Source organism: Homalodisca vitripennis, chromosome X, assembly GCF_021130785.1.
Source record: "Homalodisca vitripennis isolate AUS2020 chromosome X, UT_GWSS_2.1, whole genome shotgun sequence".
In the NCBI taxonomy this organism is placed as follows: Eukaryota; Metazoa; Arthropoda; class Insecta; order Hemiptera; family Cicadellidae; genus Homalodisca; species Homalodisca vitripennis.
Window position 1 is genome coordinate 112053692 of NC_060215.1, and position 144179 is coordinate 112197870.

A 144179-nucleotide genomic window follows, 5' to 3' on the forward strand; every position below is an offset into this window, starting at 1 on the left:
AAACTGTTTCACGCGTTCATCGCAATCTTTGGCAGTCCAGCAACATTAACATACCTAAGAGTCGCTCAAGTTTCATTGATCGGTATCTCCTTATCAGTGGCACAATGCCTGACTACCTTAAGCGGAAAGGGCCATAAAAGCTTACAGAAAAGGCGTGCAAACTCTTTTTTTGAACAGTTATACTTACAGTTTTCAGAAATATTTAAACCGTACTATTACGGCCACCTGAATATAGAATATTTTACTACATGTATATTTTTAAATAGTAATATTTATTACTTTGTAATATATATCCATAAAACTAATCCTATTGATACTATTGTACAGTTTTACACTGTTTATAATAAAGGATTTATAGTTATGAGTTTTGATCCGACTAATCTAACAGATGAAAATAAGCAGGGATCAGTTTATGTTACTTGCTCGTAATGGATATCCGCTTCCAAACACTGATGAAAAGAAACCAGCAAATACATAGCAGCTGAAGTGTCATCAGTATAAGATACTCCATCGTATGAGACAAAAGTTGGTGAGGAGTCTTAATCACGACTCATGGTCGTACACGAGTCCATAATTTGTTATTATTTGTAGGAGGAACCTCCACTATGTGGTAGATGTACTTTCTGTAGCACTCCCTGGTGAGTACCTTGCAACACATTCTAATTATTGAGAACCTACAATAGTCAGCCCATCTAGAGAAGTCAAATGTGCTTTGTGCAAGATCTTCTTTTGAATTAAAAGGTCGTTAAGTCAAGTCGAGAACCAAATGGGTCAGTTTCCAGTGCCGTTCTTCTTCAAAAGTGAGCTCTTCAAGGTTAGATTGCTAAATGTAGTGATGAGTGCCCAGATGATATCATTATTATGAACCAGAGTATTAAGATCTATAGAAGAAAGGTCGCAACATAATTTCTGAAAATGCTCTTCTTAGGGCTGATGGAAAACTTATGCTATGATAGAATCATTGCTGGCATGTTACCAGAAAGACAAAGAGCTGGATGGTTTCTTTACAACTAGTGTAATTACAACTGAAAATCATGCAGCTTGTATCCCAGTCAATTGACGTTTAAATAATTTATGATATATGGATATATTCGGCTTGGCCATTGGAGGAAACTGGATTTTTGGCTTTTGACAATAATTAGAGTGCCAGTGACGTATTTTATATTGATATAGGATTTTCTTTCTTTCTTGCGTTTGTCTAAGCGCTCACGGATTTCATCAAGGTATTTGTGCTCGTTGAAGATCCTATCTTGGGAAATCGTAGCGCTGGAGATACTATCGTCCTTGAAGAGGTTTAGAGAACATTTTTTGAAAAGTTCCCTGGTAGCATTAGAGTTGGCGAGGATTACTTTTATCGGACTAGACTTGGTCCAGATATCTTGTCTAATCTAAAAAAGAAGTAAGAGGGTAAGGAAGTTATTTATACAAAGGTGTGATTAACCACGCGATCGTAAGATTTTTTAGCTTAATTGTGTCTATAAATTCATTGTAGCTATAAATAATTTAGTTGCTCTGCTCTCGTGTTGTTTTCGTCGTTGTGAAAGTACGTTTAAACACAAAAATAAGTTCTAGTGAAAGTGAGAGTAAATTCAATACGATTAATCGTAAAAAAGGGCAGAAGCAAGTCGAGCATAAGTGAAGACTACAAGGCAAAAATGATGGTAGTCGATGTTTTTTAATTTTCTGATTTTAATGCACACACTGAGTCACAACCGAGCAGAAGTTGCTAGGGGGTAGTCATGGTAATAACGCTAATAGTCATTGAGTTACAAACAGGTTTAGTTTTCCTGTGCACGGCAAGAACGATGTTTGTCACATGCAGACAGGGCACATATGATTATAGTCAGGCTGTCAGGTTGGCAACGGTCGTCAGCTGATATGTTGCTTCTTTTGTTTTCAATATAGTATTTGAGGTTAGCACGTTTTGAAGAAGTGTTATTTGTTTTTGTGCAGTTTTGCTTGTGATAAAAATGAGTGATTGTAGAGTACCTTCCGGTGAAAATGTTATTAAACATGGAACTAAAGAGAGAAAATCACATGGCAGGGTAAGAGATGTTATGAAAAAACTAAAAGTTTCAATTCACGAATCTGGACCAGATTGTAGATGCAAAAGATTGAAATGTTTTGATAGAATTAATGAGGATGAGAGGAAAAGGCTAATTTCTGATTTTAATAATTTAGAATCAACTAATGTCCAGTCGATTTATTTACCTGGACTAATTAGTGTTCATGATATAAAAACACGTAGGTCGAGGAAACCCGAGAATGAGGCAAGCTACAATGAAACAAATATACCTACAAAGTTAGAATTAAGAATGAAGGTTCCAGTATGTTATAAAGCATTTTTATCTATTCATGGAGTAACTGGTAGGAGGGTTCAAACCAGGTAGGAAGGTTCAGCTCCATTTGACCAAAGAGGGAAGTATGATCATAAACACTGTCGAACACCAGAAGATGTTAAACAAAGTGTCATTGATCACATAGCTTCATTTAAACGCAGAACAAGCCATTATGGTCTGAATAAAACAAATAAAATATATCTTCCAGAGACTTTAAACTTAAAAAATTGTACAACCTTTATAAAGCAAGCAGGCTTAGCGAGAGGATTGTGTCTTATGAAAATAACCAACAGATATTTGTTTCAAAATTCAACATAGCTTTCGGCTACCCAAGATGTGACACTTGCAGTGCGTGTTACAGGTATCAGGCTGAGATAAAAGCATTAACTCTCAAGCTAAATGAAGCTAATAAAGAAAGAGATAATATTTTAATAACTATTGACCCCAAAACCATTGAAAATCAGCACCATCGTAAGAAAGCAGACATGTTTTACACAATAAAAAGAAAAGTACGAACATTATCCAAGAAAAGGGAAGACACAGAAGCAATCACAGTCAACTTCCAAAAAAATTTAAGTTTACCGAACTTGACTACCAACGATGTATATTACCGTCGTCAATTGTCATTTGTTTGTTTAATGTTCACAGTCTTTCTACAGGAAATGCTACATTTTATTGTTACCCAGAGACTGAAGGAGGAAAGGTGCAGATGAAGTTGTCTCAATGCTGCACAACTACATATTTACTAGATTAAAGCCAGCTGTTAAGAACTTGCATGTCTTCTGCGATTCTTGCAGCGGACAAAACAAAAACTATACAATGATCCGCTTTTGTCACTATGTTGTATGTATATTAAAAAAAACTAGATTCCATAAGATTAGTTTTCCCCATACGAGGGCATTCTTATTTAGATTGCGACAGACATGGCTTTGATCAATGGTAAATCCCAGCTGAGACTCCAGAAGATTGGATAAATGAAATTAAAAACTCCAAAGTAAAGCCGTCACCATTCAGTGTGATAGAAGCTGACCAATCTTTGTTCAGAAAATGGACAGATTTTTTAACAAAGTATTACCAAAAGAAATGTCCTTTTGCTACCAGACCTATTCGAGAATAATAAGGTTTTTCAAACACCACACTAGACTTGTTGAACATAGATCATCATACACTGGCTATTTCATTCTGTCCCCTCTGATAACTACAAACCAGCTAATATCACTGTCAAGAGAATCAGAGGTTCATCATGACTATACCTTCATTTTACCACCACGTTTGCGAGAAGGTAAGAAAGAGATTATTTTAAAAATAATATATAACCTATTAAATTTTTTATGATTAGATTATATTCTGTTAAACAAAATAAAAACAAACTTGCTAACATTTTCCTCCTTAAAAACCCTCTTTTAGATTAAAGTTTATATAATCTTTAAAACTGTAAATATAACAAGAGCATAGACTTATATTTTTAGTAGAACTCAAAATATGTTTTTACAGATCTGATCCCGCTGAAGCCAGCTAAGTATCAAGATCTGCAGCACCTCAAGCAGTTTTGCGGTCCATTAGCTCAACAATATTTTGATTATCTTCATCATTAGGGAAAATAGGTAAGGAAAACTACTGCACAGGTACATTTAGTATTGCACTATGTTAAAATAATAGTTCAAATTTATATCTTTTCAAATGATTAAGCAATCTTACGCAAACAATATGCGTGCGCGCGCAAACACACAAACACACACTTTGATATGTATGAGTTGATGCATATGATTGATACACACGAATACACACATCCATCATTTGAACATTTCATCACACTAAAAAATTGTTTACGTTTCAGAAATCAACCAAAAAAGCAGCAATAGGTGCCTGTCGGAAGAAGTTTTGAGATGGACTATCATCATTTTTTCCGTTCTCTCTTTTTTTTTTTTTTTACTTCAGAACCTTTTTATCAATAAAACCATAAATTGTGAAATGTCCATTATTTGTATGCTGAATACCACAACAAATACCCATAACATAATAAAAAGATATACGCGGCTTTTAAAATGGTAAGGTGTAAGATGTGTGACAGACTTAAAAAGAAAAATGCTCTCCTGAAAAACTAGGTAAAAGTGACTATCATCAATTTTGCCTTGTGCTCTTCAAGTATGAAAGAATAAAGTCCCAGGTAAAGAATGAAGGATATGAAAACTGGGAAGGCAATTTTGTAAACATAGATTTAAATGCAGGTAACTCAAAATATAATTTTTAGCATTAAACATCTTTAATATAGAACCTTTAACCTAAGAAAATTTACCTGTATAGCCTCAGATAGTAAACGTCTGTTGTGAATGTATAGAAAATAGTTGACAGAAGTTTTACATCTACCTTCTGAGTCCTGAGAACTTTGTTACTACTTGTGATATCGAATCCTTCTTGTGGTAAAGTAAGTGTGAAGCTTCATGGTAGTGCCTATATAAACTTTGACTCATGTATGACCCAATAAATGAATGAAAGAGGGCTAACCCAACGTTTTTAAATGTTCAAATAGTTGTGTTATTTTTAATTCAAAAGTAAGAAACCGCCTTTACATAAATGAGAAAACAAATTCATGTTTAAAGATATTAAAAATAGTGGCAGCCAATTGAGTATAATCCAAAATAAATTAAAAAACTAAATTAAGAATGTTTTAAAACGTTCAGCATATGTAAACTTGTGTTCTGGAAGTAGATTTGTGCATAAGGCATAAGTACAGATCAATATTTTTCTATTAAAAACGTGTATTGTAGATGAAAGATAAACATACTTTTAGGGTTATAGTTTCTGGTTATGATACAATAAGTAATATGTTTTTAATAAATTCACTATTAATGAACATAGAAGACACTGTTAATTGGGAAAAGTTGTAGGTTAATTAAAACACCACAAAATTAAAGTAAGGAATTTATTTAAAAGCCAAGAGATTTGTCTGAATTATTCATCAAAATTTTAAAAATGTGTTTTATAAAGTAATTTGAAATTGCAAAATAAGTAACGTGAGTGAAATCTAGCTTTCTTACAAAAGGAATTTATTTGTGAATTATCATCAACTGAATATAACACACTTTAAATTTAAACATTTGGGAGAAAAAACAATTAAAATTGAATTTAACATACCATTAACTCTAGCATACATTATTCATTAATAGCCTTAAAACATACACTACTTGAATTCAGAGTGCTGTATGCATGAGTTGGTTTTTGTCATTCTTATCACAAATGTGTATGCTACAGTAATTGATTTGCACGTGCCAATTGTGGAAGTTCCGTTACCATTGCCAATTATATTCACTTCAAGCTTATGGTTATGACTTCCATTCAAAATTGAGTTTTTTAGTGAATTTTCATGTTTGAAGGATTAAACATATTATAAACCTGTACTTAAGGTATGATAACAAGATTACCTTACATTAAATTTAAGTTAAGTTAAATGCTGTAAAATATTACCATTTGTTACGCAAAATTTTTACAAGGGTAAATGTACACTTATAAAATGTTTTAAAAACAAACAAATTATTTAAAAGTGCTTTTAATTTGAATTGAAATAAACTTGCGTTTTGTACTTGTAATCATCTACCACATAGTTTTGTAAGTTTATACTCGAAGAAATCGATCTCATTAAAATGAAACACTTTTTAAGATTGATAATCGGATAGATATTCCATACGGAGTTTTAAAGACATGTAGATATAAAGGCAGTTTATTTTAAATAGACTATACAAAATTAAGTTTATTTCATTTGTTCCAAAATTCCTGAAACAAGTTACTTGTACAATTATGTGAGAAACTGTTTTTTATTTTCTCTACACTTTAACAACACTATAGAATCAGTATATACAGGAGTGCTGAAATGTATTGAAATGGTCTAATATATTCTGTACTCGTAAACGTAAAAACATAAGACTTTGTACTGTGACATAGGGCATAAAATTGAACTTTTTGATGCAGACATTAACTCTTTACAACCTCAGGGGAATGGCCCTTGGGGAGTTCATGGAAATTTTAAATGTTAACATAAGTCGATGTGCATACAATTTTAAAGGTCTTATTTATTTAAACATTATGCCGCAAATTACACCTCAAAAGATAATCCTAAACAAAGTGGCGAAGCTAGGAATGTTCAATACTGATCTTAATGTCTCAATTTTCAAAGTTCTAAGTTCAATAGTGGCTTAGTTTGATTGTAACTATATCACATAAAGCAACAAACCTTCAAAACGGTCTACTAAGAGTCAGTAGAAAACTTTTGTGAGTGTAATTTCTCCACCTTTCCTTTTAATAAAGATAATGAAGGTAGTTAAAACGTTATAGCTAGATAAAAATCTCATTCCCTTTAACCATCTTTCATGAACATTTTGTAAACATTTATTCCATTAAAATTGAGGTTTTGTTTTAATATTTGTAAATGAAATATGGGTTCATTGTTTCAATGCGTTATAAATCATAAAACTCCAGAGTTAATTTTTAATTTTGTTTGAAAGCTATTGAAAATTGGGTTTTTAGTGAATTTTCACGTGTGATGTTTAAAAGACAGGTATGGAGTTAAGAATCTTATTTGCTGTATACAAAGTTGTTTTCCATATAATTGTTTTCTATAAATTAGATCTGGAAATGAATCTCTACATCTTGCATTGTATGCATTGTATTCAATAAAATGGAACTATCGAGAAAAACTGTTCTTAACGCAAAATCTAGATAGTACCTTAGAGTCGGTTTGCTCTATTTTGTAATTGGAATCACACTGTGAATTACGTGAAAATCCCCATAATTAATTACCATGCGTCATTATGGAGTGTTAATAGCCAAATATATTATGTTTAAGATTTAAAAACTTACTATACTTTGTAAAAACCTTGATAAATATGACTAGCAAAACCGAGTCTTTTTCTAAAATTTCTATTTAAAATTTACAGCTTAAATGCTCATTGTATTATACTCATAATTTAGAGATGTTTTTATTGAAGCATAAACTTTATTTACTGCTTACTAAATTCAATAATATATAATGAAAAATGCACTGAATGGTATATCTTTAAATTGAATTCACAATTCAGAGCTCACACAGTGACATATTTCAAACCTAAATTCCGTAAATGCCTCTGTCTCTGAAGAATTTCTTTAGATACAATCAATATACATTTCACTTAACAGAGACAGGCTGTGTCACTAAAACCTTGTGAATATTTGTACAGGTGCTGACAGAACCGCTTGTCATAATAACCATTGGGTTGAAAACACAGACGCAAGTTCCACACTACTAGAGTTAGACTTTTGACTGTAGAGACATTTGTTTTTGTTGTTGATGTAAAGTGAAAAAATCGGAAAATGTGAGTCATAGTTTATATTTGTATCCATACACCGATTAATAATTAAGATGTAACTTTAGTGTTTATATTAAATAATTTGGTGCAGTTTCTGTAAATAGAATAACTATATTTCATGACCATACCATAATAAGCAATTACAGGTATAAGTTACATAACCAAGCAATTACAAGTTTTCATAAGTCATGAAAACCTTATGAGTTTTTAATTTGTTACTATGATAAATGATTTTGCAGTTTAATAACCATCTCAACTTATTGAGTATAACGACTTAGATGGTAGATATTAATATTCCAGAATATTAATAATTATATTATCAATGAGACATCCAAGACGATATAAAATATTTTTTTATTAGTAAGCTCCGAGTGAATATTCAGTAAAATTTATTACTAAATTATTAACTTTTTAAATATTATCTGGTTTGTCTAAAATAAAAATCACAGTTCTAAATAAAAATAATGGATTTATTTTACACTGGCAAATTAATAAGTTCAAATTTTCAGAATTTTCATCACTCTATTTTCTACTAAGAATTAACAAACCGTTTAGTAATTTTAAAAGGTCTTTTGGCAAGAAATCAAAATATTAATCAAATATATCAAACTAAAAATCAGAGCTCTCTTCTATAGTAAAATATGAAAGTTTTCAAATAAAAATAAAATACCACTTGGGAATAACTAAAATTAAAATGTTCACTTCTTAGTTCACTCAAAATAAAAAATCAAAAATCAAACTTCTTTTTCTTCTAGTTGTACCGTAACTTTCAAGTCTTGCAATTCAGATACAACTCTCTCAAACAATAATTAATGTTCAATTAGTTACCAATTAATAATTCACAATAAAACAGTTCCAATTAAATATTAATACATTATTAAATTTCCAAATTTCAATTTTAATTCACTTTTCTTGCAAGTTTGAACCAAATGCAACTTGTATGATTCCATTATGCTCTATTGTTCATCGAGAATTAGTTATGAAGATTGCTCTGTAGTTTCTATGAATTTAATTTTTTTTCTACAAAAAAGACATCAAAATTAATTTAATATTAGATCTGGAAGACTATTTCAATAAAATGTACAATAAATTTTGTGCTTACCTCTAAATCCTTCGCGGAAAAAATTTTAGAAACACGGCGCACTGTAATCAATTTAATTCGCGAAAATTACCAAAAGAATGGCGAAAATTATGAGCTGGCGCTTATATACTTCCCCTTCCAACTAACCCCTTCCAATACAACCCCTTCTGATGGACATCCGCGGTGTTCTCTCATTGACCCAGCTGTATCCAACTAGGAGAACGATAGCCGTAACAAGACAAGTTCTGATCAATTCAAGGTAGTGAACCGCCTTCCTAACAATTTAAAACTACCAGTACTAACTTGCCAAAGGATTACATGTTCATTTTTACCCTGACTTTTCACAATCTAATCTAAAATTAAATCCCAATATTTCGATCCCAAAATGTTTCTTTAATTTAAGTTTTAATTACAAAAATAAATCAATGTAGCTTTTAAAAACGCTACATATATTTTATTTGTTATTTGTATTGTTTATTTATTATTGTACTTAGATGCATATTTCTATTGTTTAGGTATATCTGTCTATGCAAAGTATAAGAGAAATTTTTATTATTATAATAATATTTTCAGTACTTCTGTCATCTTCACTTTAAATTAAAGAACACCTTAAGTAAACAGACTAGTCTAAACTGAAGTGAAGACTGCACCAGATTCTGAATATAAAAGCGAACACTCCTTCATTCTGAAAGCTGATGGTCTGGCATATTACAAACGTTTTAGTTCACTTCAGTCTTTTATGACTTTGTTCTTAAATATTTTATAGCAGCACTTATAATTATGTCAAGTACGTGGTTACTGTAATAAAAAAATTATGTTTAGTAAAATAGAGCCACATTTAAAGATTAATACAAATGTCAATCAAACTTAACAAGACAAAACTAAACCAAGTAAGATGGGCAATATACTCTACATTGTTACATATCACTGAAAATTTAAAAATTCACAATGGTTAAACAAAATTGAAGTTAGTAAATAAAGTTGAATTAATTCAAATTGTCACATAGTATAAGAGAAACATGAGTATACACGTAGGTGATAATTAAAACCCTTTTGCTACCAACGTCAGAATTTTCAGATGTCAGAAATACCCCTTATTATATCCGACGTTCTAATTTTTGGACAGAAGGAGTATCTTACAACTTATCCTAAATCCGAATAGGATGCTTAGGAAAAGAAACAAATATACTGTATATAAATAAAATAATAAATAAATATAAATAGTAAAAGTATATATATATATATATATATATATATATATATATATATAAAAGGTACTCAAAATGTAGTTTTTATTATATTGAGATGTTTAGAAACTGTTTTATCACATGTTTTATGTTAAAAGAATTGTATGTAGTCAATATTAACGTATATCATTTAGTATTACAGTATGCAACCTTTGTAACAATATGTAAAGTACCAAATACTCTGTTTTTGAAAAAGTCTTGTATCTTAAGTATTGTTGTATCCAGTAACTTGAATTTCTGTATAAGGTGTTCAAAAAGTAACGGGAATTTTTAAGTTCCGCAAATTTGGAGAGTGCAATTGTCAAGATTACTTTATTATGTTGGTCCTAATGCTTTTTAGGTATAATAATATAACTTTTCAGTGGCAGCTGCTAATGTTAGACGTGTTTTCTGAACTCAGAGACTCTCTTTTGTGAATAACAATGGATCAAAGTATTTGTATTAGGTTTTATGTGAAAAATGAAATAAAGTTTAACAAAGAGTAGGAAAATGTTAACAAAAGGCCAATAGTGAGTCTCCTATGAGTAAACGAGGGTATAAGAGTGGTATAAATGTTTGAAAGATGGCCTGAAGATATCAACAATCATGAAAACGTGGAAGACACGGTTATAAACGAGCGCCGTATTACGATTAGAGACGCTGCTGATGATGTTGGAAACTCTATTGGCTCTTGCCATGACATTTTTTGAATGTTTTGGGTATAAACGTGTGGCAATACAATTTTTTTTCAACATTTGTGAGTTTTTAGCAAAAATAATAAAAGTTGCTCAGTAGTTACCAAATGAAGTCAATGACAATGCATAATGACTGAAGGGTGATATAACAGGTGATGAAACATGGATTTATGTATTTGACGTCAAAATTAAAGCTCAATCATTCCACTGGAGTCATCATTCTGGATCGCCAAGACCGAAGAAGGCTCGAAAAGTGTATCATAACGTCAAGGTTGTGCTCACTGTGTTCACTGTGCTCACTGTGCTCACTGTGCTCACTGTGCTCACTGTGCTCACTGTGTTCACTGTGTTCACTGTGCTCACTGTGCTCACTGTGTTCACTGTGTTCTTCGATTTTAACGGCATAGTAGTACATCATGAATTCTTGTACTGTAATAAGGAGTAATACCTGAAAGATCTATGCTACGTGTACGTGACACACACACATTTTTATATATATATATATATATATATATATATATATATATAGTCCCTAGGAAATAATATATAATGAGGAAGACAATTGCTTCACCACTTTCTACATCTCTCAACCGCAATTTATATTTAACTTACACTTCTTACAATTTGAATATAATTTACATACGACAAACCAAGAAAATGTGTTGGAACCAACGTTAGTAATCTTTCATTTCTTGTTGTGCAGAAACCATGGAGTGGCTAGTATTGGCCGCATTGTTGTCACTCACCTATGCAAATTATACGGAGGAGGAGGGTGCAACCTTTATGGTACTGGTCAGCAACCGATCACAGCATCTGCAGAGCATCCTGGTTCATAAGCTGTGGGACTATGACACTTCTCTAACTGATGAGGCCGCTCAGGAATTGGTAAGTTGAATGTTGAATAAAGTTTACTCAGTATCGTGTGAAGTACCTGACGATATATTATACTTTCACTTCTATTCATTCGAAATCCTATCAAATTATATATTTAAACTTTCAATGGCGTGGAATAAGATTTAGAACGTTTTTGCAAACTTCCTCTTCCCTTGTCAGAAGAAAATTTGTATATTTCAGAAATCTAATTTTGGGCTTTGGTAGTAGCTAAAGTAGTTCATAGTTTTTAAATTTTAACACTTCCTCCATCTCTGCCAAGACAATTAAAGTTGACCGCCCCTTTACATAGCAAAGTTTAAATCCTTTAGCCAACTCAAGGCTACAACGCTAACTTCATGCCGACTGGAAACCCTCACATGATTACGCAGTGGAAACCGATTTACTACTTGACTCATTGTTTAGTAGTCAGACAAAGATTTGTGGGATTGTTCGAAGACCTACTTTCACTCCATGAGATGCATTTATCTACCTTGGAGACAATTCTTGTAGATCTATAGCATTTACTGAAGATGTTTTATGGGGAACCGAGATGTAATTTCCTCAGCCATTTAACTCTCCTTAGGATCCAGCCCAGGCTGTCTTGGCTAGAATTTCCTATCAAGTTAGAAATATGGGTTAAAGAGTGGTATATTAAATTGAAAAAAATGTATCTTTAGTGGGATATCACGCAAGATAGTATTTGCTTTCAAAAAATCAAATCCTTCTCAAGAAATGAAATAAGTAATTTATTTTTGTAGGTCACTTTTTACAGGCCTGAAGCAAAACATACTCTACAGTCACATTGAATACATGATATTTTGTTATACATTATCCTCTCTACTATATTTAAAAAGATGCTCAAAAGTGTTGCAGTTTTCCGCTTATTCTAATGCCTTTTCAAGTTTTAGTACTGCTAGAATTGTAAGTCTTTGAAAGCCACAATATTTGAACTCTGCAAAATATAAAATTGAGGAGTTAATTTAACAGTTGATAACAGTTTATGCTGATCTGAAGATCTCTAGGAAATATTATCTAAGTACACATAACCTTGGCTTATTTTGTATTACGGTGTAAAGTTAGTTCATATACTAGAAGAGACAAAAACAATAATAAAATTGTTATGGAGTTTAATCAATATTTAGAGATTAAAATCTGTTTCATGTCTATCATATAATTTATAAGATATGTAATCAAGTACTTGATTTCTATTTCAATGCATTCTATTGTGCATTATCTTGTCAGCTTATTGCTTCCTCGTGTATGCCAGTTAAATCTGTACTGTAATGCTGAAAAACAGCTTATTTAATCATTGGTGTGGGCATTTTATGATAACTTTTTTGTAGCATTACAATCGAATTATTGTATTGAATAGGATTATTCATAAATAGTGTATTGAATTGGAAGTCCTATATTAAGAATGAAATCTTAAAATACACTAGACTTTTCTGTTCAATAAAGTTTTTGCGATGCTTATTTACTAAGAAAGTTATATTTTGCCTTCATTAATTTTTAAAATTGTTTAACCGTATAGCAAGTAAGATAAAGTTAATCCAAAAAAGAACACTTCGAAATCTGTTAAAACTCATCTTTTTCCAAGACAATATAAGTGTATTTAACAATTGTTTATTTAATTTACTCATACAATGTAATATTCATGTAGAATATAACTTTTTTAAGTGTACATAGTAATGCAATAAGTTTAGATGTCATGAGTTATTCTTCTAGTCGTATTTTTTGTTTTATTATATCCCTTTACAAATAACAGAAGTTTGTCTACCAACCTAAGCCCATCTAGAACTTCCAGTTAAGTTTTATGTGTACCATCGCACACAGATTCTCTGTGCCCAGAGTACAGACGTTGTAGCTCTTATAAGACATGTAATATGTACTCATATATATTACATATTATGTAAAATTTTTGACTATTAGAAATTTTTTTTTCATAGTGATTTCGTGCAAACTGTATATTACAAGTTCCACTTTTCTGGCCTGCACGGCTGCAAATTTATAATTTTGGCAAATGTGAAATGTTTGCTTCTAGTTTACATATTTATTACTCAAACTGATACAGAAAGAAATACCATAAAATAACCTATTATTATGGACAATCCCTGAAGTGATCAAAGTTAGGCAATGAACAATTTTAACTACGTGATTTAAAATATTCGAAAGAAAAGTGGTTTTGAATGAAATGATTGTTTTGCTTTAGCTCACAGTTGATCGAAGTTGACCATGAAATTACATTGTGGCAAAAAATATAACTCATTTAATTTGCAACTAGTTTCAATTCTAAACAATTTATTTTTAACAATGTAAGTTAAAACTGACAATGCTAAGTTAATATGGCGTTTATTATATTCTGGTGTTCTATAATCTCGAAATAATTCTACTGAATAAGCATATCCATTTTGATGAGACCAGGAGCCCAAAGCAGTATTTACATAAATTTATATTTCGAGCTTCTCAACTCTTCATATGACATGTGTGCTATCATTTTCAAAATCAAAGGCTTAAACCTCAAAAAAAGGCTTTCAGGTGGTTCGGAATTGAGACACACTTTATTTAGCAATTGATTTATTTTAAAATAATGAAAGGGTGTGATTCCACCTTTGTCACGTCAGTGAAATTTGTAAACATTATGTAACAAATTTATCCCTAAACTTCTAAAACTATTCTGGGTTCATATAATCCCATATTTAGTCTGTATAAATAAAAGGTTTTCTTCTTTATTTTAGTTATTCACTATAATTTAATTTTTTCTGCATTTCTTGGAGTTAATCAATCTCTTTTTGTTAATAACAATGTATGTAATAAAAATTACCAATTATTCAAGAATAATGCTTAGTGTAACAAATAATTACTTTAAACAATATTAGTTAGTAAACAAAAATGGAAATTTTCAAGTGTTTCAAGCTTTTATTCACATTTTTTTTGTTATTTCGTTTTTATTTCCTTTCAGTCAACTGCTCAAGAAAACTATACAAAATATCAAGAAGACATTTATCCTGAAGTGGTCAAATATCCCTGGAGAACATTCAAAGATCCTTTACTGAGACGTCAATTTAAATTTCTTTCACAACCAGATGAGGCAGCTCTCACAACTGAGAAGAGAACAAGAGTAAGTACATATATAGTATTTACATATGTCATCCGTATAGAAGTTTAGTACAAATAGTGCGTAATTTGCACTATCAAAAATGCCATTCTAGAGGTAATTTTTTTGCAAAATTTAAAACTTTAATTGAAATGCACTAGCATCTGTGAGCTGTGTTTCTAACCTCTATCAGGCTTCAGCATGAGCTCTGAATGATTGGATTGTTCGAACATGTGCTTATGGCTCATGTTTGGGTGAACACTGCATTACCATTTTTAAATCACTCATGTGTATAAGTGAAAATTATACGGACACTTATTATAGGTTACAATGAATTGTTACAAATGAAATTCACTAACTCAATTGCTTGAACAATACAAATTGTTTGTTTTTTTTTTTATATTTCTCTAAACATGTTCCTAAACAAACATCCTATTTAATATTCTTGAGACAACTACTGCATGATCTAAATGACAATATTTGGAATAAGAAATTGAACACCTTGAATTAAATTTAAAATATATTTTAGTATACCTCTCAATTTCTGCAGTTTTTTATACATCTTCTCAATTTTGACATTAAATAAAATTCAAGATTCTTGTTCGTCACTTAGTACAAAACAAAAGTGCAATATACATCATCACACATAATTCAATCATAAATTTAACAACAGAGAGCCTAAAAAATTATCTAAGAAAGCCATGTTTCAACTTGAACAATACTAATTGTTACTACTGTGATTGTAACTAAGTTAGATTAAAAAATAGTAGTAAAAAACTGGATACTAATGTGGAATGTCAGTGGTGTCTAAAATAACAAATCTTAATAAATAATTACGCTGTTTTTATATATATATATATATATAAATATATATATATAAATATATATGTATATATATAGAGATATAAATATAATAATAGAAACAAAGTAACTACAATAAAAGCTTAATTTACTAATATCGTAGTTAAGGAAAACAGAGTAAACTATTTTAATGTTACCCATTTTACTCAACGTATATTTAAATTTGTTTACACTAACTATGTGTGTATCTACAGGTACACTAACTTATTAAATAATTTAATTCTCATACTTAAATGACTAGAGTGCCTCTTTCCAAGCCTAACATATTTCAAATAAATAAAATGTTTTATCCTCCTAGGATGGTTAAGGAAATATTCTCTAAGATTTTCTTTTATATTTATTAAACAATTATAAATATGTAAGCATGGCACAGTCACAATTCCTAACTCTTTAAACTTTTGCTAAGAGGATTCCCTTTCAGATTACCTTTTTACTATCTTGAGCACTTGTTTTTTAAATACATCCGTTGAACTATTGCTATTGCCCCATAACATTATTCCGTAAGATGCATCAGTTTCACTCGATTATTCCAGTTCCACTCGATCAGTCGATTATTGCGGGGGGCTTATCTTATCAAGAGTCTATAGTGCGGTGCATGTCGTGGCTTGCCATCCGGTGCGTGAAAGCAATTAACGTATAATGAGGGTGGTTCGAAGTGCCCAGACTGTAATATTATGTTTCACTTGAAATGTCTAAATCCCGGCTTCGCGGAATCGGGAAAGAAGGTTACGCGTAAAAATGCTAAATGTGACGGTTGTTTATCCGACACATCATCGACCGCTAGTCAGGTGCGTGACGATCGCGAGCTTAACTTGACTTCAGTAATGGATGCCATCGCCGCCTTCAGGAAGGAAACCCAAGAACAATAGAGCCGAGTTTAGTCGCAGTTATCCACGGTCTAAACTGATGTGAAAGAGGTGTCCTTTCTTAAAACGCAACTAGATGAAGCGACTTTAAAGACAAAGCAAATTTGTTTAGTCATAAATAACTTTGAAACCGAAAACAAGGAACTAAAAGACCAATTAGCCGAGCCAAACCTACAAATGTGCGATATCCAACAGCATACTCGCAAGAATAATATATTGATTACGGGCGTACCGGTGACGCCTCGGGAGGTCTGTTTGGCGATCTTGGACTCTATGGGACGAGCTCTCGATATACCGTTCCTGTTCCCAGAGATCTCTATAGCGCATCGTCTATCCTCAAGGGAAGGCGACACAAGACCTCCTGTCATAGTGGTCAGCTTCGTGTCACGGGCTGTCAAGGCTGTTTGGTTGGAGACAAGAAGAAGATCGAAGACACCTGCCAGACACCTGCATTCATCGTTTCCTCACCACCAAGTATATATGAATAGCCATCTGACATCTCACACCAGAGCCATATTTAATGGGGCGCGTGACCTCATGAAAACAGGCAAGTTGTCATAAGTGTGGACGAGTGACGGGTGAATTCTCTGGAAGAAACATGAAGGGTGGAAACCCTTCCGCATCCTACATCAACAGCATCTGGATGAATTGAGAGCAGCATCCAAGTCAGCAGCTGCCAGATCCGTACCCAAACCCGCTAACTATCTCCCAGTCTAATGTAAAAGACCAGCTTAACATACTATACGTCATGTGGCTCTTGTTAAAACTTAATTTATCCAGAGGAAATACATTATTTTGTTATAATTTTATATAAGTACAATTTTATTTATTTGTTTTTTACTGAAGTTATACTATGAATTTCTTTTTAAGCTGAAGTAGGCTATACAATTTCTACTATTTTTTTTTAACTGTATGAGCTAATAATTGTTTTTTTATTATTAGAAGTAAGTATAAGTATAAATAAGATGTTTGTAAAATGTAAGATAAGGAAGCCAAAGTTCTTCTGTTGCATTTAACAATACGTTGATACAAGCGTACATTTACCTTTTGTTTACAGTATCGAAGGGAATAGTTTCCAAATAGTATGCTTAAGCAGCTTACAGTTTGCAAAGTCAAAACATTCGTTTATGTTTAAAAAATGCTTAATATGAGCCAAGTTTATATTTTATTACTATGTAGATAAATGTATTATATTGTATTCTTCTTTATTGTACGGAAGAGGCATGGTTGTGTACATTTGATCTGGCATGTATTTAGAAACAATGTTCTAGAAGTAAACATTTGTAAAAGTTCAGTTGGTTTTTAGTTTGATTTCCATAACTTATACGAGAGAGTTTTGGTTTGTACAAAATCATAGTAAAATAATTATAGTATGAAATAAATACAAGAAAAATTATTGGCCTTTTTTTACTTATTTATCAGGTACATATAGATAAACAAGTTTTTTTTTAATTCGGTTAGCAATTGCAGTAAATCTGAATGTTCTAGAATGAAATTCAAATGTAAATTTTGATTTTAAGAACTAATCAATTTGATATGTTTTAATCGCCAGTTCGCATGCGCATAACGTATGTATGTAGGTATATATACAATCCTAACTCTGTATAAAGTTTTGCTTAAAAAAAGTCATACTGTTCTATTCAAATAATTTACTTACTTTAATTTTTAAAAGTTATTACGTATAAGTAATAACAAACTGAGGTATGTATTATTATTTTCTAATCGTTATAAACATTAAAAGTAAATTGGTTCTGATATGTATTCGTTTCATAATATACGTTGCTCTAAATTATTACCCCACGATTGTACAGGTATGTATGTATGAACGAGGCATAGAATGATAATGATTTACATTAGCCTACTAATGATCAATTCTGTTGCTATCATACATTAATTTGTCTGATAAAGTGACTAAGATAGAATGGTATTCTTCATTATAATTCCCACATGTTTTGTTATTAATTTCTTATATGTACTATTTTCTTCCGTTACTGGACTTTTTCTAATTATATAATTAGTTCTTAAAGGTTGTTATGCACTCGTTGTAATAAAAAAATGTGAAGTGGCACCATTTAACCACGTACCGGAATGCTGGGATGTAATCTAAATCCTAGGAGAAAACTTTTCATTTACATACAAGCTATTTTTTTTTTTAGACGTGTTGATATGAATGTTATATACTTAAAAATATAAATACTCTTCTATGATTTCAATTTAAATATACCATTGTTAATTATATAAATTGACAATAATTTAGAGATAAATATTTTAATCGCCAAATGATTATCTCATATATAGCTTTAAAACCGAATGGCGGTATCCTAATTCCAGAATGATTTTAGAAGACGATCCACTCGACTAGCCGATATTAAAAATGAAGATTCTTCGGGTATCAACAATCAGTCTTCCTCAGTCAGTCGTACTGAGCGGTTCTCTGATAAGACCTTATCACTATCGGCGTGCACGTTGAAACCAACTCTGACTGATAGCTTTTCTGCATACTCTTGCATGTTTTTTCACTAGTTTTATATAAAATATAGTTATGTCGGCGATCTGTAGCGTATGTGATGTGCTCTGTGACGACTCTGGTGAAGTGATTAAGTGCGCGGGTAAGTGTGGAAAGGTCCTTCACTTAAAGTGTGTAGCAAGCAAATATCCTGAAGACTCTGTGAAAACCCGTGACTCCAGGAGAAAGTGGTACTGTGAGGCCTGCAAGAAGACCAAGGGACCAAGTCAGGTGAGACTGGAGCCACAACCCTCACTAAAGAGTTTATGGTTAGCCTCATGGACGCCTTTAAAAAGGAGGTTTTTGATGAACTAAAGTCGCACTCAAACCAGTTTCAAGAATTTAAATCGGCTCTAGAATTTTGTTCTGCAAACATTGATTACTCTAACAAGCAATGGCTGAAATAAAAAATCAATACAGAGAAATTAGCCGAGAAAATCAGGAGTATAAGGCTATAAACGCGCAGCTACCACTGAAGGTGTCTTCCCTGGAAACCAAGGTCTGAGATCTGGAGCAGTACTCTCGTCGAGATAATATTGAGATTAGCGGACTGCCATAGACAGCGGGCGAGGACGAGAGGAGCATCCTGCGGGGCGTGGGAGGAGCCATCGGTCTGGAGGTGACACTGTAGTCGCTGTCCATCGAGTTCCTACCTACAGCAGGACAAGAACACCCCCCATCGTAGCCAGGTTCACCACCAGAGACCTGAGGGACGCCTGGATACAAGCCTTCAAAAAGAAGAAGACAGTTATGGCCTGTGATATTAACTACAGATTCTCTGCCACCAGGATCTACATCGGCGAACACCTCACCCCAGATAACAAACAACTTCTGCGTAAGCTGAAAGATGCCTGTAAGGAACTCAAAATCAAGTGCGTGTGGTGTAGGGAAGGAAAGTTCTATGTAAGAAGAACCGAAGGTGTGACCAGTGAAAGGGTGAACAGTGTCGAAGGTCTGCAGAAAATCAAATAATTTTCATACCGAAACAGGTCAGATACAGCAAGAAACCTTACTTTTTATTTAATATTTTTCATACAAAAATGTTCTATCAAGCACTACATTATTTACCTTCGTACCTTATTTAGGCCTTAATATTTATTCTGTTTAGTTACTTTTACTATGTATAGCAAAGTATTTATTTTTAAGCATGGTGAAATATTATGCTTGCGAATTATAGTTTATGCACATGTTTTATCTTTTGGTAGTACTTGGCAAGAAGTCACTGTCGTTCCAAGAGTATTTCCACTGTATTCTTTTAGAGCTACTTTATAACTATACAGAAACTGTATTTTATTTGTCTGTATTCAATAAAAACTAGTAGTCACAAAATATTGACTACTTTTGAATCGTTATCACTAACATCAATGAGTTTTTTTTTTATAATTTTTTTATACACATTTACTTTTTCTGGCGATCAAGCTATTCTTGCCACATTTGTAGTTTTATACCTTAATCATGGAAGATGAAACATCTAACTTATTTTTTGACAATTTAGATCATTGTACTTTTTACAGTAAACAAAATGACGTAGGTTTAGTGCATGTAAATATTCGTAGTATAAGAAAAAACTTTTTTAGCTATATTTAGAAACTTGATTGAATCAGGAGGAATCAAATTTATTCCTATGAGTGAAATGTGGATAACGGAGGATATCAGATCCTACGGACCTCTTGTTTTGCATGTTGTAATGAGACATACAGGGCGGGCGGGTCACTCGTGTACGTTAACACCAATATACCAGCTGCCCGTGTCGTATGCCGTCTAGAGACGGCTGATTGTACAGTGATTGAGTTCAATGTAAACAAAACTCCGTTCTCTCTTGCGGTAGTTTATAGATTGCAGGCGTTAAATTCTAAGCGTTTCCTTGATGAATTCTCTAATTTGCTTCCGTCACTTAGATGTAACTCTGTTGTTGTAGGCGATTTCAATATTGATATTTCGTACGGTTCTAATGATTTAGAAAAAGAAAACTATTTATCAACATTAAATAATAATGGTTTTGTTCAACTTGTAAATAAGCATACGCGAGTGAAACAATTTTCAAAAAATTGTTTGGATCATATTTCTTTAAGATATCGTAATTTTGAGAACTTCGAAATTGCTATCTTTGATATTGGGTTAACGGACTAATGTGCAATCGGATTGTCTTTTTTGGATGATAAAAACAGAAACTTAAATACAAGAGATATTAAAAATATTTTAAGTTCAAAAAGGGTTACCAATTTCGAAAAACTAGTAGACGACCTTCTTAGTGTTAAGTGGGATATTTTGCTACAAAATAACAATATCGAGGTTAATTTTCAAAATTTTCTCAAAAAAATTACTGATTGTATCAATTTAAGTACGCAAGTCACAACTATTATTAATAAACTGGCTAAGGCTAAAGTGATTAATGAGCCGCTACTTCATCGTTTAGAAAGAAGAAAATTGCTTAACAATCAGTTTTTTTTGCGTTGGGGTATTGGGGTGGATTCACAGATCCTCACACGTCAACCTGAGCTTATTGTGTGCCCCTTTGATGTTAGAGGGGTAAGCCTATCTTTGTGCCCTTATCTAGTATAGGCTAAGAAGCTTTTCCCCAATACTAGCATCTGGTTCGTCGCCTGGTTGTTTATCACCGAAAAGAGCCCTTCTCCTTGCTCCCAGTCTCTCACAGTCCAGTATTATGTGTTTTGCAGTCTCTTCAGACTTATTGCAGAGTCTACACTCCGAGTCCTCATTTCGTAAACCTAGAGAGTTTAGGTGTTTCCTGAAGTGGCCGTGTCCAGTGATCAAGGCAATCACTTGCTTAACCTGATCCCTACCCAGCCCCATCAGCCATCTGGTTAAGCCGGAGCTAGAATCAGTAAGCAGTCTTTTGCCGAGTGCTTGTCCTTGGTGACTCTGCCACCGCAAGCGGTGTGTCTTCCTAGACCATTCAAGACCATCAGTTAAAAACCACATTTTACAAATATTTATTAAACAACAATTTATTAAATATCGGCGTTTCTCAAGGCTCAGTTTCTATCGGCGGATCTCTTTTCCTTCTTTATTAATGATCTCTTATTAGAACAGTTTCGTGGAGAAATCATAGCATTTGCCGATGATATTGCATTCGTGTATTCGTCTGAAAATTGGGCTACAATTAAAGAGTCGATAAGTCATGACTTAGCTTTACTAAACTATTGGTGTAACAGGAATGCAATGGTAATAAATGCATCAAAAACAAAAATTTTAAACTTTGATTTGACTGATTTTGAATTTGACTATAAGTTTAAGTACCACAATAATTGTTTAGGTGTACAAAATTGTAACTGCAAAGTTATTCAACAAACACCCGAAATTAAATATCTTGGAATTTTAATTGACAACAAAATAACGTGGAAAAGTCATATAAATAAATTACACGCCGAAATCAGGAAATCAATTCGAACATTATACTTTTGTAAGAAATATCTGTGACATAACTTGCTTAAGATCACTGTATTACGCGTTGATAAACTCCCGCCTTCAATATGGGCTGCAGTTTTGGGGTGGTGCTTATGATAACTTAATTAATACACTTTTTGTAACCCACTTTGTTAGAATTATGCTTTTTAAAAAACAGCGTGAACACACTGACTATCTTTTCAAAAATCTGCAAATTTCACCCATATAAACCTTTTTGTTTGTAAAGTTCTTCAAGCATTTTTCAAAAAGAGCGGTAATAGTGGAACTGAAAATTTGTTTTATTCTACTCGAAGCACAGTACGCAGTTTTTTTGTAAGACCACAGGTAAAAAGATCATTCTTTGTAAAAACATTAGTATACTTAGGCCCAAAATGCTTCAACCTTTTACCTGATAATATAAAACGAATTGCTAGTTTTAAATTGTTAGCCAAAAAGGTTAAAATTTGGCTCAATAATATTGACGATTTAGTCATTTTACTGTCTATTGTTTCCTAACTTTGTCCGTCTAGCTTACGATCTAATCTAGTATTACTCTATATTGTTATAAATTTTGTATTTCTTTAATTTAATGCTCTTCAATCATTTTCTCTTTAACGGTGCTATAACAGTAAAATAGGTGCAATTATTAAATATGAATTTGTTTCGTTCTCTTATATACTTATTTTTATTATTATTAGTTGGTATGCGCTACAGAAGCCGAAAAATTAAAACGCTAATTTATTACGGAAGACTACTACTTTAAGTTGTAATTATGTTATAATTAAATAACCACCGAATACTGGCAAATGGTGGTTATTAGTTTTTTCCAAGTTGTCATCTTACTACGCAATATAAATGAATATAAATGAAAAAGATGCAAATAAATATATTCTATTCTATTCTATTTAAAAAATTCGACATATTTCACAAAATTTGCTAGTAACCGCAGAACAACATTGAATCAAAATATTCGAGGTTACAATATAAATATAGATAATTTGTATTTTATTTTATTGGATAGTTTAAGAATTAAATTCAACTGCATAGTTCTATCAGAAGCATGGATCGAGAATGAAAGCGAACTAATGCATTTGAATGGGTTCAAATTATTTAGATCCTACAACATTAATCGATCATATGGGCTTGTTATCTATGTACTGCCTTATCTCTCGACTTCAAATGGGCCGGTCTCCCTTGTCAATTATTGGCTATTTAACGTAGTCCAAATTCAAAAATGTTCCTCTTTAATGACGCCTTGGATGAGTACTCTAATACCAATAGAAAGCTATGTTTTAATAGGAGATATTAATTGTGATATTGTTAATATTAATTCTAATTCACACTAAGAACGGTACATGGATATTCTGAGCGATGCAGGTTTCATAGCGTGTATAAACAGAGTGATGCGAGCTTCTAGTAACACTTGCATCGAACAAATGTTTGTAAAATTTAATATTTTCACTCAAATTAATTCTATATTCTAGAAACTACAGTGACTGGTCACTATCCGATATTGGCTTAGCTATATATAAAAATACACACAATACTCAATGTCTCAATCGTTTTATAATAAATATAGTTGGACAAATATTGGGTAACACCTTTTAGACACGAATTGGGAACCTGTTTTAGAAAGCGCTTTTGTTAATACTTCTTTTGATGCATTATTGCTCTCAGTGATAAATCGTAATTTGAGAAGTCTAAAGATAAACGCATTAAATAAAAAATTAAAACTCTGGATAATTATTGGTTTGCTAAATTCTGTTCGATATAGGGATAAACTCAGTAAATCGTTAAAAAGAGCCATTTAATATAAAACTGCGAAATAAATGTATTCTGTACCTCAACACATTACATTCGACTATAAAGCGAGCTAACTTTGTTTATTGCAATAATAAAATTGCTGAATATGCATGTAATATGGAAAAGTTCTGGTCCGTGGTTAATAAGGTGGCTGGTAGGACATCTGATAAGGAGCAATTTCCTGCTGAGGCATTCTGTGATCCGGAGAACTCTGACACATCGTCTTCTGTGGAGAATGTCTGCGATTCATTGAATAACTTCTTTGCCTCTGTGGGACCGAGGCTGGCGGGAGCTTTGAACCCCAGTGACCCCGCCGCGAGTGCTGTTTGATTTCCGCCCGGTTTCTCGTCTGGAAATTTGTAATATAGAGGCTCCAAGAGGAAGCTCTTCATCCGGATTGGATAACATTCCAATAAAATTATTTACAGATAACATTTAAGCACTGTCGGAATCCTTTTATCATATCATTAACCTTAGTATCAGAACAGGAGAATTCCCCAATGCGTTTAAAGTTGTCAATGTCGTTCCCATTTATAAATTAGGTGTTAGATCGATCTCTTTGCTTTCTGTTGTATCGACGCTACTAGAAAAATGTATCATAGTCCAATTCATGAATTATTTAGAGAGCGGAAATTTCCTTTCAAATACTCAACATGGCTTTAGGAATAGTAAAAGTACATCAGATGCTCGTTATAACATAGCTAAAATCAATCCTCTGAAATTGGGTTTAAAAAACGAGTCCTAGTCACCTTTCTTGATCTTTCCAATGCTTTTGACTCTTTAGATAGGAAAAAACTGCTATCACAATTAGAATATGTTGTGGTAAAAAACTTTACGCTCAATTGGTTTGTCAGTTATTAAAAAAATCGTCATCGGTTTGTTTCAATTAATATAGTTAAGAGTAACCAAACAAATGTGGACTACGGTGTGGTACAGGGAAGTACCCTTAGGCCATTATTGCTCTTATATATTAATAATTAATTTTATTTTATATAAATAAATAACGAACATTGACATAAATAGTAAGTTGTTTTTGTTTGCTGATAACACGGCTTTGGTGTTATCTGCTTGCATGTGGGAGGAGGCATTTGAACAAGCTTCCTTAGATCTGTCAAAAATAAAAAAAAATTGGTGTGATCACAATACCCTGACTATTAACGTAACAAAAACGAAATATCTGTCATTTGTTTCTAGAATAGATTGTAATCAGGGTCAGAGATGACTCAGACTGCACTCCTGCGTTGATCCTTACTCCGAGACCTACGGTTGTGGTATCATTGGGTCGTGTAGACCAATACAACTATCTAGGAATAATTTTTGTAATACATTTAATTGGGTATCTCATATTCAGTACGTCAAGAAAAATAGAACATTTTTATTAATATTTAATTAGCTTAGCAGCGTATTTAGTGGGATTCGCTTTGCCCACGTGCAGTCGGTTCTGCAGTATGGTATTCTCGCGTGGTCGTCTGCTGTACTGGAACAACTTGCGGTCACACAGAGAAGTATAATACCATTTTGAGGAGATACCGCAGATATCCTTCTAATTTTTTATAGAATGAGTTTGCTGTTTTAGGTGTAAGGCTATTATATATAAAATCTCTTTTACTGCTTATACAAAAACACAAATATTTTATTTTATAGCGCTTCACCACAACTATACAACCAGACATAGAATACAGTTTGGATATCAGATACCAAGACCAAATTGTTCCATTGAAAAACTTAACTCTTTTTACATAGCTCATGTGCTTGAGCACATATTGGAGGTAGAGGGCGGAAGTGTAGGCGAGTACAAGCGTAGGGTGGGTCAGTGGTGGCTCAACCTGGGTGGTGCTGCTGCAGAGGCACTGATTCGTTGGCGTTACCAATAAATTATGTAGAAGCCTGTTACCAGGAATTAATTTAGAAATATTGTTTAAATAAGAATTATTATTGGTGAATGTGGTTTGGTGGTATTGTTGGATTGTTTTCATCCATCGAAAAGTACATATGGTGGTTAAGCGGTGCCTAAACTGAATAGAGAGTATATATGTGGATATATCTCATAATCATCATAAGTCCAATCATAAGTATGGATATATATTTATGATTTTTATAATACTGTATTTCGTGCAATGTTAAACCAACCTTTTGTAAATTTTTATGTAAAACCATACTGTAATAATTTAAATCAAGAAAAAACTGATTTATGGACTCTCTTCTTGAACATTATACATATATGTCAAAGGTTCCGCTAATATATATAATATATATATATATATATATATATATATATATATATATGTTAGCGGAACCTTTGACATATATGTACAATGTTCAAGAATAGAGTCCATAAATCTGTTTTTTCTTGATTTAAATTATTACAGTATGGTTTTACATTAAAATTTACAAAAGGTTGGTAAATATATATATATATATATATAAATTATATATATATTTTATATATACATATATATATACATATATATATATATATATATATATATATATATATATATATATATATCATACGCCTTTTATGACCTTATTTGACATTGTACGGTTAGTTAGTTCCATTTTATATAATGCAACATTTCACAACCTAGTTAGCCAGTACAACTTAATATTATTTTTTATTCAATGTTCCGGAACTAAATTATCGACGGACTAACTACCTAATTGGCACGCGTATGAATATTTGATTGTAACCCTTCGTAGCAGCCAAACTACGTGACCGATTTCACCTCGCGCGCTATGTCCGTAAGTAAAAATTTATACTTTCGTATTATTAGATTAGCCCTTTGATGCCAAACATATAAAAATGAATGTAACGTAAAGTAAAGTTGTAAATAGTAAAGCAATTTACCCTTGAAGATCTTTTATTTGCTTGATTGAAATGGATACAAGTTGTGGCGTCGTCCTTCTGACGAGCACGTTGTCGTGATAAGTTTTTTGCCTCATTAAATGGCTAATACCGTCACGAATTTGTTTTAGGCGAGCTCACGTATTATTTGAGTAGATGGCTTCCACTTTCATAACTTCTACTCCTCTTCTAGTAATTACCGACTAGAAATAACCCTTCTTAGACTACAGCTTAATGTCTCGTGCCAAGACTCCGACGCCCGGGTTGTGAGTCTACATATTGCGAAGGGAAGTAAAATCTTAAAGTTTTATAAACTAAAATATCGTAGGCATAATTCCATAGAACATTGGATATTTTAGGCCCACCTATCAGATATACATTTTTAGTTCTTGTACTCTAATTGGCAGCAACGTGGCAAAGCATACGTTTAATTTACCAACTAAAAGTGGTGCTTGTAAGTTTCATTAATTAAATTGAACTTATAAGTAAACTTTGCAGTTCGAGTATTTATTACTAAGACCTCAGAAGTCGCCACCCCCATGTGTTATTGTCATTCGGTACAACATGTCACAGTATTCTTCACTTTTTGAAGTGCTGAACCTACTCAAAATCTATGCTAACTTATCAAAAATCTAAAAATATCACTGGTTGGTATTTACAGCTGTTAAGTGTACTTACGTAATGAACCTATGGCAGAATGACAACCATCAGTTACATATTTATTATTGATTTGAAAAGCTGCATCAATAACATATTTCTTAAGGTGCCTGAATCAATTATTTTGTTTTTGTTTTGTTTTTATTTTATCTTTTATTACAATACAACTAATTTTTAATTACGTTCCAGGCAACTCTGCATTTATTTTAAGAACTAAAAATAAAATATTCATTGGCTTTCAATTTATCCTATTTAGTTCTAGTTTTATATAGTTTTTAGTAGCGTTATAAACATTTTTTAATTTTGGTTTTTTATAGAACCCTTATTTACCTTGCGTAAATCATTGATGTAAGCAACATAGTGCGTGATTTCTCTTAAGTAAGGTGTAAACCACTAGTTTTTTTTATATTTCAAATTATTTATAAGTATAAGTATTTCTACATTCTTAATTCTACAGTATTTTTGAAAAGAAATTTGAAAGCATAGATAAAATAATTACATACTTCATCAACTGCTTGGGAACAATTTTTAATTTTTATCAATCTGTAGCAGCGAGTAGTTTCCTAAAATTTTGTATAGAATGTAATTTAATATTCGTACTTTCTGAAAATAAAACCTTTTGCAACTATTTTTATTACAAGTACCACTAAAATAGCATGCACACCAGTATGGTCAGATAAATGTGGTTGCAACTTTACATTTAATACCCATTGCTACAGAGGGTTAATAATGTTATGAACACACGTGTCAAATCTAATTGGTTCCTTAATTAACAATTGCATATTATAAGACCCTTAGAATGTCTCGAAAGTATTAGAGAAATTGCTTTTTTTAAGTGTTAATGTTAAAATACCAGAAATTACAAAATATAGAAAATATCAAATATTATATTTCTGCTGCATCTTCGTCAGAGGACACGTCGGAGCTTGCTGCCGACACATAAGAAATTTCTGCAACTGAGCTGATCGATGAGAGGTGCCAGAACATCGACATGGCAGATAAAAATCCTCCAGCAACTGAGGACTGCGTCCGTGCACTGGTGGAGGGGCAACCCGACAACTACGTCGACCTGGCATCAGGCAGTGCTTCCTACATCAAGGATCGAAGATGGCATTATGTTATCGGACTTGAATATTTCTACATTTTTCCTGCAACCGAAAATTATGATTCACATATTTTAGTGAAAACTGACTAGAGCGGAATTCGTCGAAACTAGGTGAATTAGTCAATTTTTTAAACGTAGCTGCAAAAGATGGTAACAGTAACGAGAATAGATTCAGTATACGAGTATACTACCAAAATGTAAGGAGCGTTAGACACAAGGTTGTGGAGCTCTGCTTGTCGTGGGCTCGGGCCCTTGATATAATCTGCCTCACAGAACACTGGTTGGGAGGAGTCGGTGGTAATTCCAGAGTATTTATGTGTAAATTCTTACTGTCGAAAGAAATCCGCGGGCTGTGGGATTGACATTTTTCGACACAACTCAATATTTGACTTTTCAGTAACAAGACAAACTGAATTGTAAGAAGTTTTTTCACAAGAAGATTATTTCGAATGCGCAATTGTAAAATTAAACTTTAAATTAGGTGATAAATCTTTCTTTGACAATATTGGCAGTTTGTTTGTTTTGTATCTATCGCCGTCCCTCTCCAGTTTTACCTTAAAATAGATCAGCTGTTGACTGACCTATCAAGGCGTAATCAACAAACTATAAAATGTGGGGATTTTAACTTGAGCTTTTTAACAGATTCACATTTTACATTATTAATGTATTTATTTTCCTCATATAACATTAGGGAAATTTTAAACCAAGCGACAGGAATAACATCGACATGTGCATCTCTCCTAGGTTTTTTTTATATTAAAAATAAAGTTGATTACGAGATGATATTTAATGGATTGTCCTATCATCATTCTCAAGTTATTCATCTTTCTAAATGTCAGAGGGTGGAAAAATCTGTCCTTAAGCGAGTGTTCCCTAAAATCCATTACAAATTTTTATAATAAAATACTTTTCGTCCAAACTAAATTTATTAGATTGGTCCATTTTTTCAACATTAGATTGTGTGAAGTTTGGTGAAGTTCGAAATTCATGAGATTAATTAATGAAGCTTTTTTAGTCTCCTTCCCGTTAAGAGTTGATGTCTGAAACAAAATGTAGAACCACCTCTGAGTTTGACTGCAAATTTAGGGAGTTGTCCAAAAATGGGAATCTTTCTATTTTGGTTAGGGACTTTGGCGATCCAGATATGAAACGCCTTTTCAATCGGCGTTGTCCAAATTTTGAAAAATCTCGTAAAATTCAGCAAACGTCTAATAAAAATCAAACGTGAAGCTAGGGACACGGGCCCGCATGAAAATATTGACTAGTCAGATAGAGGTATTCTGGTTGACTAGCGCCTTCGGAAGGTGCTAAGATATTTATGCAATGGGTTTTAAATTATGACTTTAAATTAATCTTTTCGAGTTAATTTTATATTTTTCTTACCTAAGAAACATATAAATATACCTAAAACCAAATTCTGTTAATAGCACTGTTAAGTTATGTTATATTTAATATACATTGACGATTACGATGTACTGTTTTGTACACTATACAATACAAAATAATTTAATTGCATTTATAGTAGCAACAACAAAACTTAATTTAGTTAAAAAGGGTTATACATTCAGAAACTTTAAAAAATGTCTTGACTTCAATAATTTGAAAGTTTAAATTGTTCTTAATGTAAATACAGCAACCACCTCTACTTAGTCGGGGGTCCCTACATTAACTACTAGCCGATGTGAAATCTGTTGAAACAGACACTTCTGCTTCTTCCTTAAAAACCTTTTTACAGTCTTTTCTACAGTCAATATCACTTAAACAGACATTTAGATCTAGCTTGTTTCAGATTGACTGACCATTTCAATAGTACATACTTAAACTAGAAGAGTAGGTAGTAGTTGAGCATTTCAAGGATGTAGACCGGTGGACTGTGCTGATGGTTTTCCAACTCAGTGCCTGGTGGGGGCGGTTGATGTTGCTTGGTGGTGTTGAAATCTTGACATTTCCAAATGTATTTTTTATTAAAGTTGCCGCCACTGCTTATCATTTGCATTGAAATGCATTCAATTTCTTGTATGGAGTTGTCTCTCTGCTTTACTGAAGTCAACGAACTTGATATGATTTTTACACACTTCTTGGAGAAACATATTGGCCATTCCAACCAACTAAGTTTTCAAAGGTAGTATGATTTCTTAGTCTTATTTCCTCGGTCTCCTCAACAATGTCCTCATTCAGCATTTTTATTATTTCAAATTGATGTCACACACACACACACACACACACACACACACACACACACACACACCTGTAACAGCAAACTAAATTGTTAAAAGTGCAGCAGTTAAATGTTTTACTTTGAATATGGCCTATTTAATTTATTTATATTTGTATTTATTCATATTTATCCAATACACCCGGTGTGGTGTACTTTGCAATCACATTCATCCCCCGCCCCCGCCCCACAAGCCGTCTTAGTTTTTTTTTTTTCCTTTGGGATATTGGGGTGGATTCATATATCCTCACACGTCAACCTGAGCTTATTGTGTGCCCCTTTGATGTTAGAGGGGTAAGCCTATCTTCGTGCCCTTAATTAGGCTAAGAAGCTTTTCCCCGATACTAGCATCTGGTTCGTCGCCTGGTTGTTTATCACCGAAAAGAGCCCTTCTCCTTGCTCCCAGTCTCTCACAGTCCAGTATTATGTGTTTTGCAGTCTCTTCAGACTTATTGCAGAGTCTACACTCCGAGTCCTCATTTCGTAAACCTAGAGTGTTTAGGTGTTTCCTGAAGTGGCCGTGTCCAGTGATCAAGGCAATCACTTGCTTAACCCGATCCCTGCCCAGCCCCATCAGCCATCTGGTGAATCCGGAGCTAGAATCGGCAAGCAGTCTTTTGCCGAGTGCTTGTCCTTGGTGACTCTGCCACCGCAAGCGGTGTGTCTTCCTGGACCATTTGTTTATACTTTGGTAAGCGGCTGACTTGCTTATACCACAACTCGGTTCTGGACCGGTGTATGGCATGCTTGCTCCGCTTTTGGCAAGCCTGTCGGCGCATTCGTTGCCACCTATGCCTGTGTGGCCCGGTACCCAACCAAGACGCACACAGTTGCGTGATCCAAGCTTGCAGAGAGTGTTAAAGCACTCCCACACAAGCCTGGATGAAATGCTGTTGGAGTCAAGAGCTTTAAGAGCTGCCTGACTGTCTGACATTATACAGATGTTCATTCCCTGGTACCTTCTGGTGAGGCCTAGGTTGGCACAGGCTAGGATACCATAGATTTCGGCTTGAAATATGGAGCAGTTCCGACTCAAACTGCCGCAAAGGGCAGTTCTAGGGGATTGACTAAACACTCCATATCCAGTTCTACCCTTAATAAGCGAGCCATCCGTGTACCAGACAAAGCTCTTTCTTATTGTTGGGATGTTATCTTGCGATTTCCACTCATCTCTGGAGTAGAAGTCAACAGAGAATGGCTTATTGAATACGAACTCCGTTCTCATTGTGTCGGAGACCATTTCGAGAATAGCGCTTGGGTTTACAGCTTCAGTGATGGCGCCATGGCTCGCGTTAGACGCGCCATTCCTCCACAAGCCAGCAACCATCAGCCGATAAGCTGACTTACGCGCTTCAGCTTTTATATGGACATCAAGAGGTAGAAGTCTTAAAGCCACCTCGAGGGTCGCTGAGGGACTGCTCCTGAATGCTCCGGTTACAAAGATTGTGCCAAGCCTTTGTAAGCTTTCAAGCTTGGCTTTGGCAGTTACCTGATTCACCTTTGTCCAACAGACTAATGAACCATAAGTGATTTGAGGCCTTACAACTGCTTTGTAAAGCCATAGTGCTATATGGGGTTTTACGCCCCATGAGATTCCTGCAAGTCTCCTGGACGTCATGAGCGCCCACTTTGCTTTGTGCAGGATATTATTAAGATGATCATTCCACGTAAGCTTATGGTCTAGAGTCAGTCCTAAATATTTGACTGTCTTTGACCACTCCAGCTGAGTGGATGCGAGTTTCAGCCTAGAAAGAGACTCTAGGTTCTTTTTTCTAGTGAATGGTACAACTACTGTCTTAGAGTGATTTACTTTCAGTCCCTCTCCCTGACACCAGTTGTGTACATGTTGAAGGTTGGTATTCATGATATCAACAACAACATTTGTATATTTTCCCTGTACCATAAGGACTATGTCGTCTGCATATCCTTGGACATAGATTCCGTTGTTAGTAAGGTCCTCAAGTAGACCATCTACTACTAGATTCCACAGTAGAGGTGACAGGATGCCTCCTTGAGGACATCCCCTTGTGGGTGCGATCACAAGCGATACTTCATTGAGATCGGCCCTGATCCGTCTGGAGCACAGCATGGCCCTAAGCCACCGGCACAGAGCTGGCTCGAGGCCACGTCGCTGTGCTCCACTTACCATTGCAGTGAATTTGGCATTGTCGAAAGCTCCTTCAATGTCTATGAAGGTGCACAATGCCAATTCCTTGGCGGACAGGCTATCCTCAATCCTACTGACTAGTTGGTGCAGTGCTGATTCACAGGATTTGCCTTGCTGGTATGCATGTTGGTTGCGATGAAGGGGAGTGTCTGAGAGAACTCCCTTTCTCAGGTGCCTCTCCACCAGTCTTTCTAATGTTTTCAGTAGAAACGAAGATAAACTGATGGGACGAAAAGATTTAGGGACAGAGTAGTCCGCTCTCCCTTTTTTAGGGATGAAGACCACCCTTTTGAGACGCCAGACTTGTGGTATGTACCCATAAGCTAGGCTCGCCCTGAATAGTTCACATAGAAGGGTAAGGAGATTCTCCGGCCCTTGTTGAAGCAGGGCCGGAAAGATTCCATCCCCTCCTGCAGATTTGAAAGGGGCAAATTTAGAAATTGCCCATTTGGCTTTAGAGAGAGTGAAAATCCTTCTGGCAATGGCCCAGCTACCACGACAAGCTCTTGGCCGTGAGCCTGCCTCGTGGTTACCAGACGTTCCAGTGTCGTCATTCTCAAAGATACAATCAGGGAAGTGAGTCTCAAGGAGAAGTTTGAGGCTATCACTAGACCCGGAAGAGTGTTGACCTCCCTGGGACCTTAAAGATCCCAAGTGACCGGTTGGACTTGAGGCTAGTAAGCGTTGCAGTCTACCTGCCGCGCTTAACTCATTTACCTTCTGTGTAAACTGCCTCCAGGAACTTTGTTTTGCTTTTTTAATTGCTAGGCTGTATTCTGTTAGAGCTCTATGATAGGACTCCCAGATACGGCTCCTTTTGCATTGATTGTACAGCTTCCTGACATTAGCCCTTTTGCGAGCGAGGTCCGCAGTCCACCACTTAGTATTGGTTCGACTCTTCCCCCGTCGCAATGGGCAATTGTCGTGGAAGCTATTGATTATAGCATTCTGCAGGTCAGAAGCTATCTGATCTATGTCTGTGAAGCATCGCACCCTTCCGCCTACCGATCCCAACTGTGACTGAAGGTCAGACTTATATCCCAACCAGTCAGTCCTCCTGGGATTGCGATAGAGGACCTCTGCAGCCTCATCTTGCAAGTTAAAGCGGATATACCTGTGATCCGATAATGAGGCCTCTTCGCTTACGTGGTGCCACTTATCAACCATTCCAAGTATACCTTGTGTGCAGATTGTTATGTCAATAACTTCTTGTCTAATTCGTGTTGCGAACGTAGGGCGGTTACCTTTATTACATATAAATAGGTCCCTACTTAGAAGAAATTGTAAAAGTGCCTCACCTCTGGGGTTAGTGTTGGTGCTGCCCCATCCAGCAGAGTGATGGGCGTTGGCGTCACAACCTAGAAGAAGTTGTTGACGTCTGGCTTGTGCTTCTTCCACCAGGAGCTCTAGGTCTCTTGATGGAGGGAGTTCCCTGGCATCATATGGCAAGTATACGGAGCCTGCAATTGTGCTCTGCACTGTGCCTCCATTCTTCCAGGTCAGTGTGCCCACAGTGAGATCTCTGGAGCAGAATTCGTTGAGAGTTAGAAAATCCAAGCCTCTCTTCAACAGGATGCAGGTTCTGACATTCCTTAGAGAGGTACAGTAAATTAACTTACCTTTGGTTTCATTTAGGCCCGCCACTCTCCCTTGGTGAAGCCATGGTTCTTGAATCAATGCCAGATCAAATCCCTCCTGGAGGAAGAACTGGCAGAAGGCTGCCGAGGCAGCCCTACTGTGCTGGAGGTTGATTTGTAGAACTCGTGGCATTGTCCTTGACTGTCGAGGAGACAATTGAGACCTGCCAGAGTCCTAGGTTGGCTCTACAGTTGGAAGCCTTCACAGCCTTGTAGCAGACCTCGTCCAGGAAGCAGACGAATCCGTAACCTTTCGGATCTGGCTTGGATGGAAGGATTTTCCACTCGTTTACATTCAGGTTGGGGTTCTGCTTATTGAACATCTCAAGTACCTTTTCAGGTGTCTTCTTCAGAAGCTTCGGGTGAGCTCTGAAAAACACCCTAGTGGACCTCAAGATGTCCTTACGCAGACCCACTCTCAGAGAGATGTCATCTCCCAGAGGTTTTATTCTTTGAATAACTTCTTCCAGCCAACGTTTGGTGTGCTCGTTGATGCAGGAAGCAATTAAAACACCTTTCTCTAGGTAGGTGCCCGCAAACGATGGAACGGAACCATCCTCCAGGGGTTGGATTTCTTCCATAATTGCGTCCTCGATGGCTTCTCCTTGCTCTGCACTAAGCTTCGCTTCCGGGTAGCCTTCGAGGGCTATGGCCATTTTTATCGCTGCGACCTCTCTGTAGGTAGCCTTGGGTGTGCTACCAGAGGCCTCGGGATCGTGGGTTTCGGGCTTTTGGGTTTCCCTCCTAGCCTTCTTTGCGGGTCCCTCAGCGGAGGGCGGGGTGACCAAGGTGCCTCTGGGGCGTTTGGCCGACCCCTCCCCCGCCTTGGTAACCGCAGTTGGGCCCGGAGTTGAGACCTCCTGCCGTTCTGGATTCTTTTTCTTCTTCTTTTTCCCCCTCCTCCACTTGGAAGGGTCAAAAGCTTCACCCTTTTCAAGAAGTTTAGCCTTTAGTGCTTCTCTTCTTTGAGCAGTGGTGAGATTGGGCCTCTTCATTCTGAGGTTGCCGAGTTGCTCTGTGGCATCATCCAGCGTACCTGTAGACATGGGAGTGCTTGGGCTGTTGAGGAGCTGATCTTCTATATCTTGAAGGGATTTTGCTTCCTCAGCGCTTGTACTGCCTTCCTCAGATAAAGCCTTGCCATGTATGGGAGCTTCAGTGTGCAATGGAACCTCCTGTGTTCCTAAGGCACTTTGTTGAGGAGAAGGTAGGGTTGTTTGCATAACAACCTCTTGAGTTGTGTTGCCAGGTGGTGGTATGTGCGAGGTAGCTTCAGGAGCTACCTCAGCAGGAAGAGGTAGGTTAGAAACAGCTTCAGGAACTGTTTCAAGGGTTGGTTGGTTTTGGTTTTTGTTTTTGTTTCTTTTCATGTTATTCCCACGAGAAGCTAGGGAATGGAAGGTCAACCCAGACAGAGCCCCGCATGCCTGGGTAAGCTGCTTTTAAACTGGAGGGTCGCCGGTGTCCAGAGTCCGCATAGTAAAGACTGGTTTGCCACCAGCCATTCAGCCCTGGCCTACGCTGTTCCACCGTGGCTTGGCCCCTAGTGGGAGAAATGAAAGGGAAACTAGATCGAAGAGTTGAGGAACTTTACCTCAGATAGAAGAGAGTGAAGAAGAGAGATAGGCTGACACATAGAAAAGTGTGCCAGCCATAGGCCTCCAGAACAAGAAGAGAAGGGATCTGGAGCATTAGCTAGGGTACCTCGGGGTCGCCACTACCCGTGCGGCCTCGAAAGTAAGACCGCCCCTGAAGGCCCGTCTTAGTTACGTCACTGGCAACAATTGTATACTATGAGCAAACTCAAACTTGTGTTTGTAATTGTATTTGTAACATTTGACTTTATCTACATTTTAGACGATGAATGCTTAGACTCTATGGTTAATGTTGTACCTGAATTTTTATATGAAAAGACTTAGTACATAAACAAATTACAGTTTGTAATGTGTAAGTATCTCCTGTATGAGCTGGCCACCATCTTTCGTATAGTATGAGGTCCCATCAACCCTCCAAGAATTATATTTCATTAATTATATTGAACTAATTATATCTATCGTTCTTTTGCTATATTTATTTTTATAGCTAATATTACATCTCAGAATCTTGTAACAAATAATCGACATGCCTTTTTAGCTAGCTAATGTGATAGCCGAGATGGTAGATATTTACAGCAGCATGAAAATCAAGGAATATCAGTCCTCAAACAGTACACCTACTCTCAATATTGATGGTGAGTCCTCTTTATCAATATATGCTACAAGTATACAAATCTTCTACTTTATCTTAAATTCATTTTTTATTCTATAAGTATGTGAAATGATCTAGGTGGTAAAACAATATAATGTTAAAACAGTTACATGTTTTTAAAATTATATCATTCCTAAACTATATCCCAAAGTTTGTATTTTGAAATCTAGTGATCCTCTAAAACCTAAAATTGAAATATTTAAAATAAGGTGCTAAGTATATGAAAATATATGTGTAATAATATGAGTCTATTAAGTCCGTATTTATTGTCATTACTTTAATCTCTTTTCTTTAAACAAATTTCAAATAAAACATTTAATTGAAATAAACACATTTTATGATAATCAAAATATATTTGGTGAGACTTGTGTCAATTTGCTGCACTGTTCAAACTATCTTCTTACATATATGTCGAAGTGGGTCTTATCTTATTTGGTGTTTTATGGTATTTATATTAATATCGCTTCATTTTCCTTATTTTGATCGCCAAAAACGACCATTATTCATCTATTATGTGACATAATTCTAATTCAATACTTTAACTCAGTTGGTACTATTTTTGTTCATTACGATATTAAATCATCATATTAGATAATATTACGTTCTTATGTATAAATAATTGACAAGACCGTACAGTGACCCGAAATTTTGGTATAGGCTTTTTAAACCTAGGTAATAAACTAGAAAAAGCAGTGCTGTGGTGTGTTTTTTCTGTCAAATAAAAATTGGAAGAGCAATATTAGTTGTATGGTTGGAATATTAAAAATTATACACATTTTTTTACAAAGGACATTGTAAGGACCCACATGTATTTTACAAGAACGAAAACTTTTTACAGATCTCTGTTATCAGTTTGCTATCTTCGGTGGAAGACATCAGAGCATAGCCCTGGTTCTTCCACACGTACCATTCACACGTATCTTATTTGTGACGTTTTCCCATCCCTTCGACATACCTGCCGTGTTATCACCTTGCTCTGAACTTGGAGCTTGAGTATTGTAGGTATCTGCAGTGTTCTTGGAAGTGCTGCAACTGTTTGGATTTCCTTAGGAACCTATTGTTGCCATTTCATGACATTAAAATAACAGTAATAAAGAAGACAAAATTCATCTGTTTCATTGACACTGTCAGGACAGTTTTCTCGGATTCATAGGTTTAACTGATGTAAAAGAGAGCATACATCATATATACACAATACATGTAGAACAAGTTTGAAACAAATCTCATCCAAGATTGTAGGCAGTCTCTGTAGCGTTGGTAGTGCAACTATCCGGACAGTCGTGCACAGTGGGACTGAACAAGTTTGAAACATTTCAGAGATCTCATCCAAGATTGTAGGCAGTCTCTGTAAGGTTGGTAGTGCAACTATCCGGACAGTCGTGCACAGTGGGACTGAACAAATTTGAAACATTTCAGAGATCTCATCCAAGATTGTAGGCAGTCTCTGTAAGGTTGGTAGTGCAACTATCCGGACAGTCGTGCACAGTGGGACTGAACAAGTTTGAAACATTTCAGAGATATCATCCAAGATTGTAGGCAGTCTCTGTAAGGTTGGTAGTGCAACTATCCGGACAGTCGTGCACACTGGGACTGAACAAATTTGAAACATTTCAGAGATCTCATCCAAGATTGTAGGCAGTCTCTGTAAGGTTGGTAGTGCAACTATCCGGACAGTCGTGCACAGTGGGACTGAACAAGTTTGAAACATTTCAGAGATCTCATCCAAGATTGTAGGCAGTCTCTGTAAGGTTGGCAGTGCAACTATCCGGACAGTCGTGCACAGTGGGACTGAACAAATTTGAAACATTTCAGAGATCTCATCCAAGATTGTAGGCAGTCTCTGTAAGGTTGGTAGTGCAACTATCCGGACAGTCGTGCACAGTGGGACTGAAAAAGTTTGAAACATTTCAGAGATCTCATCCAAGATTGTAGGCAGTATCTGTAAGGTTGGTAGTGCAACTATCCGGACAGTCCTGTACAGTGGGACATGGTACTGTCCGGACCGTGGTCTGCAGTGAACGTGCTTAATAATGGATGCTCTCCCTCATCCAATTTGGCAGTATGAGTATGTCTGTTGTAAAAACGAGAAAAGAAAACACTAACAATATTGTCTATGCTAATGTAGAGTTCAGCTTCCTTTCACCTTCCACTTGGTGCATTGTCTGATATCTGACACTGTCACACTCCTTGAATCTGGAGTTAACGTCTGTGTAAAGAGATATAAAAATTAATTCGGCAACGAAGAAGCTCTAAAAGAACTATTTAAATCGTTTTGACATCAGAGATACCTTAGACTAGAATATCAAGTATAATATAAATGAAAATTGTTCTCATTGTCTCATCAGATGCACAATTGAGTGGTCTATAATCTCCTGACACGATCCCAAAGGACGGCTGTACAACTGTTTTTTTTTTTTTACACATAGACAATAGTTAATATTCTTTATTTACAAACTCATGGAGAATTTTAACACCATAACTAAACTAATAATAAAATTGATATTTAAAAAGTTTATATTGGTCTTCAATTTTCATCACGTAATGCAAATTTTCTTCCAAGATATTTTTCTTTAGTGTAGTGTAGTTTTTATGTAGCAGCCACATCTTTACTTAAATTTTGAAACTTTTTATCTTAAACTTCTTGAGGTCTGCTGATTAGTGATTCCAAAGCGTTATTCCCATGTATAAGAACTTCCCCTCAAACAGAGCTAGTCGGTGCACAGCAAGATGGAAGTTTGCTGCACGTAAAGTGTTGTTATGATGTTGGAACCTCTAGGTAGTGTGCTCTCATAAAGCAATGCAACTGCCTCCAGTATATTGAGAGCTACAACCGTTAGTATTGATAGGTTGATAAAGGATGAACCAAAGCTCTCTCTCTCAGTTACAAGGCAACAAGTGCCCTCCCTGCCATCCCTGGATTACTACAATGTGATGTAAGTTACCTGATCAAGAGTTCCCTCACAGTAAGAGACCCAGAGATAAGGTTCAAACAATGAATAGTATACTTTTAGCACTGGTAGTAAGACTGTATCATCGGAATACATCGAAGTTGTGACAAATTCTTCCATATATTTAGGAAGGTCATTAGTGAAAAGAACAGGCTTCAAGACAGAACCCTCTGAAACACACCTTAGAACTGGCTAAGCCCGGGATTTAATTTGCTGGACTTTATTATGTTGCGTATGTTTAATTTCAACGGCCTGCTCAATATTATTCAATTAACTCCTAAAATATTATGCTGTGATATCTTGTACAACCAAGAAGGATAATTTTGTTAAGAGTTTACGTATTCACTGTCAGGGCTTTGCTCAAGTTCAATACCCTTGTAGTAGCAGTGTTTTTCCTTCTAATTGGTCAATAATGAGTTCAAAGAATGTAGCAATGGTGGGAATGGCTAATTCAATGCGAATGTTGAGTTCAGCTCTAATTCACCTTTCACTTAGTGCAGCATCTGAAATCTGACAGTCCCAGACTGTACTCCTACAATCTGTAATCCGTATTTGTCTGACGAGATCTAAAGAAGTCGATGACGAAGAAGCACCAATTGAACTCAGCATCGTTTTCACATCTGAGACTCCTACACTAAAATATCAAGAGTAATCTAGGGGAAGAGGTGTGCTCATTGTCTCTACAGGAGCAGTATAATAAAAATATGATTTTTGTTCGTTTTTGCATGTTTTCCTATTATTTTTATATTTTTTAAACATGATATGGAAATATCTATCCGTATACATATAACTATTCTCCGAGGTGTAATGTATGCTATATTATTATTATTAGACATTTCGATTATGGAATAATGATACAATTTGATATACAATATGCATGCAAGTACAACATTTACATTAGAAAATTAAATATAAAATATATTTTATTACATTGCAATGTTTCAAGCTTTGAGAACTGCTTACCATCACATAAAGTTTCACCTTGGATTGAATATATTTTCTAAAGAAAAGTTAGAACACTTTTCAGGGCTTACTGTGTAGGCTAGGTATGAGGATATTTTATTACTCTGAAGGTGTCAAATTCAAGTGGTACATTAAAAAGGTACCCGGATTATTAGTAAGAAGGATTTTAGATACGGTTTTTAAACTTTTCCTTTATTATCCTTTAAAGTAGTCTTGATACCATACACTTTTACCCATTTCCATTTCTGAAAGCAGGTTTTGGTGCTGATTTTTGGAGCCTGGAGAAGTTGCTGTGTTCCATTTTTATCTTCACTACGTATTGAAACTGTTGATCTTTCAGATGACATTTCATTTTGAGGAATAAAAAATTCAAGACTCATCACATTGCACTAGATGAAATTTTGATTGGCCGGAATGCAAGTTTTTATTTCCTGAGGTAAAAGTAATTTCGGGACAAACTTTGCACATACAAATCTTAATCGAAATCACCAATAAAAACGTGTGAACTTATTCTTACATTATCACTTATTTGTTTTACGGTGATCGGTTTTTTACTGTCATCATAATTCAAGCACTTTTTCAATATTTTCACAACTTTAGCTCGTTTTTAGCCTTTCTGCACTTCCATGACTATTTTCTTTAAAATATTTAAACCATAGATAAACTTGAGTGCAACTAATTAAGTCATCACTAAAATCACGTTGTAAAATTTGCTAATTTGGATCACAAGTATCACCATGAATTTTACAGAAATGGATACAATACTGTTATTGATATTTTCCGATGCATAATACCTCAACACGCGTGGAAAAAACTGATACTTCACGGAGCTAATCATTGAATGGACCTCGTAAGCCTCTTTACTCAATTGGACTTACAATAATTGTCATCAATTATGTTACTCTATTTCCAGATATATCTAATAAGCTAGCAAACTCCGACAATCCTTGTGAGATGGCATACTACTGGGACGGATGGCACACCAGCGTTGGAAAGGCGGTTAAGGATCGTTTCCAGGAGTATGTGGAATTGGAAAATGAGGCTGCAGTACTCAACAGTGAGTATAACACACATAATTATGTAGTAAATAATTGTATATACGAGTATACAAACTCATACAGTAGATTTATTTACAGTAAAAACAGTATCAAGGCTATCCCTATGAAATTCCCTACAGAAAATGGAATGAGATATTATTATTTTAGATAATAAATCTTCAGGAATATAGTTTTTTGGCAGTAGGAGTTTCAATTTAGGCTGTTTGTGGCGAGGAAGGAAATTAGGTCATATACAGAGTGTAAATTAAGTCCTGATACGGCTGAATATTTTCCAGACGGATTGAGATATCGATTTAACATTTTCACCGTATCAATTCAAATATTTTGTTGGACTTTATGAAGGATAAACATATTTCTCACCCGTTTTAAAACACAATGACATGAACAAACCATCTCTACGACGATCCTACCAAACTTTATGGGCAAACAACTCCTTACATCTAAGGGTATTGACGAAGAACGTTCTTTTATATATACATTATATATAAATAAACAGATAGTTGTTTTGTCTTATTGTTCCAACGTGTTGATTTAATTAAACATTAATATTTTTAATCCTTGTGTTTGTTTATTTTACATTATTCTCTTCGGAATTAAATTCTCTAAAAGTTTTGGTCAAAAAGGTTGTGTATTTATTGCCCATTTAATAAAGTTAAAGTGCTTAAATTCTAAACAAAGCATGTTTTTCGGGACAGAATTTTGTATTTTTTGTCTGATATTTCAGAAATGGGTGGTCTTACAGGTATTTTAATCAATTTTTCAGCTTTTTCAATCAAAATATATACGCCATAAAACATCAGTTTTGCTTTATTTCCGTCCTTTCTTAGAAAATCGGCCGGAATCTTTCGCTAGCCGTAGCTCGCTAACAAAGCGTTTCCGGGCATATGTCTGTATGACATTTTAAATTATTTTGATGAGAGAAACCACCTGAGAAGTTTACCGGGTTACTCGTAAGACACTGTGCATATCTTGAAAGATGTCTAAATACAAATCAATACTGTAAGTAATTCCATTTAACTCTACAGTCATTGACTATACCACACCTTGGTATAAAAGCCACTTAAATAGGGATTATAATAAAAATATATTATATTTCCGGAACTAGCATTTTAATAATATTAATGCCCAATGAATTACAAAACAAAATCTTTTAAACACTCCACCCTCACTAGAAAACATAAAACTCAAATTTCTATTATTTAAGAAATTTATTTTGTTAACAATATTTTCTACTTTCAGAAAATATAAACAAACTCATTTTAAAAAAGTAACCAATTTATTACTAAACCCGAATTATTGGTAACAAAAGATTACGTCAACCTATTGTGCAATTTTAAATTTCTATGAGTAATAAAGCTAACTAAAAACTATGACTGTCTTAAAAAATACATGGCAGAAAGCGTATAATCTGTTTTGTACAACAATACACTATAGATAAAGTATTAAGAGATAGAAACGCATGTAGCGATGTCTTTATAAACTACTGTGTAACCGAGAATTATTAGGCACCTAACACCCCAGCCGTGTAAGAAAAAATCGAGTTCTAACGCCGAGAGGATTAGAGGTCTGTAAACAACTTATTTTCACATAACCAGTTGAAAAATCAGCTCCATTTGCTTTGATTTGAAGTGGCTCAATTGAAACTAATAAATAGTTTATGTTGTATTTAGAGGCTCTGTGGTTGCCACTTTTAACCCTTGAGAGGACATTCAATTCATGATTCTCAATTAGGCCCTTAACCATAGAACTGGAATGCATTTCACCCTTAACTGGCACTACTTTTCATTTCTTTAAAACAACTGTAAAATCAGGTACAATATGCAAAACATAAATTGTTATGTATCATTTTGTTCAGTGTTTGTTTTTGTTTCTAATAAGATGTTGTTTGTAATATTCCTAGAAAGAAGCAAATTAAAAATACAACCCATACAGTATGTTTTTATGTTTAAAGATTTTCAACAGTCTTATATAACAAATGACAATTCTCAGCAGAACATTTTTCTTACACAACCAGACGTACAGCCAAAAGAATATTTTTAATTAAAAAATGAAGTACATTTTTTTCAAATATAATGTCAGTATCTTGGCCTCAATGTAACAACTGCACCAAAAAATTTAATACTCTGAAATTATTTTCTACTAAAATAAAAGTTTTGCAGTAAAACACCCGTTTATATATTTTTTATTTTTACTTACTGCTGTGTGGTGTACTATGAGTAAAAAATAAAGTACCAGTATATATCTAGTTATAAATTCAATTTTGAAATATGTAAGAAGTGTAGGCAGATGTTAAGAAGATACTTTTTCCATGTGAACTCTAATTATTTAGAAATCATTAGTATAACTTTTTATATGATCTTAGTATTTATAAATTGAATACATTTAACTTTGTGAATTTAGCAACAGAAAAATAATAAATAGGAAATATAATAGGGCAATTTAATTTAATTCGCAAATAAATCTCAAGAATATTCATATATCAGGCTAGAGCCTATTGCCTAATTTTTATTACATAACATATATTTTAAGATAAAATTTATGAAATTAACAACATAAAAGTGAAATATTTACACATCTACTAATGTTACCTAATACTTTAAATAGTTGGCTATGTGATCTTACAACAGCATACTAGTAAATGTTATGTTCAATTTATTTAATTAAAAGGCTTCATTTAACAACAAACCTTTATTTTAATACTACACTGTATGAGACAAATTATTTTTAGAATGTGATTGCCAAGCTGATGCAAAAAAACAGGCCACTGTTCAAACATCTGCATCCTTATGTGTGAAGAAAACTTTAGCTTTCCTAGGGCGAGGACTCCACAATCATTGATATGACGGTATCCACTCCTTCATTGTTATGGTATACACATAAATACATTGTATTTTTTCAGACTACACTGATAACGATGCCAAGTGGATAGCTAAACAGGAGACTTAGCTAATCAGACCATCTTCTAATTGACAATCTAGCTATTAGACCATCGTCTACTCAGACCATTTTCTGATTTTTTAAATGTGATTGTTAAACTGATGAAAAAAATCAGGCCATTGTCCAAACAACTGCATGGTTATGTCCAAAAACATATGTGGGGTTTACTTCGGCGAGGACTCCCCAACCCTCGGTCTGAAGGGATCCATCCCTGGTAGCCTCCTTGGTATACAAATAAATGCATTATACCTCTACTTCTATATTTCCAGACTACACTGACAATGCAGCCAAGTGGATAGCCAAGTACGAGACGGACGATTTTGAGAATGTAATTGCCAAACTGATGAAGAAAATTAGGCCACTGTTCAAACAACTGCATGCTTATGTGCGAAGAAAACTTTGGCTTTACTACGGCAAGGACTCCACAATCATCGATCTGAAGGGACCCATCCCTGCCAGCTTACTTGGTATAAAAATACTTAAGTGTTGATTTAATTAATGAAATTTATACCAGTATTTTATAAAAAAATCTATATGATACGATTAAGTCATGCTGAGATTTTAAAACATTTTAATAAATAAATAACGGTTTCGTGTTGGCTAATGCGCAACTGCGAACCACTCTAACTTAAAAAAACATATTTTTGTATACAGTAAATATTATATTTTATAATTTTTTTGTTACCATGGTGAAAGCAAACCATATGCATGGGATACAACTTCTAGGTGGTCAGAACACCACATTAAAAAAATTAAAAATAAGAAGACAAATAACATTTATCTAGTTATATTAATAAGTTAAGTAGAGTCGCTACAATGTTTAGAGACACCCGTCTCTATAACAGCATGTTTTGGGTCTGGCCCTAAACTAACAGTCTTTGATTACTATTAATAAATGGCTGATTTAAGCCTTTAAATCCAAGTTTTTAATTGGAAATTTCCATATTGTATCTTAAAAATTATAGAAGCTGCATGCCTTTACGTGCTTTAAGAACCCCCTCCCCTTCATAAATAAAATCACGTTTTATACATTCTATTTTTGTATCATCTAAATGGCTTGTCCTACATTTATTAAATTATCCCAGCACGTTTTCTGTAATTTAATGATAATTTTAGATAATGATATATCACGTTACAATAAATTGTTTTACAAAAATTGTCACATTGAAAACAGAATTTTGTGTTTGGGAAATTTTGTAATAAATACGAGTTTTCATTTCACTATTGTAAGCCTTCAGATAAATATATATTCAATTTCACGGCAGCGTTATCCAAAGGCTTTGTTTTAGTGAAGCGTGCGCATAAACAGATAGCCTTGTAACAGTAGTACATCTACGTTCTTAACATCATCTGTATTTCGATAATTTCAAAAGTTAAAGTCGTGATTATGGGTCGTTTTATCTGTGTTAGAGGAAGTTAAGAGGCGAGTTAATGGTACGTACAGGCCAATAATTCATCTAAGTTAATGTGTCTAAAACGTGTGTGGAAAATACAGTGACACGCTTTCAAGCCGGTACAGTGATTAACGCTCCTCGGAGTGTTAGGTCGCGTGAAACTACGCCTCGACAAGATCTTATTATGTGCAAAAAGTAACGAAATGCTAGTGCTCCTGATTTATCAAGCATTATGAAGAAGACATCCATTAAAATACGAGTGTAGCAACTGTGAGTTCCAGAACTCGAGATGCAGGTATAAATCTTATATGCCATCCGTAAACCTTTGCTAAAGGACGAGGCCCAAGAACTTGCAAAGTTTTGTTGCAAGGCTTACTCGGCATGGTGGGGGGTAAAATAAGCGTAGTGGCGTGTATTGCTTTCTGACAAAAGCTGTTTTGAACTTTTCCCAACGCATAGAGTCAGTGTACGACGTACCAATACTGAACAATCTTTACAAAATTGAGTTGCTCCCGTTCTGGTTGTTGGATAGGCAGTGATGATATGATGTTGCATATCAAGAGAAGGTCCTGGAGAGCTTCAGTTTGTTTATTTAGCAATGAAAAGTGCTTAGTATTGCCAAACTTTAGTGGAATTTATTTTTCTATCAGCTAACAAATTGCTTGGTGAAAATGTCATTTTCCAACAAGACAATGTAGCTACCATAAGTCACAACACGCACAGAAATGGTTTGATGACCTTGATATTAGAGTTATGATTTGGCCACCACGAAGCCCTAACCTTAATCCTATTGAAAATCTATCGAACACCATGGAAGTTTATGTTAGCGCAGATTTGGCGGTGTTCCGCTAAGAAAGACTGTCTGACTCTCTTTGCCTTAATGCCAAAACTAATTGAAGCCTGATACAAAACCGCAGAAAGGCCTACTGATCACTAACTAGTACTGTATGGAGCTTCTATAAATTTTATAAATTAAAGCTAGACTATAATTATTTAGATTATTATAAATATTTTCTCGAATTGGAAAAACTTTATGTTTGCATAGTGTTAATAACCATATTGTTTCGGTCTTTCTTCTTATTTTATTTTTATCTATAACACTATTCTCATTGGTTAGTAATTCTAATGATGGTAATAATTTTATTATGATTGTGACACATTATGTGTTTAGTATTATTAATTGTATTATTACTTTTGTAGTTATCAATTAATTTCTTACGTTCAAACTACATGAATTAAAAAAGTACTGATAGCGTAAATAAAAATATCGGCCGCCTTGTAATGGTTCCACAAAAAATTAAATATAGTTAAATCATAATTGCATACTTAAATAGGCATTACACATATGCAAACTTATAATAATTATGAATAAATTTCATTCATTCCTAAATTACGAGTACTGATTAAATAAACACAGGCTCCATTATACTGTTAAGAACGACTAAAATGATACTCTTGAGTAAATAACGGAAATGAACGCAGTGCAGACAAAGAGTTTATAATCCTGTGTAGGCAGGTACTGGTGTAGAGGGGTGGGGTATGGCTAGTTCAAGCAATTCGCTCAAATCTACCCCGCTCATCTGTACCCCACGGTACACCTAACCTGAGCTCCCTACAGTATTTACTATACAGAATCAATCTAAAATTCACTTAATTTGTACAATTAGCATTATGTTTTGCATTAAAAATAACCCTTTGTATTAAATATGTGTTTTAAGGCATGACCTTAAATTTATTAGTGACACTGCACACTGATATGTAACAAGTGTGCTTATCCTATCCGTAATATTCACGTGCGGCCGACAGTGTTAACATTTGTACTGTAAGTATTCATATATATATATATATATAAATATATATTGCGATTCAATTTGTGATATATATATATATATATATATATATATATATATATATATATATATATATATATAAATATATATTGCGATTCAATTTGTGATATATATATATATATATATATATATATATATATATCACTTTCAACCCCAAAAAGTCTATATTATTTAGAAACAGGAATAATTATCCTGATCCGTCTTACTGACGTGGGCCCACGGGTGTTAACATTGTGTACTCTACATAATCAGGTATTGCTATATAACATTGTATACTTTAAATAGTTATGTATTACTGTTTAAAAACAAATGTATATTTATGATAATATTGTATTTTAATTACAGGTATTTTATTTTTGGTTATGCGATAGGAATAGTTAAATTATATGTAGAATCATACGCTATTCAGTTGTCTCAGGAATATTTGCTACAACGACTGAACTTTTATTACAAGTTTACAAGATAGCAGTACGCCAAACACAACACGTGTTGTAACAGGCAAAGTTTAAAATCTATATATAAAATCTTTCTCGATATATATGCCATATCATACACTTACATTTTTTTTTAATTAAATTCCATATCAGTCCTTAAATAATAAATCTACAGACTAAGTAAATATAAGACAATGTACGTGTTAGAAGTGTTGGGTTGCATGTGTTAATAATATGTCACACGTTTAAATCTCTTATGAGTGTATTGAGTTTGTTTAGAAATGTAATTATCCTGCTATATCCTCATTGTCATCATGGATATCCATAACTCCAATGTAAAAATATTCATTAACGGTTAGCTAAATCCATTTGAATGACTTGCACCATCATCGAACTCAGTGTTCCTCATATGTAAATGAAGATTCACATATAATATCAAGTATAGAGGAAAGTTGGATTTTGAGATATTGTGCGAACAGAAAAACAGAAGACATAAAGACAGACAAATATACAGAATGTAATTTTTCCACCCCTCGAGTGATGTTTCTCTTGCACAAACTCGTCAAGGGTAAGAAGGTAATCAAAACATCACAATCAAAACAAAATGATTCATACACATTTTGAAAGTTTAAACAAATATTATCATTGTAGAAAATTATCAAGTCAAAAGGGTTAGAAATGGAATATAGGTTAAGGGAAGTATTCAGTGAGACCTTCCAACTAAAGTAGTCCGTTAATACACGGCACCGTTTCCCGATTGCCTCGAGACAGATACCTTGGCTGTGTACGTTCCTTCTCCTGCCTTTCTCCATTAGATACGGTCACAACACTTACAAAGTGACGTGACAAAAGCTCTTGAGCTTATACTTGTAAGGAATGGCCAATGAGCCATCTTTGTAGTGCGAGTTTGAGACCCATCATTTTCTTATTTCTCAACTCTGGTAGAAGGAATTATGGAAATTCCTTCCCATGTGCACTTGCTTCTTTTCAAACGTCAGATAGTGCAATGGAAGGTTACGTAATGCAGTGTTTCTCAGATTGTATTAGTAGAGTTCACCGAACTTCAGCAAGTCTTCTCATTATGGGCATCACAAGTTTCTTAAAATGGCACAATTGTTGGGTCATTGTAAGTCCTCTCTGCAGCTCAAAATATTCTCACAGCCTTTTGTCGTGCTTAAGAACTCAGTATATGAGAGTCCACCTAATACTTCAAAATTTTACTTCATTTGGGATTTAAAAAATGCAAAGTATGCAATTATTGTTGTGCCGCTTTTTCAGTTTTCAGATTTTATGTTTTCATAGCATGGAGGCTGAAACTAAGCTTCTACAGTTTATCCAGACGAGTCCAGGATATTTATGTCATGACATTATCCAAACCAGAAAAGTGTTATGGGTCTATAATTTACGACATGATTCCATCTCTCGACAACTTGGCCGCTGTGTCTTTCCCTGCAGTCTTGTATCTCATGCTTCGGTGCATACAAAAAAGTAATACTATTATGGGTAGCCAAGGCTTTAAGTAGGATTAGAGCCCCAGAAAAACTTGGACACAAAAGTCCAGCTGTTGAGAAATTTCGGAGCAGGTTTATTGTCCAATAGGTATAGATCTTGGTAAATGTATAATCTTGGTTTATGTATAATTTGATCCGGGCACACATATGTATTGAAAGCTTTTTTAGTTTCCTTATCTTGGCATCGAGAACTAAAAGAAAAATTAGATAAAATTGTTTTTTAGATTTTTAGTAAATTAAAAACATAATAATTTATTGATAATTACAAATATGTTCTACACCACAAATCATTAAAATGGGAGTGCATAACAAAATATTATAATTTAGTAATATTATTTTTATGCACTTGATGGTAAACCTAATGAAGAGGTCGAGGGGGTAAACCTAATGAAATATAGAATACAAGAAAAATGTACTGCACAATCTACACTTAAAAGTTCAAGTAAAACAAACAAACAAGTAATGCAAAAGTAATTCTGTTTATTACAAACAATGTAATTTTACGAATTTTACTATGAGAAAAGTTATAAACAGACATAAAAGTAATTTTGTATGCATTAAATGAAAAGCTAAAAATTTTTTTATTATTATGATTAGTAAAAAATGCCAAATTTTGAGTTTAACAAAAGCCGATTGATATCTGTATCTCTACTATTACTAGTGAAGCGTTTATCATAGATACGTTTTTGTTGATTACTACTTTAGTTGTATTTACTTTTAAACCGTAATTAATCTTGAACAAACAAGCATTTTTTATAATATTGCTAAAATCCATGTAAAAATGGTTCAATAAGTTGTATATAGTAATAATCATTGTTTATTATTTGCTTTATTCACTGAAGTGTTTGGAGGTTTCAGGTAATTTATGGGGCTTGGATGGCATAAATGTATATACGAAATCGGTCCCTTATCCAAACAAAACTTCTCTGGATATCTCAGATCAACTTGTAGCCCAGGTAAGAGATTTTTTGCCATGACATGAAAAATCTGTGAGTTCAGTGTTGAGTTACCTTTCTTGGCAAATTACTGTACAACCGACTGTCTCACATCTGTTATGGGGATGGAGGGGCCGCCCAGGAATCCTCCGTGCTTCTCTCACTCAGTCTGTCACAGCACTATTAAAAATGGGATTTTTATAAATATATATTTATAAAAAGCTTTGAAATAAAAAAGTTCCAGAAGATAACAAATACCTTAAAACTGCAACTATTCAGTACAAAATGACTATTCCATAAAGGAAAGATGAATACCTAATAAGTTCAAATAATAATAAAGACAGCAGGTTAGTTGGTAGAGGTGTTAGGACTGTGCTAGGGTTAAATAAACTGAAGGTATAATTCCTAATTCATGCATAGTCGCTCCCATCCACTTGGTATGTATTGATTTGCACCTTACCCTGTTCTATAAAATCTCCTCACAGACACAATAAAAATATTGAGTCTTTTATAAACAAATTGCCTGATACTAAATCAAATCAACATCTTTTTTATTGACACAAAAATCAAAATTACTATTGATAAAGTCACATTTGCATCTACAGCCATGTCTCTATTTAAAAGATTAGCTTTTTAGTGTTTAGTTTTACTTTAATGCACTGCAATTATTATCAATGTTTACTGCGCCATTAACCGTGAATTGTAACAATTTAAAGATTACATCTAAATTATTTACTTACCGATTTTTTATCTAGGTGTCAAAAAATTTATTTTACTAGCTTTTTATTATTCTTTTAAAAATTAAATCTTATTTTTCTTACGGTACTAAGCTTTAACATTTTAAACTACCCTCCGCCTAGAAACCATACATAATCTAGTAGGTATAAAATATTTTTTTATTTGAGACTGAAAGAAAATTAATTATATCAAATTTGAGTTTCTTACCTTTACTGGTTTCTTAAATACAAAATAAAAACAAAAAATCGCGTACAGAGTCAGAAGATAATAAAAAAGAGATAAACTGTTGGTTGCATTTAGGTTTTAGCTCATACTCCAAGTTTTATAACGCTCTGTATATGATAACTCCTTCAGCACTAGATGCAAGATTCAAAACCACTCTGCATGTTCCAGCAGAAAACTGTTTACGTAAGCTATGACTAAAGAGATAGTGGTGATAAACGAACAAGAGTCAATGTGATTTCTGGGTTGGTTGCTCCATTAGTACAAATAGTGAGTATCATTAAGGTGGTCTGGTGAATACAATGGTCTATGTCCCAGTATATTAACCTGGTAATACTGATTGTGTTAATTTTTTTGTTTTCCAGGATAGTTCAGATTGTTGTATAAGAGACAGACTATTATATTACTGTTTATAGCCTTAATATTCCATATTTAACTTAAGTACTGAGTGAATGAATGTTAGCAGCCTGCTTTGATACGTAACTACTGTAGGTACAACTAAAGAATCGATACCAAACTATGAATTCTAGAAGATTGCCTTAATTAGCTGAAGGTCCCTTCTTAAAAGGACTTATAGACTCAACACAATCACCGCAAATAAAGAACTCGTATTGATGGATTGATCAAGTTATGCTACTAGTAATAGTTTGAATATGTGAGCATGGCCTCAATCCATCAACTGAGAATACCAAAACCACCTTCCTTAACAGATGGAGAGTCAACACCATACTTTTTGTCTGCCTAGACTGACAATCCAGGATCAAGAGGTCCTTAAAGTGTCTTATTGTAAAATCATATCAAGCCCCTGGGTGCAGAACGTAACAGTGGCCTTGTACCTAATCAGTAAAAGGTTCACTTAAAGGAATTACTAAATCAACTTATTCACCTCGTAGAGGAATAACAACTCTTGCTATTACTTGTAACTGATCACTTAGCAATAAACTATGTTCTCTCTAGGTCAGGTTTATAATTTTATTGTTAAGGATGTTTTTGAGATATATGTTCAACATATTTTGAACTCTCATCTTTGTTCTAATTGTTAAAGGGCAATTACAAACCTTTTAAACCGTTTTAGTTATTCATCACTTGACCAACAACATGACTGAAATTGTGACCCTAATCTCGTAGGCACTTGAGTAATGCAATTTAAGTGTCAACATATTTTACAATGGACTCGATTCAAGCATAATGTTTAAAGATATAATCGAGGCCTCTATATAATAACCTTTAGAACATTTATTCATCCATATAAATTAATGCAATTGTCTTGACATTCCAGAACTATACAGGTCTGAAAATGGCTAAGACAGCTGAACAATTCTATGTATCTATTAACATGAGTGCAATGACTGAAAAGTTTTGGAAGTATTCTATATTTGAGCGCCCTGCAACTGGAAACATAGACTGTTCTCCGTCTGGATATAGATTTTTTGATGGTGAAGATTACAGGTAAGTTGAAAAAACCAATATTATCATATTTTCAGGGGTCCGGAATAAAGCAGAACAAACACAGATGAATATTTATCTGAACCACTTCTGACCACAACATTCGAATTATAAACTAATTATCTTCAGAAGTCATCTTTTGTAGGAATCAGTAAATTTATATCTATACAACTAAATAGGACTTCAACTTCAAGGACTTAAACTTAATGATCAAGTGCTCAAGTAACGATAAGATAAAATGGTGCCTGGATCTAACTTATAAGCAATATATATTACTTTTATGCCTTGGGAGCAATGGACATTGACAATAATTAAAACAATCATATAATGAATATATGGCATTGAGATGAAATCAGCAAAACTGAGGATCAATTAACATATAATCAGAACAACATTCAGATTTTAATGTTGAATTTTAGCTCCAGTTCACCTTCCTTTTATTTCACCATCTGAGTATCTGACGTTGTCTCAGACTTGACTCCTACGATTTGTGTTCGTCTGAAGAGATCCAAAGAAGGTCGGAGATAAAGAAGGTCGAAACGAATCTTTACATAGTTTCAACATCAGAGACACCTATAAACAGGTGAAGTGGTAGTCTCATTGTCTCATCAGGTGCACAATTGAGTCAACTATGATGTTCTGACATGATCTCTACGCAAGGTGGAGCAATCAAGTTTTTTACACATAACGTAGTTAGTGAACTGGAGCTGAATTCGACACTGAAATTGAATCAATCCTTCCTACCATAGCTACGTTAGCTGTAGAAAACTCAGTTGCCACGACTGAGAAAATTATCGTCTAAATCCTACTTAACATAAAATAATAAAGCGTGTATATAAAGATTTATTACAGCAAGAATCGGTTTTTGAATGAATAAAAGTCTAGAGTTAGTATTTCGATCTTAGTTTGTTAAAATTCTTATTGCTTTCTTTTGTACTATTAGAACTCTACCAATACTAATTTAATTTCCCCCAAAAAGTATTCCGTATAAGTATACTGTTAAAAAAAGCACTGAGCGATGGCCCGTATGAGTGTGAAAAGTGCCATGGTCGCTGACATCAACGCGGCAACTTTGTTGTGGCCAATCTTGTCTCTTTATTTTTCTGTACTTTCGTTAATGAATATGGTTAAAATCCAAAATTTCTAGTCGAGTTTTTGTTATTCTTTCCCTACCTCCAACCGGTACGGCTATTTTCCAATTCTACGATCATTTTACGAATTAATTTTGGTGATAAATATTTTTTTTTACTATTCTGCAATTAAATATTTTGTTTTTACTTCAATATAAACAATTTTGGAGGAAAAATTCGTTATATAAAGAAATAAAGACATATAAAAATTGTTCCTAAAACTCTACATGTTGAAATAGAGCGGTGTGACACTTTTACGCGGGAATTGATGAAATGAAATTGCATTAAAATGGGTTAAAACTAATGCCGACTAATTTACTACACAAAATTTGCACACTAATTCTGCTTTCCAATTTTTTAATGAGACTGAACTTTTGTTAAAGGATTAGGATTTGTACTTCACCTACAATGGATTTCTTAGGCAGGGTTCACCATGAGATGGCTCATATAGAAAACTACATGGCCTGGAAGGATCTTCCTTGGTTATTTCAAGATGCATCTAATCCAGGTAACATTGATTTTATCATGCATATATCTCTTATTTATAATAAATCCTTCTTTTGTAACCGTTTATGTCCTTAAGGGGGTTCAGTATGGCAAAATATAAACAATTTCCAATTTTCGTTTTTTACTTTTTAATATTCTAGGCTATTTTCTAAAAGTCTTCCTTAAGAGTTTGATGCAAAAATTATTAAAATCCGATGTCGAGAATTATTTTAATTTAACTTATGTTACAGACTAGTGAACTCACCTTTGAGTCTTTATCTGCGATTTCACAAAATTTAGCTTTTTACAAATATACACCTTTTTCTCTGGAACTACTCATCAGATTAGGATGAAAAATATTACAGTTGTACTTTAAACTAGTAGGTACACACTTTTAGAGAGCCAGAAATTTTTAAAAATATAACAAATTTTTCTTAAAAAATTAAAAATTATATAGTTTTGTCGAAAAATATATGTTTAAAATTTAATATTTTTAAAAACGTACTTAAATTTTAGGGTATATATGTTAAGTAATGCCCATATAATATTGTCCTAAGGTTTTATTATGATAGGCCAAGAGATTCCTGAAAAAGTACACAGTTTCATAAATTAGTATTAAAAGAATAGGCTGTTCCGAATCCCCTTAAGGAATAAAATTGAATGAACAATAAAACACTGAAAATCACGATGTATTTGATAATATTAAACCTTAATATTGTGTTTAAATCAGTAAATTAGTCAATTAAACTTACGGAAACCTTTTTTCTTACAAGCAATTATTTTATGATGTTATAGAAAAGGAATATGAATTCGAACACATAGTCTATTTGTTAGTTACTATTTATATTTTTGCTTACTAAAATTTATGACTGTCTATCTTAACTTATAATTGCACTATTTATATTTGACTTTGAGTAATTTATTGGTCAGGGGTCCCATAAAAGGCCATTGTGTATTTTAAGGTACCGTGATAATTCATATTATCAGCCATTTAGTTTCAATTTAATCTTAAGGTAATGTAACAAGGAGAACGTGTTTGTTATTATAATATAAAAATTTGAACTGAAATGTAAAGAAAACCGAAGTCCAATTAAGTTAGACAGCTTATATTCAGAACACGTAAGAAAATCTCTCTCTCTCTCTCTCTCTCTCTCTTTCTCTCTCTCTCTCTCTCTCTCTCTCTCTCTCTCTCTCTTTCTCTCTCTCTCTCTCTCTCTCTCTCTCTCTCTATATATATATATATATATATACTCTCTCTCTCTCTCTCGAATACTTCGGTAGGTTTCTCGAATTACGAGACAATAAGCAGAGAAAACTACCGAAACAGGAGACACAGAACGGTAGTTCATGAACGTTTGACCTCACAGGCAGGAGTTCATCTCATCAACAGCTTGCCAAATGAAATTAAAAATTCGCCTACACGTAGATCATTTAAAACTAGTTTGAAACGCTGTTTATTGTCCAACGCTATTTATAGCGTGAACGAGTTTATGGCGTATAACTGGGTGACCGCACAGTCATAAGACTTACTCTCGAATTGAGGTGGGTAAACAATTGGCGATGAATGGAGCGGAGTGAGTATCAAAATGAATGTATGAATGAGAGTTCAAAGTAGCATGTGTGTTAAAATTATTAGATACTGGACGTTTGCTATACAAATTTACTTTTTGTCTCTGCAATAAATACTTGACTATTGATTATTGACTATATATCATAATACTTGGAACTTCCAATAAAATATAATTAGATTTGGAATTTTAACTATATTTTCTTCAGAAACTTCTAAATTATAATATATAATATTGAATCAAAGGGTTAAAGTTGAAATTGTATTTTAATACTCTGATCTTTTAGAAAGACCTAAAAATGTTAAAAGAGAGCTAAAATAAGCTTTTCCAAATTTTTGTGGTTTTATACAAATTGTATATAAACTTTATGCATATTAACTTATAACATACACTAAATAGTGTAAAGATATCAAGAATCAAGAATCTTTATTTCCAAAGTACATTACAATAATTTGTTCACACAAAAATTACATCAATAAAGTGTATAAAAGTACAATGGATAGGCACATCTGAGCTATTAGCTGAGTTGAGGTTGCCATCACTAATTAATTTAAGGCAGATGAGCCTGGCAGCTCCTCTTTCAGAGTAAAATATACATAATTAGATTAATGAATAAACCATACCAATATTTAAAACAAAGCACACAATTAAGTTGCATTTCATTATGAAATTCAATACATTACATTACCAAAACATATAAAAAATAAAATTACTACATAAATTCACATACACATACATACATATACATAAATCCACACACATACACATACACACATACAGATACATATAAATTTATACACAATCACACATACATACAAATACACACACATAAACATAAATTTACAAACACATACATTACTGAAACATATAACACACATACAAACACACTACAAAGATACTTAGACACAATAGATAAAGATGTAACCATTACACACTCATAAAATAAGTCTTCAACAAAATATCTAATTTATGAGTCGCTCTACATCAACAATTGTAAAAAGCCAGCATTTCAAACTTCGTATGAATGTACCCAATGTTTTCGACGAGGACACATCGAAAGGTAATTTGTTATAGAGCTTCGGAGCTATGAATGTATAAAAACGCTTGTACACTTCTAATTTAGGAAAAGGAATAGTAACTCGGTTTAAAATTTGTAACCTAATCGAGTGAACATTTACATTTCCCAGTGTGTGGCCGCCTCTTGAGAAAAATATCCTGAGTACCCTATAAATGTACAAATATCTAAGCGGAAGTATTCCAAGCTGAATATAAAGAGGAAAAGAAGAATCACGCCGATTAGCCCTGACAATAACCCTAATGATCTTGTTTTGATTTATAACAATAGGTCGAATAATAGAATAATAGGCTCCTCCCCAACATGAAATACCATACTGCAATTTAGAGTTAATTATAGCATAGTAAATAGTTTTCAAGACAGATATTGGACATAAATACTGAAGAAAATAAAACTTCCTCAATGAATTGTTTAAATAGTTTTTCACATTCAAAATGTGTTCCCTCCAACTACACCTTTCATCCAGAATAACCCCCAGATACTTTATTTGTTCCACCCGCTCAATTTTAACGCAACCCTGACATGGATTTCTCCTGAAAATTAAGCATTGCTTGCATTTAAAAAAGATATCTTGTTGTATGTCTTTTCTATTTCTTAGAGAAAAATTCATAAACTTCGTCTTTACGCTCAAGACCATCCTATTTCTAGCAAACCACGTTTTTAATTTGTCAAGGTCTTCTTGCATCACGCTATACACTATTTGACTATTTATAGTGGAATAGCAAAGGGCAGTGTCATCTGCAAAACAAGTTAGGGAACCCGATAGATTTCCATTACACAAGCTATTAATATAGACTAAAAATAGTATTGGACCCAAAACAGACCCTTGTGGTACTCCAAATTTAATCGGGAGAGTTGAACTGACGGAGTTTAGAAATCTTACACATTGAGATCGGTTTGTTAGATAGCTCTTAAACCATTCATAAGGGATACCTCTAACTCCAGCTACCCAAAGATAGTCTAGTAAAATTTTGTGATCCACGGCATCAAATGCCTTAGTTATATCAATAAATATTCCACTGACAAATTTACCACTGTTAATTCCTTCATAAACGTCTGAACAGAATTTTAAGAGAGCATCTTCAGTAGATTTTTTTCCCATAAACCCAAATTGATTTGCACAAAAAAACTTATTAGAATCTAAAAACTGAACCAACCTGACTTTCATAATCTTTTCCACTATTTTAGAGACAACAGATAAAAGAGAAATCGGTCGATAGTTATTGAGATCTTTATTGGAACCTTTCTTGTGAAGTGGGACAATTAGTGCAGTTTTTAAAGAGATAGGAAAGATACCAGTTTCGAAACTAAGGTTAATTAGAAATGCCAACACAGGAGACAAGATATGGCCCATTTTTTTCATTACATGCGCTGAAATACCATCAATACCAGGAGACTTGTTAGACTTTAAACTGTTGATAACAGCTAGAACTTCTTCAGAACTAGTAGGATAGCAAAAAAATGAATTATCCGAATACTTAGCAGGAAAACATTGGGTGTACATATGATAATCAAAGCCATCAAAACTGTCAGATTCATTCATTAGGTTTTCAACTGCATTAACGAAAAAAAGATTGAACTCATTAGCGACAGCTTGACAGTCTGAGATAAGTTCTTCAGGCCTGGATAGAGAATAAACACCTGGAATGTGATGTTTCCTCTTTTGCGAACCAAGCATGTTATTAATTGTTTCCCATTGCTTCCTGATATCATATTTATTTTCTTCAAAAATATTCTGGTAATAATGTATTTTTTGGTCATCAATATCTTTTTTCAACTTTTTCCTATAATTTTGAAAAAAACGTTGAAATTTTGGATCGCTCAATCTTTTTTTTGATTTTGTATACAGTAAGTTACTAAACCGCTGACGCTTGCAAAGATCAATAGTCATCCAAGGCTTTAACAACTTATATTTAGAGGTGATTTTGACTTTATACATTGAATAGTCCACAGCCCGTCTCAATACATCAGCAAACAATGAAAACGATACATTGGCATCGTTTTCTCCACAAATAACTGACCAGTTGTACGTGCTAAGAAAACTTGCCATTTTGACAAAATCTGTTTTATTTTTAAATTCAGGAGACAAAGTATCCTTCTCTTTTGACAAATTTGGAAATAAAATATTACAAACTACTGCATCATGGTCTTGCCTAAAAGAAGTTAAAACATCAGATTCAAAGCTACATTTATCTCTAGTTCTAAAAAATATATGATCTAAACAGCTATTTCCTCTAGTGGGTGAGTCAATCAGTTGATCAAGGCCATTACTTGACATAATTGCTAAATACTCGTCGACGAGCAGTGACCGCTTAATCAAGCATAAGTTCATATCACCGGTAACAACTAAATTCCGATCTTTGGATTTAGACAATAAGATATTTAATTCATCCAAGAAAGATGCAATAGAATGTGAATGCAGCCTATAAACCGCCACGATCGCAACAGAAAGCCCAACAGACTCAATGTTAACAGTGACCTTGAGAGCGTCAGCTGATTGCATAGCAGCGCCTGATCGTCTGGCCTCATATCGATCACTCACATAAACAATCACTCCACCTGATCTGTAGCTGTCATTACAGTTTGAATACTGTTTATACCCACTAATTAAATACAAACTTATTTCACATTCGTGTATCCAAACTTCTGTTAGTACAATTACATCTGGCAAAGAAGGCAAAGTATTAAGATAAATTAAAAAAGAATCAAAGTTTTCTCTTAGACTAGATATATTCTGATGAAATATAAAAAAAATTTAGTTTTGTCTCAAACAATTTTGATTGTTAGTGTTTACGACTTTTTACCAAATAAAAACTTACTTACAGTTTTTCAATTTGCTCCATTGAACTAACAATAATAAAGGGATCACCCTGAGCCTTCCTCAGAAATATTTTGCCATTTCTTACCCATAAATATGCATAATTCTTTTCCTGTTTCACCGATCGTGCAGCAGTCAGTAGTTTCCTCTTGGTAGGACTGAGACTCTCGTTAACGTAGACAGGATTAGCAGTGGACGAAGTGTAACCAACGTCATGTGAGTTTAGGTTCCTTTTGACTCTCCGTTTTTCTAGGAATTTTAGCTTGTCTTCTCGTCTGACGAACTTAGCTATAATTCCAGCAGGACGGTCAGCATCATTTCTTTTTTTTGGACGGTGGCAGACATCGATAGCTTCTCTGGAAATGTTTATATCGAGAGCAACGCCAACCTTCTTCACAACTTCGTACACGTCTTCTCCCCTGAATCTCGAGTGTGTTGCTGCGCATATATTGCTCATTGTCCTCAACCCTGAGCTCCAAATCAGTAACCTTCTTCTGAAGCTGAATATTTTTCATCCTTAAATCTTCAATAAGCTGAAGGCACTCAGTTAACTTAGCGCTTTGACTTTTGATTACGTTGTTTTGTTCATTAATTTGTTCATTAACAAACTCAAACGATTTGTTAATTTCAAACTCAATTCGCTTACGGTCATCGGAAGCTTCATTGAGCTTTTATAGCACATCAGACAAAGCTGTTCTGATATCAGACTCCGGGCCACAAGGTGACTCACAAGACATACTCTTCCTTCTACTCACAGCACAAGATGGACAATCCAAATTGTTTATTTACTCCTATGGCTGCAAATGAAACCAGTTTTACTTAATTCACATCAATTGCATATATACACTGAACTCTAGCAGTAGTAGTCCGTCTGTTGAATGAATAATCCGTTTTCAGTAGTGTGTGAGATTACTGTAAAAAATAAAACCATTTTTTACAGGCTGATGCCCCTGGTGCCAAAATAAGCAAATAACAAAACAATTAAAACAGTTATAATTCACAAAATTCTGGACAAAATTGGCAATTAAATGTAACAATTGCAGTGTTGTCATTTACACAACATGAGTATTTGCCAAAATATTGCCAAATGAATCAGTAGAAAGAACAGTTAACTGAGTATATTTATACGATAGACTGACCATCTAAATGCAGTTAGGCTATGGTTTTTTGCTTAAACTAGATTTGAAATTAAATGCATATTTTAGTGAATTTGTATAACTTTAAACTGTAACAAAATAATTAAGTAATGAAATCCATATTTGAAGATTAACCGTTAACCAGAGCAGTAGCAAATGATATAAAGGTAATGTAATTGACTTTACAACACCACGTGATGGTGTTGCAAGATACTTTAATCTGGACCGCTATAATATTGGTCGCGTGATACGGATTTTGATGAAGTATAACATGGATTGCCCAATGCAATGATAAGAAGCTCTGAAAAACGAGCCGGAGTATCACTTGAAGTTGTAGTCAAGTGCCTAGAGCCTAGTGAGGCTTGGGCTTCTTGCCATCCAACGGTTTCGTGAACCGACTCGTTTTTGCTGTATTAAAAGCTCAGTCTATCACTGAGTTGTTCACCAATTACGCTGAATAAATTGTATAAAATGTATGTTCAACTTCCCGTTTAGGAATGTTTTTGCTTCACTTTAATGTTGTGTATTGAAGTATATTATATTTTGAACATTTTTTGAAATTACTTAATTATTTTTGAAAATCAGTTTAATATATTTGTAACACTTATACCGAGATTCACAAGAAGCTATTATCTTCTTCATAGAGTCACTTTAAATATTATTTATAAAGATATTTGGCCAAGCAAAAGATTTAATTAAGAACTAAAATCAACACGTACAAAATAATGTTTTAAACAATGAATAATTTGTTTTAAACCCTACACGTTCATAAATTCTATATTTAGAGATTTTTGTTTGTAGTTAACATTTATATATTTTGGTAGGGTAATTATTTAACACTTAGGGTTTCAGATTGTATTAAAATTGACCTAAAGTTTTTAATAGTTAAATAAGCTGTTTTCAAATTGATATCCTGCACTGCTTTTTATACCAAGATTTCTACCAAAGTATTATAATAGAATTTTGATATAGGACTTTTATTTTTTGTGTCTTTTTCCAAAGTAAGTTCTTGCCCCGGATGAAAAATATCCTTCTGAGATGATAGTCAAACATCTAATATCTCTATTTACCTTACTGAAATCTATCAAGTTCAGCAATTTAGCAATTTATCTGTGTCTTTTCCTACAATAGGAAAAAATTGAGGAATTACCATATTCCATGAATTAAAATTGTTGAAGGGTAAACATAGATGTTAAAGTATTAACAATAAACTCACCTACTAATACACATATTAAACTTCAAAGAATATTTAAACTTGTTACTAGGAGATTGATTTCTGGGTACATCCATAAATGTACTATTTTCCTTTCTTCTCAAACTCTTTAAGCATCAAGGCACTCCTTTATCTTAATAACAAGTAGTTAATATTTTTAGTAGTGCACAACATTAACAATTTATCAATATTTTAATTGTTTATGTTTTAAAGCAGCGGTTCCAAATTTTCTGAACTGATAAATTTAAATTAATATTGAGACATTCACTTGGATAAAATTGCAATAATATATTCTTTTTTAATATTTACTTACACAACACAGAGCAGTATGTGATAGAACATAAGAAAAACGAGTTAGAATTTAACATATTTATTTTTAGAAACAATATTATTATGCATTTGTTGAATAAGCGTTATCCAGTTTTATCAGTTGCTTTTCAAATAACTCTTTATGAAATTTATATTAATCAAAGGCATACTAGTAATTATAGCAGTACAAAAAAGTATATCTAAATCAGATTTAGTTTTAATAATCATTTCAATGTTCTTTTAAAATTACCAACAAAAACCAAGTCTTTAATCTGTAAGGACCCTAATAGTTTGAGGTCAAGGTATGATTCCTTTCTCCCCACTTCAAGCGTCGATTTAGGAAATCGGAAAACCAGTCTATCTTAGATAGTGGTTCTTTCAGAATAATAGTTGTATGGACCGTACAGCACAATAACATTCTGCATACAACTTCCGTTGGGAGCATGTTAACAGTATCGAAAAGGTGTTATGTGATCAGAATGACAGAGATTAAAAAGATGTTGACAAGGGCAGTGGATTAAATAAAATGAAAAATCTCTTTATTCATTGCATTTGCCATATTTTTGTCTAAACCCAGATGGTAATTTTAGTAACAAGTTCTCGTTCACTAGGTGAATCGTTTTCTTAATATATTTACTTATTTTTACCGATTACGTTTAAATTATTTGTAAAAAATTGAGTGAATGTATGATTGGAAGTGATGGAATTTTGCGGTGATAAGTATGTAGTTTAGACGTTGCGACTAATTTAGATAGTTAAGGAATAAAAGCTTTATAAACAGCAAGTGGTAAAATCATACATAGGCTTATTAGAAGAAGCAACAGTTTCAGCTATTATTTGGCCATATTTTTTTAGAACTTACATGTTGAGTTTAATTTAAATATGATCAAATTTGGATGTGAGAAGAGAATAAAAATTGTATTTAATAATAAAGTCAACCAACAGAACTAAGCAGTGAAATAAATTATTTCAGAACTCGAAGAAATGTATTTCAAAATTTGTATTGGCCTATAAATTTGTATAATGCAAAACACATTTCCTTGTATGTTATTTAAATTTCACTATCTGATTTTCTGCAGTTTTAATAACGTATAAGTCTAATATAAAATGGGACAGTTAAGCAAGCCATAAAGTAATTCATACTTAACACATAATGTGTATTTTCTGTTTATGAAGTGTTTCTTCTGTAACATTTTATTTACATTATTTGAACCATTACAGATTTACACAATTCCATTATTATTTTTATCTGGTAAAACAGTTTCACAAACGTATAAGATTGCATACATATGTAAAACTAGAAAATAATTATAATATAAATTTTAACTAATAAATTGATTTAATATTTTTGGGCTTTCGTATAAAATCAGACTTTAAGACTCCCATCTTACCACTTGTAACATACTTTTAATGGCAACACTAACCTCCCTCAAATATCATGTAACACTGACACCAACACCCCCTTCCAATTTATGTTATCCTAAAAATGTTAATATATAATAAAGGGAATTTACCATTCCTAAGTAAATCGTGATATACTAAATATTTGACTTGCATTCCTCACTGTACATCGGTTTGAAATGTTTGTCCCAAGATATGCATCTTTGCAATTTAAAACAGTTTTACCTTGCCTACTTTTGAAGATCTAAGTGCAACAAAACGTAACAAGGCACTCACTGCAATGCACTTTCGCAAATGACAGATGACTTGGAGTCTACTTGCTTGTCACGCCAGTATTGCACGCCTGTCTGTACATGTCATCAGACATACGGCACCAAACGTATTCTTTTTTTATAAGAATTTTATTGATTATCAGCGTTTGCCTCCAATGACAACTCCTACTCGGTCAAAACGCTTGACACAAACTGACGTACCTTTTAAGGAGGAATTCATATGGAGGATTCTTATTTATTTCCATTTCTTCTTTTTTTTGGGGGGGGGGTTATAATTTTAAACTTTAATAATTTGGGGAGACAGGCTACTTTTGTAAACGAATTCAACCAATTAATTGTTGAAGTGTAATAGTTATGTTACGCCGTGTCAATACCCCATCCCTACCCTCTCACGGAACGGTGCATAAAACTGCCGATAATCCCCTTCTTCCCTTTAGGTCTTACATACTTTAGGGACGGTCTCTTTTCTATTTGTTTGAAATATTATTTTTTAAATTACAATATAGCATTTTATAGATTAAAAAATTTGAACTTCATATACTTTAGTCTGCCTTATTTAAAAGTTTTGGGCCTTCCATCAGAATTAAAATCCTTGAAACTCTTTCTCTCAGATATTAGAAACCCCCGAAAATTTCTCCCACAGAGCTGATGAATCATTTGAAAGCCATAACCCCAGAGCTGTTACTCCTGAATTTCCTGTCAGCTTCTCCTTCAAAGCTGGACTATTTTCAGTTAAAATAAAAAGAAGAAGTAAAAAGTATTAACATTAGTCTTTATTCACTAATTGTAAAACAATAGTAAATTGTAACCACAGATAAATAGTGTACTGCAATGTTGTATATAGATCTAATAATGCATTAATAAGAAATGAAATATTTTAAATATATGACACAAACAAATTAAGTATATAGGTAACAGGTTTTACAGCTGACATAATGCTTAGTAAAATCATACATTACATTCAGCAGGAAAAGAAATATTATTGATTTTAAATTTAATTTATTGGAAATAATCTACTACATTATCATAACAAAAACATTCAAATGATACTCGTTCAGTTGTTTTATACGAAGTAAATATGAAAGCTTTTATTGAGCTTTTAAAATTAAATTAAAATTTATAACATTTTAGGACTCATACTTAAGTTGAAAGGATTGTTCTCAACACACAAAATAAAAATATCTCTTAAACTACTTCAATATGTTTTAAACAATTATATTAATTTTGTGAGTTTCCGTTAGGTTATTAGACTAGACTATCCATAAGAAGCATAGTTAGCATATTTGATTTGTATTGATAGTACTTAATTTTCTAAACCTTTCAAAATGTTTTCTTAATGAATTTAGAATATTAGATAATTTAGAAATTCTGCTCAGAGACATTACAATCCCAAAAATTCTCGTGGTACTAATCAAGGTAAATTATGACTATGGTATGAGAATACAATAGTTTAGTATACCTTGGTTTACAGACACTCCAGTGTGGGAATAGAAATCCTTTATAAATTAGTTCTGAGGTAAGGTAACTAGTGACGTTAATTACTATCAAAGTATTGATTATTTTATACCACCGACTATACAGGCTAGCTCAATTCTAAATATCAGTATTCCATATTTATATACAAAACATTGCATGGTAATAGAGCCAAACGAATAGATAAAATCCTTATAAGTATCTTGCATACATTCTAGTTTATGAAACTACTTATTATTATGCTAGGTCGACATGGATATTTCACTGATCCACAGAGAAGGGATATGTGACTGTTTGAAGTGCTACTTTCTGAGAGCACTCCTTAGTCCCCAAAAGGTGGGCATGGCGATTTGACTGATCAACAGGGAAGGGATATATGACTGTTTTAAGTGCTACTTTCTGAGAGCACTCCTCAGTCCCCAAAAGGTGAGCATGGCGATTTGACTGATCAACAAGCAAGGGTTATGTGACTGTTTTAAGTGCTACTTTCTCAAGGCACTATCCTTGGCCATCCTTGTTTTCCTCACGCACTCATCATACCATTGACAAATATTTTCTTTGGTATTCTCGCATGTCGTAAGCATTATAGCAAAACATGGTTTTAAATGCAATTTTAAATTGTAAGTTTTCAAACCTCCCTCGAATATAAAATAATCTTATTTTTTATTGTAACACTTATTTTATTTATTTAATCTGTAAATACGGTTGCCATAAATGTAACTTAACATTTGTAACAGCAATTTATTCATATAGTAGTTCAATAATAACAGAAAATTATTCAAAATATTCAATTAAAAATTTATCTAGAATTATTTTCAGCAACATAAATAGAAATTTATTTTCATAGAAAAGTTAAAGAAAGTGTTGAAATAATTTTAAGTAGGCCTACTGTAGTATTTAAATGTAAATATATACAGTTATCCTAAAAATAAAACTCTTTTCAAATTGCCACTCGTAATTTTATACAATAAGATGAAATAAAGCTAAATATATAGACATAAATAACCATCCAAGTAGCCAAAGAGATGAAGCTGTGTTTATAAACAGCAGCCAGTTTGTTTGAAATCACAAGACAGTTTGTTTAGAAACAAAAGGTGGTGACCCTCGTCAAGAGGAGTTTATAAGAGTGGTAGATAAATATGTTACTAATTTCCATCACAATCTCAGCTGTCTGGCACAGTATCTTGGACACCAGATCTCTAAAATAATCAGTAATATTCCTTAAACCTACACTTGATTAAGTAAGCGTCTAAATATGTCAATAAACCTATAAATGGAATATTTTACTTACAAGTATTTTATCATAAGGCTTTATTTTATCATATGTTAATATCCTAAATAATATCATTTCAAACAAAAATAGTTAAACTGTGATAGCTTTATAGTTTTAAAACCGTAAATATATCACCTAACAATGTAAATGTAATATAAATGTTACAAAACCATTATTATTCCTACTTATTACTGTTCACTTAAGTGGCCAGAGGTGATTGGCAGTGGCCACTTGGAAGGAATTGATAAGTGGAAGTTAATGACTTAACTTAGTAAATTAGGAGTTGTCAGTGAATGTGAGGTGACCAGGGAAGTGTAAAAATAGTTTTTCTTTGGGATGGATGGAGCAAAAAGAGTAAGTTAGATCTAAAACTTTTGTTTCTACTTTTTGCAACAAAGGCGATTATATAAATGCAAGCTATTTATAAGTACTTTATTTTTGATTATAGAATCAAAACAAATGAATGGTTTTTGGTTGTGAATTATAGAATCTGAATTTTGGTTTATACAAACAAGGTCTTCAATACATTTTCAAAATATTACAGCTAAATGCAGTTTGCTTCAGCGAATGCTTATTTATTTTACTGGTAAACTTTTGTACCTCCACTATCATTGTCGTAATTCTTTGATTATTTTACAGGATTTGATGAAGTGCTTGGAGACATGGTATATCTTTTTGTTGTGAATCCCACACACCTGAAGCGGCTAGGATTGTTGGACTCTAGTTTTGAATTCGATGATGAGCAAGAGATAAATGCACTTTACCAGCAAGCACTCGCCACAGTTTTCTTCCTTCCATATGCTTACAGCCTGGAGCTGTGGCGCTGGAAGGTCTTTCAAGGGAAGATCAAACCTGATCACTATAACTGTCCTTATTGGGAGATAAGGTGAGAATCCATAATTACAATATGTAACTTTTGCTACTTAATTTATCATATATAATAGTCTAAATAAGTCAAACATTCCCTAATAACAAGGAAATATGTTCTAAAGTTTGTTAAGAACAGAAATGTTAAAAAAATCACACAGTTAATATGGATATAATGTGAGAAATGTTTTAATCGGGATATAGTCAGTGCTATATTGTCATATTTATTTTTCTGTATAACAAAACTTCTTTAGAAACCGCCGTAGAAACCGCTCCTTGACGGGTTGTACCGTAAGTGGGTTTCAAAAAATCAAAGGTATACAGTTATTGCCATTTTAATCAGTTATGGTCAATCTATAAGCTCATAAACAATACAATCTAACTTCTTGCAGAGGTTGTCCATGTGTCAGTTCTAGATTAGCTTGCTGTCAGGTGATATGCCTACATGGCTATCCAGTGTCACATTTATGATCTGTGATGTCTCTTTATAACGGTGACTACGTTCAATCTGGCATGTTTTGGGTCATCATCTCATTCCAGTGTAATTACAGTGATCCAATCATTTATTACACATTTTCTTCTGGGTTCACCGACTATAACAGTAGTCAGTCAGTCAGACAAGGTTGATTTTGTTCTGACGTTAAATGAAAATGCCCTTCTCTACGTCTCTACTATAGCACCATTTTAAAATGTAGAATCATCTAAATCTAATATATTTCTTCCTTAATAAAACCAAAATCATGTTTCTGCGTAAAATGGGTGATATTTTGCTATCCTAGTTCAGCATAACTAGCGTATTTTGTATGTACCACATATTTAGTCACAATCATAGCCGCAGCTAGATATATATTTTCCAGATAAGGGATTTCCTAAATTTACCGCCCTTTCATATCAATCATCTCCATAAACTTAAAAATTTAATTTTATACTGCTTCTAAATTAGCTTGTAAACAATCCAGAAGCAATTATTAATTATTATAATATTATAGTATTTTATACCAATAAATGAACTAAAGTTTCTGATTTTTGCGTAAAATTCGTCCAAATAAGTGTTGCTCTTAATATAATTATTTTAAAAGTTCATATGAAATGTGACATTTCAAAAATTTTATCCATTTTAGGCCATGCCATTTAAAACCTTTAATTTTTTCAGCCAGTTCCTCTTTTTCAATTCTCGAGATATTTGTCAACCAATGTTTTTGGTTTGATTTTAAATTCCATTACATTCGTTTCGTTTATTTGAGAGCAGTGGCATAACACAAATAAACACTGAGAAGGGCGCAATTACGGGCAAAATAAGATGGATGGAGCTTCCAGGTTGGCCGAACACTCACACTTGAGGAGAAATTCGTCGCAAGTGTCACGAGTCATTTGTTCGAAAGCATTTTAACAGTTTCCTATTCTAGTGTGGTATACCTTGCGACAATTGAGATGTCAAAAAATAAATATTTGCCGGTTAAACCCTTCAGCGTATACGAATAAGAATTTAATATTGCATAGTGCTTACAGCAGTTTGTCCAAATGTTGGATAAGTTTCATCCTGGTTGTGATGACCTTTATTAGTGATGTCTTATTAAACTAGCCTTGCCTCTGCTATTATTACACGTTTGACCTCATATACCAATTAGTCAATAAATTACTCTGATATTTTGAAAGGAAGATATCACAAGATATACGATGTAAGCGAATAAAGTAAGGTAAGGTTAATTTACCGTTTTATGCACATGGACGGACATTTTGTTATCGAGGATTGCTGTGAGTTATGAAATTTTACTTAGGCGTCCGACACTGTTTCAAGTGACACATGTTCTAAGTCAGGCGCTCAAGTCATCTGTACACTGGCACTCCCTCCGTTTGCGGATGCCCATACATATGCATAGATAAGAGGGAGTCCGGAAAACATTTGCGAGCAAATTAAATCGCGACTTTTACTTCCGACAGTTTGCTCTCCAATCCTCCAATATGTGTCTAGCCCTAGTGTTAAGACAGCCGCTTTGACTGGAGAGGCTGGGGCAGAGCTGGCCTCCACTTATTTCAAAGTGGCATGACTAAGATATAGTGCCCGTTATCCCTCTATCCTTCTTTACAGAAGGCGACCCATATCCCCAACCGCATCCATCCTGAATACTCTGTCACTTTGGAAGCAAGCGCAAAGTTCTTATGGATTAAGTGTAATGATAGGTTTCTCAACTTCTTGTCCTAAGAGAACAATAAACTTACTAGCATATGTTAATGTTGTGTCTCAACATAATGTAAAATTTAAAATGTGTTAGACATGTTTATAGTTAAGATTAATCATTTCAAGAAACAAATAATTAAATCTAAACTATTTTGACAATGCTTCTCTTTTACTATAATAATGTAAAAATTATTTGGAATTTGTCGAAACACCTACATGTTGATATTTAAAAAATGAATTTGAAAACGGAAGTTCAATATTTAAAACGTGTGTCGTCTTGACCGGATAAAAAAGCGATGTAGAGTTTAAAAAAAAATGTTTTGCCTTATTTTTACAGCTCGGGGCGGTATCGCTTTGGTAGTCTGGCGGTTTGTGTGTTTAAACGAGCAGGCACCGGCCACGGCAAGCTGGCAAAACCTTATTCAATTAAATTTGGGTTAAAAATTAATTGTTTCAAACAGTAGTTTCCAAAATTACACGCCCAAGATAATGGCTGACTTATAATTTAATAACAACTTTTTCAAATGCAATAGCTCTAAAATTACCAACTCGAAACAGTACAATGTAAGTACATTTTACAAACATTTGGTCTTAATCGAATCCGAATTGTTTCCAAGTTACAAATTTTTGAATTTACTGTTTGTTTGAAATTTATAATATGCTTTGTATATGTTTAAACGGACAAATAAATAAGCTAACGTCAAATAATACTCCCGATACTGTAGCTCTACTATTTAATTTCTGGTTAACGTTCATACTAAGGTCTCTGTACTTGTTGATCCAAGAGTAAATAGCGAATACTGATAAAACTTTGCGTAAACAGTTGTGATGCAAGGACTCAATCTTCTATACAGTTATTTTAACCGCCATTCCAATTTTGCCGGCCTGCCCGAACGGGCAGTGGGGCCCGTCAAACGCTGCGGCTCTGGTATCAATGTATAATGGCTTTCAAACTTACAGGTTAAAGGAACAAGGTGTCGCACCGCCTGTAGATCGAGATGACTCTGACTTTGATCCTGGAGCCAAATACCATGTTAATGCTGACTTACCGAGCGGGCAGTGGGGCCCGTCAAACGCTGCGGCTCTGGTATCAATGTATAATGGCTTTCAAACTTACAGGTTAAAGGAACAAGGTGTCGCACCGCCTGTAGATCGAGATGACTCTGACTTTGATCCTGGAGCCAAATACCATGTTAATGCTGACTTACCGAACGGGCAGTGGGCCCCGTCAAACGCTGCGGCTCTGGTATCAATGCATAATGGCTTTCAAACTTACAGGTTAAAGGAACAAGGTGTCGCACCGCCTGTAGATCGAGATGACACTGACTTTGATCCTGGAGCCAAATACCATGTTAATACTGACTTACCGAACGGGCAGTGGGGCCCGTCAAACGCTGCGGCTCTGGTATCAATGTATAATGGCTTTCAAACTTACAGGTTAAAGGAACAAGGTGTCGCACCGCCCTGTAGATCGAGATGACTCTGACTTTGATCCTGGAGCCAAATACCATGTTAATGCTGACTTACCGAACGGGCAGTGGGGCCCGTCAAACGCTGCGGCTCTGGTATCAATGCATAATGGCTTTCAAACTTACAGGTTAAAGGAACAAGGTGTCGCACCACCTGTAGATCGAGATGACACTGACTTTGATCCTGGAGCCAAATACCATGTTAATGCTGACTTACCGAACGGGCAGTGGGGCCCGTCAAACGCTGCGGCTCTGGTATCAATGTATAATGGCTTTCAAACTTACAGGTTAAAGGAACAAGGTGTCGCACCGCCTGTAGATCGAGATGACTCTGACTTTGATCCTGGAGCCAAATACCATGTTAATGCTGACTTACCGAACGGGCAGTGGGGCCCGTCAAACGCTGCGGCTCTGGTATCAATGCATAATGGCTTTCAAACTTACAGGTTAAAGGAACAAGGTGTCGCACCACCTGTAGATCGAGATGACACTGACTTTGATCCTGGAGCCAAATACCATGTTAATGCTGACTTACCGAACGGGCAGTGGGGCCCGTCAAACGCTGCGGCTCTGGTATCAATGTATAATGGCTTTCAAACTTACAGGTTAAAGGAACAAGGTGTCGCACCGCCTGTAGATCGAGATGACACTGACTTTGATCCTGGAGCCAAATACCATGTTAATGCTAACTTACCGAACGGGCAGTGGGGCCCGTCAAACGCTGCGGCTCTGGTATCCATGTATAACGAATGGCTTTCAAACTTACAGGTTAAAGGAACAAGGTGTCGCACCGCCTGTAGATCGAGATGACTCTGACTTTGATCCTGGAGCCAAATACCATGTTAATGCTGACTTACCGAACGGGCAGTGGGGCCCGTCAAACGCTGCGGCTCTGGTATCAATGCAAAATGGCTTTCAAACTTACAGGTTAAAGGAACAAGGTGTCGCACCGCCTGTAGATCGAGATGACACTGACTTTGATCCTGGAGCCAAATACCATGTTAATACTGACTTACCGAACGGGCAGTGGGGCCCGTCAAACGCTGCGGCTCTGGTATCAATGTATAATGGCTTTCAAACTTACAGGTTAAAGGAACAAGGTGTCGCACCGCCTGTAGATCGAGATGACTCTGACTTTGATCCTGGAGCCAAATACCATGTTAATGCTGACTTACCGAACGGGCAGTGGGGCCCGTCAAACGCTGCGGCTCTGGTATCAATGCAAAATGGCTTTCAAACTTACAGGTTAAAGGAACAAGGTGTCGCACCGCCTGTAGATCGAGATGACACTGACTTTGATCCTGGAGCCAAATACCATGTTAATACTGACTTACCGAACGGGCAGTGGGGCCCGTCAAACGCTGCGGCTCTGGTATCAATGTATAATGGCTTTCAAACTTACAGGTTAAAGGAACAAGGTGTCGCACCGCCTGTAGATCGAGATGACTCTGACTTTGATCCTGGAGCCAAATACCATGTTAATGCTGACTTACCGAACGGGCAGTGGGCCCCGTCAAACGCTGCGGCTCTGGTATCAATGCATAATGGCTTTCAAACTTACAGGTTAAAGGAACAAGGTGTCGCACCGCCTGTAGATCGAGATGACACTGACTTTGATCCTGGAGCCAAATACCATGTTAATGCTGACTTACCGAACGGGCAGTGGGGCCCGTCAAACGCTGCGGCTCTGGTATCAATGTATAACGAATGGCTTTCAAACTTACAGGTTAAAGGAACAAGGTGTCGCACCGCCTGTAGATCGAGATGACACTGACTTTGATCCTGGATCCAAATACCATGTTAATGCTGACTTACCGAACGGGCAGTGGGGCCCGTCAAACGCTGCGGCTCTGGTATCAATGTATAACGAATGGCTTTCAAACTTACAGGTTAAAGGAACAAGGTGTCGCACCGCCTGTAGATCGAGATGACACTGACTTTGATCCTGGAGCCAAATACCATGTTAATGCTGACTTACCGAACGGGCAGTGGGGCCCGTCAAACGCTGCGGCTCTGGTATCAATGTATAACGAATGGCTTTCAAACTTACAGGTTAAAGGAACAAGGTGTCGCACCGCCTGTAGATCGAGATGACACTGACTTTGATCCTGGAGCCAAATACCATGTTAATGCTGACTTACAGTATATCATGTAAGACCGTTTTGCTTCTAGATTTAGTACTCAATTTACAGCTGTGCACGTTTATTGTTGTTGGCCATACAAATAGAATAGCTTTGAATTTCTTTATATTAATCAAATATGAAGTGAGATACATGGTTAGCTAGTAATATGGATGTTACCCAAAATGCTTTAAGGTGTAAGCAGGTGTTACATTCTATAATAATCTTATCCCTAGGATACGGCATAAGAAACTAAATATAGGTGCTAAGAGGTGCCAAATAGCAGTAAGTATACATTCACCACAATCTGTGTCAAGCGATTAATGGTTTACATTGTTAAAAGATAGCATTGCCCAAAAGTTTAAAATTTTGAGCAAAATTATCCATTTTATTTTATTTTGCAGAAATTCCTTTCAGTAAAAAAACTAAGATTTTGAAACGCAGCAAGTAATGAATAAGTGGTTGTATAAATTAACAAGAATTACGCAGTTACAATTCTTTTAAATATGTTTAGAAGCTCTAAAAAGTTTCATGTAACTTTTGATAATAGAGATTACATTACACAAACAAACAAAATTTCTATTATTGGTGGGTTTAATACAGCAAGCGAACACCTCATAAAGCAAATATTTGTTTGGATTAGGTGAATAAAGTAAGTCTGTTACATCAATTTTTAGTTTAAAAAAATACATACATATTTTAGAAAGATACAATGTTTATTTTATTAAAATATATATTACTAAGTTTCAGACATTTACATAACCATACATATACAATATACTTTTAATATATAATAATATTAAGTCCAAATAACCTATAACAGTTACATTTTTTCAAATATGTATGAATTTGTGATGGAGCACTCCAGATCTCTCTTTTAGGTAAATGGTATTCCTCATTGCGAGCTAACCTCTTGATATAAAATGCTCGCTCACTCTAAGCTTTTCATTAAGCTTTTCTAAGCTCATAAAACCCCCGTTCTGTATCGATCGCAGATCGATCAATTAATGGATATATTGCAAAAACAGTTTTGTTCAATCATTACATATTTAATAAGTTGGTAGCGTCGGTTGAAATCACAAGACAGTCCATTTTTAATTTGGTTTTGTGTTTAGAATATCAGAGTAGGTTTGAACAGCTCTCAAAATTATTACCAATGTTAAACCAGGGGTTTGCCGAAGGGGAAGTTTTGTTCCATGCAGTGGAAGTGCTGGGCTGTCTGGCATCATTGCTTTGATACGCCACCTTTATTACTGAATATTCTAAATATTATACTCAACCATGAATTAAAGTTAAAGAATATATAAAAGTACAATTGTGAATTATATAGTTTTGAACGATATGTTCAGCTATTTAACTGGTATTTTTCTCTATTTGAAATTTATTGTCACTTGTCCAACAAGGGTATATTAAGTGAGAGGGTGAACCTGAGCAGGACCAAACTTGTAACCCTTCACTTATCAGTTCTGCGTGGTAATCACTAGCTAATTCATTAGACATAAGTGGTAAAACTCGTACGTTTTCAGGTACGTTGTGAGCGGAATTGTAGAGTTTCAACTTCACAAATCAGTGTGCATTGCTGCTGGGCAATATGATCCAAATAATTCTACAAGCAATCATCTGTACCTATGTGATATATACGAGAAACCCGATGCCGGTAACAAACTGAAGTAAGTCTGTTTTTATACGTGTGCTATAACACTATTATGAACACATAAAGTAATAAAAATCTAGGACAAAACTCCTGAAAGGACTAAAAAGAAGGTAAAAATTCTGAATAGATATAGATGAATAGCATGCTCAACGACTTACTATTATATGCCAACCTGCATATGCATAAAACTTTCATTCTCACTAACTGTGATCCGTAGTTTAGTTTGAGGGGTTGAAAAAGATCTGTACGAATTTAATTCTGGCGTGTATAAATTTAAGACTTCTAAACAGTTCAGGACAGTGTTAATATTCTACGATTTTCCTTCAATGCTGGTGCTAATCTCACGAAATGGAGAATAAACTGACAAGATATAATCAGGTGTAGTAAATAGGTGTATAATTAGGTGACTTGGTTCTGGTACCAAATCATGAAAGCACCATGGAAATAAAGACAACTCTTAGCAATAATGAAGACAAGACCCTGTTAACAGGGATCCCTCTTGAAAATTCAATTTGCCGTCTCTCCTTCTGAAAGGGAGTTATTCATAGGTATAAGATGGAAGTTAAAAGCTCTTTATGGCAGAACACACTTGAAATAAGACAGTCTTCATAGATTCTGTAGGAAAAGACAATGTGCGAACTTTCGTAATGGCTCTTTCCTTATTAACAATAAATATGATTAAGACAATCTAACTGCAAAAACCTTGTGTATTGGAACTGAAATAATTCAAAGTTCAGTAAACCAATAAAAAATGTGTGAATTATATCTCAAATTATGCGCACTTGATTACATACAGAGGAATGTCATGGGATTGGAAGTAAAGATCATACTATAAAGATTTCCAATTAAAAATATTTAAATTATCCAGGATTGAATGTACCTCCAATGTTTAATAGTTTTTAAACATTCTAATGAATCAGCTTTTAATGAACATACTTTAACAGTTACGTATACCGCTAAGTTTAGTTGTTGTACATTATTAGCTTATTCGACAAGGCTATAGAGTTTTTGCTTTGTCAAGTATTGAACAACAAAATAGTTTCTTTTTGGCCATATAAATGATAATAACACAATATCTTAAAACTATTGTGCATTTCCTACCCATAATCCCTTCAAAAACTTTTCTCAAATAAGGCTCTTTAAGGCTAGTTATATCTTATATAGTAATTAATTTTAAAAATATTAAATAATTTTGTTGGTTGGCATATATATTATATAACTCAATTACATTTTTTGAAGGTTATAGCACTTTAAAATACATTAGTCACGTTTCACAGAGTTTCATGTACCGTATTTGGTCATCACAAACATGATAAAACTAATTCTGAATCATTTTAAATTTTGGTATATTTAAATATAACTTAAAAACCAAACCAAATCTATTCGCTCTATCTTTTCACTGAGAGAACAGTATGGTAAGAATAGTATTTTACTAAGAGTGTATCTTCCAGTTGTGAGATAGAGAATATAAGTTTGTATGCCAAAAGAAAGCAAAAATGCTTTTTTGCTGGGAAGGAAATGAGTTAAATGTTGCAGAGACATTCAAGAAGTGTGAAATTTTATATACCGGATGTCCCACGAAGAAGTTTCAATGTTTTTTTTTAATTTTACTTACCAATTTATGCACCGAACATTTTCAAACTCTACACAATTCGTTAAATAGGTTTTAAAAATATTCTGTGAAAATTTCAGCTTTCTAGCAGGTTGTTGAAACAAAATGGTGGCATTTTGAAAAACTATACTAAAAAATACAATTTTGCGGTATTCGGAGGAAGTTCCTCTTTAATTGGTTGTTTTAATTTTATTCCTCGTCGTTATTGAAGCTACAAGTACAAACCTATTCCTTTAAGTAACCCCATAGAAAGAAATCACACACAGTTAAATCTGGGGATCGGGTGGCCAATCAAAAAATCACTTCCTTGACAATCCAACGGCTATGAAGGTTGTCATTTAGTAATCCCCTGACAGGATTTGCGAAATGAGGAGGAGCACCATCTTGTTGGAAGATTGCTTGATCTATTTCTGCAACCGTAAAATAAGGCAAGACTTGTTCATTTAAAACCTGATCATACCTATTCCCAGTCATTGTACTGTCTGAAATGTCGTGAGATAGAACCCCATTCCAACTGTCAGCTGCCCAAATAAGAATTCGTTTTGATTTGAGTAGAGTCTGTTCATGAATGTGTGGATTACCGGTGTTGTAATAATTACAACAATGCCTATTTACAGTAACATTGCGCTAGAAAGTGGACTCGTCTGCAAAAAAACAATTTGAGTATGCCAATTAGGACGTAGGTCATGAAACTCAATGATAAGAGAACAAAATTCCACTCTTCTGTCCGGATCATCTTCGGGAAGATTATGGAATAGGTGACTTTTGAAAAATGTAATTTCGTTTTTCTTCATTATTTTCTGTACTGAAGACTTGGGAACACCAGTTTCAAGTTCAACCTGCCTTAGTGATTTCGGTTTACCTGGAGAGCGGAGCTTTGATGGACATACTAGTATTTCTCTTTCCTCATTAAATTTGATCCTCTAGAGTACTTTTTACGACACATCCACCCTTAGTTATTGTTAGGTGGTTCAATTCCTGGGTAGGCAACCTAAAGTTGTCTAATTGCTTCTGTAATGTTGCCAAAAGCAATAGCCCACGCACAACACTTCACTTTTTGTTCAACATTAAAAACCATTTATCGAACTTCCATATCAGTAATACTGTTATGGAGGAGGTTAGGATATGTTTTATAGCACAAGCAATATTCTTCAATCAAACAGTTGTTTTCTACAATGAGAGTTATTATCACCTGTTCTTTAAAACTGCAACACAGTAATCAAATCAGGTAGACAAAAAATGAATATTTACAGCAAGCAAAACAGTAAAATGTTCAATATGTCACTATTTTTTCTACAATTGTTAGGGAGCTTTAATTTTCACAGAATATCATTAAAACCTACTTTAATAGTTGTTTAGAGTTTGAAAATGTTCGTTGTATTAATGGGTAAGTAATATAAAAATCAAACGTTTAAACCTCTTCGTGGGACACTCTGTATTTGTAAAGACTGGTGTAAATCAATACATTACAATTAATCATGATGACATAATTTCTAATCTCATTTACCGTTACAAAAAAAGATTTTCAAGCCTGGAATAATAGTTTTAGTGGCTAAAGAAAATCATTTATAAGAGTTGAAGAAGACATTTTATCTATTTCTTGCATGCAAAAATTAATTGTAATTGCTTTTAGTTACTTGTTCTCCAATTATATACATTATTATCTTTCATACGAAAACATGATCTTTCATTCTAGTCACAATACCGAGTAAAGAGGCATTCTCCCTCACTGCTGAAGTCTATAACAGTCATATAGGGTAATAGTGATATACTATACTGAATTGATCTAGATATTTTAAATATTCACGTATTCTTTATTTACATTCCACTCTAGATTCTTTGCTTTAAAAAGATTATTAAATCTGCTGAAAATCATGCAAAGAAACAGGAAAGAACAGTTTAAAATCTATCTATATAACATTTATATTTTTATTCTACTTTATCGAATAAAATAAAACTCTTACCGGAAATTTACTACCACGATCATGGTAGCAGTTGTTAAGTTTGGTATATACGAAGGGAATAAAATATGTGATCACATTGTTTGTTGCTTCAGGAAGCGTTTGCATGGCACACTTTCATTTTAAAACGTATAAACTCTGGTGTACGTTATTTGAACAGTTAAAAATCATACATCGGCAACTTATTACCTGAATGCCTATTTCCAAAGTTCCACACCTCAAATTTTCATATCGTTATACCAGTTTAATTTAAATTCCATTCTAATATAAAATTCTAAATATAATAGATTGATAGACAATAGTACAACCAAACACCATTACTTCACCAATTTCTTGGTAGGAGCATGATGGCTTTGGGAAAATCTCATGTGTGGCCGGATGCCTTGGAGAAGGTTACAGGACAAAGAGTGATGGATGCTCAACCACTTCTAGACTATTTCCAGCCTCTCTACCAGTGGCTTGTAAAAGAAAACAATAGGAGCAATGAGTATATCGGCTGGAAATCCAAACAAAAACGTGAGTATCACAGTACTTAATTACGTAATAACACTTTTACTCCTTATTGTTCACCCAAAACTTATACTAATTCTTTCAACGTATTTTACGTCTTCATTATTATATCTTCACCTTTAAATGTATATTTATTTATTCCAACCTTACTACATATATAAAAAAATGAAAAATGTTAAAATTGTAATGTTATCTAAAATATTACTTTATAATCTCATATTATAAATATATTTTGAGATTATGAGATTATAAATATCGTAAAATAGCGTTTCTAGAATTGGTTTTTGATGGACTGTTTAGATTAAGTACATATTAGTTAACACAATTATAGTATGATAATTAGTAAGCCTAAGAGTATATAATTTTATTTTACAGTACGTAATAGACACCATTCGTGTACTTTTATGTACTAATATGAATAAATAGTATTTCAATTCAGTTAAATTAAATCATTCTTAAATCAACATCGCTGCTTTACCTTGTATTTTACGCACCGCATACCACCTTGTATTGCACTGAATTGGTGATTGGTAATTGGTGATTACTCAGTTGCTCATTTCTAACACCAACATATGTAAAAAAAAGGCCTTATCAAGTTTTGTTCTAATAATAATAATAAATATTTTATTGTACACAACAATGTACAAAATTGTATTGCAATTGTCAGTTATATATGTTAACTAAAATTTACCATTCATTCACGACAATTGGACTCATTCATACATTCAATAGTTTCCATTCTTAATCTTAATCGTTCACTCGAATTTGTCCACTCTAGCCGCAGTGTCAGTCAGCCAATTCAGTGGTCTCCCAATCTTGTGTTAAAAAACTCGTCTGTATTATAAAATGCTGCACGGATTAATGCTGATTTCAGATGAGCCATATGTCCCATATATATTTAAATGCCTTGGGCATATTTACACTTTTAATGGAATTTGGCAGTCTTTGATAAATTGAGCACCTGCCTGTGAAGGCAAGCGTTCATGAACCACCGCCCTGTGTTTCGCAGTGCGGCAATTGTCCCTGCCTCTGGTTTAATAAGAGTGTACGTTACTACCTCTTAAATGTTCGCATTTGTACTTACAAAAGACACACCTTCAAAATATAGAGGCAGGGTAATGTCAACAGCTGCAAAGTTTTAAATGCTGGCCTACACGACTCTCTCCATTGCAATTTTGCAATTATTCTGTGTGTGTGTTTTTTTTAGTGAAAACAATCTGGAAAAGGTTGTGTTTGTGCAACCTCCCCACAAAGCCAATCCGTAGGAGAGGTATGGGTAGATTACTCCATAATATGCCGTCATCAGCACCCGGCTGGGCAATATTTGGATAGTTGTTTCAATATATAGATTCCTGAGGATAACTTTGAGCAAACACTGTATACATGGAAATCCCACGTCAACTCCCGATCTAGGTGTATTCCAAGGAATTTCTTTGAGTAGGCCTCGTCGATATCAGTTTCATCCAGCATGACTGTTGGACTTTAATCTGACTGACTTTGTCGTAGACCGTAATGAATAAATGTTGATTTAGCAGGATTTGTTTTGAGATTGAGTTCGTTGAAGATTTAAATAGTACTGTTGAGCTCAGTGAATGGTACCATTTCGAGTTCTCTGATTGAACAATAAGTTCTTCAAAAGCTTGGCGCTTTGTCAGAAAACACCCAATAGGGGATTATTGGTATATGATGCAGGGATCGTTTTTGAGAACAAATGTTTTCAATTCCCCATATCCAAGACTATAAGCTGTTATTATGAATGTAAAATGACGCAAGGCATATACATGCATAAATATACACAAAGGGTCATGGATGGAAGGTCAGGATGTGTTAAAACTGTGTCTAACTGTGTTCTATGACTACAGCTACTGACGTATTTTCAAATTTAATATTTGATAAGGTTTTCATCAAAACTACAAAGTATACGGTGTTGTTTTCTTTTCCACCTTGGACTTTGACAACCCTTCTTACTGTTACAGTACAGTCAGAACTTCCTTGTGTATAGCAGAATATGGACAGAAGTTATTTATCAATATTATTCTCAAATAATGCCAACCCTTTTCGGTATTTTTGATAAACTTAGATTCTTAAAATACTTTGGATGCAAATTTAATATACACATTTAAAAAATAGAGCTTTGTTTTCTCTTTAGGTTGCTATAAGAAAGGAATACCAGCATGCAGAATTCAAGATTCCTGCCGCTATTCATAGAGGAAAGGAAAATAATATCTAGAAAATTCCAAACATGATGTCTGACTGAGAAACAGTATCCTGTATAAATATTTAACATTTTTAAATGTATAGTTTGATGTATGAAATGTATTTTATCTTCCTTGCACCTCTTTCTTCGTATCAACGAAATTGATCATCAGGTGGTGTAATTATTTATATTGTAATATTAAACACATTATATTCTATACAAATGTTTGTTATGCTGCAGTATTTGAACCAAACAAATTAATATGAAACATTTAGCAAGAAAACTGTTTGTAGCAATAAATTAACAATCATAATACTTTATTCTAGATTTAACGCATGAGCAGGACTTGCATTTTATAGGAATTATGTATAATGATTATTTTAGTTTTATATATGTGAATGTATATACAATGTGTCCACAAGGTAAGGAATATGTGACAAATCCTCCTAACAGTCACCTAGAATTGGTAATTTTAAACTGGTAGTTTAACTATTGTATGTGTGCACAAAATAATGGACACTTTCCATTTATCTAGTTTTTATTTTTTTAATCATGGAACTTTGTACATAGGTAGAGCCAATATTCCAAGCCTATCAGAGACCAGGGGTTGCTTTAAACCAATAAATTAAAAGAATGTTAGTAGAGCTCCGGCGTTACCCAGACCATGGCTTGATACTGTAGGAGCCCCTGATATCTGTTGGGTGTGCGCTCGATCCTAGGCCAGAAACCATAGGACCGAAATCAAAGAGTGGTTGTAGGGAGAGCAATGAGTAGAGCTGTGGAAGTGATCGAACCTTACCGAGCGCCACCGACATTTGTCAAGCGGCCATTTGACAGGTCGGGCCCAGCGTGAACTCCGTAACTACATAATAATAAACTCCGTAAAAACGCTGTCCCCGGGCAGGAGCGCCAAAGGCAATGTCTGTGAAGTTGGCCCACCCACTTAAAAACAGTTTGAATCGTTAGATTATTGATAGTTTACGAATGTTTAGACACTTTAAACGTTTGCTTTGAACTCCATTTATTAGTTTTTGACATTACAATATGGGCCCACCCACTACGTAATTTCTACACTAAATTTCTGCCAGTCGATGGGTTTTCGTTAGTTTACGTTAGTTTTGTCATTTCCGACGTTTGTTTAGCTCTTTAACTATTAAAAAAAAAAACTATAAAGTCCCAATTTAGCGGGTGGGCCAACTTCACGGCAGCCCAATCATACGTCACTTTGGGGCAAACTACATCCCAGTCGTTTTTTTTGGTCAGTTTACATTAGTTTTCTCATTATTAACGTGTATTTAGACCATTAAAATTTTTTTATTATTTCAATATTTGAATTTCACGAGTCTTTGAAGCTCCTTAATTATATTAAGAATTAATATAATTTTAAGGGTGCCCACCCTTTTAAAATTTGTTGGAATGTTAGTCTTTCGTTAATTTACATTAGTTTTGTCATTACTGGCGTTTGTTTAGGTTGATTTATATTTTCAATTATTAGAATATTCAAATTTTGTGCTCCACTTCGTGGTAAACTACATGCCAGTCGTTAGGTTTTCGATAGTTTACGGCTCTTCTTTTTATATTTGAATGTTTATAATCATATTCAGTGAGTATTTATTCCAGTGTAAGAACTTTATTTTAAATTGGTTGTCACTTACATGAATATATGCTATAGAAATGAAGATCTTAGTCCTTTGTTTAAAAAAATTGCTGAAAAGTATATACTAGAAATAATACTACAATGAAATTACATAAATGTTCAAGAATCAGGGTTTATACGAATACATAATAAAATTACTTAAAAGCTGTTATTCATTACCAAATTTATAACGACAGTTATTTGCCTGTAGTTCCATTGCTTAAATTACTGAATTGTTTTACTACTAAAAAACAATAAACAGTATTACAATATTAAAGTTATAAATTTCAAATCGTTCCTAAATTTATCAAATAGAAGCTGACAAATAACATATAATAATATTAAATTATGAAATAAGTAAGTAACACTTAAAAGTTAAGTAGAAATACTACAACTTGCTTCACTCAAAAGTGCTTCTCATAGGATATAAGAAATTTTCAATTTTTATAAGAACAAAATTTAAATTCCTACATGAAATAGTATAAATAAAATTACTTTGCAAGAGTAATATCAATTTATTCATTTATAATACAACTAAAGCACAATACACAATTTAACAGTATTAAAATTGTTATTCACAAACAGTAATACATTTAAAGAATAGTGAAAAAGCTAACAAATAACATGTATTACTAATAAATTATTAAATATTTAAGTGGTGCTTAAAAGTTACGTAGAAATACTATCGTAATTTGTTTCACGCAAAAGTGCTTCTTATAAGAGATAAGAAGCTTCAAGTGTTTTATACTTATAAAGACAAAATTTAAATTACTAGATGAAATTAAAAAAGCCAAATTACTTTGCAACAGTAATATCAGTTATTCACTCATAAAACAGTAAAAATACAATACACAATTAAGGAGCATTAAAATTATTCACAAACACTACTAAATTTTTTTAAAATAATGAAAACCCAGACAAATAACTCAAATAATTATATTAAAGCATGAAATATGTAAATAGTGCTTAAAGTTGCATAGAAATATTAAAATTAGTTCCGAGCAAAAAAAGGAGATAAGAAGCTTTAAATTTTTATAGTGTCCGAAACCCTACTATTCTTTCAAACCTTCCACTGTCATTAACAAACTTTATACAACAACTATGGGCGTGTGGGTATTGGAGCAGATATTGGGGAGGATATTGGGGCATATGTTGGGGAGGATATTGAGGCAGATGTTGGGGAGGATATTGGGGCAGATGTTGGGGAGGATATTGGGGCAGATGTTGGGGTGGGTATTGGAGCAGATATTGGGGAGGATATTGGGGCATATGTGGGGAGGATATTGAGGCAGATGTTGGGGAGGATATTGGGGCAGATGTTGGGGTGGGTATTGGAGCAGATATTGGGGAGGATATTGGGGCATATGTTGGGGAGGATATTGAGGCAGATGTTGGGGAGGATATTGGGGCAGATGTTGGGGTGGGTATTGGAGCAGATATTGGGGAGGATATTGGGGCATATGTTGGGGAGGATATTGAGGCAGATGTTGGGGAGGATATTGGGGCAGATGTTGGGGTGGGTATTGGAGCAGATATTGGGGAGGATATTGGGGCAGATGTTGGGGAGGATATTGAGGCAGATGTTGGGGAGGATATTGGGGCAGATGTTGGGGTGGGTATTGGAGCAGATATTGGGGAGGATATTGGGGCATATGTTGGGGAGGATATTGAGGCAGATGTTGGGGAGGATATTGGGGCAGATGTTGGGGAGGATATTGGGGCAGATGTTGGGGTGGGTATTGGAGCAGATATTGGGGAGGATATTGGGGCATATGTTGGGGAGGATATTGAGGCAGATGTTGGGGAGGATATTGGGGCAGATGTTGGGGTGGGTATTGGAGCAGATATTGGGGAGGATATTGGGGCATATGTTGGGGAGGATATTGAGGCAGATGTTGGGGAGGATATTGGTGCATATGTTGGGGAGGATATTGGGGGGGGTCTTTCATGTATGTATGGGGGGGGGCTTGGAGAGGGATTTGGTGTTGGTTAGGGTCAGGAACATGGTGTTCAGGAGAGGGAACAGGGCCATGGGGTTCGGGTTCGGAAGCAACCTTATGTGGTGGTAAGGGTGACCGAGAAGGGGCCGTCCTCTTCCCCTTGCTCGGCCTCTCTGTGTACCACGTCTGGTGTGGACATTTGCGCCACTGCCACCAGTACAATTACTCAAGATTTGCACTACCTTCCCTGCGTCATATCTTTGCATACCTGTAACAAAAAACCAATAATACTGATTTATATTATTAATTCCAGTTATATAAACAGAAAAGAACAATGCTTGAAGCGATAGAGACCCTATATTAGCCTATATAAGTACACTGAAATAGACATCCTACTTTATTTATTGTTTTCATTTAAATAATGCACTTACACAAAAGGGCTGCAGCAAGAGGCGACTCGCACCACCTGACCTGCCTCATGACTGCTCTCAGGCTGCTGGCCATCAGTGGTCCCTCCTGTGTCAACATACATGACTCCAGGATTGATGAAGATACCTGTAAAACAAAAAAGTTGTTATTTTAATCCAGAAGGTTTAATCTGGATAATTTAAATTGACTATACTGACATTTGCTATTAATAAATAATTTTAAATTCGATAATAGGTGAGTTCAATTCTAATACGTGACTCAAGCTTCAAAGCGAATCACTAGTATAAGCGGCTTACCACTCATTGTTTGCCGATCGTTAAAGAGTAGTTCTCCAGAAGCTTCTAGATGGATCTAGAACTGGTCACATTAGATGATGTAGTGTAGACATTATAATGATGGGTAATGATTGCCCCAACCAGTACACGAGACCGTTCTCTCTCTCTCTCTCTCTCTCTCTCTCTCTCTCTCTCTCTCTCTCTCTCTCTTTCTCTAGCTATCTTATAGTTTGATACTTTGAATAATTTATGTGTGATAGCAGTAGAAATTCTCTAGCTCTTTCTCTAGCTATCTTATAGTTTGATACTTAGAATCATTTCTGTGTGATAGCAGTAGAGAACTTTAATTGTGAATGTGTTAAAGAACGTTTGATTTGTAAACTATATCAGTGAATTAACAATAAATCCAAGTTTAACCAGTTGTGCCGCGTTGTCTCTGTGAGTTCCTACTCCTTAGGTGCCAAGACCCTACCTGGTTATCTTACCACTCGGGTAATCAGCGTGGTCCCGCAACAATTAATGGTGTCAGGTGCGTGGTGGGTTGTGCACCAAGAGACTACCTGGACAACCTCAACAGCGACAGCTAAGGGAGAAGAAAGAAGAAGACGAGAAGTGAGGAAACCGCTGACAACAACAGTGGCAGCAACGACAAGATTACAGCAGTGAAGAAAGAAGACTGAAATAGTGATCGTGTTAGTGCAGTGAACAACAGAAATGAATCTCCGAGTGTTATTTGGGGTAAGTGACAACTTTGGTTATGTGGAACCAGAATTAAGAGCTTAGTTGAGTATAGAACTTTATTAATGAAAGTTGAAGAAATTCGAGAACGTAACATTTAATCAAATAAGACTCATTAGAATACAACATATGTATTTTTAAAAAGAAATATAAAAGGAAAAGTTAACATGGATTTCGATACAGCAGTTAAACTTATACCTATATATGGAGATAGTAGAAATAATGATTTAAATTCTTATATTGATGCAGGGTCTTTTGTAATTGAAAACTGTGAAAGCAAGGAAACACAAAAATATCTGAAAATTGCTAAGATTAGACTAAGAGGAGATGTAGGCGCAGCAGTCAGACGTAATGAATTAGATACATTGACAGAATTAAAAGATAAACAACAGAGTGATTCATATATAGAGGATCAGCTCATATATATTAAGCAGGGATATAAGGAAACCATAAGAGAATTTGCTGATAGAGTAGAAAAACTAGGACACAAACTAATCATTGCCTTAGCTAGAAGCGGATTTGATTCTAAAGCTGACGAATTTTCAACAGAACGTCGCATGCATAAGAGTTTTACCAAAGGTGTAAATACAAAAATACGTACAAAAGTATTCTACTTAATAAAAAACCGTATCTTTTAATGACGCAGTAAAAGACGCTCTTGGACTTGAACTCGAAATAAGTGAAGACAGGGACTTAGAAAGAAAAAGACGACCACAAATGAACATAGGAGGTGACAAGAGATGTTTTAATTGCAACAAATTTGGACACACATCTATACATTGTAGAAGTAAACCACTGAACCAAGTTAAAGCAGTAACAGGACACAACACATGTTTTAATTGCGGTAAACCAGAACACTTTGCCCGTGAATGTAGATCCTCAAGTCAGCAGTCAAACTCAAGATACACGCATAAAATACCTCAAAATTCGTATCAGCTGGACTTGAACTCGAAATAAGTGAAGACAGGGACTTAGAAAGAAAAAGACGACCACAAATGAACGTAGGAGGTGACAAGAGATGTTTTAATTGCAACAAATTTGGACACACATCTATACATTGTAGAAGTAAACCACTGAACCAAGTTAAAGCAGTAACAGGACACAACACATGTTTTAATTGCGGTAAACCAGAACACTTTGCCCGTGAATGTAGATCCTCAAGTCAGCAGTCAAACTCAAGATACACGCATAAAATACCTCAAAATTCGTATCAGCTGAGACAGAGCCAAAAGTCATATACACCGGTTAAACATAATGAGCCGCAGGGAAACGAGCCCTCCCTTTCAATGAATTCCGGCCTCGGAAGGAACTCGTAAATGCACAAGTCGAGAGAACACAAGGTGACCGAAAAGGCGTCCTCCAGTTAGAAGTACAGGAAGTGAGACAGGATTTTGAAAAATGTTAATAGATAGTGGTTCAGATGTAACAATTTTAAAATTAGACAATCTCCATGACAATGTTTGGATCAGAGACGGACTAATATTAAACGGTATAGGAAGCACCATTACAACTATAGGACAGGCAGACTGTCGTGTTAAATTAGGAAACAAAGAAATTATACATCCAGTACACATTGTGCCCAGAAGCTTTCATCTAGACGAAGACGGATTAATTGGTTGTGATGTTCTGAAAAGATTAGAAGCCCGAATCGATTATAGTAGGATGCTAGTAGAATTTGGAGAGCACGTGATTGGAATGTGTAGTGTTAAATCTGGCGAAACACAATTTTTGATCAACACATCACACATGTCTGAAGAATCTAATTCTATTTTAAAACTGTATTCAGAATTCAAAGACATATTTCGCCACCCCGATCAGTATCTAACATGTACAGAGACTATTAAACACGAAATTCCGACAGATCCAAATCAGCCACCTATAAATCGTAGACCTTACCGATTGCCCGAAGCTCAGAAACTAATTATTCAGGATCACATTGACGAGATGCTTAATAATGATATTATTAGAGAAAGTGCTAGTCCGTGGAATTCACCTATTGTGTAAGTGCCAAAGAAAAGTACAGATGGAACACCAAAATACTGGTTATGTTGTGACCTCAGAAGACTTAATGAAGTCACTAAAGGTGACGCAAATCCACTACCCAATATTACAGAAATTCTTGACCAGTTGGGAGGTATGACTTACTTTTCAACGCTGGATTTAGCAGCTGGGTACCACCAGATTGAAATCAAAGAAGATGATAAGGAGAAAACAGCATTCAGTATTCCACAAGGTCATTTCGAATACAATCACATGCCATTCGGATTGAAGGGTGCACCAGCATGTTTTACACGTCTAATGAACGAAGTGCTGAGAGGTCTTATAGGAAAAGCTTGTTTTGTACATATGGATGACATTGTATGTTACGGAAGAATTTAGAAAACCAGACTGAAAATTTAAGATTAGTATTCCAAAGACTCAGAGAACACAAGTTACTTTTACAACCAGAAAAATGTTCATTTTTAAAGAAAAGTACTACTTTCCTTGGTTATGTCATTACAAACGATGGAGTAATGCCAGTTCCATCTAAAATAGAGGTAGTTAGATAATTTCCAACACCGACTAATACTAAAGAACTAAAAGGCTTTCTTGGTCTTGCAGGATACTATAGACGTTTTATTCAAAATTTTGCCAACATAGCCAAACCTTAAACAGTTTATTTAAGGAAGGAATTGAATTCAATTGGAACGAAAATCATGAAAATGCTTTTCAACAAATAAAAGAAAAACTAATTAGTGAACCTATTCTTCAGTATCCAAATTTTGAGAAAGAATTGTTAATCATAACTGATGTCTCACAAGATGATGTAGGAGCTGTTTATCTCAAGGAACTCTAGGCATAGACGACAGACCAGTCTCGTACGCTAGTCGCACGTTAAACAAGGCTGAGCAGAACTACAGCAACACTGTAAAAGAATTATTAGCCGTCGTATGGGCAACAAAACAATTTGGACCATATGTTTGGGGAAGACATTTTAAATTAATAACTGATCATAGGCCGTTAAGATGGTTAATGAGCCTGAAAGATCCAGGAAGTCGCCTAACTAGATGGACAATAAAGCTAAGCGAATATGATTTCGAAGTAATACACAGACCAGCATTTGTACTGTAGTTCTGCTCAGCCTTGTTTAACTTGCGACTAGCGTACGAGACTGGTCTGTCGCCCTTGCCTAAAGTTCATTGAGACAAAACAGCTCTTAAAGCATCTTGTGAGGTATCAGTTATGATTAAAAATTCTTTCTCAAAATGTAGATACTGCAGAATAGGTTGTCTGATTTGTTTCTTGTTTTGTTGTTTGAAAAGCATTTTCGTGATTTTCGTTCTAGTTGAATTCAATTCCTTCCTTAAATAAGTTCTTTAGCGGTTTGGCTATGTTGGCAAAATTTTGAATAAAACTTTTATAGTATCCTGCAAGACAATGAAAGCTTTTTAGTTCTTTAGTATTAGTCAACATTAGGCAACATCTCTCTGAAGGGCTATATTGTCTGCCTGTTCCAAGCTGTTAGAACTGGCGGCGCTGCTGTTTCTGGAGACTCGACGGTATTCTTTATGGCAGGGATGGGGTCGTTAGGGGTCCGTCGGCGTAGGGAAATGTGCCGACTTGTGTAAAGCGGCGCTGCAGGACGTATGGGATATAGGAATTAGGTTGGCGTATAGGGGTGTTTAGGCTAGAGTTAGGATTATGGGGAAACAAGCGGAAGGCGGTAGGGTAAAGGAAAGTTTCACCGGTGGTGTAGGGTCGGGTCAAGTGACTGAGGGGCCGGACTGAACGTGGGAAAATAAGACCGGGCTTGTTGTAATGTCGGAAAGCGAAGGACAAAGGAATTGTAAGAGGAAGTGTGTACAGGACGACGACGACTACCTGAAGGCGACGCCCAAAGCGGATTAGTAGGACAAGAGGAGAGGAACGGTTTAATAGTAAGCGGAAACATGGATAACCGCTAGGGTGCGGGCAAAGGTCAGGGTAAAAGAGGTACGTGGAACTAGGACACGACGCAGGGGTAATTAAGACGACGCTGGTTGTTTACGGAAAGGAGGGGGTAAAGGAGATGTATTAGATGAAGCGGAAATAAGGATTTATTGGCGGAAAGAAAACGAAGGGTGTAGAGCTAGAAGTAGGGCCATGGGAGGAGACGCTAAGATAAGATAGGCTAGGAACAACGGGACGTCGGTAATAGCGAAAGACGGAAAATAAAATGGTCAAGGGCAATAAGGGAATCCGAATCCTGCAAACAGGGTTTCTAATAGAAAGGACGATGATTAAGGACGGGGACGAATTGTGATCGTTACAAGCTTTTAATAATACACTTTACTGTGGGGTTCATCGGCCTCCTTGCCACTTGTATCAGGACTCTGTGTCTCATCGCTCTGGAGAACAGTACATGAGTAGTAGTAGCCTTCATTAATTGTCAGAAGGTAATTTGACCTTCAAAAGCCTTGTTTCCAACTTTAGTTGATTATTAATTAAAATTGTGTCTCGCGCTCCTCAGCAACCTTGGTATATATCCAGCGCGGACCACAGTTTGGATTTATTAACATCTGACCAGTTTATGGTATTATGATTTAGTTCAGAAAGCATATGCAATACTACTAATTCCATTTCCTCACTCAGATGTTTAGTGCCATTAAGAATATTGATTCTAAATCAGTTGGAGAACTCTGTATCTTAACAATAGTGACGCCAATTACAATATAAAATAGCTATTGTATACAGAATAAATTATAATTTAATACAGTGATGATCAATAACAAGGATATAATAAAGTATAAGGTTACATCCATCAATGTTAATGCATTATAAGTTTATGTTAAGTACATAAATGTAACAAAAGCAAAAAGAGCAAAGAGCCGAACAATTAATTGGATACAATTTAACTGCAGAGCTGCTGCGTGGTTGCGTTATAATATTTGAAGGCGCAAACGAATAGCAGTGACCAGGCGCTTTGACTCAGGTTAGTCATTCATGTGACATCAGCCTTGCTTTGTTAGTGCTGTGGCCAGCCACCTGCGCGAGCAGAGGTGCGCAGAGGACCTTGTGTGGCACCCTGTGTGGAAGTTGGTGGTGTCATCCCAACGAAAGTAAAAAGCAATAAAGTTTATATGATAAAGGTCATAGATATAATGTATTTTTTATATCACTATAGAATAATACACGTTTAACAACTCACGCCAACCAAACACTGACCAAACACTTCACGAAACAAATGACAAATGTTGCAACTGAAACGTCAAAGATCGCGAGTATGGGACGGAGAATCTTCCACGACAGCGTCAGGCTCTTTTGCGGGAATCCCCGAATCATACATAGAGCTGAGCTAGAAGTGCTAGTGGAGGAATCCCCAAAAAGAAATTTTTTGTGGTAGCGATTTATTTTTGTTTTTGTTTGTACATTGTTCTTAAAGTTGAGAGACCGGGTGGGTGTCACCCCAAAAAAAGGTGACACCCCGTGCGGCACGCCCCTGCCGTCCCCCCTTCGCTACGCCACTGCTTCAGCTTGATCGTTCTCCTGAACAATGTTGTTTGTTACGTTGGTTTCAAATACAGCTACTTACAGTCTGTCATCGTCGAAGCAATAATGCAACAACACGCTACAAGAGTCCAAGGAATAGTCACACAACACAGAACGTTGCTCGAACAGCTCGTAGCCTACAAGTAAATAAATGAGGAACATCAATTCTTGCTTTAATCAGCTAGAGCCAGAACCCTCCACAAGTACAATAGAACCTTGAGAATTAATTTAAGTTAAATTTTATTTATTATTTATTTTAAGGAGAGATGAAGCTTTAATTTCTTTTTATTTGAATTTAGTGTTTATTTGAAGAGCCGATTTTATTTTGTTTATTGAGAAGAGAGCATTTTATTTTAGTTTGATTTGAACGTTGGTACTCATGCCAAAGGTATTTTGAATAAGAAAATTTGTTCCAAATTTGATTTTGTAATATAGAATGAAAATTTGACAGCTCAGAGTTTTGTAATATTTTACCAAGAGGCATTAATTTTTTAATTGACTTTGAAATCTGAGTTTGATTTTAAAACACTCCAATAATATTTCATAGGCGTAGATATAGTTTGTGTTCACTGGTTAAGTATTGCTCAGGCATAACTAATAAACAATCTATGCCCACTTGGATAGTTGATTACAATTTAATTCTTGAATTTGATTCAAGGTTTTTTTACGGATAACCAAAATCTTTATATTGACTAAGTAACTCTGCTAGTTATTGTTTTGGGTAGATGATTTTAAGTAACAATTGAGATTGTATTGGACTTGTGAAGTATTTTGGAGAAAATTAGAATGTGTTGTAGTGGGCTGATTTCTCTTGTTAACTACACTTTCATGGAAAGTCCGTTATCACTGTGACTTATTTTATTGAGTTATATCAGTGTTAGAGATCTTTGATAACAGGACTTGAACGATTTCTAAATTATTTTTAAATATTTTAGTGAGAAAAACTTTAAACATTTAAATTATTCGAATCGAAGAATATCTTTGTTGTTGATAAAGGAAAAATATAGTAGTAAACTATGGCTCTATGAGTAGATGTCACTAACGATGATAATAAGGTGAACAGACTTCGAAAGGTGTTGAGGTATGTAGTTAAACTCAATATTACGGCTACAACTTATATACAATACCTCCTAGGCAGGATCAATGGTACAGATGAATCTAAACCATGTGCAGCTATGTATGAGGTTATGTTAGCTATAGTGGATAAGGCAATCTTAGATTTAAAACAATCTAGAAATTTTGAGTTGTCAAACAAAGGTAGCTCATTGGCTCAAGAGGTATTCAAACCTAACGAACCTTTTTAAGTTATCTGAAAAGATAGCAAAAAGGGTTGAAAAAGTCTCTTAAGATTTTAAACTCTTGATGATGCAGTCGGTGAGTTGAGTATTGACGAACAATTATCTAAAGAGATCGAACGCCGATTGTCTGAATGGAGTTGAAATCTCACAATGAAGTGAAATCTAGCAATGTTGTAAATCCTCAGAACACGTTTGCGATGTTAAAGAGGTTTTCATGCCTGAAAACCGTACGTTAACCTATAACAAGCTGCTTGAGAGGTACTTAAAATGTTTACTATAACTGATGGGTTGAAAGTCAATGAATTGTTACAAGTTTTGAAAATTGTTAATAAAGTAGGAAGTGTAACTAGATGTACTGATGTTGAAATTTTGGAAATATTTGTGTCTTATTGTTAAGATTCTTTGTTGGTAAAGATTTTAGAATTAGAAAACTATGGCCAACCTGTTAACGTAGTCCATGAAACCTTATTGGCTACTTTCATCCCCTTTCATTCACATAGAGAAAAATTAAAATTTGAAAAAGTATACCGTCCACAACGATTTAATGAAAGTCTAAACAACTATGTATTTGATATTAAGGAGTGGGTCAATCTCCCCCTGTTTACCAAAACAGGTTTGAATTCTGAAACTCGTAATAAAATGGTGTTCGTGGGTAATCCGTCTACTTGTAGGGAGTTGAATGAAATTTGCATTAAGAGTCTAAATATGGATTATGACGCTTTTTCAAGAAAAGTTCAGCAAGGTTTCTTCAACAAAGCATCAAGGCCTAATGTAAATAATGTGGCATTAGACAGTACGAGAGACATAGTTTGAAATGTAGGAAAATAGGACATTATGCTAAGGACTGTAACACGTGGCAACGTAATGAGGTCATGGACAAGTATAGAGCTAAACCTAATTTACACTCCCCTCCCCACCGTTTTGTCAACAATCCAAAAGAGTGGAGGTACAGAAAACATAAATTTATTTTCTGACTTATCCCATAAAATAATTGGAAATGTGTTAGTAAAAATAATTTACAATTAAACCCTCAGCAGAAGTCTGCCTGTTTAAATCACTTGTGGCAAAAGCAACAGGCTAAACCCATAGTACATTGCCAAGTGTCCTGGTAAATTTAAGAAATAAGGTCAATGTAAACTTTCTCTCAAGTTTAATTAGAGAGAAACTGTTTATATGAATTAATGATAGTTTAGAAGTTATCAGACACTAGTGTATAACGTGTTATCACTGGCAATTAAAAACTGTATGTTTTGGTGAAAATTAAAATTGATAATCTGTCTTAAAAATTAATATGATTTTAATTAGAAACTTGTAGCAAAATGGAATACTGAGAGCTAATTTTATTAAGAACACTGCTTTACTGATTCACATAAAGAATAATAGATGTAAATTTTAATTTACTTTTAACAGATCTGTTGATTTAATTCAAAACACTAGTACCATTGAATATAAATCATTGTTTTAAAATATAATGTTCTGAGTTTACACAACAGGTTCTAAAAACTATTGAAGAATTCTTAGAGGTGAACCTTCAATAAGTGACCTTTTGGGCAAAACTTTGGGTTTTGATTACAAGATCAATCTTAAGAGTTATGATATTGTCATGTTACGGCCCTATTCACTTAACACTATCAAAAAGGTAAGGATGAAAGATATCATAAATGAACCGGTTGATCAGAATGTGATGAAAACGAGTTTAAGTGAGTATTCCAGTCCTGTATTTTTAGTTAGTAAGTAAACCAGTAAGGAAGGACTCATAATTAATTATAAACAGTTGAACTCTAAAATTGAGGCCGTGAATTACCTAACATTTCAATGGACATGGGTATTTTAGTGTAATGTAATATTAGGCCTATCATCAAATTAAACTTGCCACTTAAATTCGATATTTAAGTTTCTGTATCATTCGGTAGGTACAAGTTTGACAGACTACCACTTGGATTGCTTGTGGGTAGTGGAGTGTTGACAGCCTATGTGGACTCTGTGCTGGGACACTTAAAATTTAAGTGTGTTTAGACATATTTAGATGATATCATTGTGTACTCGAAAAATTTAGAAGGACATTATGAAAATTTAAGACAGGTGTTAAACTGTCTATCTAAAGAGTCATAATTTAACAGCAAATGTAGAGAAGGTGAAATTTTGATTTAAGAAAATTAATTTTCTTGATAGTTGAAACCAGCTGAAAATTCATCCAGATCAAACTGTCAACATTCAGCAAAGTAGGCGGTCTAAAAATAAGAAGTGCATAGCCAGCTTTATTAGCATTTCATCATATTTATTGAAATTTATAATGAATTTTGCTGACATTACAGCCCCTCTAAAAGCTACAAGAAAAATGTGATTTTTTAGGTAGATGGAAGAATACGAGAAGGTGGAATCTTGAAAAAATGTATTACGAATCCATCTGTTCTAGTGATACCTGATTTCAACAAAGAATTCACACAATGCGACGCGACCGATATGGCGTTGGATGCATGTTTACTTCAGGAGGATACTGATAGTAATTTAAAAACCGTTTCTTATAATTCAAGACAATTCACGGAGAATAAAGAGAATGAAGCTGAGTACTTATCATAAAGAAGCTTTGACTGTTGTGTGTTTCATAAATAAATTCCGAGAGTTTCTAACAGGAGATTCAACTTGATCACTGATAACCCAAAGGGGACAGTTAAGAGATAAGGAAGGTAATAGTAGGTTTTGGTTAGATAAGAATATTTTTTTTATAATAGCCCGAGGTCAACAACAACTGAAATTGTATTGCAATAACCCAAGTTTGTATCTGTTTTTAATTACTTCCACAGTGCAGCCAGTGGAGGACATTTTAGGATCAACAAACCCGTAAAAAGGATTTCGAGTGTATTTTACCACCCTGAACTAAATGAGTTTATAAAACTTAAAATAAAATAATGTACTGTTTGTTTGAGGTCAAAGCCAAGTAACTGGCGAGACAGAGGAGAGCTCCACTCCAACATCTCTACAAGGCCCTCTACACAGACGTGTATGAACCTCTACGTACATCTTCGAGTCAAAATGAGTACATCCTAATCATGGTGGGACTATGATTTATGTCGGATACAAAAGGCGATATACTCTAGTGTAAACGATAGTACGGAATATAGTACGTACTCGTTAATGTCAATTTCACACCCAACAGCGAACTAGACCTCAATATAATATGCGAGAACTTTTCGAGAATATCATTAAAGAGAAAAATTGTGAGATATATTTTGAGGCCTTAGATCAGGTATATAAACATTTCTTGAAAATATAAAGCTAAGACCTTATTATAAAATTTAAGATGAACGAGCAGGGTATTTTTTAGAATTCCTGGACATAGAAACAAAATGGATAGGAGGTATGACGGTCCTTATGGGATTGTAATTATCATGTCGGAAAACAGTTATATTATACCAAAGCTTGGATGTTATAAAACGATACAAGATTTAAGACCCGCTTAACTATAGTTGTAAAAGGAACAATGGACAAGGAATTTCTCCAAAGGCCTAAGTGGTATCTTGAGCTTTTATTTCAGGAAAGATAATAAATAATATTAATGGGATGGGATGTTAAATAAACAAGACATGTAGAGGATTGAATAAGGGCCTCGGGACAATGTTATATAATTGTATACTTTAATAACTGTTGTATAATTTAATATAGTCAAACTCAGATATAACTTTGGATGTTCGTTGTATAGACATGTTAAATGTTTCACTAGTCCATCTGAATGAAAGATTAAATATCTGTAATCAATATTTGTACATTCCATTAATAATGTTCCTGCCGTGTAAGATGTTACGTAATCTGTGGAAAGTATGAAATCCATTATCTTCCATTTGTATAGTTACTAAGCGGAATTTAAATTTAACTATGGAGGATATTGAAGTAAAATTAATTATTACAATTCAAATTAGTTTAAAGATAAATATTTTTTTTAATACATAGATTGTAAAATGAGGGCCATATGTTACAGTTCGAGGGGTGGCGGGGTAGCATTATGCGCTGCGTCCCGAAAACATTTCCTGTGACTCATGGGTAAAACCCTCCTTTCAGGAATCGTATTGGAACAAATAACTCATCACACTCACTACCATCAGTCTGTTTTGTGACAGTGCCGATTGTGGTGGAATTAAATAATAAGAGAAAACCAAAAAAATAGGACTTATCCTTGTTTTTCAGTTGTTATAGTGTTGTTTAATGTGTTTTTGAAAAAAAGAAACGGATTTGTCAATACTAATCTGCAAATAAAAATCGTGAGTTTAAAGTCGTTAAAGAGATTGTTGCGCCTTCATCTCAGCGGCTAGCACGTAAACGCAACCCGCCACACAGATAATGTTTATTTGTTAAAAGGGTAGTATTGAGGCCCTAAGAGCACAGCTACATTCCTCCAACTGTACACTGGTAAGGTTTGTGTTCTGTGTATGATGGTGCTTGCTGAGCGTCGGGGAATTTCCCACACGACGAACTGCCCACTCAACTGACAATGAAACTGAAATGAACGTTAGAAGTTCGGGCCTGTTCAGACACGAGCTGAGGTACTATCACGACATGTGTCATCGCGGAATCTAAACTTCTACTAGTAGACTTAATAAACATTTCACATGAATCCCAATAAAAAGTCATCCCCAACCGAACTTACAAAGATAAATACGGTGTTAAAAACATACATTTTGACTTCGGCATTATTTTCTACATTATGTTTTTACCGAATACAAAATTGAGTAGGATAACTTTCATTCTCTATAAAGAATTCATTATGTTTCTATGTAACTTTCCTTGTGGTATACTCATAGATTTGTTCGAAACTACTTAACTGTTTTTTACTAATTTTTCTGTCCCAGAGTGTTTTTTACCTAAATTTTTTAGGATAGACCCTATCTGATCAAGAAACAACATTATAAGTTTAAGTTTAAACAGCAGTAAGTAATTTAGAACCAGGATTTGCGGATATGCGGTTTTCAACCAATACCTGGAAATTGTCAGGCCATTTCAGGAAATACATCTTTTTTTGTTTTCTTCGGAATGACACCATCATTTGAGTAAAATAAAACATCTGCCTTAGAGCAACGGTGTCGGATCGAGAGCAAAGATGATCATTAACAATTAACTCAAAGTTCCTGTAGCAGTTTTCCAAGTCATATAATGGTTTCAGAAAATTCCCCTTTAGGAGTCATTTTAAACATTACATGGAGCAACGGAACGGAATATGATTCCGAGTTGTGGTTTTCTTCCAATGACCATAACATACTGTTGTTTATCGTAACGACACGATTGGTGACCGTATTGGAAGAAATTACAAAACTCCGACCTGGAGCAACTAGATAGGTTGAATGCAGTGATTGGAATTCACTTCTGCATCGGGGTTCCAGAAAGTGCTTTAAACATGACATAGAGCAATGAGACAGAATAAAATTCCAAGCTGTAGTTTTCATCTAATTACCATAACTTCCTGCCCTTCGGCGGTGGTTTAGAAGTCACATTTAAGCCGTTGGTCCCCAGGTTAAGCGTTAGAGAGGGTTTCTTATCCCTAATTTCTCCAAGTAAAATAATACATTCTTTACTTTACTTAAATTACCTAACAGAGGCTAGGGAACATGTTGTAAAGAGTAACAGAATGGATAAATGAAATTGAATATGCTGCCGAGATTTATTTTCATATCTACAAGTATTATTATCAATTACTAACTCAGGGATGCAAAAACATATTTCACTTGGGGTGGTTTTGGGTGTCAGTTGGCGTGTTATATTAGTTCGTACAGTATGAATTTAGTTTCATAAACAACGATTGAATAGAATAATGCTGGAACTTACGTTTCTTAATATTTTCGAATTGCACCTCAGTTGGGGTTTATGTGGATTATATTTCATGGAGCAGAGAGTGTGGAATGCATGGAATGTGACTTCTCTAATTCACACACATGCACTGTGAAACTTTTCTTCCTCAGAGTTTTATATGCCAATACACTAACGAGTTTATTTGAGATAACAAGAGCATCAGATCAGAATAAGTTAAAGTTCATTATCTTAACTAAATGAATGTGCTACTAATAATTAGCATATTCTCCTACAAATGTACAAAATGCACTAAATGTTATCACAACATGTTAGGGTCTAGTTATAGAATATCCACATCTATATTCCTGATTATAGGAAAGGGTTGTAACAATAGCTAAAACCTACTGTATTATAATAAAAATATAACTACTTCAAAAACCTCTAATAATATTAAGAATTATGAAGTATATAATAATTTTAGTTATAGAAGACAAAAGTTACTCAAACCCGACACCACACATCCTTTTAAGGTAGTGCCAAATTTTTAAAAGTCTACGATGTAATTATGTGACGCAAAAGAAATTAGATTTAATCTGAAGACTGAGCGCTGTATGTAAAACAAATTAAAAATAATGTAACTTCCTAAAGAAGTTCTTACGAATGAAATTCTGCCATTGAATTACTTTGATGGCTAGGTAAATTAAATATCTTTATTCATGATTTATACTTTCATAAAGGTAACAACTTCTTACATATACAGTATAACTCATAGGACCAAATTGAGTGCAAAATTGTACGTTCATTGTATACCGGATTACGCAGCGTACCTATTGATATTCAACTATCGAACTCGTTATTGCTATTATGAAAAGTACAAAACTGCTTTGGTATTTCATTTTGTTAGTTATGAATCATTCCACATTATATTTAGAATCGCTGCAATGAGGGTGAAATATGTTTGTAGTGTATGTCTTTTGAATTAACTGTATAATACATGTTCCTTAAATGTATTACAATAGAATTATAAAACACAAGATTAAAACTGACTGACAAGTTTAAAATCACACATTTGACCTAACAGTATTTATTACTTTGTACTTGAACTAAATAGGCCCACAACTTCTTCGTATTACTGTTCAAGATTATAACTTTATTCTGATTTTGTTTGACTTGTACGTTATTTCTTTACTTTTACTTTGATTGATAAACACAATTGAAGTAGCAACGTTTAGATTTTAAAAAGATATAAAAACAGATACACAGGCTGAGTTTTACAATTTATCAATAATAACGAAAGTAATTTAAGTCTGAGTGTATTATTTATCTTATTACCGCTATGAGACAAATTGGTAACTACGTTGATCTAAATTTATGATTCAAAATGAACAATTAAAACATTAATAATTTGATTTTGTCACATTTAGCTAGAAATTTGTATTCAGCAACTACTACGTTACTCTCTTCCAAATTCAATAAGCACAATATTGCACCAATAAATCAAATAAAACTATACAATAGGTTTTAGCGCAAAGCGCCACTGTATAATGCTTGAAGCTCGTTATGAACAAATAAGGATTTTCCTAAATTTAAAGTATTTTACACTTTAAAGTAAAATAAACCATAGCATACATTTTAAAATAAAATGAATTCATATTTCACTTAACATGAACTTTATACAATTGCCAAAATGCCGTTACATGTTTAATTTTCATGTAGGAATAGCTGTGCCGCTCGATCCAAGTTTAAATGAATTTTGGTGTTTAAAACGGTGTCGTTCAAACAAGAAGTTAAATATCCTTTTAACTAAAATACGAAACATACGGTACTTAAAAAGGTACAGTCTGCCTTACCTCTTCAAAAATATAGAAAAATCACAGAAATCCTCCCACGGAGCTGAAGGAGGTCGGTCACCTGTCTTGAACTCTGCAGTCCTCCCTTGATATAGATCCTTCTAGATTTATCATCCGTATGGGACGCGTGTGAACAGCCGATGTACCTAGTTTTACGTGGTTCGAATACCCAGCACCAGAGTCGCGACCATTGCTTCACCCACCAATAATCATCCCTCCACGCCAACCCGCAAAATGCACAACCATATAAGAAAAGCTAGAGATGTTCGGGGTTTGTCGGTGATAGTCGGAACTGCTCGGCTCTGTCTACCTGCTCTCTTGCTTCGATCCTTTGTCCGTGTCAGGCCTCTGAAACAATATTCCGAGTCACTCGTGAATAGCTCACTCAGGTGGTTTATTTATCCAAATATTCACCTACTCGCGCGACCGTGTGAGTCGGACTCCCCCTCACCCGGTGGGGTAACACTCCAAAGTGGATTTACACATAGCCTGCCATGTCCCTGCCGTGCCGTTTTAGTCAAAATAGTTATTTTGGATTTGCCATTTAGTTTACATAAGACGGTAGATGCGATCGCTCGCGAAGGCGATCCGCGGCAGGTGGCCGGTTGGTGGCAGCATATATTAATATTAATAATCAAGAACTTAACACGTAATAATAATATGATAAATACGAGGGTAGCCTGAACAGTAGTGCACACATGCTTGTAGACGAAAAGAAACAGCGAGATCGGGTAAAAAGTAAAGAAAAGTTCAACTCATGTTTGCTAAAGGATCTATAATCAAGGATCCGCCAAACAATGAAGGAACTCGAAATCTCAACGTTCGATTCGTGACATCACTCCCAGCGCTAGGTGGACGGACCTTGAACTTCAGCTGTCGTCATACAGTCGCCTACTTCATTGCAACACATAACAACTACCACGTTATCTATCTGTTCAAGGTCGGGACGGACACACTCCGTTACCTTGGTGAAAGACGAATTTTGCGTTGGCGCGCCACTAACCAATATAACTTTGTTTAGTTGATCAGGCTAAACTTACGTCCAGTAGACCAAGAAACGAGCGTTTCACTCCACCCCGCCCCCCTCAAACACAACAATAGGTCATATACTGATGTCTGAGACATGAAAGCATAGATAAAAGTCTTCTTTTATGACGATATTAAACTCTGCTGAACCCTTGAAGGATTTATGATGTATCCCTTGCTCCATGGGGGGTCGGTGGTGAGGTAGTCCCTTCAAGCGCATTACAAGGGTTCAAACATGTTCTTGAAATTTCTTCCACAAACTTTCCAATTCAATACAAGGCTTGTGTCGGAGAAAGTTTTCTCATCTGTTGCTGTCATCTCGAAATCTGAAACTGAAGCTGAACATAATTCACACACTTAATTTAAACACTACTGATAATACAATGACTGTCAAGGTTTGCTTATTAACATATTTATAACACTATCACAGATTTATAAACTCGCAAGAACTTTAAAATCATTTGACAAAACCAAAATCGTTATAAGCCTATAAGTTTGTTTGTAATACTGTGAACTTAACCCTCGATGGGCCGTGAATAACCGAAATATTACTTACTATCCCTTCAAATCATCCATTGTCAATAACAAAGTTTACGTGAAGAACTATTACCAAGTTATCAATTAAACCGACGTTTGTTTTTTCAGAGCAAGTTCTTGTTGCACAAATGGAATTATAAGATTTTCCAAACAATCTTCAACCACCATAGATATAAAATTTGATTTTATGCTATTCAGATTAAAAGAATGTTTTAGAGCTATTTACAGGCGTAGTGAAAAATATAGTAATAACGGTACTAAATATTTCTTAGAATGAACTTTGTTGGATTTCAATTAATCAAGTCCAGAAATTTCTCAAGTTTTACAGATTTTACTGTTATCTTTGGAACGAACTATTTGTTCTAACACTCTTCAACGGGCTTTAAAATAATTTCGTTTCATTGAAACGATGTACCGATTCAACGTTCTGCTGTAAGGAGCCAATATCTCGTTAGAAACATTGATTAACGGCATATTGAAATACCATTACTAATAGCATCGAAACGCTATTCCGGGTTTTAATATTCATCACCACAAAAATTATGTCTTATATACCCAAGCGTTCTTCAAAGTAAAACGCCGGATTACAAGGGAATTTAGGTCAAATTATCAATTAACTTATCCATATACTTATAATTAAATACAAATTTACAAGAAATAAGAACGTTTTAACATTTATATAGGTTTATGGAGTAACAAATCTTTCATTTTCTTTCAGATGGGCCGCAAGTGATTGTATCCATGGAGTGCAAAATAAGAAACAGCCTTCCTTCTCGACTCGTAGCCAGAAGCTGAAGCAATAGTATATATATAGCGTGGCCTTTGTATTAAGAGTAAATTATGTACAATCGGAAAAGATTAAATAAGACAACTATGCGATAATCGCTGATGCGGTAAAACTTTTAGATTATATACGAAACGTAGAGCATTTTTCTAAAGCATCGTAAGAGTATTTTACAGATTCACAATATCACCAAAAATAGGTACGGCGTAATGAGCTAATTTAAAATCACAGATTCGACTACCTCCAATAATCTACCAGCTTCAGGTAAGACTGTTTAAAAAATGTACATAGATTTTAACCTGGTAACAACACCTCGACCGATGACTCCCACTTGAGATGAAAAATTATTTTAAAATCAAAACTGACTCCTAATATTTTTAAACACTGAGACATACTTAAGAGGTTGCCAGCGAAGTAAGGCTGAGTTATCATTATTTATGGTTTTTACTTCCCTTCTAAGCCGAATTGCTAACTTTCAAAACAAGGCATTCGCCGGGATTGAGTTGAAGGCCATTATATTCCGCCCACATTTTAACAGCCTCAAAACCAGTGTAGACATGTCTAATTGTTGATGGATTGGTGGAAATTAGCAGGTGGATAAGATAACTTAAGATGCGAGTCATCAGCATATGTATGAAGAGAATAATACTCCCAATCCGCACTCTAAAATCAGTGGTATGTATGATAAGTAGAATTGGTCCCAACCAACTACCTTGAGGGACGCCGCTTGTTGTATTGCAGCATTAAGCTTATTACAATGTTGTATTGAGCATGGCAGTATGCAATTCTTGAGGAAAGGCACTTTGGTATGCTCCTATTTTTTTACTTTCGTCAGATGCTTAATATAATTATGTGCTTATCCAGGGGGCTTTTTTCCTGGTAACCCGTTTCCTGACCATTGGATCACAAACAACAAATGGTCAGTATGCATTCCTTAATTAGCTGAGTAATATTCATTGAGTGAGGAAGGTTCTTAAGACATTCACAATCGGCCTTGCTGTTATCTAAAAGATATATTTTAAGATCTACCAAAAGGACAATGCTATCAACTTCTGGAGATTTGTCAAAGAATAATAAACATATCGACTAATTCAGGCAAGAATATGGGACCGCCTGGAATCCTCAACTACGATACTCCAATCAACTGCTTATATTAGTAAGGTGAATCCTGGTCAGATTTATACCATTTTTTACATTAAGGGCTAATCCGCCATTACTGTCTCCCTGCTGAGTTATTATATAATTTCTCCATAGATTGTAGCAAGCCACCTAGATGCTGTCTGAAGAACAGAAGGGTTTTCAAAGATTTTGTAATACCCAACAGATCAAATATGAAGTCTCCTCAAACCATGTGTTCAGTGAACTTATGTTGACAGCGCTATCCTACAGATTATACCCATTTGCTTGTCCTGAGGGGACAGAGGAGGAGTATTATTAGGTAAATGACAAGCAGCAGAATAACTAGGAGGGGTGCCATCACTCTCTACTCGCCTGAATTGTGCTATATCACAACACCTTACGAATAGATTTTAAAATTAAATTTCCAAGACAAGCATGTCCTCCCTATCGCTCACCTCTGCCCAGATGCCACTCAGCTGTATGACTCACCTCAATCAAATCAACCCCAAAATTATTGCACATAAGTAACACTTGGTCATTTATAGATTAAAAAGCACCTACAACCTCTATACTATAAGTATACGAACAAGAATACTATTCATCGTTATTCTAGAATGAGGAAATTTGTGCTTGGTCAATCTCAACAGTTCTACCATACTGTGAAGCCCAGCAAGCTTGCTATAGCCAACTTTGTACCTTGAGGCCCATTATAACCCTGAACAAGTGATTAATACCAACCAGAATATCAATTACAACGGACTGTTACGTTCAGAGGAATGTTTCTTAAGATTTTCTTTCAAATGAGCGATTTTGGCACCGGGAGCACCTTTGGCCGGAATATTTCAAAAGTGAACCCCTTCAATATTCCCTCTCTAGATGCATCAGCTGGTAGACTTTTTCCTATTTCCCCCATAGTACACTGCATGTCTCAAGCAAAGTCCCCAATGTCAGAAGCTTTAGAACGAATAACGTATTACTTTAAAGTGTAAATTCGATCAACATGGCTGTTATTAACAAAGTGCTTATTCCTATAAGAGTTTCCTCTTAGGGTACGAGCTTTTTGCTCACATAGGTTCTGGGCTTAATTGTACGAGAGCTCATTAGGGGTTTTTCAACTCACCAGATCCGTTTCTTATAGTACTTTCACATTGAGATATTTTTAAAGCATTATAGCTATGCTTAATAAATTCTTTATAACAAACATGTTCTTGCGCTGTCAATTTCAATGTTTTTCCAGATCTTTACTTAACCCTGGCTCAGTTGGTTTATGTAGAATGTAGATCATAACCATATTACTAAGACTATTGCTATTTGAACTCACAGAGTCACAATCCAAGTCAATCAATAGCCAATCAGCTTTGTCAGTACACGTAGACACATCATCCATTTACTTAGGTGCAGTTTGGTTATTGCATTGCTTTACAAGAGGACTGCATGGGCCCTCCTGAAAAGCTAATACCAGTCAGAAGAAGACATATCATATGACAACGCCAAATTGGTGGTTTCCCAGTTGTAGAATATGCCATAAACTCACCTACATTATAAAATGTCTGAATTGCTACACAGAGTTTTTACCGCTTTAAGTGGGGCATTTTTTATAGAATCTGGCAGCATGTTAATGTGAAGTGATCACCTCCTTGTGAGGACAAGTGCTTAAAAAATAGCTACTGTTCTATGTCTCCCAGTTCGGTAGGTTCTATGTCTAAAATTGGTTGGTTTGATTAGTTTTGAGGGCAGTTTTTGTTAATGCCATCATTTAAACAATCGCTAAATGTTTGAAAATCCTCCTCAATATTGATCAAAAAATTCTGGCAAATCTCACTTTTCTGGAATTGGTAATTTTGGCCTCCCTTTGACTCTGATTTCCACTTATAACCTCTTGGATGTAGTGGTCAGGTATTGCTGTGTTAACCACAGACATGCGATACTTGGAATGTTGGAGATGCCATTGTCAATTATCGTTTGCTTTGTGTCCGTCACTCGTGTTGGAGACTTGACAAGCAACTGAAGGTTAAACGGCCTTAAGAGATCATTCAAAAGTTTTACTGGTGTGTGTTCATGGGTTGTGGTTCATAGTATTGATGTTAAGGTCACCCATCAAGACATTTTTTATGTTTATTTTGTTTGTCAGGTGTGTCAGTAAAGTTTCAAGATTTGAGAAAAAGAAGTCTGCAGTTACACTGGGAGACCTGTAAAAGCCAATGATGGCCAATTTTGAGTTTGATTTTGATCCCGACTGCTTAGAAATTTTTCTTGGTTTTTTACTGACAGAAAATGGTGAAAAGGTGAAATTTTGTATGAGAAAGATTGTCACACCTCCTTCTTTGGAAGATTTCGGCAGAAAGCAGAAGCCAGTCTGTATTTTTAAGTTTATACAGACGGATGTTAGTGCTGTTAAACCCGTTTTTGGTAACAACAAGAACATCCGTTTTGAATTCATCACAAGAACAGTTGAAGTTCGTCAAGTTTGTCTGTAGCTGATTGCACGTTTTGATGAAGAAATCTCGTTTGTTTAAAATTATATAATTTTGAAGCTGGGTAGCTGGTTTCCTAAAAAAAAAGTGAATCGTCTACCTTTGTTTTTAGACCATCAGTGAATCAAGTAGAGAGGATATCAAGCTAGAAGTCCGTCAAGGAAAACCGTTGTTGACTGCCGTAGGTCTCTGGTGCATGGACTCAGTGCCGGCAGGCTGTCCCGCCACCACCACTGACGTCACTAACGGTGGCTGAACGGTGGCTGACTTGGTGCAAGCCCGCACTATACACCAGGCCGGAATCACCCCCTTCACTTAGCGCGCCACGTCATCGCAGTGGCCGGCCGCATCAGCTGAGAGAAGCCGCACGGCGCACTGGCTGAGTAGCTCAAGGCAACACCAACCATTCATCCCTGCGCTTGCACGTGATTAACTGACTGTGGTTATTTATTGCTAGTTTGGATGATATGTGTAGTGTCGCAACTGTTGTATTATTTCGCTTGTTAAACCACATACACCTAGTGCTTATTAAGTTGACAGTGTGTAAGTATGAAGATAAAAATGTATAAATATCTAAATTGATCGTATCGTTAGATTTTATTACACAACTGTGAATATTAAATATGCCCACTTCCTGCTGTGTACCTGGCTGTGACAGCAATTACAAAGATGACGGTAGGATTGCAGTTTTTAAATTCCCTAATGATGTTAAGTTTAGGCAACAACGGCTTCGTTCCATTCATAGAAAAGACGTTGTATCAAGTAAGAGCTCGGTAGTATGCATCAAACACTTTGATGAATGTTATCTTGTAAGAGAAAACTCAGTAACTAGGCCGGACGGAAGTGTATTGACAGTAAAAAGAGACCGAGTAAAACTTACGCCGAATGCTGTGCCAACTATTTTTAAAAATCAGCCTTCGTATTTGTCAGTAAACTTGCCTCAGCTAAGAAACCCCCCGGAAACAAGAGAAAATGAAATGTTGAGACGTCAAGAGGGGAAAAAAGAAAAATTAGCAGCTTTAGATATTATTATTAGTATTAAGGAAATAGTAAATAAATATGACAAGAGTTGTGATTTATTAAAAAACGATGTATTTTTATATCAATCTAAGGATAGTGTACAATTTTTCAATGTGTCTAAAAAAAGCAAGGGTAACTTGAAAGTATCTAAGTGTATCAGTATTAGTGAATGTCTTTCTTGCACTTTTTATTGTAATAATATTGTGATAAATACTTATCCTAAGGTTGCAGGAATTTTAGGTGGTTTAAATATTTTAAACTCTTGGGAAAAACTTACGCTTTTGTTGAATTGTGTATTTGAAGAAAATGTTGATTTTGTTACAGAAAATATCACAACAGAAGAACACATTAAAATAATAAATAACTCAATTGACATTTTAATTACAGAACATGCTGACAACACAAAAGCCACAACGAGACTGATGTTTTTTAAGGAACAGATTAATCTGACTTTTAAGGAAAAAGTTAGCTATTGTATAAATACTCTTCTGTGGTTTGCTACTGTATTGTTTGCTTATCCTGCTGCTTATAATTACATACGAGCAGCAAAGATATTCACTATGCCACGCCCAAAATATCTTAGTAAGTACACGCTTAAGTTAGGGCTGAACAACACTGGATTAGAATCTGGCACATTAATTACTTATGTAAGAAAGCAAGCCTTCTTAATGATAGTGAAAAAGTATGCAGTCTTTTACTAGATGAAATTTATGTAAAACCACAAGTTAAATACTGTGCAGGTAAAATAGAGGGGTTGGTTCTAAACGACAATAAGCTTGAACTTGCGAGTACTATACAAGTTTTTATGATAACTTCTATTTTGTCAAAATATAAAGAAATCGAAAGGTCTGTTTCCTGTCAAAAGCTTGACTACATATACTTTGTTCATCCTAACTAATCAAGTTATAAAATTACTCACTGACTTAGGTTTTAGAATAACATGTTTAATATCCGATAACGATAAAGTAAACAGAAATATGTTTGTGCGATTTTGTAATGGCCAGTTGATGTCTAAATTTTCTAACCCATACTGTGAGTCATAAAATATATATACTCTTTTTGATCCAGTCCATTTATTTAAATGTATAAGGAACAATTGGCTGAATCAATGTGATAGCAAACAGTCATTTACGTTTCCAAATTTCGACAATTATAATATTAAACAAACTGCATGTGTATCTGACTTGAAAATGTTACACAAGAAAGAACAATATGAAAATGTAAAATTAGCACCTGCTTTGTCTCTGAAAGTTCTCTATCCCACTTCGATAGAAAGGCAAAATGTTTTACTTTATTGTAAATTATTTGACGAAAAAAACATTGCAGCTCTAAAAAATACCGATATAAACTCTAGTAGGTACTGCTTATTTCATGGACATCATTTTAAAATGGTGGAAAGTTGTGAATGTAAAACAAGCTTATAAATGGGTAAGATTTAATGATGAATATTACAAGCCAATTAACTCAATGACAGACAAAACCAGTTTATATTTAGAAAAATTTTGTTCATGGTTAGTTAAGTGGAATGAGATAGAGATTCAAGGAGAAAAAGTAGGTAGTATGAATGGTAAATTATCTAAAGAAACTCAAGAAGCATTGTTACTTACGACAAAAACTCTGTTAGAAATAATCGAATTCTTAACTAAGAACCTAAAATTGTCCTACATCTTACTAGGAAAATTTCAAACAGATAGTTTGGAAGCACGTTTTGGCCAATTTAGGCAAATGAGTGGGGCCTGCTATAAAATTTCTGTAAATCAGGTAATACAATCTGAAAAAAGTTGAAAATATTAAGTCTCATTAAATTATACTCTGCAAAACATTCTGAAATATTTATATCAGATATATACTCTCAGAACGATGATTTAGAGAAATGTGAAAAAGAAATCGTTAATCCAGTTTTTGACTAGTTTCAAGTAGATCTGAATGAAGTTAAAGTTACAGAGTGATATGTTAAGTTTAGTATATATTGGTGGTTATGTAAGCCATATTATTTTAAATAATATATCATATAAATCGTGCAAGGAATTGTTAACCCTTGGTTGTGACTCAAATTGTTCTATCGGTCCTTTACGGAAGGATAATGTTTACTATAACTTAATTGATAGGGGTACCTTGAAATACCCCTCTGATTTCATTATGCAGGTTATTGTTATATCTTTTAAAGTTTTTAAAGGATAGATATGAAAGTAAATTTCTTCTGAGAAATAATCAGAGAGCAGTATTAAAACAGACTATCTTAGAATCTTTGGCCTTAAATGAGAATGAAAAGTGTAACAGTTGTAATGTAGAAAAAAGTCGACTTACAGTACAATTAATTTTTTCATTTTGTAATATTCTTTTGAATAATTATTCCAGATCAGCAACTGATTCAATGAAAAGAAAACAGCCTGAAAAGATTTGTAGTGAAAATACAAAATCTAAAAAAAAGAGAAAAGTTTCTAAGTTAAGTTCGAACTAAAATGTATAAAACACTAAACAAAATTGAATTTGTAAAATTTTATTCTAACAAGTAATAAGTATTGTTTATGTTTATTTGGTATTTATAATTCTTTGTAATATCTGATGATACCTACATACACTGTTTTACTAATATGTCATTTTTACCTTTGCAACTAATATTGTGACTACCTACTCAAAATAATCATACTTTTATACATTAAAATAAGTTTTTGAACTCACTTTTAATCTTCATTTATACCCCAACTTCCAAATTTTAATATTGATACAAATTAATAAGTCTTTTGATAGTTTAAGCCATCAAGTAGCTTTATAAACAGCATGAAGTGAAATGTTCTAATTTTAGTATATGTCTTTCAAATCAATTTTATTATTTTTATACATGCCGAAATAAGACAATATTGCCACAGATTTAAAGAGGATGATGTAAGCTTTAATTTGATATAACATACATAATTTTACTCCAGATTTTAAGCTGTCAAATGACAGGTTGTAAGTTGCGTATTTTGCATTGAATATAACGGCCGCTCCAAGCCGGTACGGCTGCAGTGACGTCACAGCTGGATGGCTCCGGCCTGGTGTATAGTGCGGCCTTGCTTGGTGCGCCAGCAATCTGCACCACGCTTGCTTGTATATTCACAAATAGCTTAACAAAAGTGCAATGGCTTTGGTAGTATGTTGTTTCATTAATGACTGAGTAAGTAAACTAATGGTTATTATTTGTCTAATATGGAAGGAATTAATCATTTTACAGTGACTTACTATACACAAATACGAGTTAAATATGCCGCATAAGTATTTGTGTTCCAAACTGAAATTATAATTACGATAGAACAGAACTAAATTCGGTATTTAAATTTCCACTAAATAATGGTTTAGGGCAAAAATGGAATAGATCTATTGATTAGAACAACTTTGAACCTACCAAAAATAATGTATTTTGTAAAGATAATTTCTTTCATGCGGATATACTCAGAGAAGATTGCGTAAAAAGATCAGATGGGACAGATATCACCAGTAACAAATCAACCAAATCTAATGTCAAAGACTTTACCAAAGAAAAGCAAAACGCCTGTTAGCTAATCCGAAATTGACTTAAAAAAAAGAATTTTAAGAGATCGGACAGGATAAAATAAATAGTTTTTGTAATTTTAGTAAAAATGTAGACGAGTTTTACAATAAGAAGTTCAATTAAATTCCAAAGACAAATGAAAATTGTATAACCGTTTACAAAATCAACACACCTAATATAGGACCTCCTGAAGTAAGTTTGTCAGTTTGCGTTAATACATTTTTACAGGTTGATATTTATTTGAAGGATGATAAAATTACGAACGTGTTTATCTTGGTAATAAATAAAAGTGAGTTTTCTTGTAAGTTATGAAGAGTATTAAATGCAATATTAAGAGTGTCCCTCCAGTCTGTATACAACAATCAGAAGACGATGAATTTCTATATAAATCTTACTTGAAAACAGCACAATCAATGTTAAAATTTTAACTATTGAGGAAACTCAAATCAGGATGTAAGGCAATATTTGTCTATCTATCTTCAATAATGCAGATCAAAAGCATATACAGTTTATATACTGCCCAGGAGGTTCTTAGCGAGGATTGTCCGCAGGATGGAGATGGGGCATCGGAGCTCTAATACAAACGCGTTGTGCGACCAGAAAATATTGAGGAATTGGACATGCATCTAGCGCTGGAATCCTGGGATTTCCTGGACGATTGTAATTATCTGTTACCAAACCATCAAATTAAAGTCCATAAAAAGTTTAAAATGTTCGGAAATTGTTATTGGAAAACTTTTACACAGCCAGAACACATAGCGAATGAGTTTAGTGCCTATTTATCTTCGGTGTCTTCTGCTTCGTTTTGTGGGGGGTCTGGCTGCGGTACAGGTCGAAATCCGGAACTGCTGACATCCATGGCCGTAGTTCCTGTTGCGAGGATGAGGTGGTCCGCATCATACAGAGATTGTAATCGAAAAAATCAACCGACATAAATGGTGTCTCACTGTGGTTGATCAAGTTATGCTTTTAGCATATATCGACACCCCTAACCAAATTTACAAACTTTTATTCAAGGCTCTTTAACTTCAATTTTAAAGACTATTAAAGTTACACCGATCTTTATGAAAAGTGATTCCAGTCAGATGAGCAACTACCGGCCGATTTCAATCCTGTCGGTATTCAGTAAAGTCTTCGAAGCTGCCTTCCTAATTGGGCTAAATACATTCCTGGAGTGTTTTGAGATTTTGAGTCCAAATCAGTTTAGGTTCAGGAGAAACAAATCCACAATCGATGAAATTTCTAATCTTCTGGTTAATGTTGTCGATGGGTTAGAGAGTCGAGAACATGTGCTCAGCGTATTTCTCGACATTTCCAAGGCGTTTGACTGCGTGCACCATGAGACACTGATGCACCAGTTAGAGCTTTGAGGCATTCGGGGTCTTCCTCATAAATCTTGTCTTAACTCAGAGACAGATACCAGTGTGTGCAGGTCTCAAGTGTCATGTCGAGGAGAAATAAATTGGTTCATGGAGCCCCACAGGGATCTATTCTTGGGCCGGTTCTTTTTCTTCTATATGTAAATCGAATAAATTCATTGATCCAAAATGGAAAGATAATTCAATATGCCGGTAATACGACTCTCTGCATAAAATCAACCTCGAAAGAAAATCTTGAAATTGAATCCTTCATTGCTGTCAATTGCTGCATTCACAATGTTTCTGAGATCAATTTAAGAACAAACAGTACAAAATCTAATGTCATCAACTTTTGTCTCCGACAAAATGAAGATGTAAGCCACCCGGAAGTTTTTGCAGAAAATGAGCTCTTAGAGAATACTGACTCCACCAAGTTCTTTGGGATGTACCTCGACAAGTGTCTAAACTGGAACAATCATGTGGACTATATATGTGCTCGTGTTACTTCAGGCATCTACGCCCTGCGTAACCTTGCCAATGATTGTTCACAAAAAGTTTTAAAAATGGCTTATTTTGGCCTGATTTATCCATACCTGACATATGGTTTAAGACTTTGGGGCAGCTGTACAAATACAATCTAGTAAGAGTATTTAGACTATAAAAAAAGGTGTTAGAATAATTTCCCAAATAAACATCAAAGAGTAGTGTAGGGATGCTATCAGGGAGCTTGAATTGCTGACTCTGCCCTGCCTCTATATATTAGAGGTTGCCCTGTATTGTCGATCATGGTGTGTTCTTATGCGGGGTATTGACTTTCACTCCTATGAAACTAGAGGCAGGGAAAGTTACCGTGCACAACAGCATAGAACGGTAGCTTTCGCAGGCTTTTGCCGTCACAGGTTGGAGTCAAATTTCTCAATCGGCTCTCTGAGGGTTTTATACAGTCAGATAGTTTAAACCAGTTTAGAGCTCTTCTGAAGCGCCTACTGGTGTCGAATGCGTTTTATTCTGTCGAAGAGTTTATGGCTGGCTGCTGGGATTATCAGAATCAAAATTTAAATAACATTGAATTAGTTAGAGCCCCGAGTCTCATGTTGAATGAATATTGTCATGAATGCGCAAGAGATGTATGTTTGAATGAGTAATGTAAGTATGAATGTGTATAGTAGGGATTTTAACGAATAATATAAACCTGACTTTTGCAATGCAATGTCTTATTGTCCAAATGCAATAAAAGAATTATTATTATATACATTTTGAGCAATGGATACCGAAGTAGGCCAATAAGAGAGCGCGAGTGCGGATCCTCGCAATACGTTACAGTCAGTCAGTTTCTCAGCCACCGTTCGTGACCTCACAACGGAGTGTGCCGACCCGGAGTTAAGGCCGCCATACACATACCGTCAAGCCGGACAGTCGTGCCTGAACAATTCGTGGGTGTTTGGGGAATTCCGGCCACCTGACTGCGAACCAGCGTTGTTTGCACAGTTCTTGTAGGTTGTTTAGACAATATGTCACGAGAAAAAGAAAATCAGTGTCTTGAGGAATTTATTAGTGTATATGAAAGTGAATCGTGTTTATAGAAAAATAAAACATAGCAGTATCACGATAGGACGAAGAGAGAAACGGCTTACGCAGGGCTTGTTGAAGTGTGGAATAGGTAGATTCCAATTGTACGAAATCTACTGTAAAAAAAACATCTTCTACAGGAATAGATGTATATATCAACATACAGAAGAATTACGTGGCTTTCAAAATAATATTTTTGATATATGTAGGGAAATAAATTTTTAATGTTTAGCATATAATGGGACAAAAATCGTTTGTATTTTATTCAGATGTCTACTTTTAAAACTTCAGTTTTCAAGAAACTAATTCTTTGTACATTTCCTTTTGTCTATGTCTTATATGCCTAATATTTACATAATATATATTAAGAGTTTACCAGGTCTAAGGTTGTTATTAAAATACAAAAGTGTTTGTGTTTCTAACTATTTAATGGTACAAAACACAATTGTTAACTGTAAAAAAAAGTAATAACAATATGAAGAACTGACTTTTTAGATTACAAACCCCCATATCGACCCACCCCTCTGGTACAATCAACCTAATTTTTGTACTTAAAATCTTAAATTCCCCTTAACAAATCTGATGTATATTTAAAAAATTATTGCGTGAAAACACACACGCACGCGGATACACGTACGCACCAACACACACACAACATATACAAATTATAAATTTGTAAATAGGGTTTTCCTTTTTTCAGGAAGATGCAGACAGTCCAAATATAGAAGAACAAGATGGAGGCAGAGGGATGTCGTTCGCAGTGAAGACTTAGAAATACAGAACATTAAACTCCTACCTACTTTACCCGCAACATCTGCTGATCAATTCGATCGTCCGAGGGCACCATCGAGACAAAAGCAAGCGATAATCTAAAACAACAAATGAGGTTTTGACAAGCGTTAAATAGTATTTCAATACACACAAGATAAGATCTGATGATTTGATAAAATTATAGTACTGAAGATGAATTGAATTGCCTAACGATTCAAAGTCGGTGGGCGGAGAAATTCATCAATGATGTTCTTTTTGAGGCCGATGGTGGAAATTTAGACGGTAACTTTGTGTTCTTTCATCAAATGCCACAACAATATCATCAGTACCAGCCCTTCCCACCCGGAAATTTCCAACATTTAAGTAATTTTACGGGCAATCAGTATTATCCATCAACCGCGAGCAGTTACAGTGCACACACCCCAAGCCAATCCTATAACCACCACCCCTAACCCCTTCCCCTCTCCCACAAGTGAATATGAACTTTTACTAGGAATTGCCACATGGCCAGGTACAGAATGTGAACCCCACACTTGCTAAATACGTATCTGAATACAATGACTTTTCTTAAATGTTTACATATGACATTGTTTTTAAAATATTATTTAAACTCTATTTTTGTATTGGAAGTGACAGATTCTTACGTTTTAATAATATTCTTATTTGATCTATCTATTTTGAATTGTAGTAGTTGTTGTTTTTATAAAGCAGCAATAATGCTTTGTAACTCATACCATTAAATAAATTTTCTTACGTTACACATGGTTTATCTTACCTTCAATTGACCCTTATGTAGAACTTTGTAAATGGCTTCACAGGTTTCAGGTATTATTTTGCCTGGTGCTTGCGGTGATATGACAAGTAGAATATTTAAGGTCCTCAAAACTCCTCTCAGTAGCTAAAAATCTGAGGGTTGCTGTTATACGTTCATGAGGGGATATCGCACTTCTCATCACAGTGGTTTTTTTTTCAATTAAAGGAGCAACCAATGACAAAAGGTTTAGGTACGCACTTTCATCCATTTGAAGGTAGTTGTGCCAATCCTTAGGGATTCCCTTTAATTCACTTATGAAATTTACATGTGAATACGTACCCCTCTTCGACAACCACTGTTTACACCACAACTCGTGTTTTTTTTCGCCGTTTTCTGTTACCATTTAGGACTACCAATAAAGCCAAAATGGCATTCGCATCTCATCACTGGAGGACATTTCAATTATATAACACGCATTGCAAGTAATTCACTACACATAAACATACCGCTTGCCGGACCGTATTCAACTGAAGGTGTACGGAGTCATCGGTCCAACAGTCCGCCGGTCTCCGGCGCTCAAATACAACTCGATGCCCTTATTAGGCGGCACAGCTGGTAAATATAGTTGTTGACCAGTAGAGCTGTTTCGTGGACAGGGCTGTCGGATGGCTGGATACGAGTATATCCGTAATGTAATGTGGCCGTTACTGTAAAAAAAAGAGAGAGACAAGGAATTAAAATGCCAAAGAGTTAATCTTTTCACTGGTACCACATTTATTTGTATGTTAAAACGGGCGCGAGTTTACGTTGGAAATGCATTGCGGTACCGTAACCAGTGCTAGCCTCTGAGGATTGTCATAGTATTGCTGACTTTTCAAGCTTTTATAGAACATCAAATCTGAATCCATTGCATTTAAAAACTCTTGAAATGTGTTGTTTGTACATCATTTTGATAAGAAAATACAAAACTTTAAATTTGAAGTAACTAAGAATATTGTGGTTTCTTAGTTCTCCACTCTTAGGCCACTGTGTGCCACTGTAAATTATTAAAACCTCCGTAGTTAAATAGAAGCTGAAACGCCAAAAACTGATGCCTTTTCATTTTTAACCACATAAAGATTTCAAGTTATTACTTTAAAATTAATTAATCACTTTATAAGTGTATCCCGGAAATAAATATGATAAATTTTAATGCAATTCCGTTATCGCAGCTCCTCTAGATAGTTTTTTGCTAACTTTCAAACACGATATCTAAACTTTGTGATCTAAAAGTAAATCCTACAATTGGTAAGAATATTATGATCACAGTCTAACAATTAAATTTTGAAAGAAACCACAATAACAGTAATTTTTTATCATATGCCGATTTACAACTGTTTACGTATAAAATTGTTAAGGCATTTTAAATAAGGTTTGTAAACTTGATCCTGCAATAGGTAGGTCTTGGGTCGTAAAGCAATATACCGAACTTTAACTCATTACAAGCCGCTCTAAAATTAAAATTTGATAAGTGAACAGAATTGCAGCTAATTGATAAATTATCGAGTTTTGAAAGTTTCAGTATGACCTTTGGTTTGTCTTCAATTAGAAACTTAGTTGTTAATTATAATGGATTGTTTTGCAGTTAAGAGATGGACTTTAGTGTATAACACATTTCAGTGAATACAACGGCAAAATCAATTCAAACCGTTGTGTTGTGCCAGTCTGAGTTCCTACTGTTCAGGTAGTAAAATCTTGCCTAGTTTTCTTGCCACTGATGACGTATTATAAACCCCAAGTTCAACACGTAAAGTCTCCATTTTATTTAAGTTTGGTAGAATTAGGATTTCAAATCGTACGGATCCACAATGTCCAGGTCTATAATGTAAAACGAATGAATTTCATAATGTAAAGGTTCAAAACATTAAGTGTGTTTCGTAGTTTAATAGGCCTAACTCCTGTTATTGTAGCCTATTATGTAGATAGTGGTCAACTTTCAAACAAGAATATCTATAATATTTGATTCGAGATCAATATTTAGCTTTGTTCATCATTTGTGATTGCGGTAGAGTGGTTTTACCGTAAACTATATACTCGACCTGATCTTTATAGTTATTTTATTATTTCAGAAGTACTATAAAATAAAGATTCTGGACCTAGTATTTTTTTTTAAATTTTCTCGGGACAGCCCTCCCCCTTATGATATAGAGGTGTTCTATGCTCTTGTCTCCCTGGTGTTCCGTACAACCCCCCCCCCCCGCCAGAGCAGATTTCTGGGTGCACCACTACCTGCCTTGCCTGGTCATGTCGGAATTTCTTCAAAAACTTTAAAGCTACTACTTTGCAGGTCGTCATTAAACATGGTTCTAAATCAGATACATTGTTTTCCTTTTTAAACTATTAATTTTAATACAGATTTATTTCATTTAAATATAAAATAAGTGAGTCTGAGAAAACCACCAAATCTCACAATTACGACAATATTAATATTACTCCATATATTCGCCTAAACAAAACCCTTGGCTTATTGTAAAGGACTAAATATTACATTCAACTTTAAAATTAATTGCTCTTAAATAATTTAAGGACTTGAAACAGCAGGCTTTTTAAAACGGCACTACTGACAGTTTGTATAACATTGTACCCTACTACTGTTCATAAAGTTGTAGGGTGTTATGATAAACGCATCATCTAACACAGATTTTGCTGTTGACCGTAACACTCGACAGGTGTGTTAGAACTATGTAGAGGATAGGAAAACTCATTAACATTATATTGGTTTACGATCACGTGGCCGGCGCCGAACTTGTGCTAGCCACCCTGCCGCACCACCATGACCTGGACCCTGACCACCCTATCCACGAGGAGACCGTACTCGTGAAGGCCTTTATCGGAGAATTGGCTGCTCGTCACAGCACATGCCTACTGAGATTTCGAGAGACTGAGAATTAGCCGGACGTTCTTCAAGAGGCACGGCCAACCCCTCTATGATGGGGAAGCGGCTTTTGGCTGGTTTTATCGTGGCCTATCTCATCACTCCGAGACCTTTCCCTAACACCTGCGAGGTCAGCCCAGCCGTCTCGCTCCATGAGAGCTCCAGTGGTGGACACTTCTTCAGCCACCGTGCCAGCGCCCGCTATTCCCCCGGAGGAGTCAGCTACAAAACAAAAGCATATCACATATGTGGAGGCTGTCAGCGGATCGCCAGTCACAACTAATGTAATTGTATCTTTTTTCGGGATCTCACCCGCGTTCGACACAGAAAATTGACGGTTGCTCCAAAAATAAGACTGCTTCATCAAAATTGTCAACCGGCCACACAAAAAATCAATGAAATCCAACTGATGTGTGAAGATCAAGGAACATATTTCCTTATTGTGACCGAAAATTGTTTCAATAACGAAAACGTTCATCAATGCCAAATTTCAATGACATCATTCTAAAAGAGGAGGTGTTACAATTTATTTATTCAGTTCAATGTTCTTTTTTCCACATTTTCAACTCAAAAAACTGTCAAACGAGATCGTGAAAGAGTCACAATCAAACTCCAACTGGACTAAAATTAAAAATTGTGTGTCATTGGAATCTTAGATCTCCCAGTGAAAACGAAGAAATTTATTTTCCAAATTCGAATCCTTACTTACAGACCTGACCTACCAGCGACAAGAATTCGACTGACTGACGACTTCAACTTTAACACGATGGACAACAAACATCCAATTATAAAAAATGTGTAAATTAGTTTGTCTTTTGGTCTTGAGTTGTAGATCAAGTAACTGCAATACCTCAGACAGCCATAGACAACATAATTTTCAGTTCCCCAAGCATCGCAGTGTCTGTAGGTAACACAACAATCTCGGCCCACTATGACCAAGAGGTTATAATTAGTGGTAATAAAATTGAAAGGGAGGCTAAAATTACCAAAACCGTAAGAAATATAACGCCTAAAATACTCCTCTTCGACGCTCTTTTCAACACGTTCCTTTCAGAGTTGGTCCTAAAAGGTTAAACCACTAATGAGGTTTTTGTCTTATTTTATGGTTTCTAAAGGAAAACATACCTCAAGCGAATATTTCAATTATATTAAAAAAAAAAAAATAAAAAACCCAAGAGTTATTCAAGCTGCGGAAACATATAATGTCTTTAAAGCAATAATTTCTTCGAATACGTATCTAAAAACTGGGGCGTCATCAACAGTAAAGAAAAAAATTGTAAATAAATTAAAATTAAAATCGGGGGAAACTTTTGGGTTATGCAAAGGAGGTGGTAAATGAGTTCCACAGATTTTTCGCGTCTCGACCATTACAATCTCATGTATCCTCAATGGGACTGGCACATGTCGTTGAAGAAGAAGAGCTCGATTAAATATTCAGCAGCTCCCAGGAAAAGCTAAAATGATATCAACTTGATTTCAATGTGTCCCATAAAATAATGCTCTAGGCATATTTTGGGACCTTTAACCCAACTCTTTAACTTGTCTTTTCAGCAATGCGGTTTTCCTCACTCCTTAAAACCACGAAAGATAGTTAAATTTTCTTAAAGAACGATCCCAGTTAAAAAAAACTGCCAATCCGTCCAATTTTTGCTAGGAACGAGTAATATTTTTGGATAAATATTTTTAAAAGAATGCTGCTATATTTAGAAAAACACAAAGCTACAAATGAAAATTTTGTGTCCAGGAAAGGTAAATTGACTATAGATGCTGCTGTGAGTATGGTCGACTTGGTTTTCGAGATATTAGAAAAACGAAATATCACCGTAGGTATGTTTTTTGGCTTATGCAAGACATTCGACCGTATTGGCAACAAAACTCTGCTCTAAAAATGGAATTATATAGCATCCTAGGCGTGCCATACTTGTGGATTAGATAATTTCTAAGCGACAGAACTGAAGTTGTCCAAATCTCAAATCAGCTTCCTAATCCAATTCATTTGACCTTTATGGGTCATAAAAAATTGTACATTTTTTAATTCCTAAGGTCCCATAGGATTAATTCTCAGTGCAATTCCGTTTTTAATTTATGTAAATTACATTGGGTCATCACTACTGCATAGAAATTTGTGTAGTATGCTGATAACACAACTTTTTGTTCATAGGAAAATAAAAATCCCATTTGGAAGAACAGACTTTTGTTGTAATCAACAATTGTTCAACATTCCAATGTCATGAACTTTGCTCTGCGGGCTGTAAACTCAGAAAATGGCTCTGTCGTCATGTTTGCTGATTCCATTCTGGAAGAATTCTACAGCATTAAATTCCTTGGAATACACCTAGATCGAGGGTTGCCATGGAAAGATCACATTGACAATATGTGTGCCAAACTATCCTCGGGCATTTATGTTTTGAGGTTTTAGCCAAGTATTACGCAACTCTGGTTCTGATGGTGGCATATCATCAGGTTAAGATGATTTACCTCCATCTTACCAATGGAATGGTATTGCGGTGTCCATGTGCAAACAACCAATTGATGAGAGTATTCAAAGAAGACCAGGCATTCAGGAGATTATCTTCGGCGCTGTAGGTGCAAAATTTGGAAATGGTTGAATGATGTATGAATGTTAAATTGTATCTTTGAGTGTAATGTGGTGAGAATGTACACACTTTTAGCTCTGAATCTTTAAATATTGATGTTTGATATACATTTAAATAATTTCTTTGCAATAAACATTGATTGATTTGGCACCTGTCAATATCCAGTTGTCCGAAATGCGAGAAATACGGTAATAAACGTACAAACATACCCGCGGACCTGGTTGGAGTCAGAAAATGTTATCTTAGTTCCTATCCGAAATATGAAATTTCAGTAGGCCAACACTGTCTGTCTTTAACACTTTTCCAAATTTTTTGGAAATGAGACAAATTTATAATAATAATTTAAACAGATACTTTCATTATTACAAAAATATTTATAACAAACATTTATATGATGCTTATGAAACATTCTAAATGTGAGTTCAAATTGTTTGCCGGATAAAGTCATTAATTGAGCATGCACTTCAGGTAATTTATTATAATTGTATAGTATTACATCTAATATGGATATACAAATTTTAATACAAAATACAAGCAATGCAAACTATGGTTATAAATTATGGAAACTTAGAGGAATGCTTGTGATTCACTTCAATAAAATAAAATAATTCATATTCTTAAGTCAAGATCTAGTCATCTTATTCTGCCAGTCCTCGGGGACCACTGACCTGTTCGAGGATCTTACCTTTTGACATAATAAGGGGAGAGTCGATACAGTACAAGGTTGACAATACTGTTAAAAGGGCAACAAATGCACGCTGTAGTATTTGAACGATCTACGCGTCCATTAGTCAAAATAACAAAGTTAAGAGAAAACCCTGTACATTGACTACCTGAGGCAGGGGACACTTCAGCGAACAATAGGCCGCCGCCTCCACCCTTCTACCGTTGCGCGTTACCTAAAAAAGTAGTCTGTACTTGGTCAATGAACCATGGGTACGTACATGTGCTCAACGATTGTATTGAAGCCTTTATCTTTGTGAGTGAAACTGAAGCGCTCATTGTTAATCTGGTGCAAAGTAGCAATGGATTCGGAGACTAGAGTTATGTGACGTTTCAAATATAATGTATTTCATCGAATATGTTTTCATTTATTATACTTTTTATGATCGGTAAATTAAGTGAAAATTAAGAAAAAATGTAAAAGAAAATTATGTTTGAAAAATATTTGTTTGTAAAAATGTTGCCTTCCCCATCCTTATCTTTTGTCCATATACACTTTCACTTCATTTGCCTGGCCTATATCATACTTTTGTATGTCTTTATTGCCATAACTGTTACCAAACTGTACATAGTATAACGTTTTTTATGCGTTGAAGCAACCCAAGGTCTAATGAAAGTGTCCGCCACCCTCTCCTTCTAAACACCAATGTCATGTTGAGGGACGTATACAAGGCGGGTAGTCTATAACTGAGGACAAAGTAAGTACATATAGCCGAGGGTCTGATTCCTCTGTTCTGCCGCTTGATGCTTCAGTAATGTGTAACTATTGGTCTCTCATAGTAAAATGGTAATTATTGTCTCGTCGCCCTATTAAATAATAAACATTTTAAATTTTAAATCACAATATTTAAATGTATTAAAACGCTAATTTGTAACTCAAAGTTACCCGTACATATTTACATCGACAGCATACACAACATTAGCCAACACTTTGTAACCAGTTTTTATTTTCTTCTTGATAACAAACTTTTATTTTTAAACATAAATTCCTAAATTTCTCTTAACAACATATTTATTCAGATTGTGTATAAACTTTTTTAGATCTTTGCTCAAGTCAATACTAACACAAAATCATCCCTATGAAGTGCCTCTTATCCCCGCTCCTCCAAAAAAACACCCTCCCTCCAAAACATCTGTGATATAAAAAAAAATTGGAGATGACTAAATACAAAGCCTTGTCTTGCGCCTATGATAGTCTCAATACACTTACTTACGCGATCTCTACACCACGATTGCAGGACTGTAGGTCGAAGCCTGCTGTGTATAAAAGTGGCTGACGTGGTGCGCTGGAGATTTAGCACCCCCTGGTCATAGCATCCACTATGACGTCACGAAATTGAGTGCTAAATCAGTGCAGTGGCCGTGTCCAAGCCTTGTAGAAGCATCCCATTAGACTAATGGGTTCCTTATTTAGCGTCTTGATCGTATCCATGTCCTGATTTAGCACCTCTTGGATTCTATTTGCAATAATTACGGGCTCGCTGCGCTCGCCTATTCCTCAGATATTGTAGTAACGGAGCAAAACATTACTGGTAAAATATATTTTGCCTGTTGTGTGTTTAGGAAAAGGTCTTTTGGGCTTCAGAAGGTGGATCAGAACTCAAAATGAAAGTGTTATCTTTTCTTGTAAGATAGACTCCGTCCTTAATGTAGAGCCCGATGTCAGGTTTTAACAAGCTAAATATTTTTGCAGGTTTGGGACAGATTTCATTGTATCAATACCAAAATAATGGTTCAATGTCCACGATACAACTATGACTATTCTTTCCAGAAGTGCGGTAAACATAACAAAAGACCAATAAATACTGAAAATGAACTAAGAAGGAATGGGCGGGGAGGGGTGGAAGTATTCAAGTCACAACATGAAACAATGCCGCACACACACTACGGTCTGTGAATACACTTGATAGGCGCCGGCGCGTGACGCGGTGGTGGTTCGGTAACCAAATTGCCTGTTTTAGTTTTGAAGGCTCCCTTATTGCTGTAACAAATAGTCTCGGATTTTTTCGTGAGTTTTTCGTTTATTTAGAAACATTTTTATAAATCATTATAACGAAAACAGTAATATTCGTCGTTTAAAAGAGTAATGTGGTGTAATCGGAGTGCATTTTTAGTAATTTTATTAAAATTTCCTCATTTTTGATCACCCCGTATCGCTCCCCTTGACATGCAGCCCCCCGCAATGCGTGTATTTTACGCTACTGTGTCCAACCCATTTTCATGAAACTTCTACAAGACCCTGGTCAGACTCCTGTACTTCCTCATTTTTATTTACATTCATATCGATCGTGTTTGCTATTTGTAAAGATTGATCTTAAATAAGATTTATCTTAAGATTTCGTCGATATAGGACGGTCTACTAGAGTAAACTCAAATAGAACTGATGGGTCTTTGTCAAGCTTTTAGACAATTTAATTGGAACTATTCAACAGACCAACAAACGTTGTCTACATAGCGGGCAATTGAATTAGGACCGAATTTTTTCTCAGGTTGTAAAATCTAAATACTTTAAAAACTTGTCATTATAGTGTCAAACGATTTCAATCAAAATTTAATTCTGCTATATATTATATATTCTATAACATATATTTTCCAAGCTTGACCCACCCTGCGCCACTTCTATTTGTGTTTACTACAGTTAAAATGGATCCGATAGTATGTTACAGTCCGAGAGCCAAGAGCCGATTTGCATTTTCTAAGGTCACAAACTCGTTAAATCAATGTCAGCCAATAATATAAAGATCCTAAAAATAGCGTCTTTAAGTTTCTAGATTTAATTTTTTGACGGTGATATAATAAATATTTATGCGCCTGTCGTATGGTTTTAAGTTTATCAATGTGGGAAAAAATATAATATCAGAAAATTTACTATCAAACCTAGCGTGGTTGACCATCGATTTCTTTCGAGACTAAGAACCCAAATCGTAAAACTATAAAAAATGTTCCCTTGGATTTGAGCCCATTCGGCCCTCTATCCGACCATCCACTTCTTGGGACAGACTGAAAAGCTCAGGGATCGCCTGCCCCTCAAATGATTAACTAAAAAGGGCAAGTGATGTCAGTGCCGCACCCAGAAATCTTCTCTGGGGGGTTTCCCGAACACAGAGAAGTCGGGAACATTGAAACTCCCGATATCATTAGGAGCCCTCCTTCCAAGAACATTTTGAAGTATTAGGTTATAGAATTGTTATTTTATAGTACTTCTGAACTATTAAAAGGACACAGATCAGGTCAGAGTGTACATTTTACAGTAATACCACTCTATCGCCTATCATCAGGAAGTTTATATAGGGATAGTTAAAATATTCTGAAACAAATACAGTTTAAATGAAGTATATTTAACTAAAACGAAATTTAATTATAAAATGAACAAAATGTTGCACGAAAAAGTTGAAATCACAAATAAAGACCAAGGCTAAATTTTGATGTCTACTCTCGGATGAGTAATATTATAGATATCCGAGTTTGAAAGTTTACCACAAATTACCTGATAAGCTACAACAACGGGAGTTATATTAAAATATAGTTGTTGTATTTTTGCGTTTCTACATATAAAACTGTAAAATCCGGTTAAGACCAAATTTTTATAAAAGATAGATACAAGTGTACTGTAATTGAATATGTAATTTTAGAATTTATAATATTATGAAAATAAAGTTGTTATTAAATTACCATCTTTTATTCTTGACCTAGTGGTTCACAAAATTCGACACTGGTCACGTTATGGAGCTAAGAGTCATTAACTTGAGCGTGTTATTTTGTAAAAACCATTATTTTAAACATTTAATTTTTAACACATATCAAACTGATTAAGTTTTATTACTTAACCGGTAACTGCTCGTTTTAACGCTCAAATCGCCAGACTGCCCCTAGGGCGGTGTAGCTTCGTGGTGACAACGATTAACAAGAACTAACACAGTACAGAACTGCTCAGAGCTACTGTCACTACAGCAGAAACTCAGTCACTACTGTGACAGCTGATCACGTAGGGACTACTATAACAGATACTTTGTACCGGGTACTCGTCTCTCCCGAGAGTATAACCGAAAGTACCCGTTACAGGTTACTGCTACAGGTAATTTTACGATACAGATACTGTACGCGTTTACTGCCGTTCCTGCTACAAAGTAATCAGACTCGTTTAGCAGTAACAGTAGCTGGAACATGTAATTGTACTATTTTAGGAGTACTCTGTAACCTATGAATATAAATCAGTAATAGTACATTTTGTGCGTGGTTACTGAAAGTACACTGTACAGGTAAAACCTATAATAAATAGTAAGATCTAACCTCACTTTAGTATTTGCTGCGTTACGGTAAAATTAAAATTGTTTTGACCGAAATTGAATTATTATATGTGTAGTGCCGTGTATTACGCAAATTAAGATACATATTAAGTTTATATTTATATATTTTATTATGACTGCTTTCAAAGTTCCGACACAATTGTTCTTCTTAGCAAAAAAAGAAGAAGAAGAAAAATACTAATACTAAATACTATTAGCCAGCGTAGTTGACACAGTTCTCGTAGGCTGTTCAGACAACATGTCGCGAGAAAAAGAAAATCATTATATCGAGGAATTCATTTGTTTTTATGAAAGTGAACCGTGTTTCTGGAAAATAAAATCATCGGAGTAACACGATAGGACGAGAAAGAAACGTCTTACGTACGGCTTGTTGAAGTACGGAAACAGGTAAAACAAAATCTACTGTAAAAAAATAAATAAATAAAAACAATTTGAGGAGCAGCTACAGAACAGAACTAAAGAAGGGGAGGGATTCTTCGAATCCCGGTTCTTCTCTAGACGAGATATATGTCTCAAGACTCTGGTATTACAATCTTCTACAGTTTGTGGATGGCCAGGAAACTTGTGTGACGAGGGAACTGCTGAAAATAACGATGTCATTATACATAACAATAATTTATTTTATTTCAATGGCACAATAACCGATTTATTACAAAAGTCCTATACCAATTTGGTACTGTTCGCCACGTTGGTTATCCCTCGCATTTTTTCGCCGCTTCTTGTTACCAGTTAAGACTACCAATAAAGCAACAATGGAATTCGCATCTTCATCACTGGAGGAAATTTCAATTACATAACAAGCATTGTAAGTAATTCACTAAACATAAAAATACCGCTTGCCGTACTGGGTTCAACTGAAGGTGTATAGTGTGATCAGTTCAGGCAGGACTCTCCGGCTTTCCTGGGGTGCGGCTCTTAGGCAATCGATTCTTTTGAAATAAAATGGGGGGCGGTCCCGTTCAACACCCCCCTTCGGTGCACCCCTGAATGATATGAGTCTCATATTGGTCATTACGTTGGTTCGTTTAAAAAGCGCCCTACAATATTTCAGTAAGTATACGTGATAAGAGGTAATGGTAGAATCTCAACATGTGTATGTGTCTTTATGACACATAAATTATAAGAAGTTTATCGAAATTCTCTCAAAATTGCCTTCACGAAGTTGATTTTATTTAAAAAGCCTTGATCAGATATTGCAGACGTAAAACATCGCGCGACTTATTATAAGAAACTTGTCCTGTCATCTTGATTAACGTCTTACTATTTTGATATAACGTATGTCTGAAACATCCTAGAAACAACATTGATAGACTGACAGGCGTAAATAAGACTGTGAATAGTGGAATAGCAGAAAAAAATAAACCTTGTTGATCATTCCACCCCAAATATATGAACAATAATTGTTCATATATTATTAATATAATATGATATAATATAATTATTATGGAAGCTGTATTATTTCTGCCAATCAACACCGCGGAACTCACAAAACACATTATGTTTAATCAATTACAGCTATTCACCCGTTTGACGTTAAAAATATTGGTAATTTAGTGGTATTTAATTTGCAATAGGAAATAATCTTTCTTCCATTTTATGTCATCAGTTTTATTTAGTGATCCAGTTCATTTACAATATATTTTTTCTGTAAACCCTTACTAGCGGTAATTTAGAAAATGGTATTAAAACGTATACTCAATAAAAAAAAAACATTTGTTTTAGTAGTTGTTTATTGCAAAAATAGCAATAAAATAAATACTTACTTTGTAGTGGAAGAAACGTTCTATCAATTACAGTAGTATTTCATTCTACAGGTTGTCGCTACTGACCGATTTGCTAAGGGGTGATCTGTCAGTGCTCCATCTGTCTTTTGATGTGTTATTACGTGTATGTTATAAATTACTGTTATATACCTTCTCGTGTAAGTATATGCTATAAATTAGATTTATGGTGATCTCTCTTTAGTTTGTGTAGATAGACTGTAGATAAAACTAATTGTTACAAATAGAAATACAGATTAAACCAGACCGCCTGGGTTATATTGATTATACTGTTATATAACCTTCACAATCTGCTATAGTCTGCTACAATCAGTATAACAAGTAAAGATAGAAACTCCGTTTGAAAGATACCACACCCCCACCCCCCACCCCTATATTGTGGCCAACGATTCTGTATGTGTTGTTTTTGGGGACTAACGGTTATTTTTGGGAAAATTTTAAATGTAAATGTGGAGCTTGTGGTACCTCATTTTAAAAGCTTCTTGACAGAAACTGTTTAAAATAAACTTTTCAATATATCTTGCTGTAAATGTACAGACTGTTAAAAATTAAAAACAAACAGCTTTAACAGGTTTTTTTATTGTTACTTTATTGAACAATTTATGAAACTGCAAATGTTACCCAAAATAGTTGAGGACCTACCCTTCTAAAAATAACAAAAAAGTTTATTTCCAAAAAACGTTTGACATTAAAAAATTATTTACATTTTGAAAATAAAAAAATTTTACAGCTAAAAAATATTAAATACAACAGTATGGTTTTGATTACACCAAAGTAAAGGTAGTATAAAAACTTATAAACATTTGTATATAAACTTTGACTTTATCTCAAGTAGTTTCAGTTCTGTAGAAAAATAACAATTTAAAATTATTTAAAGAATTTCATTCTGCGATAAATTGTAATAGGACACTTAAACACTACTGTAAAAGTTCTTCATCAAGCCCACCAACACCTTACAGGTGCTCAAACTTTTTCCCATCATTTGGAATAGAAAGCTCCACCCATCCTCCGAAGCTGTTTACTGAACGCTGAATTTCTTCTGGAGAAATGGAAGCTACTGCATTTCTTATTCTTTCCATCATATCCTCTCTAGTTGGTGATCTCATAGTATAAAACACATAAACTTCAATCTCCCTCAAAGTTAGTAGTCCAAACAGGTCAGATCTGGAGAACGGGTGGAATAACTAACTGTTGCACCCAGTCCTATCCATTTATCAAGAAACTCTTCATTAAGTGTATTATGAATAGCAACAGCATAATACGGAGAGACGCTATTTTGTTGTAGCCACATTCTTTGTTCGGAAGACCCATCAGTAGGTTAGGCAACACATTGTTAAGGAGATAATTGTATATATGTCCATTTACATTTCCTTCAAAGAAGTGGGGGCCAATTATTCTGCCTGCTTCCAATTATGCCACACAATGTGTTCAGCGTCCATAACTTTTGATTGTCTTCTGCACACATCCAATGTGGATTCTCAAAGGACCAATAACGCTTGTTACGGCAATTCACCTCACCGATACTTCTAAGTATCACCTCATACCACCAGAACATATCATTAAAGAAGTAGGAGGCTTCCATCATTGGGCCTCTCTTGAGCCCATAAACAAAAATGATATGCGGAAGATATTCATCTTCGCTAGGCTCCTAATGTAACGATACCTTTTAGGGATGCGTCTTGTGATTGTGAAGGATTCTCAAAACCGTTATTGACCTTAACTCAGAGTCAGCTGCTAGCGATAATTTATTTATTCATTACTACATTAGCTATTTTAAAATTATTACATTAAGTTTTAACGATGGCAAAACCTGCACTACAGTTATTGTTTGCAAAAAGAACAATGCACAACTTATCAGCTGACAAAGGTTAATGGTAAAATTGCAGAGAAGGTACAAACATATGAACATGAAGATAAGGCAAATTGCTTACAAAATATGTACAACAATCATATAATCTTTGCTTTGAAAGAAATGCTCAATTAGGAGTGATAACTTTGAATGAAATCTGAGAATGTTTTTATTAAAATGTATAATATTTTTTAAGCCATTCATCAAGAGAGCCAATGGCAGAATGGTCTAAGATATCGTCGCACTTTGGATCATTGCAGGTAGTGCAGTTAGAGAGAGTCAGTGGCCATAACACTTTTTTTAGGCCAGTGTCCCATAAGGATGGGCAGCATAAGGCTTAAGAGGGGATCAGCCTCTTTTTATAAAAATGGTTTGAATTCCTTGTTTTATTGATAAAGATTTAGTGTGTGTAAGTTTATAATGTATTACATTATATATGGACTCCAAAATATAATATTTTGAATGTGTTCATCTAGATAACCTTATTTAACAATTAAATGCCTTAATTTTAATATAAATGCTCAAATGTTCTAAAGATTATACATTATAAGGACTACTACAAATGTAGTAATTTTCTTTTAGTACTTTCCTGTTCTGTTAGGCCTGTGACTTGAAAGAACATGCTCCTAAGAGGACTCTTCATATAGTAAAATCTTTTTTTGCATATTCAAACTAATGTTAATTGAAATGGTGTTAAATTAAATATAAAAGTTCGGATCCATTTTTTGTATTGGTCTCAGTTACTTTATGTTCTGTACGTTGTTATTGGCAAAGTCCGATCTTAACTGAATAAAACATTTAATGTACTTTTAATTGTACTTTTTAATGTACTTTTTACCGTAATGTACTTACGTATTATATAAATGTATATAATTTCAATAAAGACTGAATCACAAAATAATTGCTGCACCAAGACTCGAACCTGGATCTCTCACTTTCTGGACTAGTATGTTACCATTATACCACAAAGCTCTAATTTGTGATGATTCAATTATTTTTTATTTAACTGTTTCTGTCAAATACGTGTTTAAACAACCCAAAAAATATATGATCGGAACACCAAATACCAGTCAAACGACACATTCATTAAATTAGTTTAAACACCATTAGCCTAATTTAACACTGATAAAGATTTAAAAGTACTTTCCGACTAACTCAACTGTAGCGTCATAAAAATATTACTGTATAATAGAAGTGATTTTAAACAGCGAGAAGGAAACACTTTTTGATCACGGTAGGCTTCTTATTCCTAAGCGTGTAAACATATTTTCTTAATCGGAAAAACAAGACAAACTCAACGATGGCAATGGAAATATCTTAGATTGGAAGTAGTTAAGGGATGGAAATAAGCAGTTTTTTACCGAACTAGTTTTCTGAGACCTATGCATTTATTTTCTTGATCGGGGCAACAAGGTAAACTCAGGTGTAGTATCAGAAATACAATTAATTCAAAACAGAAATACGCTCAAAACCTGATATATGTCAGTCCCTCAACCTCTGAACGTCTTAAGCATAAACACTGAAATAATATGTGTGCCTACTTATGTTTGAAAAAATATCATAGGATGGAATAGAAGAATTTTGTATTGAATAAGCCAAAGGCAGTAAAACCGTCAATGCACTTTGAAATAATATGTTGATATTAAAGTCTTTGAAAATTGGTTTTGAGTTGTGGATATTCATCAAAGTTTGTGTTTTTAAAGTTTGACATACAATAAAGTTCCTCTTCCAGAATATTTTTATCTTGTTTTTAAAGTTATTTTGTGGTAGACGTTTTATCCTTTCTGTTGAACTGTCATTACTCCAATTTGGAAGGGGTCAGTTGTCTTTGTCTTGGTGAGTCGGCAGTGGGTCACGTCTAAATTATTTCTTTGTCTAGTGTTGTAGCTATGTATTTCACTCCTGCTTTTCAAAAATGATGTTTTCTTTTATATGGGTCATCATAATGTCATACCATCATATCAAATAATACCTATAATAAGTTATTTATCTTAGTAGACTATGAACCACTATTTTTTAATTTTTGTGTGAAACCACGGGTAACATATCTTTATCTTTATATATATATATATATATATATATATATATATTTCTTGTGTGCGTGTGTATGGGGCTGAACTCCTAAACGGGTGGACCGATTTTAATGAAACTTTTTGTGTGTCTTCAGGTGGATCCGAGAATGGTTTAGATTCACAATTCGGTCCAATTTAAATAGTTTATTTAATAAATTTTTTAATAATAAATTTGTTGTTGATGTTGGAGTGTTTTACATTGGATCCGCCAGACTGCGCTACGACACGTAATACAAAGTGAACTGTTACTACTTACAGTCACGGCCACCAAATAAGACGGGTGGGTGGATTTGCGCTGTTGCCACGTATGGGACCGGTGAAGCGGAGGAAGGTCGAGAATCGGTCGCTCTCAGGTACAAATTGGCAACGCTGTGTGCACATTGTTGCCTAATCCAAGCGTCGCGCCGACGCAGCAGCTTCCACACGCCACCCTGCCAGTGCCAGTGCCAGTCGTATTGTACTGTCTGACTAGTTAGTGAGTGTAGTTACATACTGAAAATGGAGGAAGCTGGTAGTTCATATAAAAATGAAAAAAAAAAAACACATGTCAAAAGGTGAAAAACTCAGTTAAGAAGTTAGATAACGTCACCGCTGTCGATTGGGGAAATTGTGTGTGTGTGTGTGTGTGTGTGTGTGTGAGAGAGAGAGAGAGAGAGCGAGCGAGAGAGAGAGAGAGAGGGCGAGAGAGAGAGAAAGAGAGAGAGAGTGAGAGAGAGAGTGAGAGAGAGAGAGAGAGCGAGAGAGAGAGAGAGGGCGAGAGAGAGAGAGAAAGAGAGAGAGAGAGAGAGAGAGAGAGAGAGAGAACATCTTTTATTCACAATCATCAAGATTTGATAAGCGTCAATACAGTCTTCAAATTTCAAATACATGTTGAGTTAGACTAGACTTGCAAAAGTTAGGTCATTGTCCTTCCAATAGAGAAACTCATTCACTGCATAGAATGGCCGCTGCACAAACCACCTCCTCAGGTGTCGTCTGAAGGTGAAATCCCTTAATTTCTTCAGCTCATCCGGAAGGAGATTGAAGAATCTGGAACCTGCGTAGGAAGGTTTCTTCGCAAACAGCGCTGTGCGATGAGAAAGAAGGTTGAAATTGTTGGCATTCCTGGTTCGGTGCTGGTGGATAGATGAATTTATCGGTGAGCTGCTATTGCAGGCTTCCATTATAGTTGCCAAGATGTAAGCTGATGCCACGGTTAGGATTTCCCACTTACGGAAGGTTTCCCTACAGCCTTCACGGAATCCCAGTCCAGCCATTGCTCTAATCGCCCTCTTCTGAATAAGTAGGATTCTCTCCAAATTGAAGCAGGACGATCCACCCCACAAAGCGATCCCATAGGTCATGTGGCTATCAAACAAGGCAAAGTAAGTCGCTCTGACTGCCTCCTCAGTTCCCACAGCTACAATTCTTTTAATGGCAAATAAGGCAGTGCTAAGTCTCCTGCAAAGACAATCTATATGATTCTTCCAAGAGAGGTCGACATCCACAACAACACCCAGGTGTTTGGTGTTGTTTGTGATCAGAAGGTTTGGGATACCACATATTAGCTTTTTCTTTGGTCCAAACAGCAACTGCTTTGTTTTTTCCTCGTTTAGAACCAAGTCATTCCTGGAGCAGTAGTCAGAGGCCACACTCAAAGCAATGAAGGAATTGACCTCAACTGAATCCACATTCTTCCCTGATGATAAGATGACGGTATCATCGGCATACATATAGCAATTGCCATAGGGGTTGACATAAGATGGTAAGTCATTAGTAAACAATATAAACATAACAGGACCCAACACTGATCCTTGAGGCACACCTCTGCGTACAGGCAGAGGACAGGATCTTGACTTGCACAACTTCCCCCAGTGACGTGAGAAATTTCCATAATTTGTGACCTGTCTTCCAGATAGTCAGAGAACCAGCAGAGAGCCCTTCCATCTATTCCCAGGAAGCTCAGTTTTGATAGAATCTATTCGTGGCCTATGCAATCAAAAGCCTTACTCATGTCGACGAAGATCCCGGAGACGGAGTAGCCATTCTCTATATTGTCGATGATGTCCTCTAGAAGTTCCACCCAACCTGTCAGTGTCGACCTACCCTTCATGAAACCATTCTGACATTTGGTAAGAAGGCCATTTATATTGAGGTGATGAAATAGTCTTGTTATGACAATCTTCTCGACGATCTTTCAGAAAGTTGGAACCAACGATATTGGCCTATAATTGCCCATGTCCTCTTGTTTCCCTCGTTTATGGAGAGGAAAAACCTTAGCCACTTTTAGTTTAGAAGGGAAACGTCCCTGCTGAAAGGAAAGATTGCATATGTGTACAAGTGGCACCAGAAGCTCCTCCCTGCAGAACTTAACCATTCTGGAAGAGATCTCGTCCAAACCAGCAGAGGGTTTTTGCTTTATAGAGTCGATTGTCCTAATCAATTCCGCCTCTTTTGTAGCTGTAAACTCATTCAGTTTTACTAGGCCGTTGTAGACTTCCTCGACAGTTGGAGTAGGAGGTGAGTGACCTGAGGCAACAGCCGAAGACTGAAGAGTTTTTTCCGCAATATCGACAAAAAACTGGTTAAAACAGGAAGCAATTTCATTAGGATCCGTGATGTTCACTTCGTCAACAGACAAGGATTTTACTTCAGTTTGTGGGACTTTGTTAGGGTTTCGCTCGCAGTTAATTACATCCCAGATGGCCTTGCTTTTATTATCGGATGTGCTGATGTGGTTGGAGTTAAAGGTGCGACGAAGCTCTTTTAGTTTTAGGTCATATGACTTTTTTAAGGTGTTCGCTCTTATTTTATCTCCATGGCCTCCACTGAGAAGATATTGATTGTTGGCTTCCAAGAACCTTCTCTTCAATTCTCTGACCTCTTCACTGCAGAAAATTTCTCTTCTTTTGTTTCTCCCACTCCTAGATTTTCTCGGAGGACAAGTAAGGTCAAGGATCAATGTGACTGTTGCAATGAAATTGTTATATGCATCGTTCGTGTCACTGCAGCCTAATACATGATCCCAAGATTCCAGAGCAAAACGATTTTTTAACTGGGTCAAGTTGGTGAGATTGGTGATTCTTCTGGATACAATGGTGGGTTTCTTGAGAGAGATCGGTAGCTGCAGTGAGCACAGCTGTCCAGTGTGGTCCGAGATTCCAGTAGGAACCACCCGTACCGTTACTTGGTCCAAGTTCAAGTCAGTACAAACGGCATCGATAGAGGTAGCCGAAGTTGGGGTGATCCTGATTGGTGGAAGTTGTATTCTTACCATGGAAAAAGATGCCAGGAGTTCATTTAACATGCTTCTCTCAGTTTTTGATTCGAGATCGTTAATGTTTATGTCCCCAATGAGTAAGACATGCGAATTATTATTTGTAGGAAGTAGATCCAGGATCTCCGCTAGTATCTCAAGAGCTTGTCTGGTGTGGGCTAGACTACCTGAAGGAGGTCGATAAATCCCCACTATAAGCAACACTTTGGAGTTGCTCAGCGTGATCCTCATTGCAGCAACCTCACAAACAAGAGGAATACTAAGGTGTTCTAGTTCCAGATTAGATGTTTCATTCTTCAAGCTATTATTTTTGTAGATCGCAACTCCACCCTTCATGCGATCTTCCCTACAATAAGCCGCCACCAGAGAGAAATTTATCAGTTTAGTGTTCAAGATCTGTTCAGGTGAGTTTCCATGTTCTGTGATAACTACGAGGTCTGGGTTCAGCTGAAGGAGAGTGTGGTTCAATATTTCAATTTTATTTTGTATCCGGTCTACATTTTGATGGAATATGGTTAGATTCATGGTACCGTTAGCTAGCTTAGGCTCTGAGATGAGAGTCTTGTAAGAATTATCAGGAGAATCTGTTATCGTCTGTGCCTTGAGCTCCTTACTGGGTCTAAAAAAGACTTTGCTGACGGATTTGAATTGACAGCTAGCAAAACGCCATTGGCAGGGACAGGTGGTGTGATGTGGGAAAACTCTATCCGACTTACAGATGGATCGTGTTCAAGAGTTTCATGTCTAAATGCTTCAGAATCATCAGCTGCTACAACTGTTATTAAATTAATGTAAAAATCTAAGTGTTGGTGATAAAATTCTTCAACAGCCCAAGGGACGTATCCTTGCGTTACAGGGAGGATTACAGACAGATTTATTTGAGGGTTCATCGCTAGGCTTGTTCATAATACTCTTGTCAGCAAGAGTGAAGTTAGTCGTGGGAGACTGCTCTGGGTTCCTCTCTTTAAGGGTTTCATGGGAGTCATGGCAGAAGGAATATAGGGACTGGTAGTTCTTCTCCAATGCCAATAGGTCAGCTTTCATTGTCCTTTTTTCGATGGTCACCAGTGCCGCGTTAGGAGATATCGTGGGAAAAAATCGCTCACTAGATGCGTCTTGCCGAATAGTGGAGGGGATATCCCCAGCTTCAGACCTCAATGATAAGAGTTCCTTCTCAAGCGTTACAATTTTCCTCTCTTGGGAATCAATTGTCTGCAGTTGCTTCTCATCGTGTCCCTCAAAAGTCTTCTGTACCTCAATTCTTAAGTTTATTTCTCTCTCTAATTGTCTCTCCATAGCATGTAGATTGTCCAATAGTATCCCTTCCTTCACAGTTAGGGAGTCAATTGTGTTAAAAAGATCCTCAATTTTTGCCTCCATTGAGTTCATTTTGTGGGTTAGAATAGAGTTCTCTTTTTGTAATTCGGCATTATGTAAAAGAAGCTTTGATCCAATTTCAGCCGATATTTGCAGTTTGTTTTCTTCGGTCCATTCTGCTTCGGAGTACGAGGCAAGCATTGACTGAGACACATTTGCAGTCTGACGATTGGGCTAAAGAAATTGTTAGAGATGACATAATGGAACCATTTATTATAAACTTAGAGAAGACTCATCAGGCAGTGAAAACAGCGACAGTGACTGTGACATTGACAAAGATTAAAAGCAAGTAACTCGGAACCACCAAGTGATCAAATCAACCAGGGACTGACATATAATTTCACTGTGATTATGTAATAGTATATACTAACAATGTCACTTGTTTAATAATAATTACTTAAAAATGTTTCTTTATTATTTATATTACTACACGTGTTTAAAATGTTTATATTTAAAATAATGTTGCTAAGGAAGGCGAAACAGATTGTTTTAAGCATGGTTAATTTTATTAAACTTAAAATATTTATTTAATTTTCGCTATGGTTACAATACATAGTACTATAGTTGAGTAATGATAAAAATAATAGAAAGTAAAGTATTGCTATTAAAAAAAGTTGAGTAGAAATTGTGTGTATACGCACGGCGCACGCATCGCTCTGCGTGTTTGATTTCAATAATTTAGGTTTGCACGCATTTCCCAGCGAAGTTAGTAAACTGAGAAAAATTTCTTTGGAACAAAAAATAAAGTTTATACCTTTGTCTAAAACTTTGCCACAGGAAAAATGTTCCTAACCAAAAAATAAAAAACTTCCTCGCTTACTGAAATGTTTAATACACCATGATAATGAATTAAAATTGGTTTTATAGGTATTTAGTATTTCAAAATTACATTTTTGTATTTACATACAAAAATTATATACCGTTATCATCAGCGGTCTCTCCTGAAGCCAATAATACGATTTTCATCTTTGTAACTTGTAAGATGTCATCAGAATCTCAGGAGAAAGCAAACAACATCAAGCCCTAAAATGGATACAATTCAGGGATTATTCTATTTCACGATGTTTGCACAATCTGGCAACGGCGCAATTCCACCTACCCGCCTAATTTGGTGGCCCCGACTGTAAGTTAACAGCTGGTAATACTTTCAGCTGAAGTTCATCAAAGAGGCAGAAACATTTGTTTACATTTAAAATTTAGAAAATTGTTATTGTAAAGTGCTTGATCAGTAGTGTAATGCAGATTGCAAAGATGAAGTTTCACCAAATTGTTCTATGTAAACATTATAATATTACAACACAGCCATAATGTTTTTCTATTTTAATTCCAGGTTATCCCCGACAGTTTGTGCTGCTATCAAATTTGTGTGTTGTTTTGTAACATCGTGTAATTATTGTGCTAAGTGCTAATTGTAATAATACATTAATAGAGATTGAAGATGTTTGAAGTGCATAAAAAAACTACAGTTATTTATTGAAGTTATTAAACTCATTTTGCAAATTTAATGAAGTGAGTATATTGGTCGCATAACCTCAAATAACCTAAGTACCATACAAATCAAAAGGTTGTGTTTCTATGTGTGAATAACTATTGTTAACAGTTTAAATAATAAAAAATTAAATTCTGTTGGCCAGTTCCGATCCTAGGCTATACTGTAATTTTAAATAACTTATTTTATAACGTATATTTTTTCAATTCACAACTTAATTTATCATAATGCCATTGAATGTACAATATTTTTTGTTAATGCTTCAGGAGTATACACAAACAAATTAGATGGTTTTCCAATAGGGCTGAAGTATAATAAGTGGCCTCCATCACAATCGAATTATTGATATTTCTGAATAGCCTATCTAAACTACTATCCGAATTAGATTATAGTTATGGAAAGGCTGAAGTATAATAAGCGGCCACCATCACAGTCGAATTATTGATATTTTTGATTAGCCTAACTACCGAATTTCATTATAGTTATTTACAATTACAGTATAGTGTCGGAACTAGCCAACAGAATTTCATTTATCTAAAATACTAAATAAGTATTCCCTATAGGGCTGAAGTATAATAAGTGGCCACCATCACAATCAAATTATAGCTATTTCTGAATAGCCTATATAAACTACTAAAATGACAATCCGAAATAGATTATAGTTATTTAAAGGCTGAAGTATAATAAGTGGACACCATCACAATCATATTATTGATATTTCTGATTAGATATTATATATATAGAACATAAAATCAGATGATGCAGAAAAACTGTTAAGGACTAGCTGCAATTAAAAATTACTGTTCATAATGATTTTCACAGTGAGGTTGTGAAATTGAAAGACTACTCTTATAATGTTTTCATTTACTGTTTAAGTAACTAGTTAAAAACGAATTGACTTATTATTAGTTATTTTTTTACACTAGTATGAATATTTCTTTTAACAAATTTTGTTATACAGGACTTGTGTTTTGAATTTCAGAACCAGTTACTTACACAATGTGAAATAATGATTTATTCCAGCATTTTTTAAAATTTTTTTTACATATAAAAAGAACAAAAACTCTTTCTACGGAATAAGAACTGGCCACGTTTACAAGTATTGTGGCCAGATTGCCAAAAAAAATAACAACAAAAAAGCTAGAGTCCAGATTTTTAATTGAATGACACAAAGCCGCTCACTGTGACGTCTGTTCTTTGTATCACACTACAAACACATTAAATTATACAGCCACCATTACACTGTTATATTTAATAAAGCAATACAATTAATAATTTTTAAAAAATATCAAAACTATTTTAGCAATAATAAAGTTTTAAATGTTATTGTTCTAAATTACAATAATTAAAAATAATTACAAATTACTCAAAGAAAACAACCATCTTTTTACTTTAATGATAAAAGTTCTTAGACCTACCGATTCTTTTATTGACAAGGGTAGCTTATTAAAAAACGTAGGACCGCTATGACGAAATTAACATTTAAACAACGATTTATATACTTTTGGAGTTTTAAATATTCTACGATTTATATTACGCGTTAAGTATAAAAGATCAGTAGTTCCAGTATTGCCGCTTCTCTGGTAAAATAATCTAAGAACTTTATAGATATAAGTATGCTGAATGGGCAAAATGTTTAACTCCATAAACAAAGGAAAAGAACTGTCACGGATTTTTTTTCTTAAATATAATATAATTTCGTAAAAAGTGATTTTGAATGACACGCAATTTTTGAATTAAATATTTATGTGCACCACCCCAACAAACCACCCCATATTGTAGTCTGGAATCAACTAAGGCAAAATACAACGTTCTTAATAAATGTGTAGAGCAGACATTTCTTAGAAAGTAAAATTTTCTTACCGAAGATTTAAGTGTTTTATGTAAAGAATGTATATGTTTTTCCCAATTAAGTTTTTCATCTAAAACTATCACAAGATATTTGAATTCCTTCTCTTTATTAATGGTCCCACAATTACAGCTAATCTCACAAGAACGATTGATATGATACTTTAAACTAGAAAAAAAATTGAAACCTTTAAAATCAAAATTTACATATTTTGTCTTGCTAACTGTTATTTGCATTGAATTTAATTCACACCAATTTCTTAATTTATGCAGATTGTCATTTAGAATTTCAGAAAGTGTTTCAATATTTTTATGACAGTAAAAAAGTGCAATGTCATCAGCAAAAGCATTTGGTTTTCCATTGAGGTTTAGCTCCAGCAAATCGTTAATAAAAACCAAAAAAAGAGTCGCTGAGATGACAGAACCCTGAGGAACACCTAGCTTAACCGGTAACGCTGAGCTGAGACATTCACCCACACGAACACGCTGCTCACAACCAAAAAGAAAACTACGAAACCATTTAAGCGCAATCCCTCTCACACCTGCGGCCTCCAACTTGCGAAGCAAAGTCTCGTGGTTTACTAGGTCAAACGCTTTTTTAAAATCGATAAATAAAACAGTAGATTTATTTCCTTCGTTCATGCTATCATATATCAAGTCAGTTAAATACACGAGCGCATCTTCAGTGGATCTACCTTTCCTGAAACCGTACTGATTAGTACTGAAAAAATTTATGTTATTGAGATATTTAATAAGTCTTATTTTCATTAACTTCTCAAAAATCTTTGAAAATACAGATAACAGACTAATTGGACGCAGATTATCTAATTTTAAAGATGACACTTTTTTGAAAATAGGAATCACTGTACTTACTTTTAACTTATCTGGAAATACACCAGTACAAAAACTTAAATTTACGATATGTGCTAAAATGGGAGATATTATCTCAGAGATGTGTTTAACGAGTGAAGTATTAATGTTATCAAAACCAGAAGACTTTTTATTTTTTAAACTATTGATAATTTCCTTTATTTCCGTCACTGAAGTGGGTGAAACGAAAAAAGACGTCAACCTATTGTTAAGAAACAGACCCTCCTCATTAACCCTGCATTCTTGAACTGATTGTATGGTAGTAAGATATTTGTTTATTTGCTCCGCAACGATGATCGGATCAGTTATCAAAACCCCGTTATCTAACTCAACTCGGTCAACATTGTTATCTTTACACACTCCAGTTAGATCATTAACTATCTTCCATTGTTGGGCTGAGTCACCTTGACAACTTAGGAATTTATTAGAATAATACGTATTTTTTACTATATTTATTTCTTCCTTTAAATTATTACAAAAATGTTTATAAAATTGAGCAAAGTTTGTGTCATAAGGCCTCCTTTTAAATACTTTATACAATCTTTTTTTATGTTAAAACGAAATTTTTGCGTATGTCTGCGATCGGAGACAAGGTAAGAGAAATATGTTACAAAACTAATTGGTGTAATGCATTTTTTACATCCCTTTACATGTATTTACCATATAAAGCAAGAAATAAATTCTAAATATGTACTAAAATAAAAGTAAACTTGTGTTCAAGAGACTCAGTATTATCTCAAATATTGAGTTTTTCTATCCACCCAAACCAAGTCCATAATGTTTAGGGGGTGGTCATACCCCTCAAGATCACATCACCTGCTTGCTTCCATTCATTTTCTCCTTGCCTTGGTATATCACCACAGGTCCCTAAATTATACCAAATCTGCGGTCTTGCTTTTTATTTCCAATTCCTGTTTCAATCTACCCATATATATACTGACCCTTGCAATTCCATTCTTACCTGTTACCTTCTTTCTCTTTCTGTCATAGTGAGTAGTCCCAAAGAGCGGATGATCACGTGATATAGTTGGCCTGATACTTCCAGAATTTTAGTTGAAATGACACTATAATTAGTACCTTTTTTGCTAAATTGTGCTAATGTATTATTATTTATTCCATTCAATATTTGAGTACTGTATCAAAGAGCAATTATACATTTCTTTCCACCATAACAAACTCCTTTGTAAAGAGCAATTTGGTTTCTTGCCAGGACTATATACAATCAAGGCTGTAGAAAAAGTTGTTGAAAATATATTGTTTAATTTTGAAGAAAAAAGTATTACATGTGCCACACTAATTGATTTGTCAAAGGCTTTTGATTGTCTTTCTCATGAACTGTTAATAAAGAAGTTACATGTGTACGGAATAAGAAATAAGGAATTAGAGTTGTTACCTTAGTGATAGGAAACAAATGGTTGTTCAAGGTAATGATAAATCTGAATTTAAAAATGTAAAAATTGGGGTCCCTCAAGGTTCTGTACTTGGGCCTTTTTTATTTATAGTTGCAATTAATGATTTTGCTTATAGTATGCCATGTTTTTCTGTTTTATATGCTGACGACACAACATTCATTAATAAACAACATAATCTTAAAAACCTCATAACGGAGCAAGAACACTCTATGAGGATAGCACTTGAGTGGTTTCAGGCAAACTATTTATCAGTAAACAAGAACAAAACTGAACAAATTGTATTCTCTCTAAATAGTGACATATATCGTAATTTTAGGCCGGTAAAGTTGCTTGGGCTATATTTGGACAGTACCCTTAGCTGGTCAAGTCATGTCAACCAGCTTTGCACAAAATTATCAAGAGTGGTTTTTTTTGCTCCGTAAATTGAGAAATTGTGTAAGTTTAGAGAGTCTCATAAGAGCTTACTATGCGTTCTTTCATAGTAACTTAAACTGTGGAATAACACTTTGGGGAGGCAGTAATGAATCACAAAGAGCTTTTATATGGCAAAAGAAAGCTGTAAGAGTTATAACAAATTAATGTAAGTGATAGGAATTCGTGCTTACCAATTCTCTATAAGGCTACAGAAAACAAAAATGAGCCATATATACATGAAAATTAAATTATTTAATAAGTTACCTGAAAGTGCATGGGAAGTTAGTATTAATAGGTTTAAAATTATTCTAAGCAAATGGCTAAAAGAAAAGTGTTTTTACAGCATTGATGAGTACCTGGTCTGTGATATTAGTGACTTAAGATTTTAATTAATATTAAGTATTTATTATTTTGTTATTTGTGTTTATTTGTTGATTTTTAATTAATATTAAGTATTTATTATTCTATTTATTACCTTGTTATTTGTGTGTATTTGTTGATCTTTTGTTTTAATCTTGTTATGTTGATGTTGTTGATTTATCTTTGTTAAATAATTGTTGTACTGTATATCTGCTTATTGACAGTTTTTTATGAGTCCATGTTATAAGATAGAGAGTTGTTGTAAGAGTATGAAAGATTTTTTAAGTTGTAATAATTGACAATAATTGTAAAAATTTGACCATGTCTATTGCACCATTGTTGCTTAATGACAATAAAGATCTGAATCTGAATCAACAAGTTCCGCGGTCTT

At 34.7% G+C, this 144179-nt stretch overlaps 5 protein-coding genes across 5 annotated transcripts; 3 read left to right on the forward strand and 2 right to left on the reverse strand.

Annotated features, from left to right (window-relative positions):
* Positions 1 to 7574: 7574 nt before the first annotated feature.
* Positions 7575 to 72080, forward strand: LOC124369568 (angiotensin-converting enzyme-like). The gene is made up of 11 exons (XM_046827595.1): positions 7575 to 7684; positions 11384 to 11565; positions 14513 to 14671; positions 36851 to 36947; positions 41789 to 41932; positions 45140 to 45337; positions 50918 to 51015; positions 53234 to 53403; positions 54914 to 55038; positions 68194 to 68440; positions 71561 to 72080. The coding sequence occupies exons 2-11, from the start codon at positions 11389 to 11391 to the stop codon at positions 72078 to 72080; spliced, it is 1935 nt and encodes a 644-aa protein (XP_046683551.1). The 5' UTR covers positions 7575 to 7684; positions 11384 to 11388.
* A 1916-nt stretch (positions 72081 to 73996) lies between these two features.
* Positions 73997 to 82350, forward strand: LOC124369569 (angiotensin-converting enzyme-like). Its single transcript, XM_046827596.1, has 4 exons — positions 73997 to 74220; positions 75716 to 75859; positions 79757 to 79932; positions 82076 to 82350. The coding sequence occupies exons 1-4, from the start codon at positions 73997 to 73999 to the stop codon at positions 82132 to 82134; spliced, it is 603 nt and encodes a 200-aa protein (XP_046683552.1). The 3' UTR covers positions 82135 to 82350.
* A 2377-nt stretch (positions 82351 to 84727) lies between these two features.
* On the reverse strand, positions 84728 to 101727 carry LOC124368574 (adhesive plaque matrix protein-like). Its single transcript, XM_046825816.1, has 3 exons — positions 101576 to 101727; positions 86131 to 86254; positions 84728 to 85967 (listed from the first exon to the last, which is right to left on the reverse strand). Exon 3 carries the CDS (start codon positions 85706 to 85708, stop codon positions 84848 to 84850), a length of 861 nt encoding a protein of 286 aa, XP_046681772.1. The 5' UTR covers positions 85709 to 85967; positions 86131 to 86254; positions 101576 to 101727; the 3' UTR covers positions 84728 to 84847.
* Positions 101728 to 107564: 5837 nt separating this feature from the next.
* Positions 107565 to 111000, forward strand: LOC124368575. The gene has a single exon (XM_046825817.1). The coding sequence runs from the start codon at positions 108139 to 108141 to the stop codon at positions 109234 to 109236; it is 1098 nt and encodes a 365-aa protein (XP_046681773.1). The 5' UTR covers positions 107565 to 108138; the 3' UTR covers positions 109237 to 111000.
* A 23938-nt stretch (positions 111001 to 134938) lies between these two features.
* LOC124369570 lies at positions 134939 to 136543 on the reverse strand. The gene has a single exon (XM_046827597.1). The coding sequence runs from the start codon at positions 136541 to 136543 to the stop codon at positions 134939 to 134941; it is 1605 nt and encodes a 534-aa protein (XP_046683553.1).
* Between the last annotated feature and the right edge of the window lie 7636 nt (positions 136544 to 144179).

Bases quoted from the DNA above. Each gene is read 5' to 3' on its own strand.
- LOC124369568 (XM_046827595.1), top strand. From the start codon at position 11,389: ATGGAGTGGCTAGTATTGGCCGCATTGTTGTCACTCACCTATGCAAAT. The intron at 36,948-41,788 runs GTGAGTCCTCTT...CTCTATTTCCAG, and splicing joins ACCTACTCTCAATATTGATG to ATATATCTAATAAGCTAGCA. The intron at 45,338-50,917 runs GTATAAAAATAC...TGGAGGTTTCAG, and splicing joins CATCCCTGCCAGCTTACTTG to GTAATTTATGGGGCTTGGAT.
- LOC124369569 (XM_046827596.1), top strand. From the start codon at position 73,997: ATGACACTGACTTTGATCCTGGAGCCAAATACCATGTTAATGCTGACT. The intron at 75,860-79,756 runs GTAAGTCTGTTT...ATTTCTTGGTAG, and splicing joins GATGCCGGTAACAAACTGAA to GAGCATGATGGCTTTGGGAA. The intron at 79,933-82,075 runs GTGAGTATCACA...TTTTCTCTTTAG, and splicing joins CTGGAAATCCAAACAAAAAC to GTTGCTATAAGAAAGGAATA.
- LOC124368574 (XM_046825816.1), bottom strand. From the start codon at position 85,708: ATGAAAGACCCCCCCCAATATCCTCCCCAACATATGCACCAATATCCT.
- LOC124368575 (XM_046825817.1), top strand. From the start codon at position 108,139: ATGCCCACTTCCTGCTGTGTACCTGGCTGTGACAGCAATTACAAAGAT.
- LOC124369570 (XM_046827597.1), bottom strand. From the start codon at position 136,543: ATGAATCTAACCATATTCCATCAAAATGTAGACCGGATACAAAATAAA.